At 46.6% G+C, this 127,142-nt stretch overlaps 13 protein-coding genes, 2 long non-coding RNA genes and 1 pseudogene across 17 annotated transcripts; 10 read left to right on the forward strand and 6 right to left on the reverse strand.

The window, feature by feature from the left end:
• Positions 1-4,717: 4,717 nt before the first annotated feature.
• On the reverse strand, positions 4,718-6,917 carry LOC101762940. Its single transcript, XM_004960441.3, has 3 exons — positions 6,574-6,917; positions 6,417-6,474; positions 4,718-5,058 (listed from the first exon to the last, which is right to left on the reverse strand). Exons 1-3 carry the CDS (start codon positions 6,858-6,860, stop codon positions 5,008-5,010), a joined length of 396 nt encoding a protein of 131 aa, XP_004960498.1. The 5' UTR covers positions 6,861-6,917; the 3' UTR covers positions 4,718-5,007.
• Positions 6,918-7,038: 121 nt separating this feature from the next.
• On the forward strand, positions 7,039-11,377 carry LOC101763615 (protein gar2). The gene is made up of 6 exons (XM_004960442.3): positions 7,039-7,582; positions 8,214-8,288; positions 8,422-8,493; positions 9,307-9,469; positions 9,853-9,899; positions 9,978-11,377. Exons 1-6 carry the CDS (start codon positions 7,170-7,172, stop codon positions 11,095-11,097), a joined length of 1,890 nt encoding a protein of 629 aa, XP_004960499.1. The 5' UTR covers positions 7,039-7,169; the 3' UTR covers positions 11,098-11,377.
• A 4,514-nt stretch (positions 11,378-15,891) lies between these two features.
• On the forward strand, positions 15,892-17,444 carry LOC101764019 (zinc finger protein ZAT12). The gene has a single exon (XM_004960443.2). It carries the CDS (start codon positions 16,519-16,521, stop codon positions 17,083-17,085), a length of 567 nt encoding a protein of 188 aa, XP_004960500.1. The 5' UTR covers positions 15,892-16,518; the 3' UTR covers positions 17,086-17,444.
• An 11,069-nt stretch (positions 17,445-28,513) lies between these two features.
• On the forward strand, positions 28,514-34,359 carry LOC101784011 (type I inositol polyphosphate 5-phosphatase 8). Its single transcript, XM_022825519.1, has 10 exons — positions 28,514-28,703; positions 29,337-29,397; positions 29,550-29,631; positions 29,771-29,860; positions 30,167-30,266; positions 30,807-30,920; positions 31,561-32,035; positions 32,161-32,342; positions 32,435-32,698; positions 33,518-34,359. The coding sequence occupies exons 2-10, from the start codon at positions 29,368-29,370 to the stop codon at positions 33,954-33,956; spliced, it is 1,776 nt and encodes a 591-aa protein (XP_022681254.1). The 5' UTR covers positions 28,514-28,703; positions 29,337-29,367; the 3' UTR covers positions 33,957-34,359.
• Positions 34,360-37,169: 2,810 nt separating this feature from the next.
• Positions 37,170-40,802, forward strand: LOC101764430 (soluble inorganic pyrophosphatase 4). 2 transcript variants are annotated; one of them, XM_004960444.4, is made up of 8 exons: positions 37,170-37,402; positions 38,875-39,013; positions 39,091-39,119; positions 39,339-39,404; positions 39,494-39,601; positions 39,781-39,967; positions 40,260-40,341; positions 40,444-40,802. In XM_004960444.4, the coding sequence occupies exons 2-8, from the start codon at positions 38,884-38,886 to the stop codon at positions 40,484-40,486; spliced, it is 645 nt and encodes a 214-aa protein (XP_004960501.1). In that variant the 5' UTR covers positions 37,170-37,402; positions 38,875-38,883; the 3' UTR covers positions 40,487-40,802. The 2 variants fall into 2 exon arrangements, with proteins under 2 accessions (XP_004960501.1, XP_004960502.1); XM_004960445.4 differs by having other exon boundaries at positions 37,171-37,392.
• Positions 40,803-42,414: 1,612 nt separating this feature from the next.
• On the reverse strand, positions 42,415-43,199 carry LOC101765107 (probable histone H2A.5). Its single transcript, XM_012844346.2, has one exon. The coding sequence runs from the start codon at positions 43,107-43,109 to the stop codon at positions 42,645-42,647; it is 465 nt and encodes a 154-aa protein (XP_012699800.1). The 5' UTR covers positions 43,110-43,199; the 3' UTR covers positions 42,415-42,644.
• Positions 43,200-55,886: 12,687 nt separating this feature from the next.
• On the forward strand, positions 55,887-58,885 carry LOC101765505. The gene is made up of 4 exons (XM_004960446.3): positions 55,887-56,474; positions 56,712-57,123; positions 58,127-58,401; positions 58,487-58,885. Exons 2-4 carry the CDS (start codon positions 56,782-56,784, stop codon positions 58,644-58,646), a joined length of 777 nt encoding a protein of 258 aa, XP_004960503.1. The 5' UTR covers positions 55,887-56,474; positions 56,712-56,781; the 3' UTR covers positions 58,647-58,885.
• A 414-nt stretch (positions 58,886-59,299) lies between these two features.
• LOC101765915 (actin-depolymerizing factor 7) lies at positions 59,300-61,381 on the reverse strand. Its single transcript, XM_004960447.3, has 3 exons — positions 61,225-61,381; positions 59,850-60,115; positions 59,300-59,753 (listed from the first exon to the last, which is right to left on the reverse strand). Exons 1-3 carry the CDS (start codon positions 61,225-61,227, stop codon positions 59,603-59,605), a joined length of 420 nt encoding a protein of 139 aa, XP_004960504.1. The 5' UTR covers positions 61,228-61,381; the 3' UTR covers positions 59,300-59,602.
• A 691-nt stretch (positions 61,382-62,072) lies between these two features.
• LOC101766325 (cation/H(+) antiporter 20) lies at positions 62,073-67,822 on the reverse strand. Its single transcript, XM_004960448.2, has 3 exons — positions 66,521-67,822; positions 62,836-63,807; positions 62,073-62,728 (listed from the first exon to the last, which is right to left on the reverse strand). Exons 1-3 carry the CDS (start codon positions 67,736-67,738, stop codon positions 62,354-62,356), a joined length of 2,565 nt encoding a protein of 854 aa, XP_004960505.1. The 5' UTR covers positions 67,739-67,822; the 3' UTR covers positions 62,073-62,353.
• Positions 67,823-74,641: 6,819 nt separating this feature from the next.
• On the reverse strand, positions 74,642-77,908 carry LOC101766737 (ACT domain-containing protein ACR9). Its single transcript, XM_004960449.4, has 6 exons — positions 77,497-77,908; positions 76,710-76,925; positions 76,520-76,625; positions 76,071-76,410; positions 75,684-75,983; positions 74,642-75,602 (listed from the first exon to the last, which is right to left on the reverse strand). The coding sequence occupies exons 1-6, from the start codon at positions 77,723-77,725 to the stop codon at positions 75,447-75,449; spliced, it is 1,347 nt and encodes a 448-aa protein (XP_004960506.1). The 5' UTR covers positions 77,726-77,908; the 3' UTR covers positions 74,642-75,446.
• Positions 77,909-82,224: 4,316 nt separating this feature from the next.
• On the forward strand, positions 82,225-86,276 carry LOC101767149. 2 transcript variants are annotated; one of them, XR_002677055.1, is made up of 6 exons: positions 82,225-82,467; positions 82,575-82,826; positions 82,924-83,033; positions 83,128-83,183; positions 84,264-84,337; positions 85,998-86,276. It is a non-coding gene; the product is annotated as an uncharacterized LOC101767149 (long non-coding RNA). The 2 variants fall into 2 exon arrangements; XR_001163724.3 differs by having other exon boundaries at positions 82,233-82,826.
• Positions 86,277-89,429: 3,153 nt separating this feature from the next.
• LOC101767414 lies at positions 89,430-92,012 on the forward strand. The gene is made up of 2 exons (XR_001163745.3): positions 89,430-89,800; positions 91,733-92,012. It is a non-coding gene; the product is annotated as an uncharacterized LOC101767414 (long non-coding RNA).
• Positions 92,013-92,088: 76 nt separating this feature from the next.
• Positions 92,089-94,400, forward strand: LOC101784427 (phospholipase A1-II 7-like). Its single transcript, XM_022825050.1, has 2 exons — positions 92,089-92,113; positions 93,736-94,400. Exons 1-2 carry the CDS (start codon positions 92,089-92,091, stop codon positions 94,398-94,400), a joined length of 690 nt encoding a protein of 229 aa, XP_022680785.1.
• A 2,855-nt stretch (positions 94,401-97,255) lies between these two features.
• On the forward strand, positions 97,256-98,470 carry LOC101784832 (annotated as a pseudogene).
• Positions 98,471-108,543: 10,073 nt separating this feature from the next.
• LOC101768088 (phospholipase A1-II 7) lies at positions 108,544-110,759 on the reverse strand. Its single transcript, XM_004960452.3, has 2 exons — positions 109,801-110,759; positions 108,544-109,258 (listed from the first exon to the last, which is right to left on the reverse strand). Exons 1-2 carry the CDS (start codon positions 110,467-110,469, stop codon positions 108,665-108,667), a joined length of 1,263 nt encoding a protein of 420 aa, XP_004960509.1. The 5' UTR covers positions 110,470-110,759; the 3' UTR covers positions 108,544-108,664.
• A 4,203-nt stretch (positions 110,760-114,962) lies between these two features.
• LOC101768493 (cysteine-rich repeat secretory protein 55) lies at positions 114,963-116,095 on the forward strand. Its single transcript, XM_004960453.3, has one exon. It carries the CDS (start codon positions 115,088-115,090, stop codon positions 115,952-115,954), a length of 867 nt encoding a protein of 288 aa, XP_004960510.1. The 5' UTR covers positions 114,963-115,087; the 3' UTR covers positions 115,955-116,095.
• The last annotated feature ends 11,047 nt before the right edge of the window (positions 116,096-127,142 follow it).

A 127,142-nucleotide genomic window follows, 5' to 3' on the forward strand; every position in this document is an offset into this window, starting at 1 on the left:
AGTATGTCTCATCAACTTAATTCCTTGGTAATTAGTACGATTTTGAATGTCTCCCTTATTCTTTTATATTGGTACTAGTATACTTCTCCTCCACTCTTCCAGCAACTTGTTCGACTGAAAAATATGGTTGAACAACTTTGGTTAGCCATACTATGGCTATATGCCCGAGGCATCCACACCTTAATTGGGATACCATCCGGGTCCATCGCCTTATCACTTTTCATCCTTTTCAATGCCTCTCTGACCTCAGATTCTTGGATCTTCCGCACAAAGTGCCTGTTGGTGTCATCAAAAGAGTCATCCAACTGAAAGGTTGTGTTCTCATTCTCACCATTGAACAATTTGTCAAAATACTCTTGCCATCTATGTTTGATCTCATCCTCCATGTTCTCCATTTCATCCTTAACTTGGTCGAAATCCCTCATCTTTCTCTCACGAACCTTAGCCATCCTATAGATGTCCTTCTCTCCTTCCTTCGTACCTAATCGTTGGTAAAGATCCTCATACGGCCTACCTTTTGCCACACTTACAACTCGTTTTGCGATCTTCTTTGCCTCCTTGTACTTCTCTATGTTGTCCACACTCCTATCATGGAACAAGCGCCTATAGCATTCTTTCTTCTCCTTAATAGTCCTTTGGACTTCCTCATTCCACCACCAAGTATCTTTATCCACGCCTCTACCCCCCTTGTTCACTCCAAGCACCTCCGAGTTCACCTTCCAAATGCAGTTTGCCATCTTCTCCCACATGTTGTTTGTGCCCTCTCCTTCCTTCCAAGGGCCCTCTTTGATTACCCTTTCCTTGAAAACCTCTGACGTTTCCTCTTTTAGTTTCCACCACTATGTTCTTGCAATCTTGGCTTGTTTATCCCTGTGTATGCGCATCTAAAAATGAAAGTCCGCCACCACAAGCTTATGTTGAGAAACAACACATTCCCCTAGTACCACCTTGCAATCCAAGCATGCCCGTTTATCCTCTCTTCTTGTGAGGATAAAGTCAATCTGGTTATAGTGTTGGCCACTACTAAAAGTCACTAAATGGGACCATCTCTTCCTAAAGAAAGTATTCGCTATCATCAAGTCAAAAGCTACTGCAAAGTCCAAGACTTCCTCTCCCTCCTGATTCCTACTACCATACACAAAACCTCCATGAACCGCCTCGTGTCTAAATCTTTCCAGAAAAACCTCTTATCACTCTCATCATGACCTACTCGGGGGGCATATCACCAACGACAAGCCTAACTAGGATAATCCTATCCCCTTGCCTTCTCACGTCCACCGCTCCATCCTTGAGACTCTTGTCAATCAAAACTCCCACTCCATTTTTATTTGCAGCTGTCCCTATGTACCAAAGCTTGAAACCGGTATTGTCCACCTCCTTTGTCTTCTGGCCCTTCCATTTAGTCTCTTGAATGCATAAGATATTTACACGCCTCCTAGTCACTACATCAACTAACTCTCTTAACTTACATGTAAGAGACCTTACATTCCAACTACTTACACGAATCCTAGTTGGTTCAACTAGCCTCCTTGCCCTTCGCACCCGCGAGAGAGATGTGAAGACATTTGCTCTTTTTTCACTACACCCGGGCACCGATGTAGCTCACCACTAAGGAAATGACGACCCGATCCTTGCTCACCACATGGCGTGTCACCAAGGGGGAGATGACCCGGCCCTTGCCCATTTAACACCATACCCGGGTTCCGATATGGCGCGTCGCTAAGAGGGTTACGCCCCCAACGGATTTCTCTTGGGTTTCATCTCTATTAGAATGGCTAGGTTTAACGTTAGCTCGTCAAGCCTATCACAACCCTCCTCCTTTATCGGGCTTAGGACCTGCTATGTTGAGACAACGTAGGCGGAGTTACACATGAAATTCCTACATGGAACAAAATTGATTTATAATCATGCATGTATCATCGGTGATAAAGACCTCTGAATGGTTCACCAAAGTAACCTCTCCATACATCATATATGGTGTTGGATTGTCTCTACACTACATGCAGGAATATTACATGCTGTTTGATGACATGATCAGGCAATTGGCAACCTGACTCACTTAGCTATTGAAGAAATTTTAGCTCAACCGCAAAATAATCTTTTGCTGTTAGTTAGCGATGAGCTTCTTCACTAAATTAAAAGGCGTCATCATTGTCCGATCTGATTCTCTTCAAGCCTTTCTAGACGATCGATGCAGTTTTTTTCTAGACTTATATTAAGCGCCATGTTGCAGTTCTTAAGCATATCCTTTGCCTTTTCTTCTAGCGAAAACAATGAGAGAATTTGTTCTCAAATGACAAGCATAAGTGATCAGTGCAATTATGCAAGCACCTAGCAGCATGCATGCTCGCATCATATTCAAGATGCCCGGATTTGACTAGATTAACAAATAATGAAACGAATTATTCAATCTACCACAGTACTCCTCGTGTCCTTTTTCTTCCGGTCATCCTCTATATAGGCTGTGTAGTAAAACATGACTTTGCTGAAGATGCAATTCCTGCTATCTCACAAAATTTGTCACCTATATCGTTCATATAGTGATCAATTACTGGACAGACTGAGTCTTGCAAGATGTGATCAATTACCGAGAGATCGACTCTTTCAAGATGTACCGCTAGAACTAATCGATGCATTAAGGTTGATACCTACACGACTCTTCTGAAAATCTTGTAAAATCAGATAAAAGGGATTTCAGGTTGAGCAGGGTCAGATTTTTTTTTTATGACAGATGTGCAGAATGAGGTCATGCATGCTATTTGCGGAAGTGGCCCACTATTAAACATTGCTACTAGTGGTATCCACCCGATTATCCACAAAAAGGTATACCCACTATCAAGTCTACAAATTCAGTACTCCAGGCCTTTCTCACACATACAAGAAATTATTTTTGTCCTTTTGTTGCTAGAACAAGCTGTATAGAAATGTTCCATTTCTGTATGGATTCAGATTTCCATTGATGTTTCTCTGTTTTTTTTTTGAAGAAAGATGTTTCTCTGTTACAAAGAGTTAACATGACTGACAAGAAAAGGAGCAGGATTTTAAGAGAACACTGATGTGGTGATCCTCATCTATGTTCATCTCTGCTCTCTGGGTATTGTAGTAATTCTGAAAACTGCACAACTCTTTAAAGAAGATAAGGTTGCTGTGCTAAACAACTGCTAGAATTCCACGTCAATTTCTTCTTTGTTAGAAAAAAAGCCTCAGCTCTTGGGGGTCGCTGTTAGTGTTGTGGCTTTCCCATCATTCCCAGGAAAGAAAGGTAAGCTGATAAGTGATAAGATAGGTGATGCGGCAGTGCACCAAACGTCGTGCAACCTACGCCTCAGATTGCACAACAGTGCACATCACGATGACACATATATATTTATAAAAAGAAAGAGTTAGCAAGAATTCAACTTGTCCATCTTACCCAGCAGTTGGTGACCATTAACTTTTACAATTCCATTAGTAAGCTTGCCGTCACTGAACATTGCTGCTTTATCTTTGCATCAGATTGATCTCCAAAGGATGAAACCAAGAAATCTGATGAAGAATGACCAGTTCGGCAGCTGAGAGTCGGAGCTCAGCGCAACAATCTTGTTAATATGAAAAATGATCTGAAGAAACTAGGCAGGTGGATTTTACTTAGAGAGGAAGCTAAACCAGCAAGCATCTGAAGATAGAATTTCTGCTGACATGAAAAAGAGGAAAAGGTGACACGGACAGCACCATGTTGGATTGGAGGATAACCCCACTTGGAGTATAGTCATCTACCTCCAGCCGCTTTATCCTCCTGCCTGCTCATCACCAGGCTCTCTTTTTATCAAAATCCATATCTTCTTCTCCTCCTTATCCCGTACAAAGTCCTTCAAATCCGCGTTATTCACCATTCCTGGTGCTTGAGCCTCGGATTGGTCTTCGCCCGAGTGCGAATCCCTTACCGCTTTTCTTGCTAAGATTTGCAACGCTTGGGAAATGGTGGACAGGCACGCGTAATCCCAGACAGAAAAAGGAGTTGGTAAATGGTGGACAAGCAGCCGTCGTCCCACAAAGTTGTCTTCAACGACACACTGATCATAGGGGACGGAACAAATTTTACATGGAACAGAACAGCTGGTCAATTTTTTCACCGTGAATTTCAGCACGATTCGCCACGAATTCTGCAGGGAACAGAAGACCTTTTGTAAAATGGAAGTTCTAGAGAGGTCACGAGCACCAAGCGTGAGCTCTTGGGGAGTGGACGAGCTGCTGAGATAGTGAGATGGCCGTCCTTCTGGTCCCTGGAAAGCCAGGCCGGCCCTGTTTGGTAGCCGAGAGCAAACCCTGCCAAAAACGTGTTGTGCTTACAAGTAGCACAAGCATTAGCATAGCATATCAACTGGAAAGATAGGGCAAGTTGGCAATAAACAGTGAGCTCCAGTGGGCCAAATTTTGTGCAGGAAAGAACACGGCAACAACTAGGGGCGGTACTAACCATTCTCTACATACTTTCCCTTATATCTTGAAAAAAGGAGCTTATTACACTTTTCCGTCGGTGATCGCTTAATAAACAAAAGCATGACCATGAGTGATGATCTTACACGACGAACAAACTTAAGTGACAACCATTCTTCTGTAAGCACATAAGCTGACCCAAAGAAGACTAGCAGCAAAGATCTTACATATGAACAAAAATTCTTCCGTCAGTAACCGTTCTTTGTAATAAGTAAATAAAACACGACTAGCAGCAATCGCCTTACATGGTGAACAAATTTATTTGACAAAAAGGTAATATTTATAACTGATTTGTCTCAACAAAATACTAGTTCTGCAGAAGTTGGGGCTGGCTAAAATCATGATCCAGTGGCACAAGTGTTGGAAAGTATTACACTCAGAGGATCCCAAAGTTGCATCAGAATACAGGAGAGCAGGAATCCATCAAGCGAAAAGAAACTGATGCATCCAAATCTAGCCATCCTATAAATCTCCTGAACAAAGTTTCAACCTTATTTAGGAAGAGCAGCAACATGCAGGAGCAGGTTGATATCAGCTCTTTCCGCCCTCCTCCTCTTTCATCTTTTTCTCCCACCTACGTTTCTGGATGGGAACGAAAGAGGATTGAAGCACAAACAGACAAAGATGAGCCAGTTAGATCTTTTTTGAAGGATGCCTTCGTTCAATCACTATCACAGTCATCATTACATCTGGTCTAAAGCACAAACAAGGCATCTTTGTACACCAAGGTCAATGCAGGCTAAAAAAAGCTGGATCACCGACAGCAGATATTTGAGTGGCAGCTAGACAAAAACTAGTAGCACAGTTTTAGGAGGTAATTCCCAATTTAGGTTGTAATTAGCCTAACAAGATATGAGCAACCATCTGGAAATTCTGTTGCCAGTACAGAACTGAAGATCCTTATAACACTACCCCATCACATTTCATAGATCAGCTTGGTGTAGTTTATGTTTACTTTATCAGAGGGTTTATTCGCCTTATGGAAGTCTTAGACCATGTTTCATGTAAACATCATTAGCTATTCTCAAATTAAGAGATCACTGAACCAGCCCACAAGCACAAACTTCTTTCTTTAAAAAAGGTTAGGTTTAAATCTAGGCCCCCAAAACTAAAATATGCTTAGCATACAATGCTGGGATTTATGTCTTATGCTGATGGTAAGCCAAAGACAAGGGCTTCTGTTGCCTGGTTACACATTACCTGCAGTTTATCACTGGATAGGTTGCATCTCACCTAACAGGTAGCACCCACATGAAATTTTCTGGGGATATGCATAGACAAGCTCCTGGCTTGCTACTATGAAGTTAAAACAGACAATACCAAGGTCTCATGTCTTCTCTATGCTAGTGGTCTGGTTCCAAACATGGTTATGTTGTACCAATGGTCAAGCGCAAGAACAACTAGTTTACATTTACACAGAAGATCAACCACTTAGGTTAAACAAAATCTCAACATAAGTTGGTTATTGAACAAGAATACGACCAAAAATACCCACCCTTGCTCTGATAGACTGTGATATAAGACAAAAGGAGGACCTAACAAGCTCTCAAATACAGTGTTATATATCAGAAGAAATGGCTAATCTCTACCTTTTTTTGGTCAACTAATAATATCTACCATGATAGAAGGAAACCAAAGGGATTGGATTACATAATTTGAAGTTTGAACAAATGTTACAAAGAGTATAATGTGCTATACTATGTAGTCTTAAGCACACCAAAAAATCATGTTAAGTAGACGAATTTCACTACATGCTGATTGCTGAGCAGTTGAAAGCTACCAGTTAAAACAATACATCTGAACTACCGGTATGGGCTTGAAATTGGCATGACTCTACACAAGGATTGCTAACATCAGTGCAGTATCTATGCGCACACTGGATTGCAATTTAAACGAACAAACCGGTAGTAGAAGGTAGCTAAGATAAGGTAGACGCAAACCTTGTAATCGAGCAGCATCTGGGGCATCTTCTTCATCAGCTCAACGGTATTCGCGCGCCTGAGAAACGGAATGAAACATCAATCACGCAAACAACTGACTGAAAAAGCCAATCGAACACATAAATGAAGGGAAGAGGGGCAGGAAATGCGCGCTTACTTCTCGGCGGAGATGCGGTCGCACTTGTGGCCCTTGCGCTTGGTGCGCATCTCGCCGCGGGGCGGGTCGTAGGTCCAGTCCTCGCCGGCGAGGAGCACCTCCTTGCGGAGGCGGGCGCGCTTGCGGGCGCTGATGCCCAGCGGCTTCCACGCGCCGAGCTCCCAGTACCCCCACATCCCCTTCCCGAGCTCCCCCTTGTACTTGGCAAGCTTCTCCCTCCACGGGTACCCCTCCGCCCACCTCGCCGCCGTCGCGGCCGCCGACGCCGCAGCCGCCTTACCGGCCATCGTCTCCACTTGCGATCGCTCTGGCTCAGTTAGGGTTCCTTCTGTTTTTCCTCGCCCGGCTTGGCTAGTGAGTGGTGGCTGGCCTCCTATTGGGCCTAGATCACCGTGTGCTCATGTTGTGGGCTTCAGTGGCCCAAGTTGGTGGGTAGGATCGGGCCTATTGTGGCCCATATAAGCCCAACGGGCCCATTAAAACCCTTCACTTCGGCCGCCTCCCCCTCGTCCCTCCTCTTCTGTCCCCTCCCACGAAAACCTCGCCGCCGCAGCCGCCGCCGCAGCCAGCCAGCCACCGAACTCGAAGCTGCAGCCATGGTGCTCGCGCGCAAGAAGCTGAAGCAGAAGCTGCACACGCTTCTCCCGGCCGGTGAAGCCGAGGTGGAGGCTCATGGCGAGGAGGCGCAGGCCGTGAAGGAGCGGCTTGCCTCCTCCAAGCGGCCGCGCCCCAAGAGGCCGCCCAGGAAGAAATCGCTCCCCGAAGTGGTGTGTCAGACGGAGGAGGAGGGGAAGGAGGAAGTGGAGAGGAGGAGGGAGGAGAGGAGGAAGGAGAAGAAGGAGAAAAGGAGGATCAGGAGGTTGATGGAGGCTGAGGCCGCGGCGTCCGCGGCGGAGACGCAGCAGGTGGGAGGGGAGACGGGGGCGGAAGCGGAGGGGGAGGAAGAGACTTCGGAAGAGGCCGATCCTGCTGTCGGGTCTCACCAGCCAGTCGTGGCAGAGGATAGTAGGTGAGTTAGGGCTTGAAAATTTGGTTCTTTTGAAAAAGCAAGTGAAATCTGAATAGCAATAACATGTTGTTATAGTGTGAACTCAGAACAATATAGCGGTAACAGTAAGAGAAATAAGCAAATACGTGGGTTTATAACTCGGCCTTTTGGTATCTTAGATTAGATTTGCCATTGATTAAAGCATTATTACTTATAATGCAGGAAAAGCTTGTGCCATCTTACTGTATTGTACTCTATTTGTATGTGATTATTATATGAAAGGTCACCGTTTTTGTCAGCCATACTGTAACTGTAATTTGTATTAGGATTAGGATGCTTTGTGTTAGTATCTCCATTGAAGTTTTGAGTGTGCTGAAACTATTTTCAGTAGTTGTATAATTGTTTTTGGTCTTTTACATCTTTTGGAGAGCAAAATATGTAGAAGTGACCAAACCTGCAGTTGGGGCCAACAATCCCGTTGTTGCAGGTAATAGGTAACTTAGGTACAATATATTAGTGCTTGTAAAGAGTGTTGTTAGTGGAGCAATCGCAAAAATAAAGGAGTGTTGGAAATGAAACTATTTTGCAGTTGTAGCTTGTGGTTGTGGTCTTTTAGTTATTAGTTGTGTAATGTTGTGCATTCTTGTTTCAGTGAGCAAAATATGAACAAGATGGAAGTGACCAAACTTGGAGTTGGGTCCAACAGTCCTGTTGTTGCAGAGAACAGGTGAGTTAGGGCATGATAGATTGGCTCTTTTGCATTTGTCAAAAGTGTAGGTGATGGAGCAATTTTTAAGTTGCAGCTTGTAGGCCATGGTCTTTGTTGGCTCTACTTGTGTAATGTTCTACATTTGTTTCAGGCAGCAAGATCACAAAGTGGAATTGGCTGAAACTGGTGTTGGGTCCAACAATCCTGTCGTCGCAGAGCATAGGTGAGTTAAATCCTGATAGATTGGTGCTTTTGTACTCACCCAGAACTTGTTTGGATGTCGTAGATGTCAACCTTTGTTACATCCAAACACCTCTTAGTTTCTCAAAACCAAAGTATTTGTAAAGCTGTAGTGTTTTTCCTAAACTCCAAAAGAACTTTGTAACCAAACAGGTCCATTGTCAGGAGTCAGGACATGGAAATAGTACAAAAATTAGGGTCCACGCACGTTGTGGCCCCGCCATCGTCCTTTCGTCTATTTTGTAATCCTTATAGCCCGGTCTTTAGCTTGAGGCTCGTTCTTTACCTTTTTGCCTTAAGACCCCCTCCTTGGACCGGCTCTGCTATGTATAAGGTTGGCCTTAAGCTGCTTAAGACCGCCTATTTTTCAACACTCTGGATGCCCTAAGATGATGTCGTTTTGAAAATATGAGACACAGATGTAGGACATGTTAGTGCAATGAGTTTGTTGAGACAACGCAGGTCATGGACCAATCCATGGGTTAAACATGTACTGGGTTTGTGTTGTTTTGCTTTTATATTAATTGACGTTGTGCGATAATATGATAAAAAGAGGAGGCCCAGTTCTGACTGATAAATACAAAATAAATTAAGTCACCAACTTATTTGGCTGTAAACTCGTGATCAAATTGGAAAGCCTGTTGGAAAGCACGTGTTCTGTTTGGCATGGTGGAATATAACTAAGTTCTGGTGATGTATTCGGAATTGATAAGGAAAGTGACTTGGTTATTTCCCTCCTAGCAGGATGCTGGCCTTTCTTGGATATTTTACCTAACATTTTGCATCTTTATTTCAGGGAGCAAAGTATAAAGAAGGTGTATGTTGGTGGCATCCCATATTATTCATCAGAGGATGACATAAGAAGTTTCTTTGAAGGATGTGGCAGTATCACTGCAATTGACTGCATGACCTTTCCTGAGAGCGGAAAATTCAGGGGTATTGCAATTCTCACATTTAAGGTCAGATTCTAAGTCAATTTTGCTTCTTTTAGTTTAGCATTCCTGTTCTCTAGGGGAAATCAACATATTCCATAGACAAAGTTTGTTACTGTATTACATGTGCCTATCAATTGTAGCCATATGTCAAATCCTAGACTTATTAACAGAACTGGAGTATACAGGTTCAGCAGACTCTGAATCCTCATTCAGTCTATATGTATGGTCTTCCGTATGATCTTAGATTCTGCATCCTTGTATTTGTATGGTCTTGGCTTCCATTTAATTTCACATAATCATAGAAATCAACTGAAATAATAGAATATGGATGGCCCTGCTCATTTGTTTTCACAATTGTTTTGTTTGGAAATGGGAATCTGAGTATCTGACTGACTGTTCTTGTTCAGACTGATGCTGCTGCACAGAGGGCATTAGCTATGGATGGTGCAGATATGTAAGTGTACATCCTTCTCTGTGTTATCCCTCTCATTGGCTTATTCATGGGTAATGACATGCCTGATAACCATTTCAGGGGAGGATTTTATCTGAAAATCCAGCCTTACAAACATAACCATGAGAAGGAAGATTTTGCACCAAAGTTGATAGAGGGATATAATAGGACATATGTTGGGAACCTACCATGGGATATAACAGAAGATGATCTAAAGAAGTTCTTTTCAGACTGCAAAATCTCGTCCATCCGATTCGGAACAGACAAGGAGACGGGTGATTTCAAAGGCTATGCACACATTGACTTTGCTGATGGTACCTCTCTTGCTGTTGCATTGAAGCTTGACCAGAAGGTGATTAAGGGACGGCCAGTCAGAATCAGATGCGCAGTTCCCAAAAAGGAGAACCAAAAAATCAGTGATAATGGGAACTCAGATCCTTCAAAGAGTAAGATTCGGACATGCTATCAATGTGGCACCCCTGGGCACCTCTCTTCTGCTTGCCCAAATAAGAAGGATTCTGATGTAAGGAAATGCTATGAATGTGGCACCCCTGGGCACCTCTCTTCTGCTTGCCCAAATAAGAAGAACTCTGAAGTAATTTCTGGTGAAAACAAGGGTACAGTTGACTCAGCTATGGCATCGTCAAACAAGAGGCGAACATGTTATGAATGTGGCATCCCAGGACACCTCTCTTCTTCTTGCCCAAATAAGAAGGGTGTCGAATTTATTTCTGATGAAAAGAATGCTAATGTTGACTCAGCCACGGCGTCATCAAAGAAGAGACGAACATGCTATGAATGTGGGACTCCTGGCCATCTCTCATCAGCTTGCCCAAACAGAAGGACTGAAGACTCTGTTCAGAATAACAGGGAGCCTGTTGATGATGCAAAGTCTGCACCTACCATCGTGCCTGAGGAAATGAAACCAGGTGATGAATCAAATTCAGTACCTTCGAAGAAGAGGCGGAAGTGCTATGAGTGTGGAATTTCTGGCCATCTCTCATCAGCTTGCCCCAACAAAAAGGTCGCTGAGGTTGTTGATAATGCAGTGGAACGTGATACTGGCTCAACCATTGCCGAGGAGAAAGCCAATGGTGACACAAAATCTGCACCTGCAAAGAAAAAGAAAAGGCGGACATGTTATGAGTGCGGCATCGCTGGCCATCTCTCATCAGAGTGCCCGAACAAGGCAGCTGCATAAGTCAAGTGATTGTTGGCATCATCGGCAATCTCTCCTCAGAGTGCCTTGAACAACTGAACAAGGCAGCTGCTGGTGTCCAATGATTGTAGCATTGTTTTTTTATTCTTCAGGATTTAGTCACTGTACTGTATGTTCTGTTCCTTGTTTTAAGCGGCAAAGTTATCTCTGAGGGAGAATGAAGTTTTGTAGCAGGTAGGCGGCACAATAGACAAGTGATATTATTTTTCCATATCAAATTTTTATTGCATGATGAGAAAGTATGCATGGGATTATCTCTCAATTGTTGGAAAAGAGTTTGCTGGAATCACGGCAATGTTTGTCAACTCCTTTCGTCGGAAAAGGTATCATGAACGGGTGAAATGGACTGTGGGCCGCTTAGGCATGGGCCAGCATTCTCCACGTAAACTGTTTCCAGAGTACATGCCAAATGTTTCCATCGTTCCCATTACCTCGAGGGAATCTAGAGTGTTTTTACTGTAATGTTTCGTCACTATTCCTAATTAAATGTTTTGAAATAAAGAATTGGCAGGGTATGGATGGTCATTTGACATTGTGTTCTCTTTGAACTCGAAATGTTAATACACTTCATAGGCATATATTGAAGGGAAGATAGTTCTTGGTAGAATGATATGCAGTTCAGCGTGTTCGAGAAACGGAGATAGTACAAGACACTTAGTTTCTTGTTTGAAAGCTTCCCCACGGAGAGGTGTAAAGGCGTGGGGGACGAAAGCTTTTGGAGATCTGAATGGAAATTTGGATCCAAGTGTCCCTCCACCAAATATAGGCTCCCATATTGTGACCCACATCATAATCTATTATCATTAGCATTGTCCAAACTATAGTAGCAACAACCAAATGCCTTCTCTCTGAAGCCCTGCCCTGCCCTGTCCCGTCACTATCTGATTCAGTCAGCAAAGTTGGTTTTGTGTGATGATGTCACTGCACATTTACACAGGCAGGGACTGCACTTGATCAGACACTGCAAAAGATTCATCAAGAAAAAAAAAACACAGAGCAGTCTGCATCATCACAGTGGAGATCTACGTGGAGACGCCGACTAAAACCATTGAAAAACTGGGACGTGCACATAGACGCAAGCAAAATCAAGCAGTAGCGTAGCATCCCAACTGAAGCTTGGTTACGAATGATCTCCAGCGTCAACCGCAGAAACTCGTTCGTGTTACTTCTCTCAGCTGATAGCGACTCAACTCCTTGTGAAAAAGCAAAAACCAGCTTTTCTTAGGTCACCTGCCTTGTGATACAGGTAAACAAAATTGGCAATTCGTCACACCACAATTTTTCCTTCTTTTTTTTTGAGAGAGAGAGGATCATACCACAATTTGTTCATCGTTTTTGCATGCCTTATTACGACGGTATTGTTAGGTTGTGCATCATCATAGTGTAAGTTGTTATTCCTCTTCATTGTTTGGTATTTGCCCAGTCTGTGCTGAAAATCTTTGGTCAGTTCATCACTTGATCTTCATTACACTTCTCACTGAACAGATAGTCCTCAATGGATAAAGATATTACGCTGATGGGTAGCAGCATCACAGCACTACCACCTCCTAGCATAAATTTATACAAGTCAGCAGCTAAATTTAAAATCCACGCTTCTTTTGAATTTGGATCCTCCTGGGACCGCACCAGCGCCACAAGAAGAGAGAAGTGGATAGAACATGGCAAACAAACTGAATTGGAACCGGCATCTTCGGGGCCTAAACGAAGCACTGCAGCCGCATGGTCATTGTTTTCTCATCCTTTTTTACTACTTTTAACTGCTGAGAATCAAAGGTCAGTACTGAAAACTTCAGAGTGGCTGCCCTGATTCTTCCTCATTTTCCCAGAAAAATTCAACATGCTGGCTCTTAAGCAGCATGTATGGGGCGCTTAAGTAGTGACGCTTGCTAATCTGGCCCCTGAATCCCCAAGGAATATTCTGGCCTTTCGCCGCGCGAAATCGCACTTTCTCAACACCGTGACGAAACGCGCATAATAGCATATATATTACGCAATGAACCTTTTGAATCAGCAGTAGCAAGTAGTGCTGCTTATTGAAAGATTCTTCTGCACCCAGTGGTCGGCACACTGCATCTGATAAAAAAATATTCAGAGAAGGAAGATGCAGAAAACAGAAACAGCTCAAGCTTCTGTTACTATCTTTTCTCCTCCGTTTCTGTCAGAAACGACACTGGTTGACATAATGGATGCAGTATGCGTTGATATTTCTATTGACCATTATTTATAGGTGTTATGTTCAGCAGTTTCCACGAACTGATTAAAACAATTGCACAAGAAAGTAAGGAACCATATTTGTTCTTTGATACTGCAGCACCAAGAACTCGGGCTCAATCAACTATAGCAAGTAAGTCAACACAAGCAAAATTTGATCATTGGGCCCCGAAGTCCGAGCAGGTGTAAATAATTTCTGCATGACTTTGACAGATACATGGATATTGGGTATCTGATGCAGCGGTTGCGGAATCATGAAGCAAATCAGGAAGCAAACTTCTACTTTTGATCTCTTATGCGGAGAACGGCAGACGCAATTCAAGATGCAAGCTCAGACTGAGAGGGACAGAAAAGTTACTTATATGCAGTGTCCACGGCCTGTCTCCTGTTGCGAGTTCATTGTGATTAGGGCTAGACCAATAAGGTGGAGTTGCAGGGGCAACTAGAACTCCAATCACCAATCATCGGCAACTGCTAAAAGAATACGTCTGCAGCAAACTGCAAATTGACCATTTGTGTCTCTCGTCTGATGAACATCATGCTGCGCTCAATGTGTGCACATCGTGGTCTTCTGGATCTATTACAGCAACTTGTGGGAAGAGAACAATTATTCCTTTTTATATTGAATTGGGCCAAAAAATCGTCGTGAACCGGTGAGGGATTATGTTGCTTCAGGCTGCAGAAGGGACCATCTTGCCAACTGTCCTTTGCAATTTTTTTTGATCCTTGGATGTGTTGCTACCTGTGGAGAACTGTGAGATGCGGCAAATAGGTGTGCACGCTCATCTTCTCTACTATGTGCATGCTCATCCAGTCATCCTCTCTACTAACTGACTTATCTGATAGAATCTTGATCCGATGATAACATTTTCTGGTTCCTCAAAAAAAAACATTTTCTGTATTGAACTATTGATACAATCTTCAGTAGTCTCTGTATGAAGGAGCGTAATAGAAGAATTTTTCAAAACCTTTCAAAAGAAGTGGTGGAGGTGGCTTCGATGATAAAGAGGAGGTGCAACACTACCAAGCGGCCACAACGGTTGACAGGACGCCTACTACGACTACACCAAACGCCCCGACCTAATTGCGTCTGCTGTTGTTTTCCAGTTGATTCCGTGGATTGTCCCTCACCCAAGTTTTTTTGAGTAGCTTTTGTGCGGCTTTAGTGGTGTTGAGTTGTGACGGGTGAGAGCGAGGCCGAGTCGTGTGTTTTCTTTTTGCCTTTTTTTTTAGCTTTGTATTTTGTTCCCTTCTTCTAATAAAAATTACGGCAAATCTCTTGTCGTTCCGTTAAAAAAAAGTAGTCCCTGTATTGGTTTGACCTAGAGTTTGATTCAAATGATAAACGTTGTTCCAATATCTTCTTTCTGAAATGTGAATAGGAGCATGATTCCATTTGATCCCCATCAAACACTGCCACTGCGTGGCGCAGCAGTCGGAGACGCCATAAACTCTTAGATCCTGATCCATTCAACATGACTAACGCCTATGCTTTAGCACCATTCGATACCTTTTTATGTGTTTCGCGTTTGCAAGTTGCAACAAGCAGAAGTGAACTATATATATAAATAAACTAAGCCAAGTTCCTTTCTGCTTACATCAACCAGCAATTATTGATCAGCTCAGTCCAATCAAGCAATGCAACGTCGGCACACAAGCGATGCAAGAACCAATCATCGGCGGGAACCAGTTTCGCTTGATTCTAGCCTCAGATAGTCAGATGCCACTACTTAGATGATTGTTTATACTGGCTGTTCGGTTGGATGAAGTATCAAGTAGGCACAAATCGGAAGAGGCATTTCTTTCTGATACTTGTAACGCAGTAGTAGTAGTAGCATTATGAGTCAATGCAAAAGGGATCAAGGGAGTAGGTGCAAGTCACTATTTGTTAATGCGCCATTTGGAGCAGCGATGAGACGTTTATGATCTTATCACATATCAAGCTGCATATATAGTTGTCTTCGTAAGCACGACGATTTAATAGTTGTTTCGTATGGCCCTATTGGTCCAGTTGTCTTAAGAAAACCGAACTGACAGAAGGATGTCTACAGGATTATTTCAAGTAATAATTCAGTGGGACGCAGTATATTCCACAGCAGAATAATGCTTCCTAGTTGCCTTAAAGATTCATGCCATTTTTCTATGATTCGAACTGAGATCAAGCAAGGGCTTTAAGTTCAGCGCTCTAGGCTTCTAGAAGCCTTGAATATCTCAACTCTCCACAGAGGCGTAAGAACACGACCTTCAGAAATCAGAAGAAAAGAACCATCTCTTCATTGTTTCTATTCTCTGAAATCAGAACTGAAGTTTTCTTGTTGATAGTTTACCCCATGTCCCCATTCACCTCAACAAAGATCATAACGCAGTCTATCAGAATTCAAATGGGTGATAAGGCTCGCTATTTGTCATTTGCCTTGTATAGTACAAACCGACTTTTCTGAGTACTAGCTTGTTATATTTTTGGTTGCTGTTTTATGGGATGTTGATTCAGATTAGAAATGCAACTTATTTAAGAAATAGAGATCCTTGAACTGAAAAAAAGTCAAGAGCACCTTGCCCAAAAGATTTAAAAGGAAAAAATATTTAAGTTTCTAGAGAACAAAGACAGGTTTCCAGAGAAGGAACCGTTGACCGGAATCTGCAAAGCCCTCATGAACTGCAAAAGTCAGCACGCTGATGAGTGAGTGAATCAGTCCAGTTCTGAATTCTGATTCCACGGCCGAAACTTCCGTCCCTTCAACTCAGCCCAAGGACGTACACATGCATTGTCTTTACACTACGCATCAATCATGCCGCTGCATCTAAACTGCCAAGGAACGGCGTCGACTCGGCGAAACTCGACGCCGTTTGCACTTGCCCCTGTGCCCAATCATCGCCACTGCTGCAGCTCATCTGCTGTCAGAACTGCGAATCAGCAAAAAAATTAAAAACAAAGAACTCTGTCAGTAGTAAGCAAAAGCCAAATGTTTCTTCGTCTACTCTGAAGGCCAACTTGTGATTTATTTTAGCCCTTGAGCCTTATAGAACTAACTGCTACCCATTGTTCAATTTGTTTATGGATCGCATTTCTAACCCAGCCTATAAATACACCTGCTCCTTGATGACCTTCTTCTTCATTCAGATTTCTTAGTTTCCGATCGAGATCGAGCAGCTAATCCATCGGCAAGAACTAGCTGACAAGTGTAACCGTTGATGAAGAGGTTTGCAGTCCAGGAGAGCGAGATGGCTCGCGTGCTGATGCTCATGTCGCACGGCCAGGAGCCGGCGCTGCCGCTGCTGCCGGTCGCCGCCGGCCGCGGCGACCGCGCGCCGGAGCGGGTGTTCGTCTGCAAGACGTGCAACCGCGCGTTCCCGTCGTTTCAGGCGCTGGGCGGCCACCGCGCCAGCCACAAGAAGCCGCGGCTGGACGGCGACGGCGACCCCTCGCTCGCCAAGCCGAAGCTGCACGGCTGCTCCATCTGCGGCCTCGAGTTCGCCATCGGCCAGGCCCTCGGCGGCCACATGAGGCGCCACCGCGCCATGACGGGCGGCATGCCGCCGGCGGCGACGACGACGATCGTCGTCGACAAGAAGCCCGACGTCGCCATCATCCACGACGACGACGGCGTCAAGCGCGGGCTGTGGCTCGACCTCAACCACCCGCCCTGCGACGACGGCTGCGACGCGGAGGCGGAGTGCGGCCACAATGCCGCCGCCGGGATCACGTTCCATCAGTTCCTGGACACTGGCACCATGGCCGTGGACTGCCTTGGCTACTAGCTAGATGCCCCAAAGCTCCATGATTCTTCTGCCACTTCTGGTGCAGCTTTTTTTTCTTTTTCTTTTTTTTGGGAATCTTCCTTTTTTTCTTTTTTCTTTTCTGTGGAGAGATCCACATTTTGTAGCAGTAGTACAGGTGCCTAATGCATGCAAGGATCATGCATGGAAGGTTTTGGGGTGTCTTTAAGATGCTATGCAGCTTTTGGTGGTTAATTTGGAGGCCTAATTGCTACCAAAGCTAGCTGATTTACCTTGGGTTTCATGTTATTATGGATAAAAAACCCTCTGGTCAAATGGCTTTGATGTAATTATTTAATCTGAGTAAGATATATAGAGCTTGTGGCTTTCTTCAGTTGGTAATCCTGACTCCATGTCAAGTTGCCCCTTTTAGTATCTTTGGTGACATACATAACACATGAGTTGAATCTGTGATACTTGACGTCGAAATCAAAGGTCTTCTATTTACTTTTGTGTGGCTAGTATTTTCTCTGCGTATATATACTGCGATTATAAGAAAGTTGACCTATGTTTCTCTAGAAAGAAACCTGTGTAAGCGCATATGAGGGATACACTAACCTGCCCCACTGCCCCAGTAACTCAAAATTCTGTATACATGGTTCATTTTATCTATAGCTAACATATTCGAGTGCATTTATTTCCACCTGAATGCTTGTCAGTTGTCACCGTAGCAAACTTCAGGGTGAACTCTTGAAGAAATTGAGATGCTCTCCATGCGCTACATTTGAGCAACCGGCCGGACTAAGAAAATACATAAGACACAGCTAAAACTTCTGATGCAAGTCAATATCCTGAAAGCTCAAGCATTCTCTTTCTGTCTTTCACTGATGCAACCAAATAAAAATCAAGATATGGATGCATAATAAGAACCATCATCACCACCTGCACATATTTTGGCAAAAGCACTGCAAGCAATATAAGATTGAATGAAGGTTGTGCTTGTGGTGACAATGTACTCAACCGACTGCGATGCGGGCAATTTTTCTAATAACCATTTGGCTCCTCAGGTGATCTCACTATTACCTACACTTAGGTCACTTTGCGGCGGTATACTGTGACGGATCTGTAGCTTCTCTACATTGATTTACGTCATTGATGATCGTGGTGTCAATAATAGAACACCTGATGTAGTGATTAGGACAGTAACAAAAAAAAATTCATGGTACCCAACTTGTCTTTGATCCTTGATGCGTTGAGATTCATGGTTCACCCATGCATCTGCCGACGCTATTCTCAGCTATCCAATGTCGACATTGCGCTATTGGCATTTCTAAAGTAAAGCGTGCTCTCCCCTTTTTTTTTCTTTTTGAAACATGAGTGTGCTCTTCTTTTCAGATTTTAAATATATTGTTTTTTCTACTGGAAGGGCAAATTAAAAAATGCTATATATATCAGCATGAAGTATGTACTGATGAAATTATACATGCTATGCTATTCAATCATAGTGCAATTGTACATGATGAAATAATAATCCTATTCTCCACTTAGATAATCATATATACACGATGCATGAAGTATGTACTGATGAACAAGGGAAAGTTGACAGTGCTATTGCTTGCAAAAAAAAAAACTGTAGCATTAGTTGAACATTTGTTTTGTCATAATGCCATTTTTATATTAACTATGAAATGGTTGAAATATCAATATATGTTATGCCTGGTGAGGTAAGATGAGCACATCTGTTTACAAATGCTAAGCACCCGGCCCTAATTTTCTAATGCAAGAACACAGTACTCTGAGCTCAGAGCTCAGCTTTTGTCAAACAAAATTACACTAGTTGAAAAAGAGATTCCTCATGTAGCTCTCTGTGTCATCTCCTATTAGGAGAGCTACCACAGTACCACGTACCGTGAATTTTTAGGCCTGGAATATAATTTAGATGGTGGTCATCATGTGTGCAATCACCTCCTGCTAATTAAAAAACAAGTGGTTATAGGAAGCAAAATTCCAGTGCAACTCTTGCAAGTTTGTAGAATATGCATGCACAGTAGTGTATGTATGTGGAGAACTGCAGCTGTTTTCTTTGCTTTCCAAGTCAGCAAGCAGTGACAACAAACGTATTTAATCCATGTGTGTGATGCGTTCTTGGTTGTGGTTGCTGAAGCAATGATACTACACGTACAGAAACAGCGAGTTGCAGTTTATGAAAACTTGTTTGCTCACCTCAGGGATCAATTATGCAATTACAAAAACTACATAGCACTTCAGAGTAGAGATGCAATCATCGGCGGAAACCGGTGTGTTCTTCGCACGTAGATAGGTTTGAGATGAACTACTTGTCTACGAATTAAGTAGCTAGCTTTAATTCCAATTTGCATTGGTCGTGTGAGCCTTGTCTTTTTGGTTCCTTGACATAACTGAACAGCGTATATAAATTGTTTGGACTTTGTGAGAAGTTGAATGCTGCCGAGAAATCTCAAGAATCTGAAAGTCTCTCCAATGCAATCATAAGGCAAAGCAGAAGAAGCAGACGACATGCATGTATGGTGGTTTCCGGCGCCGTTCTTTGCTGACGTGATTGCGGATTAATTGATTATGAAATGGAGCATATATAATCTCTGTTGGCTCACTCTGGAGAAAGAAACACCATCCATCATGTGTGTGCGGGATGACCCAACCTTCCATCAGACTGACCCTAACCCTAATGTCAAGTTGCCATTATGTATATTAGCATCTGCCTAAGGGTAGTATAGTGTTTCAGGAGTTAATCACCGTGAAGCAGTTCGACCTCTGGTCCTGTCAGTTTGTGACCCATCAGCACCTGCGGCTCGATCTGTCCATGACCCCTTCCAGGATTATTCTACCCGTTCACGGATCCAAGAACCTTTTAATTACTCATTAGCTAGCACTGCACACATATATGTGCAGCAAAGTATAATCTACTATAGTATATATGTGTTATCTTAATAGACAGAGATTTATTATTGGGTAGAGTAATTGTTTTCGTTCACTGAGTCAGGGTTAGACTGCGAGGAAGACGTAAGTTAAACTACATGTATATTAAATTATAGCTCGTACTAAGTTAAACTTGTCTATTATTGATCTGTAATTTAAAACTCGAATCTATCATTAAACATCTCTTGGTACTAGTATATTTATTTTGTGCTGTAGATATTATTTACATATTTTTGTTACATATTAGACAAATTCGACGTATAGGATAAAAAAATAAATGAATGAACTATAATTTAAAACGGGCTAATGTGTACGTATATAGATGCTATCGTGCTGTCTTTGCTCTTGTCAAAACCGTGTGCCAAAATTGAAGCGTGAAATTAGTTTCTTCGAGAAATCACGCTATTACTTGGATCATTCGAAGGAGCGAGTGCGGACTTTCAAGCAATAGTTTTTCTTTTCATCCATTACAATTTATAAATATAGGTGTGAGTCTGTGTGGGCTCTTCTTCATCTGTACTGTTTTCTCATAACTAGATCGGGCCGTAAAGTGGCCCAGAGCCCAACGGAAACGGAGGATAGGAGGGCCCAGCATGGACGAATGCGAGGCCCAAGGAAGAAGAGAAGCTCAATCGGCCCACCATTGCTTGTTGTGGGCTGAGCCTGTGTTTGTTCGGGCCTGTTAGCCGGTTACTCCATGAGGCCCATCTGCTGTCCTCCGTTTTCGTTGCAACACCATTTCTTTTTTTTTTTTTGAAGGCGTTGCAACACCATTTCTAGCATTTGAATTTGTTGTTCTAAAAGTAAATCTGATAGGGTTCACGATTATACCATTTCCGTCTGACAGTCTTTAGCTACCCATATAATACAGTGTATATATGGAGATATCAAATCCGGCTTGTGTAGTGGAGAGCCAGCATTTGCAGGGCAAAAGCTGAGCAATGGCAGCTTTACCCATGCTCACTTCCCCCGACACACACCTGTGCGAAATGCCTGAGACCACGCACACACGTAAGGCTGCTCTCATTCTTCTTGCGATGGCGCTCGCATCGACACGACGGCATCAACTGTTGCAGGTGGATGGACGCAGGGAGATGTTGGAGATGGGCACAGCAAGGGGATCGGGCTCCCCTAACCAACCCCGATCTCCTCCCCCGTTCTTTTCCGATCCTCCAGAAAAGAGCCTGGGACCATGCATTCTGTAATCCGTATAGCCTGTGCTGTACGTGGTGGCTCTGAATCGAGAATTAAAATCAGAACTGAACCTGCAGCAAGCAAGAAACAAGAGACGAGACGAGGGGCTCGACGACGGCGACGGCGAATTGTTTAGCACCGCCCGCGTGCGCCATGCCAAAATCAAACGACCTGGCGACTATGCGATCCATTTTAGCGAGCTAACTACTAGTAATAATCACCCAGCGTCATGCACGCCCGTACGTCTTCCGCAGAGACCAAGTCGCCATCGCAAAAGTTGATCAGCATGTGATGAGAGAGGCTGAGCCCACCAGTGATTAGCGTATCACAATCATTGGGTGGCTGCTGCCTTATAGCTAGGCTTATGTATGGCTTAGCTCACCAGATTGTTACTATTATAGTTAATTTGATTAGCGAACCACTCTGCTTGCTTTGATTTTGTTTAGTTCCGCTGCTGGTTTCTTGGAAGCCAACCACTCGTCACCTCCCAAAAGATCGGACCGCCGGACTGCTCTATTTTGTGTGCTCCCATTCTATTATATATATGCACGCACTTGTTACGTAGGAGTATTTGTCAAAGAGCCTCTACTGGTCTCCATTTCGCTCTATTTTTCAAACTTGTCCTAATGCTCTACCCATTATCTAAATAGAACAAAGTATTCGAGAAAACCACATTATTTCATGTATTCCTTCTCAATATAATGATGCGCAGCTCTCATGCGTATTTCAGGATAAATAAATTAAGTAAAGTAGGGTATAAATTACCATATTAATTGGGAAAATAAAACAATCGACAACAATGCTTGCTCTGATCATCTATCTATCTAGGTTAAACCATAGTGTCCATGCCAAATATGATTGATAAAATAGCTAATTTTAAAATTATAAATTATGAAAAATAATAGAGAGTGTCTTTTCATATGATGGGATCGTAGCGAGGTCAGAGGTAAATTTCTTTTTGTCGCACACAAAGCACAGATGGTGGAGGCCCAACGTACATCAATGACAAAGAATAGTTATCAGGCCATAGATTAGCATATGTTATATCAAGTTTGCTGGGATAAAATTAACCTCGTCAATCCAAAGTTATATCAACTCTAAACCCCCCCTAATTGCATGATTCGCTATGTTAGTTACCAAAACTTTAGGGAATATTCAAAAGAATATTTTTGCAACACATCTCCATTAGTATTAGTGGAGCCTTTAGTTTTGAGTGGTGGCAGCTAAATGTTTTCCACTTAATTTGCACTCCATGCACTGATGCACATATGAGTGCTCTCTGATAAGGGCAATGAACAGAGCAGTTCTAATTATGCTCCACAGATTCATGTTTCACTTAACTACTCTGGGACTTTTCTGTGAGCTTTTCTCTGAAAAGTTGCCGCCACTTAAGCTACCTGTCATTTCAATGATGATTAGGGGAAGCCATCAACACCACTCGGAAAGGCTTGATGTATGCACAACATGGTGGACTTTGATCGATGATACTGCCTTTAGTTGCCCCGTTGTGCCATCAGTTGACAACTAATCGCCCATCTGAAAGCAGTTGTTGTGCCCTAGCACTAGCAGATTAAGGCTGTCCTGGCCTCACAAAACATCCCTTTCTCTTATCTTTTTGCATTCTTGTGGGGGCAAATGAACTTGCATGCTGCATTTCAGACAGGTGGTGCCTGCTTCCCCACCACATTGATCCCCTTGATGCTACATGTCATTAGCTGCTAGGACACATGAGTTAGTGATGCTAGACAAGTCAAAACAGGAGATTAATAAAGCAGCAAACTAACATGGAGCTACACTAGCTAGTAGTACTGATTTGAAATGCACGCAGTATGGATGCTTATACTCCAGTGACCCTTCACCGGCAAATAGCAAGTGATTTGGTGCATGATAGCTAGGGTTCATTAGGGCGGTATGCTTGTTAATTGTCCACCTAATCTGCTTGTTAAGCACGGTGCTGGCGCGTGTCCCAGCCGAATCATTTTCTTAATCCCTAGAGGATCCCCGGCGGCATGGTGGGATCAGGAGATCAGGGCAAAGGGGATTAAAATTATGTCTCTGACGATGCCTCCAGCTGCAGTTAACATCATGCAGCTTTTAATTTGCTTCTTTGTGTTGTTCTTTCATGTGCGATTTGATCGCTTAATTTACTTTATGTTGGCGATGATGCGAGTTGCGTACGTTTGATCAACAAAGCTAAGTAAAGGCGGTGGACCGATGCGTGGTCGGCCCACTGACAGCAACACGCCAAGGAGCAACGACCATGGCGCACACGGACCGGAGGTTACTGTAGTGTTGATGTGCACGTTGCTCACATTTTTCTTGGGCTGAATCGTGGCAAGCTTCCGTGTTTTGTGCTTGCATCTATTCACTTCAATTCCACTCCAAGATAGCCCGATAGGTAGTGCTCACTTGACACACTGATTTTTTTTCTTTTATTGTTTTATATTTTAACTTGCAAAGCATTTAATCACTGATGAATGACATTTGAAATATCAGTAGAGTACAACTGTCTCTAAATAACTTTGTATATGCTACTCTTTTAGTCTTTTTGTTGGCAAATGTATGGCATCTGAGAAAGCTTACGGTCAAAAACTCTTGAACTAAGCATTGATTCAGTGAAAAACTTTCTGTATTGGTCATGTATAGCATCATTGGAGTTGTTTATTATGCATCATTCGTATAAAAAATCATGATAAATTGCCCATTCTCTGGTAATTTCTGTTATGCGTAGAAAAGTATAATGCACCATGAAATTATTGTGACAAAAATCTACTCATAGGATGGGTAGCCGATCAACTCATCTCTGCTCTGATGTGTGCATACGTGGCATGCCAGCCAAGAATGCATGTAAGGTTCTTGGCATGCTACGGAGTCGAGCATCCATACCAATTCAAATGTAAGATCAACCCAGAATTCACAATAGCACAGCGAAAATGAGTGATTGTTGATCTTGTGTCCATGAATAAAAGCTTTATGCTTTTGTTTATTTGTGCATTCCCGTTGACCATTAAACCTTTTTTTTATGGTACACTGAACACAAGGAAGAATGTTCAATTTCCGCCATATAGGATCAGGGGCGGAATTGAACCCAAATGAAAAGATCTTTTCATTTGGGGACGATTCGTAAGTTTCAGAGTTGCAAGGCATATAGCATATTTGAGGCTGAGGCAAAAGTTAAAGGATCAAATGGACTATCCTGTCTACCGGCCCCTTCATAGTTCATATGCTCAACTAACCTCAGTATGTAAAGATGTATTGATGGCCCTAAAGGGATTAGATATCAGTGCTTGCCGTCGTCTTTTATTTGTCCAAGTATATGAATCCATTGCTCATTTTCTTTCTTTTGTTTCCTCATTAGCTAGCTTAAGTTTTTTATAAATGATTAACTAGTTGGCGCTTGCAACGAACTCATTACTAGCTAGATGATCTGTCTGTGCAGAGAGGCACCTACTGACCTACATGTGCGCAGCGCATGCCTTACATGTGAAGACGGAAGACAGACAGACGACGACGAGGACTATAAGAAGAATAATATAAGCAGGCGCGCTTTTCTGCACGAACGTAACTGATGATCACGATTCAGGAACGAAGTGCGCACTAAAACACGTAAAGATGAGAATATATTCCACGATGATCCTAACAGATTGGTCTCGATGAACACGCTATCTTGCATCGACATTTCTACGTATGACCCTCCGTTTCAAAATGTAGATCGTTTTAGTTTTTATTGATGCATAGATTTTGCTACGTACCTAAATATAAAGTTATGTCTAGATACATAGTAAAATATGTGTTAAAAAAATTAAAACGACCTATATTTTTACGGAGGGAGGGAGTATTACACTATTCCTATACCTGTTATCAGTAACCGCCGAGCATATATGTTATCTTGGGTGTTAACTAATGTAGTAAAAGGCTAGCAGCGCCGCAAAGTGACAGGAAAGCGACCTGTTATCAGTAACCGCCGAGCATATATGTTATCTTTGGTGTTAACTACTGTAGTAAAAGGCTAACAGCGCCGCAAAGTGACAGGAAAAGACATACTCTTGATGACACTATCGTTGACACTTCTACATGCTTGGTATACTACTCCAATGTCAACTAACGCAGCGGTAGATAAGCTAGAAAGAAGATTGATGAGAGGTGGGAGAGAAGGGTGGATCACTCTTAGTTAAAATTATTACGAGTTACCACCGAGCATGCCATCTTGGGCGTTAACTAATGCCAGAGGCTAACAGCGCATCAAAATGACTCTAAAAGGGTCACTGGGCGGGCAAAAGATATCGATTATTAGTATGGTTGCTTACCTGCTTAATTGGGGGTAAATATCTACAGATGTTATCGAATATTCGAATGTGATCCATGCTGATGGCTGCGCCGTTTTTTGTACCGAAAGAAATTAGAGCCAATTAAATCTCGATCGACCGATCGGGCCACGTCATCGCCCGTGTATTATACGTCGGGGGCGGTCGTCGTGATGCTTAGTAAAATACGAGGATCAGTTTCATTATTGCGTGGAGCCGAGATCTTCTCCCTTAAGAAAGCATTGCGGTGATAATTTTTTTGTGCTCTCTTGCTAACGACCACTACTACCGCACTAATGTTAGCCGTCGTACGATATCAAGGAATTATTTCGTTATCACCCAGTGGCTCCGTACTTATAGGGAAAAGCTATCCGTTGCCCGAGTCTTTCAGGCGGAGGCCATCACTCGATTTTCGCACCGTCCGTTTAGTTGATTTGGCCATTATCGTCCGTCTGATCTGCTCTCTCCTCCACCCGGTTTGTTTGTTTTTTTCTTGCTGACATTATGGTCCCACAAGTCAGCAGCTCCTGTTTCATTTGGGAACCGCGCCATTTTTGTTTTCTCCCGTTATTTGCATGCATGAATTCGTTCCATTCCGCTGCTCTTCCTGTCTCGTCTGTCTTGCCGGTGCGCTCACCTGGAGGTCTCGAGGTGAGGCGATTCGGCCCTTCCCCCTTCGATTCATCTATTTGTTGTGTGATTTTTTGGATGAACTACTGGTTTGCTTCTGATTTGCTGGATTTCATTTTTCCTCTGTTTTTCCGCTCTCCAGGTGAGGTCCCGATGTGAGTTGATTCGTCCCTTCCCCCTTCGATTCATCGATCCCTATACGTCTTTGTTGTGTGATTTTTGGATGAGCTGCTATTTTTTCACCTTTGTTTTGCTGGATTTCGTTTGTCATCTCTGTTTTCCACTCTCCATGCAAGGTCCCGATGTGAGTCAATTTGCCCCCTTTCCCTTCGATTCATCTACGCGCTTCAATGTTTTTTTCTCCATTGGTGCTTGGTTGACGCGTGAACTTTTATGAACTTCTAATTTTAGCCCTTTGCTGGATTTTTGATTTCCTGCGCTATTTTCCCTCTACATTTTATCCTCTTTTGAGGTTAAGTATGTGAAATTTCCACTCCTTTGTTTATATCAAGTTTGATTTGTTGATGTGTCTCGCTCTTATTCGAAATCCGTGCTAGAAATTCATTATAGGGTTTCTTTGTAGGGATATATTCACATAGGATTGAAGTCTGGTTGCTGTTGATTAGTTGTTCCCCTTTATAATCTGATACATAGAGTCAACCCATATGCATGCCATCATGCGTTGGCACTTAAGCTCTCTTATTATTCTATGTTAGCCCTTGATTTTGTTTTTGACCATCGATTCTTTTTCTTTCTGCCTGTGACACTTTTTTAGCAAACTTTTCTTTTCTTCGTGTTGTTTCTCCCCCTCTTCCTCCTCCAATTACATATACACATATATATACGTGCAACGCTGCCGGCCACGAATATTATATTTATGTGCAACATATATATCACCACTCGCGCGCCTATTATTATTTCAGCACACTCCTTCAGTTAAACTGCCACAGCTGTCACGACCGATCCAACGGACGCATGCATGCGTCAATGCGTCCAGCTGACCAGTCAACGTGAGCTGCATGCTTACGTGTACATGTGGCCGCCACTGCTCCACCATGACCATGTACATGCAGCAGCTGGCTGGCAAGGCAAAGGCAAGGTTTTTTTTTTTTTTGATGGGGGGAAGGCAAGGTACTGGAGAGGAGAGCAGGTGAAGTGAGCAACTGCTGCAGCAAGCTGTATGTGTGAGGTGACACACGCTTGCATTTCTGCGGACGAGACGACGGTCAAATGGGCAAATGGGCCAGAAAGGCAGTCGCCCTGCCTGCAGCCTGCGCGTACTGCTAACGGTTAACGTTGTGTGGTGAATATGATGACGACGGTTGTCAACAGTTACATTCTTCTCCTTGTCTCTTCATCCTTCACTTCAGTGCGTGAGATCTCATTGCATGAAAGGAAATGGAGAGAATGGTTCTTCTAGAGCCCCAATGCGTGAAAGGAAGATGAAGCATGAGAAGGTAACCATAAGTGTTTTGCCTTGCTTATGTCGTGGGCCCGCCTCATGCGGGAGTAGCAAGTGCTCAGGGCTAGACATGATTTCCATGGTCGAGCAAAGGATGTGAGATCAATGGAACTATTACATCGTCCATTTGCAGACGTATGATAAAAGTGCGCGTAGCGCTATGGGCGTGCCCGGCTCCTAAGCAAGGGTTCCTCTGCCTTGCCTTTGCTAGAGCGGGCAAGCGGAACTCGCTCTTCCTGAAAATTAAGGGAAAACCTTGCCGACGCAGACTCTCAGGTAAGCTAGCCTCGAACCCAAACTCTCGCTCCACCTTGATTTCTGGTCAAGCAAGGCGTACCAAACGCACCTATGGTGTACGTTCGATGTCAAATGGACACGATGTTACAACTCTTACCTACAAGTGATTGATTATCGGGTAGGATCGGATTTGCAAAAACATGAGGTAAACTTCGAAAGCCCGAGTCCATAAAAAAGAACCCTAAGAACCCTACATATTGGGTCAATACTCTAGGTTCGAGTCTGCCTATCATGCTATTAAAGCACATTTTGTATCACACGTCATGTATATTTTAAAAATTTTAGGAGTGTATTTTTTTCAAATTTTAGATCAAATACTATCTATGTCTCACCCGATGATCGGTTGTAGATCAAAATCCAATCTGCGCACATCGGTCAAGTTGGCTCAGGATGAGTTTATTCAAGTGGGTTGGATCAGGGTGGGCGCAGGGCGGGTTGGTTTTGTCGGCCCGCCGGACTACCCATGTTTTCACAAGATACAAAAGGCCGCGCTGGGGCCCACGTGCAGGGACAGAGTAGACCGGGAACGTGGCAAGCAGGCAGGGCTGGGCAGGGCACACCTATAAAGGCAGCATCCAGCCCTCCAGTCCACGCTTGGCTTCTCCCTTCTCCTCCCACCTCCCTCTCCTCCCACGCATCTCCCCTTTTTTGTCTTCAGTTATTACACTTTACAAGCTCATTGGCAACCGCTCCGCGCTTCCCTCCCGTCTTCTCCCCCTCTTCACCGCGGAAAAGGCTCCGCTCCCCATTTCACCTGCACACAGAGGACTCCCGAGAGCTTCTCCTCCCTTCCAGTTTGCTGCGTGCAGATCGTCAAGGTGAGTGATCCTTTCGTGCTGCGTTCGTCTTTCTCCATTCTGTTTCTTCCTTGCCAAACCCAGGCTGTAGCATCAACTGCAGATGCAAATGGTTTCCTTCTTTCTTGGATGCGCAGTGGCTTCCCCAAATCCTCGCTGGGTTGCCCCGGCTACCATTCGTATGTCATGGTTGATTTCTGTCCTTCTCCGTCTTGGCTAGTCGACCAGTTCCTTTCGTTCCATTTCGACTTCGTTCAGATCCATGGTTGATTTCCGAGAAAGCTTCCCTTTTGACTCCCGATTATTCTTAATTCCTCAATGCTAGCAGATTTGAATGTTTGTCAAAACAGATGAGACTAGATTGTTGGCGCTTGTGCACCGCCCACCCTGCTTTGTTTTTTCTCCCTCTCTATCCCGTTGTTGAGCCTAGTTTACTCTTCCAGTTCGGCAGCTCCAGCTGCGCAGCGCACTAGCTCGCAGCTTCCTTGCATTCATTAGTTTAGACTCCTTGAGATTTAGTTGCACTTTACGACATGCTTTACACCTAAACACCGAAGGAGCAGGAGATCCGCTAGCTTGGCCGTGTTGAGCTTCCTTTATGCACGCTACTATATTCCTCTGCCGGGTCTCTGATCACATGACCTTTTTTGACAGAGAAGAGAACAATTCCTTCAGGAGGTGAACCATGAGGACAAGGAATCCGACAATGTCAAAGGTTGGTCGGGGCATTTGAACATTGATCTAGCACCATTCCTCCAGCTTCTTCTTTCTTAGTAAACGTTTTCAAAAGAAAGTTTCTTCTTTGTAGAGAAGGTTGGCTGGATGTGCTGTATTTACCGAAACTTTCCTCTCTTCTTTTTCTTACAGTCGTCGTCTTGGCCCAAGACGAAGACGGTGATGAAGAAATGGCTCAACCTCAAGAATTCAGAGTTCCACTCGGACTGCATCAGTAAGTCCAGACGTCCAGCTATTTTTTTTTTCATCTCCGACATTTCAAATCAATCCTTTACTTTCCCTCTCAAATTTTCTGATTTTCTTCAATTTTGACATCCCCTCATCACAAGGCTTACTTTGATGCGTTTGATCAGACGAAAGTTTTGGAGGGCAGCAGCAGGAGATGAGGAGGAAGAGCTGCTCCGACAGAGATGGCAGCCTTCTCACAAGGACAGACCTGTCAGGTATTACATTGCAACTTTTCACCAAGCAGCTACTGCAACTATTTCTTCCCTTTTATCTTCAAAAAGCCCGGTTACTGTTCTTGCAAGTACAATGACCTTTACAGAGTACACGCAGAGTAGCTGGCTAGCTGCTACGCATTTACAGTATCTAGTTTCAGTCTTTTAGGGTAGAAACAGACAGAAGAAGGAAAAAACTAGACATATATACGTTTGCTAGTATGTTTTAAATTACAGAATTTGGTTTGAATCTTTCCTCATGGTTTTGTTTTGTCTGGTGCCCATGCACCATGGACGTCGGCTCACCAGGTGGCTGGCTGGTGGAGAGCTCTGAGAACCTGCGGCCGCCTCCTACCCGGTATGGCTCCCCGGCGCCGAGCTCCTCGTGGCGACCTCCCCAGGAACTCAGGTGAGTGAGCTGGATCCGTCTCAGCACTCAGAGCTTACGTCTGGTGATGGAAACGAACGTATTTTAATCTGCATCAGAATTCAGACCAGCCGTATTTCAGAGTATGGGGCAGACAGAAACAGGAGACTCTGTTTGTTTCTGTGGATGTTTTTTGTTTCCTTGATTTTTTGCTGTCATGTCAACTTGCTGCCGTGAGTCAATGAATCCAGCTCATGTTCTGAGGTCAAATTGCGTTGAGTTCATACGATTTCGTCTGAGTAGGTGGTCGTGTTGTGGCTACTGGATAGGAACAGTGGCTGGGAATACTTTGGGACTGCCGACCTCTAGCTGTTCTTCTTTTTTCCTTTGAAATTTATCTAGCATATAGGGACAGTGGTTGCAACAGTACGTAGTAGGCGATTGTATAATCTCGCTTAGCTGTGGCTAATGATGCTACTTCGTAGATATTTTTTCTAAAAAAACTATTCCCTATCTTATCCTGTATATGTTCTTATACGAGGATTATATTATTCAGTAACTGTTCATGTTCATGTTCTTCAGAATGTTCGTTGGGACATGGAACGTTGGAGGGCGAGCGCCACACCGAGGGTTGGATCTCTCCGACTGGCTCATCGACGGCCCTGCTTCCTCCTCTCCTCACATCTACGTTCTTGGGTACGTTCTACAGTAGTTATTGTACACTCATGTATAGCAGGGTAAATTAACCTAGCTAGTACTAGTACAGAGTAAAATCATACCGCTAAAGCACTGTACTCATTTCTGAAGACGAGCCTGCATTACTAATTTGCTAGCTGCTACACAGATTCCTGAATATTGACAGAGGCAGCCAGAAATGGTTGAGCCAGTTGAGAGCAACATGATTCCTGCTTGCCAGGAAGCTCCACTCATGGTAATCATGATTCATGAAGACGGTGTCATAGGAATTGGCAGTTCTGTGTGGATTTCAGTGCAAACTGCAAACCCATGGTGGCTGCAATTATGGCATCATCTGCTTAATTTCAGTGTACACATGGGTTCCCAGATTACTGTAGGAGTAGGTCATGGCCATGGGTTTCAGTGTTTGCGTTAATTTCTGGAGCTAATCATGGTCGTCACCCTTTCATACGCCATGAGTGCTCCAGTGCATAGGAAATCGACTTCTGTCTGGTCTGGAATAACATAAGCAAACAGTCAAAATTATTACAGTTACTATGTGTTCCCCTTGACCAACTTTTTACTCTGAACTGTAGTAATTATGTCTGCATATCTGTGAACGAATTTTTCAGTTAACTGAATTTGCACATCCATCACACAGCTTCCAGGAGATCGTGCCGCTGAACGCCGGGAACGTGCTCGGCGCCGAGGACAAGGGCCCTGCCTGCCAGTGGCTGGACCTAATCCGGCGAGCCCTGAACCCCTCGTCCTCCTCCCCGGAGATCAGCAGGGGCAGCCACGGCCTGTTCCCCTCGGAGTCGCTCCAGAAGGGCCGGGTGAGCTTCTCGGACCTGCTGGCGGCGGAGGACAACAGCAGGCTGAGCACGGCGTCGGAGCCGGACGACGACGCCAGCGAGCCGTCCACGTCGAACCCGGAGTCGAGCAGCGAGGAGGAGGCCGGCGACTTCGGCGGCGCGGCGCGGCGGCTGCGCGGTCGCGGCTACCGGCTGGCCGCCAGCAAGCAGATGGTCGGCATCTTCCTCTGCGTCTGGGTCCGCGCCGACCTCCTGCCCTGCGTCACTGGCCTAAGGGTCTCGTGCGTCGGCAGAGGCATCATGGGATACATGGGGAACAAGGTATCTATATGACTGTATCATCGTGTCACCTGCAAGAAGCCTTAAATTTAGTTAAGCTTTTGAAAGATTTGCAGCGAGTTCGGAATTCAGATGGTGATTAGTGTTTTGGATGGATCGATTCACAGGGTTCAATCTCGGTGAGCCTGACCCTGGAAGGCGGCGCGGCGCTGTGCTTCGTGTGCACGCACCTGGCGTCCGGCGAGAAGGACGGCGACGAGGTGCGCCGGAACAGCGACGTCTCCGAGATCCTCAAGCGGACGAGGTTCACAAGGACGGCGGCGTCGCCGGAGACCATATTGGAGCACGAGTAAGGATCTGCTTGTTTCCATCAGCAGTGCGCCAATCAATTCGAAACCTGAACCGGGGCTGATCGAATGCGTGCATGATCGGTGTTGGCAGCAAGGTGATATGGCTCGGGGACCTCAACTACCGCCTGACGAGCGGCGGCGGCAAGACGCGGGAGCTGCTGGAGCGGAAGGACTGGCAGGCGCTGCTGGAGCGGGACCAGCTGCGGACAGAGCAGCGGGCGGGGCGCGTATTCGCCGGGTGGGAGGAAGGCCGCATCCGCTTCCCGCCCACGTACAAGTACCTGGCCGAGTCCGACGCCTACGCCATGAGCCTCGGCTCCTCCGGCTCCCGGGAGAAGAAGCGCACGCCGGCATGGTACGTAACTACCACTGACCACACGCTAATCGTTGCTACCATGCTGGCACGAGAATAATCAGAGTTGCGGCTAGGGATAATTAGAGCCGATTTACGCTGGGACTGATTGAATTAGGGGGTCACATGGACATTCGTCGTGCATCGTGATGTCGCTACAATGACAAGGACGTGCACCGCCGATCAGATCACTAGGCGCGCATCATCCCTGCACGTAGATATGATCGTAGGCACATCACATGCGTTGTGGCTGCACTAGATCATGTGAGCTCTAGAAACTAAAAGCCTTCCTGGTTTTGACTTAGCCCATGTCTCTGCCACCATCTGCAATTCCCCATCGATCACAAGCCAACCATCTAGCCATGAAACATTTCTAGCCGGTACGAGTACTGGCCTAGACGCGCCACGTCCGTGGATGAGGACGCCCACCCATGGAATCTCAATTTGTTTAGCGTTTGGTCAGGACCAGATGCTCTGAATTCAGCTCTCCATCAGTACTGATCGTCTATCGAAATTAACAAGTTTAGGAAGAGTAGAGTAGGCTCGACACGGTGACCAGTCCTTGTCGAGCCCCCGGCAGGTTGTTGCATTGCCTCCTGCTGCAGGCTTGCAGCATGATACTGCTGGTCGCTGTGCATGCATAGGGAGAAGCTACCTGCTTTACGCATGCACGCACGTAGCTACTCCTAGTTACTAAAAGAATCAACTGTGACAGCGCCTCATGTTTTCTACTAATCAGCACTACCACACTCGCTAATCACCTTGTCACCGCCTGCCGGCAGCTTGGCTGATCACGCGCGTTCGATTTGTTTTGCTGTGCAGGTGCGACCGCATCCTGTGGCGCGGCGAGGGGATGGACCAGCACTGGTACGCGCGCGGCGAGTCGCGCTTCTCCGACCACCGCCCCGTCAGCTCCCTCTTCTCCGCGCGCCTCCAGTCCGGCAAGCCGGCGGTGGCACGGGGGAACGCCGCCGCCCAGGCGCCAGCGCGCAGTTTCCGGCGGCGCGGCAGCATGCCGCCGCGGCAGCCTCTGTGGGGGCCGAGGAGATGCTCCTCGTGCCGCGGGCCAGCCCGCACTCCTCGAGGTTCTGACGCGCGCGCGAATACGAATGCAGGGACATGCAACGGAGGATTGGTAGCTCTGTCAGCGCGAAAGGATCGCGCGTGCCACCGGCCGGCCGTCGCCGCTGAGACAGACGGAGGCGAGCGGCGTGCCCGAGGCCCGGAAAGGGAAAAGCAAAGCAGCCGTGCGTCCTCATGATTGGCTGCCATTTTGCTCATTGGGCATGGGCGGCGACAGCTTCACTGCTTCAGGGCGTGTGTGCAGTGGCGACCGGTCAGGGGAAACATTCTCCTCGGGAACGCGCAGGCCTTTCAGGGTGTCTCCTTGGGAAAAATGCTCTTTCTTGTTATACGCAGCTACGACACTGTGCCTGTAGGATGTAGAGGTATAGGAGAGCTCCTTTTCGTGCTCCTCTGGTCGGTTCTTGTTTTTTCTCCCACATTGGCAACAGATTCGAGAAACTTGAGAGCATGGAGCCATGGAGGGCTGCTGTATTCAAAGGAGGTAATGGAGTTTCCTTTAGGTAGTCAATCGAAGATTACTATATACCGATAAAGCTCTCCTGATTTCAGCAGATTAACAGTCAATGGAATATATAGTTCACCAGAAAGGAAGGTTTGTAAAAAGTGTGGAGTATATTCTAAATCAGATTGGAGCCCTTCAAGTCAAAAAATTGAGACGGAAAATGGAAGGAATAGGAAGGAGACCGTACACAAGTTGGGCCTCATTACGTACACAAAGGCCGTGCGTGTTAGGCCCAGCAGATTTCATAGGCTAGCATAGCACATCTAGGCGGGCCGATCCTTCTTGGAGGTAGGCCCATTGGATCAGCAGCGGATTTAAGAGCCCATTGGGCGGGAGGCACAAGATCTTCGTCTTGCTTAAAAGGTCGTCGTCCCCGTCACCCCCCCCCCCCCCCCCTCCCCAAAAAAAAAAAAGCTTAAAAGGTCGTCGTCCTCAGCGGCGCCGGCGACCATCCGTGCATAAAGAAGTGCACGTATCGCGGACAATGGAATACACGTACTACAAGCGTACGCTTCTGTAAGGCACACTATGGCCTGGCATAACGGTGGCTTGTTTTGTTTGTATGAGATGGGATTGAATATATCGACTAGGACGCTTCTGAGCGAGCAGTAGCGCTAGTTGCAAGCGTCAAGGGGGCAAGAGTGCGAGACTTTTCTTATGGCGTGCCGTAATTTGGTGATAAGAAGATGCGGTGGGGACTTTTCTTAGGATCCCCTATTACTCCCAGGAAAGCAGGTTGCTGGCAGCTCTGAAGAAAGAAGAAAATAAGTGCTGGTGCTGTACTGTGTGGGCACCCTCGAAGTGACGATTCTAATATAAACTGTAATCCAACTAGGGATGCAGGCGAGAGGTCAGAGTCAGCGGCGATGGAGACGCGTGCCACCCACGAATCAATCCACATGTAGTAGCCGTAGTAGTGTTGGGTTCCAGTTGCACTCCACTGTTAATTACCTGTAACCAACTAGAGGCATAGGAAAAACCTTTGGTGTGGCGTAAAGCTGGGGGCGGGCCTTGTTCAATCTTGTTGCACGTCTTGGCGGGCCGACCCTCTAACAGACCGGTGGCCCAATAGCTTTGCGGTTTGTTTAATCTTGTGTCAAATTTTGGACTGGGAAAGGTCCATACCACGCGACATGATCGAGAATGGCTGAATGGATTGGGGGTGCTCGTGCAGCGTGCGTTCCTGCTATTCTCTAGGGGTAGTAGGGCGTGGTGGTGTGTTTGGATGCAGGCCTGCTGCCTCTCTGCCTGGCAAATTGTTTTTTTAATCTCGCCTCTGCCTGGCATTGACCGGCAACCCAAGAGGAAGATTCGGTTGGATATTACTGGTATATGCTATAGCGCGAACTACTGATGATGGTAGTGCTCCTATCCTAGCTAGTTTATTAGACTTTAGAGAAGAATCTTATACTACTACTACTACTACTGTACTAGGTTACTTGCTGACAGCTCCGAACACGAAACAAGCAAGGGGAAAAAAAAGTGGAAGTCGTAGCTGCTCGAGCTTGGAGGAGTAGTAGCCTGCACCCCCGAAGAAATTAATCTTACTGAATCAATAAAAAAGTAGCATATCTATATATATTATAATAATAAAGGTAAGCTGGGTTGTCCCACGTCCAAGAAGGTGGGGGTGATAGTGTGCGTAGCGTAGGCCAGAGGTCAGAGTCCGTGGGGACGCGTACGTGCCAACCACGGAGGATCCCATTGATCCGTTCCGTTCCACCACCCACTAGCTCATGCCTGTATTACTAGTTCTCGTACTGACACGCTGGCTTGGTCAATCGATTGGAAGCAAACACCTTTTGTTTAATTTCCTTGTTGGACAGATTTAATTTGACAACGCGGTCACAAGGCGGTCATTTGATGCAGCGCTAGTTAATTTTGCCTCCGGACGCTGGCGACGTAGAACAGAGACCAGACCGCTTCCTCGCTCCATGACTGGCTCCCATCAGCTTCCTGCCGTGTGGAAGGGTCGGACCGGAGGACAACGACGGAGCCGACCGACCGCGTTCCCCACTTGGCTGCCCTGCCCTGCCGGTGATCCGTCAGGTAGCGCCTCCACCGGGCGGCGCCTGCCTGCAGCGCCACCCGCCGCTGAAGAAGGCCACCGACGTGCGACCGACACCCTGACCCTGATCAGCCGAGGCTGATGAGTGAGCTCCCCTCCCGCGGCAAACGCGCGCGCACGCGAGAGGCGACGGGGACGCTGGTTTGGCACGCCAACCACGCCACGCCATTCCATCCATCCTCATCGCTGCGTCTTTATTTTTTCATTTCCTTTTCTTTTCTTTTTTTCCCCGACTATATATAGTAAAAATAATCAAATGGTTGGGGTTGAGCTGGTGGTGTTTTTTTTTTGAGATATTGAGCTGGTGGTGTTGCGGCATCTGGTGCGGTGCGGTGCAGCCGACGACGCGTCGCTTCCACGCCAGCCAAGCACACCGTATCGGATTCCATCCCATCCCATTTCCTCCTGCGCGGAGGCAGCAGCGCCGGCACGTCCCCACCGACACGCGCCCGCCCTCCGATAGCCCTCCTCGACGGCCGCGATCGACCGGGAACCCACCACCGGCCGCTGGGCCCCTCCCCCTCCGGACCCGAGTCCGAGTGGGTGCGCCACGTGGAAGGGGATCGAGAAATGTGCGCATTTCCGCCGGCACCGATGCCCTCCGCTACAAATCTCAGCAGAACCCCGCAGCTTTCTGGAACATCAGACAGGTCCTAGCCGGTAGGCACAGCCAGGGGCACGGAGGGAATTACGCGAAACTGTGGGGCTTCTTCCTCGCGGAGCAACTATACGAGTAAAATAAAATAAAATAAAATAAGCAAACAGACGAGCAAGCAGCCAACGGGGCGTGGCTTTAAGCGCGCAAAAGTGCAGGACCGAAGAAGCGGGAAGTACATCTCTCCCTCTCTCTCTGTCGGTCTCGTCCGCCTCCGCTCTGCACCGGCCGCCTCCGCTCCTCCTCCCTCCTCCTCTTTAAAAGCACGGCAGAGCTGCTGCCCGCTCCCATCCCCGTCCCGTGGCGTGCCTTCTAGGGTTTCCTTCCTCCGCCTCCACGAGCCCGTCGCCGCTCCAGCCCGCCAGATTTGGATCTGCGACCCCAAGGTGAGTACCGGTACGTCCTCTTCCTCCCCCTCCCCCCTTTGCGCCTCGAACAGCAGCCTGTTCCTGCTCTTAGCTCTAGTAGATCCCCATTTCATTCCGCGTCTGTTCAGATTCCTACGGCTCGGATCCCTCAGTTCATACGCAGCCCCGCCTCCATCACCGATTAGGCGATTACTTCGCCCTGCGCCCGCCGTTGCTTGCGATTTACTTAATACGCGTATCCTCTTTTTTGTTGCTGCTGTTGTTTAACCCCTGTCGAGTTGGCTAGACAGATTCTTGCATCAACTGCGCGTGTAGCGTTCTAGTTCCTCGATTTTGTCATGGCCATTTGGGCCAAATTGCTGGTGAATTTGGAGGGGTGTGAAAATTTAGCTCCGGCTGATACGAGATTGTCCTTGCATGAAGGGGAGAAAACAAATTGCACATGCCTGCAAAACTCATTCAGATCGCGTGTGCATCATTGGTTACTACTAATTAGTACTCTCCCTGTCCTAACTCCATGTCAGCAATATACCGCGACTGCAATTCAAAGCCTATTAATAGCCTCCACCGATTTTCCTCTGTACATAGGCTTTGGTGCCACAATGTCCACACCACGCGGAGCAAGCTCTGTTATATTAGTATACACAAGATTCTGGCACCATATGCACAATCACGAGCTATCCTGCTAGTTTTAGGGTGCCTGCAACTACCAGGTTGTTTCTTATATACAGCTATCACAGTGCGCACGGCTCCTGTAGCTAGCCATCTCCAATCTGGACATCTTGTCCACTGACCATTTATTCCCTGCATATATAGATACACTACAGCAGCCGGTGCAATTGTGGATGCAATGGTGCTAGTTCGCAAGCCAAATTTCCAGCATTTGCATGTCATGAGTAGTGCTCTTGTTGCATTCCTGGTATCACACCTGTTGTAGGTTCTCTTGGTATTTGGCTGTGCTTTTCGATCTGTTAGCAGTTCGTTTGCCCATTTCATTTGTGATGGGCACACAGTTTGCATGGATGCATGCATGGGAGTTACGTGCCAAAAGTGCCTCACATCACATATTCACTCGTGATATTACACGTTCTGCTTTTTCAGCACGACACCAAAAAAGGTTAAACATGATGAATCATCTGTTTGTATCTTTTACTGTAATTAAACTAGACGGGATGGTGACGTCCATCTGCTTCTTTCCTCAAAAAGATTTCTTTATTGCATTTGATTTTATCTTTCCTGACTCTTTTAGGCTGTGAATTCTTGCTTTTAGATGACTTAGTGCTGTTTTTTGGTTAAAATGTTTATGATAATGAAACACACAATGTGGGCAATGCTTCCTGTAGTAGTCAGTGTTGAACCATGTCTTATTGTTCTTCAGCGTGGACCATGTTACCTTGTGCAGTCAATGTCAGGCTATGTCTTCAGTGTACATTGTTCCTTCTGCAGGAAGACCAATTCAAATCAGTTTACCTGGATTTCTTTCCCTGTTATCCTTGCCAGGTTGTTTTGATGGCTCCCGCTGTTGAAGTCATCAAGGAGGCAGGATCATTCCAAAAGGTTCCTGCCCTGAATGAAAGGATATTGTCATCCATGTCCAGGAGAGCTGTTGCTGCGCATCCTTGGCATGATCTGGAGATTGGTATTCTACTCATCTTGACAAGCTGTCAATTTTCTACTATTTGCTATCAGAAACTTATGTTTCTTGACTTCATGCAGGTCCTGGTGCACCGACCATATTCAACTGCGTAAGGCCATCCTATGATGAGATTTACGCATGTTTTTTGTGATATGTTCATTTTGATAGCGCAATAGTTTGTCTTTTCTTGGGAAAAAGAACAGAAAAAAAAACTCCCTGGCATTTAGACCGAGTTTGCTTCTGAACTTCATGCATCATCTGTCTCTTTCTGGTGCATCCTCAAATGTTTTAGAAAAACTCGTTGACGTGGGTCCTATTTCTTTTCCAGGTCATTGAGATACCCAGGGGCAGCAAGGTGAAGTACGAACTTGACAAGAAAACTGGACTGATAAAGGTAAAGTAATGTGGTTTGCCGCACGCATTATTGTGAACCTCTATTTCTTCTCAGTTTTAATATATCCTGTTTCTCATTTGAATGTGCAGGTGGACCGTGTGCTGTATTCATCAGTTGTGTACCCTCACAACTATGGATTCATTCCTCGCACACTTTGTGAAGACAGTGATCCTCTGGATGTGCTGGTTATAATGCAGGTATGTCTTAATTTTTTGTTCTATGAATGGCAAGTGTTGTTCCGAGCAATTATAAGCACCAGTTGAACTAATTATATCAGTCTCCTAGAGCCCTCTTGCATTTACAGATCTTGTCATTTCTCATTAATGTGTATGTTCAGAGAAGATGTTTATCGAAAGACATTTTTGTTTGTGTGCAGGAGCCGGTTATTCCAGGCTGTTTCCTACGTGCCAAGGCCATCGGCCTTATGCCTATGATTGATCAGGGAGAGGCAGATGACAAGATCATTGCTGTGTGCGCCGATGATCCTGAATACAAGCATTACAATGACATCAAGGAGCTCCCACCTCACCGATTGGCTGAAATCAGGCGCTTCTTTGAGGACTGTATCCTTTTCTTATTCATTCGTTCGGTATTTTGTTCCGCTAGCTAAGATTCTACTTATTTAAAAATTAATGTTTTCATCATGCTTGCGAAATTCTCCTAAATTCTCCTAACTTATGTGCAACATGCTACTTTGCAAAATAATACTGACTTGACTGAACATTATGGCCTCTAGTGATTAACTGTTGAACCCTTGTCATGTGTTAACTGTCTTATCCCAATTCTCAAGACCATGCAAATCTTAGAATAGTGCTTCCTCTTAGATCGAATGCTTTCTTTAACTGGGACCTACAGACAAGAAGAATGAGAACAAGGAGGTTGCCGTGAATGACTTTCTGCCTGCAAGCGCTGCTTATGAAGCCATTCAACACTCTATGTAAGTTGAATCTCTTTAACTCTTGAAAAAATTGTGGCCGTGCTTGTAACGGCGGTTCTATTCTTCTCAAGCTGACGCCTGGCAATGTGATCGTTGACACAGGGATCTGTATGCGACCTACATCGTTGAGGGCCTGAGGAGGTAGGCTGCTGCTGCTTGGTGCACCGGTGGCTTGCTTGAAGGATGTCTTTCACCGGTGGGAGCTGGAGGATGTTGACGAAAAACTAAGATACTGCTACCTTATGAAACACAAATATTGTTATTTTGTTGATGACCTGTATACCGCTAGTAATGGACCCTCAATCAAATCCCCTGGGGAATCAGTAGTAGTTGAAGCTGGTAACACAAGAGTGGCAAAGTATTCTTTCCTGGCCTCAGTGCCTATATACGTTGTACTTCATTGGTATCGTGATATTCATTCCTGTTGTGATATAATTCATTGGCTGAGATTGAATCTTCTCTGTTCTGTGATCGGAAATATGATTGCAATGTGCCCTTTATGTTGCAAATGCCTGAACGTTGTTCCTTCTTTTTGAACAACAAGGCCTGAACAATGTTAGATCTAAGCAAAGTTTAAACAGTCTTGGAAATCAGTGGAGTAGAGAACAGGGGTGTTTCGGACCGGACTTGACCATGGAAGTTATGGAGGCATTTTCATACACAACCGGAGTGTTCGGTCCGAATGTTTATATACTAATTTCCAGGGAATAAAGTTAAGTCCCTATGCCTCTCATATCGAATGTTTGGATACTAATTAGACCATTTACCAGCAATGTATAGGTGCACCCCTGGTTCTAAGGTGGGATCCAGCAATGATTTGATGTCACATGTTGTATTAACTCCAATGTATAGAACCAGGTTGAATCTATGAATATGGGACCCGCAGCCCTCCATCTCTCTCTTCTCTCTCCCATTTTCCCTATATTATATTGCACGGGATCTGGTTCTATGTATGGAACCTGGTTCCATATAGAATCAGCTTCACAGTGTATAGGACCTGGTTCCATAAAAGAGAGAAAAACATAGGACCAGCTAAGAACCACACATTGAAGAGGCCCTTAGGATATCGAATGCTTAGATACTAATTAGGAGTAGACTAAGGGGGTGTAGTTTAGTCCTTGTGGAACAGGGACTCTAATGTTTCCACATGGACTCTAATGTTTAGATACTAATTAGGAGTAGACTGAGTCATATCAAATGTTTAGATACTAATTAGGAGTAAACTATAGGAGTAGACTAAGGGGGTGTAGTTTAGTCCCTGTGGAACAGGGATTAGAGTTTAATCTCTGTCACATCAGATATTTAGATACTAATTAAGAGGGTCAAATATAGGTTAATTATAAAATTAATTGCATAAATGAAGGTTAATTCGCGAGACGGATCTATTAAGCCTGATTTGACCATGTGATGTTACGGTAAATATGTGTTAATTATGGATTAATTAGGCTTAATAAATTCATCTCGTGAATTAGCCACGACTTATGCAATTAATTTTTATAATTAGTTCACGTTTAGTCCTTCTAATTAGTATTCAAACATCCAATGTGACTCAAGCTAAAAATTAGTCCATAGATCCAAACAACCCTAACAATGCACTTTACCAAAGAGATTGAAACCGAGGGGGTGTCTAGTTGGTTGGGCTAGGAGCTAACAGACTTGCATATTGCAGCATGTTCATGTTTACAGTGTGACGAGCAAAGCCAATCTTTCCTTTCCAGATTACCTTAGAATTTGACTTGTTCGTTCGATCTGCAGCACCGGACCTGCATCTCTCCTGTAAGCCTGGGATGCAACTTTCATCACCTGCGAATTGGTTACTTATAACACAGGATTTCACAGCAACAATTGGAAAGTGGAGACGCAGCAAACTGAATTTATCTGTCCATCTGCTAACATGTTCAAGCTTTGTCAGAATCAACCTGAATCATCCGAACTCTGAAATTCATGTCATTTTGCAATATGCACATTCCCCACAACCCAAATCAAAAATCAATCTAAGAAGCAGACAAGTATCAACACCGTGTCGAACTAATTCTCGAATCAGAGGGTCACAAGCCCAGAAATCCAGATCCAGAAATCATAAAGGATTGCAAATTCCTTCCTCTTCTTCTCGTTAAATATGGATAACATAGAAATCCCTGCACCAACCACTACAGCTAGAACTAGCCCTAAACTTTCGATCCGCAGATCGATGGACACGATACATAGATTGAGATGCACCATTACATACACACAAAAGCAACAGACACAGGGAAACAATTGTCTCAGATCAGACGAGATCGGAGCGCGCTGGCACGCGCAGCCTACTTCTTGGGGGACTTGGTGGCGGCCTTCTTGGGCGACTTGGCCGCCTTCTCGGCCTTCTCAGCCCTCTCGGCGGCCTTCTTGGGGAGGAGCACCGGGTTGATGTTGGGGAGGACGCCTCCGTGCGCGATGGTCACGCCCGCCAGCAGCCTTCCGAGCTCCTCGTCGTTGCGGATGGCGAGGAGAACGTGCCGCGGGATGATGCGGTTCTTCTTGTTGTCGCGCGCCGCGTTGCCGGCGAGCTCGAGAACCTCGGCGGCGAGATACTCGAGGACGGCGGCGAGGTAGACGGGGGCGCCACTGCCCACGCGCTGCGCATACCGGCCCTTCTTGAGGTAGCGCCCGATGCGGCCGACGGGGAACTGAAGCCCGGCCTTGACGGAGCGCGAGACCGGCTTCTTCTTCGGGCCGCCGAGCTTGCGGCCGACCGCCGCCTTCTTCACCTTCGCGGCCCCGCCGTCCATCTCCGAGGGGTTTGGGGGTGGGGTGGATTTGGAGGGAATTCGGTTTTGGGTTTGGGAGGAAGCGAGGGAGATGGGATTCGACTTTTGGGGTGGTTTCGCTGTTTCGAAGGCTGCGCTGCTTTTATAGCTGCGAGCGGGGTCAGTGGGGAAGAGGGGCAGGGGGGGGGAGCGATCCGCGTGATGTGGGGTGAGCGCCGTTGGATCTAGAGGAAGGGGACGGCGGGGATTCGTCTTGGGGGCGCGATCCGTGGGAGGAGGCAGCGGGCCAATCAGGAGCGAGGGAGCGGACAGCTGGAGGACTGCTGAGGTGTGTGAGTCGGTGTCTGGCGTGAGGCCTGTGCGAGTTGTATGGTGCGGTGACGCCACGGGACCACTCTCCCAACTGATTGTTCGGTGGCTGACACGTGGGCCCGAACTGCTCTCTCTGTCACAGGAGAAATGCAATTTTGGTTATGTATCTAGAATATTTGTCTAGGTGCATAATCAAATTGAATTTTTCTTAGGAGTCAAGAGAGGTAAGCAAAGGAACTCTTTCTAACGTTATCATAGCTAGAGTCAGATCTAAAATGCGGTGAGATCTTCGTATGCAGTAAAGCGCTTTGATCTTTCTTAATCCTCCTCCCAAGCTCCAAGCTAGATACCGAGTAGGAAAAGTTGCTTACAAAGTTCAGGTCATGTTTATTAAAAAATCAAGCAAGATATATCCATGTCTTCACTGGTGATTTATGGTTTTTCACTCAATTCATGGATGGTAATAGAGGCGCAAATCATGATAGTGAGATAATCCCTTATTCATAGTGAGATACAAATGGTTTGGCTCTCATAGTAAGAAATCATCACATTCGAACTACTTCATATTCATCAACACACGGTCGAATACAAATCCCAAAATTCAATACAAATAATCCTAAATCCTATATTCATCGCACGCAATATACCTAAAAGTGGTGGACCTAGCCCAAAAGTATTTGTTATGTATGCACTGAGTGATGGTAGTGGAGATGAACAAATCTTCCTTAGTGTTTCGGAGATGAACAAAATAATAGTCTAGTTGCACTCATGCAAGAGGTAACCACTACATCAAAATATGACCATAGCATTGCATAGGAAAACGCCCATACCTGTCGTGTTGAAGAGGAAGTAAATCTGACCTCTGCCAACCAAATGCCTACCTCCGCCCCCAGGATGCATCAAAATTGGAACGACATCTTAAGAATCAAAATATGGGAGAAGGAAGTCGCGCTACTAATAAAAAAAATTCTTACAGGTGAGTAAAAATAAATTTCCAGCTTGTGGATCCAATTAAAAAATGAAAGAATGCACCTACCACATTCACAGCACAACCCACCTTGTCAGCATCTCCGTCACCACCTCATTGACCCGCACCACCTCGATGCACCTGAATGTGGCCATAGGACTCGACTCCGCACAACCTCCACCCTATATGATGCCATCTTCTTGGCACCAGAGGTGACTAACTCATATCCGTGAAGCAAGGCGCCTAGTATACGTGAAGGAACTTACCTACCAATCTTTGTTCCCCATGGAGCCCACGTACCGCCGTCGCTTAGATAACATCCCTTACCGCTCGGACGAGAGCTCGTACACTGCCCTATGGAGCTCCCTTGCGCGTCGTGCATGGAGTTATCTACTCCCCCCATCCTCCTTGAGCTCAGCGACGCCACCACACCTCCTCCGCTGCTATTGGTAGCCACCTCCGCAAAGATTTGGGCTCCTTGCGCTACTTCTTGCCACATCTTTCCCCAACACATGTGCATCATCCTCCATCACATCTTCTCCACCCATGCATCATCAACCTTCCTTGCATGAGGCGGAGGGGATTTTGGATGGAGTGTGAAGGATGGTGGAGGCGGCGGCGTTGGATGGGAATGAGGGAGAGAGAAGACACGGGGGAGAGGTAGAGTGAGGGCGACGCATTCGGAAACCCTAACACACTGTTGCCTTATAAGTTAACTGAGACACTTGGGCCGAGGTAGATCGGATTGGGCTGTGACTACCCATGTGGTACTGGGCCACATTTTTGAGGCATATATGATCTCATGTCGGAATTGAGATTTTTTTATAGATGGATGCTTATCAGACAACCTTTAAAAATAGTCCGATTATTGGAGGCAGTTTATAGACATTGTCCCTTGATTTCTAAATGGCGGTTGGCTTTGTTGCCTGCCTATATAGTGACAAAATGGATGTAGCAAAAAATGGTTTTTTGGCTAAATGTGGTGGCCAATGAAGGTGAGGGTCCATCCTTTCCTTCTATGCAAATGCAATGATATCTCAAGGAAGGTGAGATGTCTTAATTAAGTGTAACTTGTTTTCCATTCACATTCTTGCCTAACAGTATATCTCATGTGGGCACAAATTTGGTTTGGGAAGTGACGAAAAATCATGTAAAGGAGAGAGGAATCTAAGCTATATAAAATAACTGACCATCTTTTTTTACAATTTCCACAATTACCCACCATTGCAGTTTGGTAACCAAGAGGGGTATCAAAGAAAAGTTGCCTACCCTAGGCAACAATCATAGACATCGAATTTCGATTCCAAATGGTTGGATGGTGCTGAATGGCAGGCAGCAACCAAACAGACCAAATGCCTAATTAAGATATCGGACCAGGGCAACCATATAAACAGCTTTTGAAGGGTTTGATTTTGGTTTGAAGCTTCCAAGTTCCAACCCAGCCTACTCGTATACAACTAGAAAACACTGGCATGGAGTTGTAGTGTCATCTTTGAGCTATGCAGCTAGGGAACAACCTAGATGTAGTTATTAAATATTTAACATGCCAATATTACTATCTCATTGATATACCTGAATATATAAAGTTAGTTAGTAGTTGTGATGAAATGATAAGTAAGATCATTAAAAAAAGAATATCACAAAATAGTTTGTACGAGCATTGCAGGAGTAATAAATGTCACTTTTAAAGTTTATATATTAGTTTACTTCTCATTTTTCGAAGTGGATGATGATAATATGTACGTTGCATTAGTAGTATCAGAAAACAAAACTAATGTAAAAACATTTAACTTTCATTCAGATTAAACACATGCAAGAACGAAATGACAACCAACCATATCATGCATGTGTTTAATACTTGTGATGTGGTTTGGGGGATTAAATGTTCCAACCCATTTGAAGTTTTTTTAATGAGGAAAGCAATTAATAATTAAATATTCATGGACATCTTCAAATTCTACAAGATCAGAAATGATATTACATAATTTCTTGAAGAATGTCTATCATATTAGCAAACTATCCTATCTCTTGAATGAAATAGAATATGTTGAATTATCATAAAAAAAGATAAAATCCAGACTCTAGATCAAGAGGGGGTTAGTAATTAGATGCTTTGCTCTATCAGCAATTGTTAATGGCCTAAACATGCATTGGATATGCCGCATATACACTAGACCCTTCAAACGAACAAAAAGAAAAAAAAAGATATGAAACATCGAGTGGTGCAACGTGTGGAACACGTGGCAAGTAGCGGACAAATCTGGTTGAGAAAATTATAGATCCATGTCACCCACAACATTACAAACTCTGTTCTAGAAAGCAGAAACTAATTTTCTGTGGCATACTTAAAGTTAAAGTAAGCATACCTCCACCGTTCCTTCATCAAGAAAAGACAATAAAAAAGGCATGACGGCCAGGTATTATCTTGCTAATACGTACTAAATATACTTCCATTAATAGGAATTATCAAATGTTGTAATCGATTCAATAACATATCATCTATGCTTATCTAGACTCCCAACACTTTGTTTACAAAATGCCAAAACCTTGCTTGAAGTACTTGATTTCCACATTCTATAAAATAGCCCCTAAATCATATATTGGTTCATTACCCATAGCAAGAGCAAATCTAGACACTGAAAAGCATTAGAAAACTCCTTGCTCTCCTTGCTCTCTCGGCAAGCGCCGCTTCCGCGTATATTTCACCAGTGACTCTGCAGCAGCAGCAATTGTTGCTGAACCTCACTGCTACCCTGCTACCAAATGTGTTCAATCAACTGGCTCTGGTAAACCCTATCACGACTGCCTTCTAGCAGTAGCAATAATGGCTACCAAACATGTTCAACCAACTAGCTCTGACGAGTCCTGTCGCCCGGTGGCAGCAGCAACAGCTGGAGTCTAGTGTGTTGAACCATGTGGCTTTAGTGAACCCCATCACTGCTGCTTATTGGCAGCAGCAGCAACAATTGCTACCAAACGTGTTCAACTAACTAGCTCTGGCGAGTCCTATCACCCACTGGCAGCAACAACAACTGGTGTCTAGCGTGTTCAACCAAATGGCTTTGGCGAACCCCTACTTGCAGCAGCCCGGTGGTGCCATCTTCTAAATGGTGTATAAGGTGCTACTACAATAATAAAGTTTGATATGCGTAATGAATTATCATAAATAATAAACAAAGTTGATTTATTAGCATCCTATTATATTATATGTACTTTGAATCATAATTCAATAGAAGATTCAATCTGCACCAACCACCATGGTTTGTGCTAGGCTGCACAGAGAGAACTCTAAATCGACGTTATCACGGACGATACGCCCAACCACTTAGAGGAGGTACAATAAGCCATGTCATCAGCAAATGCAGACGTGGAAGAAAGAGAAAATAGGAGAGAGAGTGCGTTTGGCACTTGCAGGGGCGACTAGCTGAACACGCGACCCAAGGTACGGAAGGGGCCAGCGCATGCAAGCGCGGTGTGCAGAATGGAGGTGAGCACCCGGTGAGTGAATAGAAAATAGCTATGGAAGTTGGAGGTAGTGGAATGTGGGGTCCGTTTGGAGACAAGCTTGTATGGGATGTCGCCTGTATGGTTTGAAAAAGCTTGTAGACAAGCTTAAGGTCTGGTTTGGTTCCGGTTGCTTATTTTTAGCACCCATCACATTGAAGGTTTAGATACTAATTAGGAGTATTAAACGTAGACTATTTACAAAACCTATTACATAAGTGGAGGCTAAGAATCTATTAAGTCTAATTAGTCCATGATTTGACAATGTGTTGCTACAGTAAACATTTGCTAATGATGGATTAATTAGGCTTAATAGATTCATCTCACCGTTTAGCCTCCACTTATGTAATGGGTTTTGTAAATAGTCTACGTTTAATACTCCTAATTAGTATCTAAACATTCAATGTGACATATGCTAAAAATAAGCAAAGAACCAAATGCTCCCTTAAGCGACAAGTTACTAGCCTTGCTCTATAACAACGCACTACCTCCCAGCCACGTGGTGTCGCTGGGAAGACGAAGGCCATAGCACCAGGACGCCATCGGCCCCATCGTGGGGGGTAGAACTCTCTCAAAGAGGAAAAGGGACGCGCTTGAGGTGCTAGGCACGTGCCTCGACTCGTCAGGCAAGCGTCGAGCCGGCGCAGATAATGGACAAGAGAAGAACGGGCTCTCGTCAAGGCCTAATGGCACCGACTAGTCCGAGAGGTAGAGAATCCTAGTTGACAAGTACTCCCTCCGTGCCAATATAAAGGACGTTTGAGGGTTGAAAGTTTTTTTCAAAATAAAAGATGTTTTAGCCCTGGCAGCCTGTACGTAGTAGGGGAGTCAGCACCTGTCAATGTCGTCCACTACATGAATAAAGAGAAAGCAAGCTGCATAAAAAAAAAGACAAACCAAGCGATGGGAACATAAAAAAATCTCGGAACCTTATCTCCTCTCACGGCGGGCACGCACAGCATCCGTCTCCGCCTCCGCGAGCTGCGTGAGGCCGCGCTCACGCCGAACTCCCTCCTCCGCGAGTCCTCCTCCCTCCTTCTCCGGTGTGGAAGGCAGCGGCGGCCTCCGCCGATTTGCGCGGTGCCATCGTCTGTTGGCGTCGCGGTGCCCTGGCGTACCGTCGGCGAGCCGACGACTGCGCCCCGACGCCCCTCCCTCCCCATCTCCTCTCCTCATCCCCATCTCCTCCGCCTCCCCATCTCCTTTCATCTCCACCGCCACCACATCTCCCAGTCTTCGATTTCCCCCCGCCATCCCGTCAACTACAGCGCATCAGGCATGGCTGGCGCTGCGCGGCGCCGTCGCCGTTTCCCTAACCGCCTAGCCTGGATCCGTCGCCGTACCGGGTCGAAACAGCGTGGCGCAAAGCTGAGAAGCAGCAGCAGCGAAAAGCGATGACGATGCGGCCTCCAAGGTCGCGCTGAAGGTGGGGGGCGGCGGCGATGCGGCCCCCAAAGTCGCCCTGAAGGTAGGAGATGGAGGCGACGGCGGCAGCTACGGTCCCAACACGGGTACCTGTGGCTGGGATGGGAGCCAAAAGCACATCGTGGAGGTGGGAGGGGGCGGCGACGACGATGTCAGCTACTCTCCCATTTTGGGGTACTGCAGCTGCAATCTGATCCGAAAGCACCTTGTGGTGGAGGAGGGCGGTTGTGGAGGCACCTGCCCTCGCCACTTGGGGAGCTACGACTGCTGTGGGAGCCCGAAGCACGTCGCACATGGTCGTCGGCGTAGAGGGACAATTGTATGTTCTCGACTCAGAAGCTGAAGATAGTGAGCTGGAGGAGAGCTACCGTCCAGTGCTCCGCCGAGGTCAAGGGGCCTTTGGCCGTCGACTTGCTGCAACCGGTGAGGTGGCCTTGGAGGCAGGCACAACCAAAGCTACCGCTGATGCCGGCGGCGAAATGACCGAAGAGATGGTGCAGTACATGGAACAATGCCTTACCGGCATCGAAGAGGCCAACAGGGAAGTCTTTATCCCCTGGATCAAGGTTCTCCTCACTTCTATCTACACCCATAACTAGTTCTGATGCCTGCATATTATCTGTACAAATATGTGCTGCTTTTGTGTGTTTTCGCTTTTGGGTATGAAGGTACCTGCAATTTAGAACTATATTTCTGCTATTTGATTTCCGCTATCTGAACATTAAGAACTATATTTTGTTAGCTTTTGGGACAGTTATGATTTCCCCTATCTGAACATTAAGAACTATATTTCGTTAGTTCAATGTCACCAGAACAACGCAGCATACTGTTGTTTTTGCAGTGAAGTAAATATATGCACGAACAGATGGTGTTTTTAGCGGCAGAAAATGCATGAATACGATTAATAAGTAAGTAGGAATTTAGAGAAACCAAACTAGTTTTTATACATGCAACAAAAGGCTTTCCTTCGCCTCCACTAGGATTACAAGATACTAAACATATTTACAAGTACACACATCACAATAGCAGTACATTAAGCAAAAGCTAGACATCCATATTGCATTGGTGCTGCACACTTCAAAAGCTAGATATACATATCCCATTGTTGCTGCACACCTCAAAAGCTTAACAAACAATTCGATTAGTTGTTCAACGACTCAATTGCCTTCTGAATTGTCTCCCTGTCGCAACTAAGATATTTGGGAAGCATGCCTGCTGCCTCCAGCCTCGGCTTATTCATGTGGGGGATCTTGTACCTATTCCCTCCATTATCTTTCATAACTTCAATCATGCATCCTTGTAGCATCAGGAATACCCTATTTAGAATAACAGGGTTGTAGTGTTCATATTCACTGATCACATTTGCGATGATGTCATCCATATTTCTAGATGTCGTTCTATCCGTCATCGACTGAAGAGATGCAAAGAAACCAAGATCTAGGCAATTCATATCAGGAGAATTAGCAGGTTGATTCATTATGCGTATATCCAGGCCGGTATGGGCAACTGCTGTTTTAAAATCAGGATCATCGGCGTGGATATGTGAGGGAGCATTGTCCTGCTGTATCCAAATTATCTCGTTGGCATCTTCTTGAGGCCAGCGAATGCGTATAGCTTCAAGAAGTTTTGTGATCATATAAGATCTCATTGTTTGTCTACCAACCTTCATTGTCTTCGTGATAGGTGTGCCCCTAGGCCTATTGTCACTTCTTCTTTGTGCCGGTTCCTGAAAGTAAAACGATTCTTATGAGAATATAGTTGTATTGATTCTTATGTATCGAAACAAGAATAAAACATGGCCGAGAATGCTACCTCATGGACAAAAGGCCAACAGCCTAACTTGCCATCAAAATAACATCTACCTTCAGCATCAAACCTAGGCTGTGTAATTCTAGAATAAAACATGACTTTATCAATGTTATTCTTGTTTTGCACTGTCCTGTGGGGGTCTTCTTCGTCTGGAGCCATGTACATCTTCTTATTCTTTCTTGTCCCATTGAACCACTTCTCATCTGTGTGGATTATATTTTTCATGTGTCTGAACATGGGATTAGTTGGCAGCGTACTTGGTTCTAGCATAGAGAGACACCACTGCAGCCTAGCCTTTTTATTTCCTTCCTTCAAATATGGCTTCAGTGAGTTGGAGTGTCGTCGTAGCAATCCTTGCTGAATGCCCTATGCAGATTGCTTTTATGGACACCTAGAGCATTTGCAAGTGACCTTATAGTACCCCTTCTGCTTAGGGGAATATCTGGAACTCTAGAGACATCCACTTGAACTTTTTTACGGCCGCAGTTCTTAGATTTCAAACTCTGAACATCAACTGGTATGCCTTGTGCCCAACAATTTTTTGCTCTCTTCCATACACGTTGTATGGTACGTACACGGACATTGTACTTTTCAGCAATAATAGTTGTAGTGTTTCTTTTTAATTTTCCATTGTTACTGCTCCGAAGCAAATCTTGAAATATGTCTTGTCTTTGTCTTTCTGTCAAATTCCTCAATCTATGTGGGGCCTGATCATGATTTGCTTGGTCATCATCTACACCATCATGTGCTTGCTCATCCTCTTCAGCATCATGTGCTTGGGCATTGTCTTCGTCGTCATGTGTTTGCTGATTCTCTTCACCATCTGAGTCCGACAACTCCTCTTCATCAAAGGCGATGTCTACAGTTTCAGCGTACACGCCAAACACCTCTATGAGGTCATCCAAGGCATCTTGTTGACCTGGATAAAAATAGAACTGATCAATACAAATCGTTTTGGACTTGGAGCTAATAAATGTGTTGTAGGACCTTTTTATTTGGATCACATGCTGCACAGCTGCAGATATGCACACAATTAATAATTTTGCCTAGGATGTGCACAAATGCATTAAATATGATTCTTTTTAGCAAACATATGTGTATGCTCAAGTCACTAATTGGAAATAATCACCTGTAAGCAGGTTGTCTTGTTCACTGCCCTGTTGAGGAAGATTCAAGTCAAAGGGATGGAAAACATTATGAACCGGTGCATCATCAAAGAGGCCAGGTAAGGCATCTGCTCCACCACTAAAGGCATTCTCACATGCTACAAAAAATAATTTCAGGTGACAAACATAAACACACCACTTTATTTGTGCTACTGAAATGAGCATTCTAAGATAGCCCTTTAATTGTAGAGAATTGATGTTCGTTAAATATCTTGAACTCCTGGAAATATTCACCTGCATGTACGCTTCCTTCTTGTTCATTTAAAGAAAATGGGCGGGCAGCTGTCAATTGTACTTGTGAGTTATCCACCCCTATGAAATGTACTCCCTGTCAGCACTGTTTATTTTGGACAAGATGCTAAAAAAGCATTTGGTATACCAACTTTTTTGTAGAAGCAACAAAACATATGGTGAGGTTAGATGCAACTCTTAGTAGATTAAATTTTTTTGCACTTCTATTGAATCCAGGAAATAACCTTAGGCTACACCAAATTGAAATCCAATAGGAGTAAGGCATCAAATTACCTTCACAAAATCAGTTTAGGAGATAGAGAAAAGACAAACAGAATCCAAGCAAACTCATTTTAGGAGACAGGGAAGAGAGAGAAAAAGAACAAGAGTCATCATACTAAATTGCATGTTGAAGGAGGAGGGCAAGTAAAGAATCACCTCGTTTTATTTCGCTTGCACCAACTGTTTCCAAGGGATCATGGATACTCCTATCTTGTTCATTTGCAGGTGGCTCGTTGAGATCAGGCCCCTCGTCTCCTTCCTCATCTAGAGTTGCATTCAAGTCAAGGGCCATGGCGAGTGAATGGTTTGGAGGAGTTGTGGGCAGTGAGGCAGTAGCTTTAGTAGCCCAGAAGTTAAATATGGCGCCTGAATGGCTATTTAAATTTGTTTGTGTTGCTTCTCTTAATTTTTGGCGCTAAGTTTGGTTCCCGCCAACTGTTAAATTATATTTTGGTGAAATGTTTATTTGTTTAATGAAAATTGTACAAGCAAAAGTAAGTGAATGCACTGTGATGTCTGCACATGTAATGATTGCAATTGTAGAGGTATGCATGTCATTTGGTGGTGACCTTGGTACTCCCCCAAAAGACTAAAACGTCCTTTATATTGGGATGCATAGCGAGCGGCGCCTTTGTGCACAACGTGCCACCGACTCACCGAGGTCCCAACTCCCAAGCACTGCCAGGACATCACCAAACCCAAAACCTCATTCTCGTGTTTGGTTCGTAATTCCTGATTCTACTTGAAATCAACACGGGATTCTTTTTTCACTCAATGTGAAATGGATGCCTTGTTCTAGAATTACTGCATAGGCGCGGTAGTTCATCGAAATGGAAACTTTTTGTTATGTAGAACCTGGCAGCATCGTTCTTAAACTTTCTTTGAAGACTGGATTATCGTTTGATGAATTAACACAAAAATAATAGCAGTGTTTTTGATGAATGCTTCAAGTGTTCATCGGTGATGCAGCAGGTATGATGTTCACTTGTTCGTCCAGAACCTATTTATAGAAATAGGCGTCGCCGACGATTTCATTTGCGATGGAACATGCTCTAAAGCAGCACGCATGTCTCTTCCGTATCTCCTCTCCATTGTGGTATGAATGTGAATGGCCCATTGACCAAGAAATGTCCTTGTAAGAAATTTCGACGATTTCGGGATGAAGCCAAAATTAAATGATGAACACAAGGATCAGGGATGCTGAGTGTGGCCTACTCGAGCTTATGCAAGCACATCAAGGCTGCAAGCAGGTTGAAGCCGAGGAGGTGGTGGAGCAGAGGACGGCGGTCATGGTGACGAGGGAAGCATGCAGCGATGCAGGTCGGCTCACCTCCATGTCCTTTTCTGCCCTTCATTCCTTATCCGAATCCTTTCGAACAGGCTCAGGGTGCCGTCGCGGTAACCCCGGCGACCGTCGCCTGTTGGTCCAGACGAGAAGGCGGTGGCCTGCATGGATCGAATAATGGTGTGGTTGATAGGGTGCAGGATGGTGGCGCAGGACGTAGCGACGTAGGGATAGGCGGCCAGCATGACCTCGGCGGCCGCCCGTGGCCACCGTGAACACGGACGCCGCCTTGTCCGGTTTATTGATCACCATCCAATATTCTTTCCCCTAATTTGGATCGATATTATTGATTGCGATCCAATAATTTATAAGGACAGCCCAACTCGGATAGCTATTTTACAGAAAGATCCCTGTCAGGCAGCTCGTTCTCCGATGCTCTCACGCGATGCCGGCGACCCCCCGCACCATCCGCAGCAGCGCAGAGGCCAGACACCATCCTCCCGCCCCCAGCTTACCTCTCGCTGTTCCGATTCAGATCAGAGTCGCCGGGCCCCTGCAGCGACAAGCACCGGAAGCGTGCGATTCGCAGGTTCCCTCCGATCTCAATCCGCTGGCCTCCTTTGGTGGACGGGGGACAAGGACCTGTTTAGTTTCCGTCAAAATTCCAACTTTGGCACTATGTAAAAAGAAGATTCTCCGTTACATCAAACTTGCGGTACATGCATGGAGTACTAAATGCAGACGAAATCAAAAACTAATTGCACAGTTTGTTGTACTCTGCGAGATGAATCTTTTAAGCCTAATTAGTCAATATTTAGACAATAATTCACAAATACAAACGAAATGCTACAGTTGCGCATTTATGGCAAAATGCAAATTTTGTCACTCCCAATTTGTAAACTAAACAAGGGTAAGATGGACGGACAGTGGACGGGGCCTCCGATTGCGTCGTGCCGGCGTCTTGTACAGCAGCAATGGTGTGGCCTTCCTTCTTCAGAGCAGCATGTACTGTTAATAGGATGTCCGTTCAAAGACTCTGAAGAAGAGAGAGAATGCATGCACAGCACAGTAGTGTTAAAAATCGGCAGTGCAGAGAAAGTTAATATTCCAAGATGTTCAGGTTCAGCAATCTCCGAACCTACAATTGCAGTGCATGCTCACTTCATCTTGCAGTGACCTTGCTATCACGCTGAAGGCTGCTGAACCAGTCGCATCTCGCATCACATTTCAGAGTGTGAGCTAGCAGTTCAGGACTCAGGTACCGGAGAGCGGTCGGTGACTGCAACGAGCCAACCATGGCATCCAGCTCGTCTTGCCTAAGATTTTAGCCACTCATGCGGTACAGGTTCATACCACCATGGCACAATGTTCATGGCATGTAGGGGGTCTATAAAAAACTTGGTCAATGTTTGCATTAGAACAACAAGATCTGAATTTGAATTTATTAGCTGCATACACTAGTATCTCCTAGACTAGATGTGGTGAAGGATCACTAGCAATCTAGCAGTACAATGGAGTCTTTTGGAGGAAGAGTGTGCCATGGCGCGGAGGAATAAACCAGTCGGTACAATACTAATGGGCCCATTGTCCAGAAGCTTCCTTCCACCATGATGGTCCAACCAAGGCCCAAACGATTCGGAGATAGATCGGTCCCAGCCCAACAATGAACCAAAGCCCAATGAGCGTTAAACGAAGACAATCGGTGAAGCGTCATTCCGGGGCGCAGTTCCAACGCCAAAAACAGCCCAGGCCAATTACACGTGTCACCTTATCCACTCGCCCACCTATAAATACGCCCGCGAACGCACCCACCCGCGAACGCGTCAAGAAAAAACCACAAGAGGAATCGAGGAGGAGTGGGAGGAGAAAAAAGTAGCCAAGAAAAAAAAAAATCCTCTTCCGCGAGGGCGAGCGATTCGTCGTCCTCACCTCAGTCGTCGCCCCCGCCCGTGCCATCGCCACAGCAGCGCCGCCTCCTGCTCAGATCTGCGGAGCCCAAAGCCCGACCTCGCCGGCGGCCGCGGCGGCCGAGGCGCGGATCCAGGATGCCTTCGCCCGTGCGGGGTCGCTGCTCGCCCCTGCGCCGCTTCCCCCGCGACGACGCGCTCTCCTGCCCCTCCGCCTGCTCCCATCGTCTCAAGCCTTGGTCTTGGCGTGCCCAACCCCTCTCCTCGTCCTAACGCTTACCTCCGCTCCTTGATCTGCCTACATCTATCTATCCGTCCATCCTTCCTTCCTTCCTTTCTTCCTTCTAGATTTCTAGTTCTACCTGCTGCCGCTCGCGCCTGCCATTTTCCTCCAGCTCACGGACTCGTCTGCTGGGTTCGGAGCTGCCTTGTGCTAGATCGGATTGGTTTGGGTCGGTTGCTCGCTTTCTGGATCAGATCTGCGCTGCTGGGAGTTAGGTAATATACAGGATGATCTGCCTCTTATGATTATTGTTTAACCAAATCGAGACCTAGAAACTATTAATCGACCTAGCTTTAATTGTTACACTTAGGATCAGCTTGTGCTATGCTTAAATTTAATGTACGGCGTATAGTGATGCTTGTCTGTCAATTAGCATTAATACCTAACTCTTAAGAGAAAGTATGTGTATGAGGAGGAATAATAGCTACAGCTGCTCTTCTCCTGTTTTGTAGCGTCAGTGCAGCGTGGTTGTACGCTTGCAGTTTTGGTGTATCACCCTGCAAGTAGCAAGCCAGTGCCTTGATGGACGGTCGTTCCTGCTGTCTCGAGAGCGTGCCAGTAGTGACATCTGGCGATGACTCTCCTACCAGCGCTGCCCACACTGGTCTACCGCTTCCAATAGAGAAGCGCTGCGCTTCGGTTGATAAGACCTGTGAAGCCACAGAGTTTGGGAATGGTTTGCTGGAGACCAAGATATGTACGTGTTTCTCCAAGTCAATCAGTTTGGAGGTGAATAAAGGCCTCCAGAAATGTGCGACTTTCCCTCCCTCTTCTGGCAAGGCTCAGCAGGAGGATCATTCATGCTGCCATGAAGATGATGGGCACACGGTTGCCCCTGCTTATGAGCGCTCGGTGTCTTTACCTGTGAGTACCTCAAGTTAAATTGTCTTGCCATTTGTCCAAAATGGTTGTCATTGTATCTATGTTGTCTTGCATGTTTGTACATGTTCTATGAGTACTTGATTTGATTTTTTTGGTTTTTATCATTATGTACAAAGTTTCAGAATCCAACTAACAGCCTGGATTCCAACTGGGGTCCTTAGTGTTCTCTAGCTGCTTTATATAATCATATTTGACTTACGTTTGCTTTCCAGTTTGTAGGCATGATGCACTCTTCTCATACAAAATTAGCATCAACCTTTTGAGATACAATAATACTTTGAACTAGACAACTAGTTTAAAGATATCCAGATTGTGTTCTGTGTTAGCTGAGTGTTTTGGGGCTAAAGCTCAAAAATAGGGCCAGCTGGTCATATTAGCAAGTGGCAGCCATGCCACATTTCTTTCTGTATTGCTTGTTTGAATTCTTTTTCGTGTAAATTTGGTCCTAATTGCTTCAAATTATTCATACCATGTAACCTCATTCCTCATGCAAATATAATATTTGCTGCTTATTGCCGTGGCTATAATTAGGAAGGCTGCATGAGAATTGAAGAGTCAGGCTGTTTTTCGTTTGCACCGGTCTTTTAATTGGTAATTGAGGAAAGATATAACAAGCTTGGGGTTGTTATAAATACAGTTGGGAACTGAATCGATTGATCTGCTTTACTCCTTAAAGTGTGTGCCTGTCTGGCTATGCTTCTGTATTGATTGGCTAGCCATGCATGCCGGACAATATTTAGCAATCTGTCAGCTCAAACAACTAGTAGTGCTTTTTTTACGTTCATGTGAAGCAACCAGTTATTGCCCTTGATGTGTTGGCCAATCACTATGTGCTCTCTGGAGCCTTGTTTGAGAACTGACAAACTAATAGCGCTCATCTCTGGCGCCTTGTTTGACAACTGAGAAACTAATAACGCTCACTATTCCATTTATGTTACCTAATGATGACTTATTTACTACCCTTTTCACTTTGTTGTGTCAATAGCCGACTTTGAAGCTCATCTCTGCTTTGAAAGGAGGCCGCGAAAAGAATGGAATGACATCACCAACTGAAAATCGCCACGTCAAATGGGCCCCTGACGTGTATGACCCCCCTGTGACGTCGGTATGCCATTCAGTGAATAGCAGTTATCAGCGACGGTCTAAATCCCGCAAGGAGAAGAACAAGCAGAAGAAGAAACAGAAGCAGAAGGGGAAGTCCAAGAAAAATCACCAGAATTCTATACAGAGTTCGTCTGCAATGGAGGTTTCTGATCATGGGTATGAATCTTTAACTGCCCTTCCCATTTTTGCAATTCACGGGCGTCCAATATTTTTCTGATTTATGCACCTTGAATTTTGTTAGGTCGAAAGGTGTTAGCACCACTGGTGGTAAGTCTTCAGTAGATGATCACGAGGATATAATAATGGATTACAGCATGGGCAATCAGGAAGCCAAATGTGGAAGCAGCTTCCTGCGTGAATCTGTTGCTAAAATGCATTTCTCGACTGCTGAAGCTTCCTGAGAGGCGCTAAGGTTCTGCAGATGCACCCTCAATTCTGTAAATATGATGGATGTATATAAATAAATCCAGCATGCCGTTGTTGTTGCTGTTGTCGTGTCTGTTGTGTTGCGTTTGCGTCTGAGGTGTTTGGAGTTATGGCCTGGTGTGATACTGGAGAAATAATTTTTGGACAGACTTTGTTCTGTATGTTTTGGTGGACATATCTATCTCCAATCCATGGCTTTGCAGTTGTTGCCTTACCCGTGATTTGATGATTTTAGTGTTGTAGCTGGTTATGTATGTTGCAATAGTCGGTTATATACGACTTGGCAGGTAAGTGTCTGAATCTGTGCTCCCCAGAACGCGCACACTACGGTACTGGGTGTATTCTCCCAGCTTCTTCTCTATCAGTTTTAATTACGTGCACACTCTTCTGAAAATCTGATGGATCTCCAGAACTCCTGATCGTGGGTATGAGCATTTTACTGCTCTTCTTGCCTCTGCAATTCATGGCATGAGGCATCCCATATTTTGCTGATCTATGCATGCTAGCACTTCTGATCTATGCGTGCTAGCACTTCTGGTGATCGTTCTTTTGGAGACTATCTCGGTAAACATGAGGCTGTGATCATGGATTACAGCACGGGCAATCTGGAAGCCAAATGTTTTAGCAATTTCAGTTTTATATCTTCCAACCAGGTTTTGATAAACCACAAGATTACAGTATGTAGTAGCTCATTGTGAATAGAATTTCTATCATCAAAATGTGTTGGTCATGGCAAGCACAACCAAGATACCGAGAACATGATGAACAAGCAAGCGGAAAGGGATAGATTTATCGCTGCAATGCAATGGATGTAGTTTACATAGTCCCGTGAGTAGCACAGGACAAGCACTCATAACCTTCGTTTCACGGGAGCACTGCAGTCCTCATCTGATGCTCATACTCAGGCAGAAGAAGTTGATTATTGGCATGCTCAGTTTGCACGGCCTTGGATCACGTCAAGACCAACCTCAGCGGAATCGGTAGCCTGAAGCTCCACCTGGATGCCATCCAGCTCCCGCTTGAACCTCTCCTTGGAGCTCGCATAGATCATCTTGCTCCTCACGCGCGCGGTATCAGGAGACCTTCACCATTGCAGCCCATCATTTCAAGCACATTAGCAGCCAGCCACACCCAGAACAGAAGGCAACAGTCAAAATGCCAAGTGAGAAAGTACATACCATGCGATGAAGAAAATCTTGCTCTTCTGGCAGTTCTCCTCGGTCACGAAATCGTAGTCGAAGATGGCGTATCTGCACTCATTCGCAGGGAGGGTTGCAGCGAAGTCGTCGTAGTTCAGCACGGGTTCGCCGACCTTCTCCACCACGACCATCTTCTTCTTCTCGTCTATCTTGTAGATGATGAAGCGGTGGGTCCTCTTGGCCTTTAACTCCAGGAATCGGAGCTTGCACTCGTCATCCACGGCCATCCCGGATGCTGCGTTCGCCTACGAGTTAAGAAAATTCAGAGTCATCGAGAGATTTGCTTGCACTGCAGAACATTTTGGAATAAAGAAAACTTGCTAGTTGCTTCAATAGTAAAAGCATTCGCTGCCATTTGATATAGAAGATGTAATGTGACCATGCGAGATAAACTCATTAGGACCAGGGGATGGTACATTGGTACAGCAACAGAACGTCTGTAGTTAGCTTTGCCAGTTTCAGAGGAAGATTGGCTGCAGTTGGGTTGCCTGTACCTCTCATCTGAGCTAAACACAATCAATGCAAATGACTGGCAGGAAAATGGCTGCCGAACAAACTGAATTCGGTGATGTGCTGTACTTTGTGGATCTGAACCTCAGCTGGCAGAATGTCCACATACCACAACATAATAATGATCAGTGTGAGTTGATACAGGTCCACATGAAACAATGATAATGACTGTGAAGCGCAAAGCCGACCGGAAAACATTTTTTTTTCAGTACATGCTCTTGCTTATGATATGCCAGACTGCCTAAGGTCTGTTGCATTCGCAATCTCAGAGAATGCAGCTGGTAAAGAAAAAGCTATGGTACAACTGACCACTAGGCTTCTGAAGAAATGTACCAATAAGCTTTCTGCTCAAGTGATAGCAGAGGCTATCTTATGAAGCAATGGAAATCAGCAGTGACTAAGCTACTCACCATCTATGAAATTAGCTATTCCCCAACTCGGCCACTCCCGAACTGAACTACTGAAGTTTACGCATAATTCTTGCTCACGTTTTCTTTCTTATTATTACAATGGAAATCTGAGGCTGGATTGATCACAAGTTGGCAACGTGATAATACTACTGGCTCATCTATCCATGTGATCCAAATTGACGATAAATTAAACGCGCGCAGAAGATATCCTGCCGACAAACGGGCACTGTGCCGTAACTCAAGCTTCGGAATAGTGGTGGCAGGATGTCAGATCGATCGATTTCGCAGAATCTTCTCTCGCATCTACTCAACGAAGATCTAGATCGCGTAGCTGATGAACAGAACATAGAGGCACTGTGCGCACGCAACAGGGACGGCCAGCAGAGCTGGGCGGGAACAAGAGGAGAGGGAGAGGAGAAGACGGCTACACTTACCATCTGCGCAGCGCAGGGCGGAGACGATCGCGGCGACGAAGCAACGGGATCGGCGGCAGGGAAGGATCAGCGGCGCCTGCTTCTCGGCTTCTCTGCCTGGCCTTAGAGTTGCTTGGTGGTGGTGGTGGTGGGAGGGAGGTGGCGAAGCGGTGGTGGTATTTGTGCGGGGGAGTCGCGTGGAATGGACGCGGCTCCCGTCCGCGGCATCTTTTCGGTCGGAGGCGGCCACCGACCCCGGCCCCACCGGTCAGTGACTTCCTTCTGGTCCTCCTGCACCAGCCACACGAGAGCCCTACTTGCCTCTAGCCACCCGTGTGCCGGGGCCCGTGCGGCGGTGGGCCCGTCTGGGGACCACACCGCGTCGTGTCATGTCATCGCGGATCGGGTCGAACAGCCCAAGTATGGCCCATTAGTAGTCTGTTTGGTAAAGGGTGCAGTTGATGGGCTATGCCCAAGCCACCACATCATCAGTGTGTGGCTTCCTCTCAAAAAAAATTAAAATAAAAAAAAATCAGTGGGTGGCTATTTCTACTCGCTCGTGTCGCTCATTTTGAATTTCAGCCAATCCCCCCATCCTCCGCCCCCCCCCCGCGGGGATTCCAAGATAAATATTCGTACTTCTGTTTAAAATTTGCACAGCAAAGAGTCTTCAGATCGTGATTCAGACTTTCGAACATTTGGTTGAAACTGCGCAGAGTTAAAACGATTTCAATTGTTTCGTTGGAAGTTGCTGCAACCGCATATTGCCAAATTGGAAGAAACAAGCTAAATGTGGGATAATTGCATACTGCTTAGTGAAGTAGCGAGCAAATATTAAGTAGGTGCACTCGAACAAACCACTCTAATCATAGGTGAAAAAATGGCGAACAGATATTGTGAAAGAGGTCTATTACTTCTAAGAACAGATATATTGACCTTCATAACAAGCAAGTAAAAATACTGTCTGGGTGATTGCTTTATCAAAAGGAAGGGAGAGAGACACTTAACCATAATTACATGCCTAGCAACTCCCAAGCTTATTATTAGCACAAAATCCTCAATAAAAAAAACAATTAGCAATACTTTTAGTCGTCATCGTCCTACTGGATCAAACCGACGCTTGATCACTCGATTCAGGACTTGCAAGCACTTACGGCTCGGCCATGTCCTTGGCGAACTCGCCGTCGTGAGCGTGGCCATCGACGACGACGGAGACCGGCACCTCGTCGGCGTTGCTCATGTCGTGCTGCTGCACCACGAGCACCGACGACATTACTCCGTGGCAGGACGACGCGAGCGCGTCGCCGATGGGCCCGAGCTCCGGGTGCTCCGCCGGGCGGACGGCGAGCTGCGCCACCATCGGCGACGGCAGCCGGCCCTTGCCGACGACCACCAGGCCGTACTCCCTGCTCTTCCCGATCGACACCACCTCCTCGATCATGTTGCCCACCACCACCCGCTCCTCGAATCGCACAAGGGACCCCATCCTCTGCCGGAACTCCGCCACCGCCGCCTCGTCCAGCTCCTGCATGCGCCATTGATGATCATGCAATATGCACAAAATTAAATGTCATCTTGTGAACTCGATGTCTTGATCCTAAGTTTATTGGGATGTTGATTACGTTAAGGTACCTTCTCCTTGCGGGTGTCGACGATGGCCGTCGAGAACGTGTAGCTCCGGTCGGCGTTCTTGGTGTTGGAGGGGCGCAGCGTCACCTCGGACTGCTCCTCGCTGCCGGCCTTGCCGTCGACGAACCGCACGACGGTGACGTGCACACCGGGGTGCTCGGCCATCCTCCCGGCGAGCTCCAGCGCCTCCCTGTCGTCGGGCCCGCCGAAGAACACGACGCAGACGCCGTGCGCGACCTGCTCCGAGCTGACCTGCTCGCCGCCGCCGAAGCCGCGGTCGACGAGGACGGCGACCGAGCATGGCGCCTCCCGCAGGATCCTCCGGTTCACAGCGCGCCACTCCGGCCCGAGGTTCTCTTCGTCGTCTCCGTGCCCCGTATGGCGCTTGTGGAACGGCAGCACTACGAGCGAGACGCGCTTGTCCTCGGCGACGGCGGCGACGTCGTCGTGGATGGTGTGGAGCGCGGAGACGGCGGCCATGGCGCGGACACTGACGTGTCCGAGCTGCGCGTAGGTGTCAAAGGCGACGTCGACCTGGTCGTGGGGCTCCCCGGCGCGGCGCGGGCGGAAGAACGGGAGCCCGTTCCGGCGCGCCGCGCGCACCATGAGGATAGAGGAGGTGCGCTCCGTGAGCTCGATCATGCGGAGGATGTAGAGCTTGACGAGGCGGCGCGGCTGCGTGTGGCCCCGGATGGTCTCGATGAGGTTGATCAGCGCCGGCACGTCCTGCCCGCCGTGGATGCAGGCCAGCACGCGCAGCTCCTTGGCGCCGGCGCCGGCGCCGCCGGCGGAGGCCGACGGGGAGGAGGGCGCCGACGCCGTGGAGGGGACGGCGCCCTGGAGCTTGCGGTGGTGGAGGCGGCGGCGGCCCGCGGCGCGCGCGGGCTTGTAGATGGCCATGACGGTGGGCGTGGTGATGAAGGTGGTGACCAGCGCCATGAGCACCAGGATCGCGAACGTCTCCTCGTTCAGAACCTGCAAAGTGGCAGTAGATGCTGGCATGTTGGGCGGAAATTTTGATTCCCTGCAAATTTCATATCAATTCATTTTCTTGGTCTTGGCCCTGGCCGCCAACATTTTCGGAATTCAACTTGTCCAGTGTACACTGAGTGATTTTGAGATGCTGGATTCAGGCAATATATCGTTTGACACGTAGCTCGATGCTGGGACGGCACGCGGAGACAAAAACTTGTGCATGACTGACAGGTTGACATCCGAGTTCCCATGTCTTGGATACAACCGGACCCACTTGTCAGTAACTGCACGTTGCTGATGTATGCCTGCTGGTGCTGACGTGCCCAGGATGGACGATTTTTCTTTTTCTTTTTTCCGATTTGATCAGGAGGATGGACAGCTTCAGTCATTGGATTTGCTTGTGCATGAAAACATTTGTTTGACTTTTCTCCTTGCTCTCCTGCGGCTATCCTAGCCCGTCGCCGACCGCCGACGCCGCCGCTGGCAGCACTAGCACTGCAACGTGTAAGTTCAGGTACTAAGACTGTTTGGTTCCGTGGTAGTTCCTTCCTTTGATCTTTTTATCCTAAACTTACAAACAATCATCTAATCCCAATGGATGATTAAAGGAGACACCCTACCCCCTCATTATTGCCTATTCCCACCCATCTCGAACCCTTCCAAACGTATTGCCCTCGCTCGCTGCCCTCCCCCCGCCGCCACCGCCTCTCATCCCCACGCCGCCACCATCTCCCCCACTCCTCCCCACGCCACTGCACCCGCTCCTCCCCCACCGCCCTCGCTTCTCCCCACGCTGCCGCCGCCGCACCCGCTTCTCCTCACGCCACATCCACCATGGATGGCCACGGGAACAGCTACCGCGACTACTTCTCTCAGGCAAGTTCTTCATCGGCGGCTCGCAGCTTCTCTACTTCCTCGGACACCCCCGACGAAGACGGCTTCAGCCTCTTCTCCCGGTCGGCGTCGTATCGTCTGGTGGCCCTCAACCTCTCTGCTCCCCGGATGCGCATGGAGCATCTGGATCTCAACTCCCAGGCCGACGGCTTCCCCCACCTTGGCTCGTACCAGATGTACCTGCAGGCGGAAGTTGTTCCCGGCGACCAAGGGCTACCTCCCCTTGGCTGTAGCGGCAGATCCGGTCGTGGAGGAGGCGAGGCTGCGCGCCTAGTAGGTCGCGCTTGAGGTCGCTAACCACTGGAGTGGGATGTGGGGCAGGCCGTGGCTAACCGCGGAGGCCTTGGTAACAGCTCCATTCCTCCAGAGCATGTCGGCACACTCGAGGAGAAAGATGACAACAGCTTTGAAGGTCATTCCTAGGCGATAAGATCCAGATCCATGCTCTGATTTCCTCTAGATGTTCCATTACTAGCTTTGCTATTTTGTCATGAGTTGATTTGCTATGATGTGATGCTCCATTAGGTAGTACTACTGTTGATTTGGTCCATTGTCCATCAGGTAGATTTAGATGTAATAGAATCATTTTAACAAGGCCAGTTAGATCGAAGAAAACACAGATATAATATATGATCTTGCTGTTGAATAAATAAGGGTAGGGAATTGCCTGAATGGGACAATATCAACTAGAGGTTATAATGAGATACGACAACAATTTTTCACAAAGACTGGCTTCACACATTCAACCAAACAAATGAGGAATAGATGGACTCAATGCAAGACCCTTCATACTTTCTGGTTGTTTCTTAATCAACATACTGCATTAGGCTGAGCACCTGATGGAACAATCATAGCACCGACTACCTTCTGAAAAAACACACAGAAGTAATTTATCTTTGAACCATGTCATCATATCTTTATGACTGTGATTATATCTTCATGTATGTGATCTAATTTTTCTTTGCTTTGTGTGTTTTGTGTGTTCATTTGTACATTTCAGAAAAAATCAAGTTCCAGTACGGTGTACCTCCGTACATGGAGCAACTAGCTGAGATGTTTCATGGGGTGACAGCAGATAAATCCACCTCATGCATCCCTGGATAAGCACCTCTAAGTCTGAAGGTGCATATGGTGATGAGAAAGGTGAAGATGCAGATGGAGAAGACTTTCTAAACCGTCCGATGAGTAGTGGCAGCCGCGAGAGGACCAGTACAGGCAGTTCAAGGAAAGCACCGGCAGCCACAAGTCCACCGTCCAATGTCGAAGATGTTTCAAGGAAAGGTCATGATCACATCACAACGAGAGGTAGTTCTTGCTCGATCTAGAAGGCGCCCCTCCACTTTCCAACGCACCGCACAGGCAGGCGGCAGGCCTGACATGACATCCATGCTAGGTGTTCGTGTTCCCAAAGCCAAGGAGAAGAAGAAGGCTCATGCAGGCTTCCACCAGTGGCCGACTACGAGCTTAGCCTAGCCACCTCTCCTGTGACGTCGCCGATGGCCTAAAAGAAACGTAGCTATAGTCACGAGCATCTATGGCGTGCGGCAGTACTAGAAAGCCACGATGACACGGCCATGGTCCAGCACCAACGGGAACCAACATTTTCTTTTCTTTTTATAAAAAAACTCAGTGTTAAGAAACATTTTATTTTCTTTCTATCTCAGTGTTAAGAACAAGTCCCAACATTTTCTTTTCTTTTTATAAAAAAACTGAGCAAAAAAAACGATCTTTGCAACGCGAGAATTAATTAATGAACGAGGCAGATACGGATGATGCATGCAGGGTGGAATCAAAAAAGCATGCCACGTAATTAGCGTACCTTGCGCTCCCTGCCGATGTTGAGGACGATGAGCTCGACGAGTCCCTTGGTGTTCATCAGCACCCCGAGCACCACCGCCTCCCTCGCCGACATCCCGCACGCCATGGCCACCCCGAACGTCCCCGCGATCTTGCCCGCGCAGGCGGTGCCGATCACCAGCGCCAGCATCCCCCACGCCGCGCCGCCCCGGATCGTGGCCACGTCCGTCTTCAACCCGCTAGAGGCGAAGTAGAGCGGCAGCAGGAGCTCCGACACGAGGTCCTCGATGCGCGCCGTCACGCGCCCCGCGAACGCGCCCTCCTTGGGCACCGTGAGCCCGAAGACGAAGGCGCCGAAGATGGCGTGGATCCCGATCAGGTCCGTCGCGAACCCGGACGCCAGCACTCCCGCCAGCGTCACCGCCACCCACGCCTCCCCGCCGCCGCCCTCCCCGGCCGCGTCCGCGCGCCGGGCCACCCACGCCATCGCCGGCTTCACCGCCGCCATCCACGCCGCCACGAACGCCGCGCTGCACAGCAGCACCCACAGCGACGTGATGGGGCCGCGTCCGGAGACGCCGGAGATGGCGACGGCCAGCGCGAGCAGCACCCAGGCGGCGACGTCATTGAACGCGGCTGCCGCCAGCGCGGTCTCCCCGATGGGCGTGGTGAGGAGCTTGAGCTCGGCGAGGATGCGCGCGAGCACCGGGAACGCGGTGATGGAGAGCGCGACGCCCATGAAGACGAGGAACGGCGCGTACCCGGCCTGGTCGGCGCCCGGGATGGCGCGGCGGAGCACGAAGGCCACGCCGACCCCGCACGCGAAGGGGAGCGAGATCCCCGCGGCGGCGATGGCGAAGGCGCGCCGGCCGCTGCGGCGGACGGAGCGGAGGTCGAGCTCGAGCCCAACGAGGAAGAGGAAGAAGAGGAGGCCGAGGCTGGCGACGGACTCCAGCACGGGCGCGCTCCAGGGCGGGAAGAGTGCGCGGAGGTAGGCGCCGTTGCGGCCCAGGGCTGAGGGGCCGAGCAGGATGCCCGCCACCATCTCCGCGATCACCTTGGGCTGGTGCAGGGGACGGAGGAGGAAGGCGAGCGCGCGGCTGAGGACCAGGATGAGGAGCGCCTGCAGGATCAGCAGCGGGAAGGCGAAGCGGAGCGGGTCGTCGCCCTGCCACACCCCGTTCGAGGACGTCTTCACCGCCGCCAGGTCCGCCGCGGAAACCGACGCCGCCGACGACATGGTGGTGGCGAGAGGTGGCGCGCGGGCGCGCGGAGGAGGCGGGGGATGGAAGTGATTGAAACGCACGGGAGGTTCGCCGGTTGGATGGCTCCTTTCCGCACTTGTACTGATTTGTTGGAACTTGTCGCTGTCTGCGGGAGCGCGAGGGTCTCGTGAGTGACTCTTCCCTGGCGACTGACTGTCTGGTTGAGACTTGAGACAGACGAGGGGAACTTTGCATGTGAAGTGAGCGCTACAGGTCACGTTGCATTTTGGTTCAGACTTTTTAGATGCATCGGACGGACACGCCATCTCCACCACTTCACTTCGTCTCAACGCAAGCTTCGTGATGCGCCACTTGCCCTCTTTTTCGAAGCTCCGGCTCACTGGACTCGCCCCCGGTTTTAAGGTTCAAATCGGGAAACCTGCCTGCACGGTGGTTTTGAGGCTCAAACCACCCAAACCGTCCATCCCAGCTTGGTCGTCACGCGACCTCCTTAATGTTGACGCGTGTCCAACCTTCGCCAAACCTTTGACGCCTCCGTCCCGCTTGACTCGACCGACTCCGTCTCTATCCCGTCATGTTTCTTGCTCTTCCATGCACCATGTGGATCGCCCATGACTCCGCCCGAACTCATAGGGTCCTTCGGTCCAAGCCAACTCATGTCACCCTTCACCACCCTTGGTCCATCGGCATAAACCTTTCACTTGACCTTCACCGCACGCCGTTGGCCGCCATATCGCATCCTACACCTGCACATCACAAGTCAAGAGCAATATCATTCCACACAATGTTGTTAATCACTCATCATTCAAGGGTGACCACCATTGATCCTCGCAACGGCACAATCTGAAGTTTTTTTTGAGGAACGCACAATCTAAAGTTACAACCAAATTGACTCAATTAACCTATTTAACCTAGGGTGAGGATATTCTTCGCCCACTTTATTCCAGCAAATTCAGAGATGAGAGCTCAAATTTCGGCTCTTCCATGTCGGTCGCTAGCTACACGATACAAAATGAATTCTCTTCCCGTTTGGTCCTAGCACACCTTAGCACGTACGTGCAAATTACATACAAATTTTCCTTTCCTATGGTTTCCTATAGCTTGTCCACACCTTGTGTCGGGTAGGTCCCCAATATTCGCAAGGAAGGAAGAAAACGGATTTCTACTACGATTCTCTTGTAATCCTACTAGGACTCATACCCTGTAATCCTACTTTGTAACCGACTAGTAATCCTACGCCTCTGGAGTATATAAAGGACGGCAGATGTCCCTAGATCGGTAGAATAAGACCTTATAGAACCATAACAGAGAACCAAATCCTCAACACCAAACAACACGCAAGCGCAGGGCGCCATATACAACACCCCAAACAGGATGTAGAGTATTATGCTACTTTGACGGCCTAAATTTGTGTCTTGTGTTCTCGATTTTACCATCAAGTTCCAGGTCCGGCGATCCCTCACTGACCAATCTTCTACCTCGGGATACCCCTAGGTAGGTTGCCGGGTATAAAATACCGACATCTGACGTGCTAGGTAGGGGTGATCGTAGAGATCATCGGGCGAGCTTGAAGGACCTCATAATCAAAATCAATCTACTTGACAACAAGCAAGTCGTCGAGTTGGAGTTCCGAGAAGACAAATCTACACTGAGACAGAATTGATGCACTCCGCATTCCAGTAAAAGACCGAGTCGGTTTACGCCGCAGGCTGCTGCATGCGGCTTGTCGACCAAGGCAGAGGCAAATCCGATTCGAGTTGGGAGATCATGCAAACCGAGGGACCCACGCCATACTTTCTAAGATGACAAAGATCTGTTACAGTCGCGTGGGGATTGAGACAAATATTTAGCTCCGATTACTCTCCGTGAAAAGCAATTTTGAAGGATTTGTGCTACACGCACATGGAAGGCTACCACAAGACCTCAAAATCATAGCGTAATGTACATAGAAGATGTACGCGAGCACTGCTACCCCTGATGTCCGGCCGCATCAAGTCACCAACGACTACTTCGACTACTCGTTTCGACTAGAAAACTGGTCATGGACAGTCTACTTCGACTACTCGTCTCAACTAGAAAACTAGTCGAGGGTGGGTTCCATGTGATCAACAACTAGTCGGAATCGACTCCAACTAGTTGGCTTCATCAACAATCGATACGGCTTTGTCGACAATCGTCCACGAATCAAGATAAGTTACTTTTTTAATTATTTTATATAATTTTTCTAGCTTATTTTCCGCATGCAGGGCAACACACCGAGTACTTTTTGGTGTACGCCTCTCGACGGAAACTATCCTCCAGAGAGCTACACTTTGCCAATTATTCCTGGTCATGTTAACCGACAACCATGAGCTTGGTACACCGAATTAGGGAGGCTATAGCCACGGGTTTTGTGCACTAAGTTCCGAAAGCTCCGTCAATAGGCTTGGTACATCGAATTTTGGAGGCTACGGCTATAGGTTTAGTGCACTGAGTGCTGGAGACGCAGAACGGCTACACCTTAAGAAGGCACAAATCATGTGCGCAGCAACACGCGCTCTCCTCACTGAGGGGCAGAAAACTCTCTACGCGCAATCGCGCAGTCTTTTTGTCGCAATGTCTACTTATTTTCAATATCTACTCTTAATGGTTGCTAATGTCCTCGAGTAGAACACGCCTTAATCCGTGAAAGCCTCGGATCTTCTGTCATGGCTAAATGCTAGGACGCGTACACGAGACAAAGATCTCAGACGCGTAGAAGCAGTGTCAGTACGCGTACATGAGGTAAAGATCTTACACGCAGTGGCAATGGCTAAATAGGAACTGAGAGCCTAGATGTAACATGCTAATTACTCAATAGAAATATGACCCAAATATGACCCAAACAAGAGTACGGCACAAAACATTTACATTCATCACTGAAATATTTAGTATTTTCAATATTCTACAAATATGCTACATGATGTATGCATCTCTTTTTCCAGGATCCTCAACGTACCTCTCCAACGGCTCAGCTAGCTTCCAAACTCGAGGGCTAAGCGACAATTACTACTCGGAATACCTCCAATGGCTCCGCTAGCTCCCATGCTCGGGGGCTGGATGCCAATAACTACTCAATATGGCTCCTACAGCTCACCTGACCCAAAATCTCGAGGGCTGGACGCCACAAAACTACTCAGATGATGACTTGCGTGACACCGCAAAACTACTCTCTGGACCCTTGAATTGATTATTTAATCATTCCAAGGTTCAGGGGCTGATAAGCTATACTGAACAGTTGATTTTTTCAAGATGAAAGAAGATTCAAGATTTTATTAATTCTCAGTTTGATTCTTCGATTCAACCTAAGGCTCGGGAGCTACTTCATATGGAGTGCGACTTCCGCCGCCCTCCATACTAGCAAAGATGAAGATTACAAAATCAATACGATCGAGGGCTTGAGCACACCATAGCCTCATGGCAACTTTGAAGAACTTTGAAGATTCAGCCAGATAAAGTACTCGAGAAGCACTAAACTACTCGGTGAGGATCTGAAAAGTGCTCGAAAACTGCTGCATTCGACTATGAACCACTCGAGAGCTTGTCAGGGATAGATCCCCAGTACCTGTAAGGAAGGAAGAAGACGGACTCATACTAGAATTCCCCTGTAATCCTATTAGGACTCATACCCTATAATCCTACTAGGACTCCTACCTTGTAACCGACTACGACTCCCGCCCCTTGGAGTATATAAAAGAAGGGCAGGGGTTTCTAGATCGGTAGGCGAAGACCTTATCGAACTGTAATAGAGGATAAAATTCTCAACACCAAACAACACGCAAGCGCAGGGCGCAATATACAACACCCAAACAGGACGTAGGGTATTACGTTACTCTGACAGCCTAAATCTGTGTCTTGTGTCCTCACTTTTATCATCAAGTTCCAAGTCCGGTGATCTCTCTACTGACCAATCTACTACCTTAGGATACCCCTCGGTAGGTTACTGGGTATAAAACACCGACACCTTGCTGATGATGTATCGCTCTACTACCATGTTCTTCTTCCGAGCAAAGTCAACCGCGTATGGGTCGGTATATCAGTATATGTGAGCACGCACGACACGTGGCACGTCACTGGTAGCTCCGCGCATGCATGCGGTATCCGCCGGCCTTTATTTGCCCTCCCAACTCCTGGCGCCACGTCGCGCGCGCCACATGATTGATGATGTTGTAGTTGTCACCATCGGCCGTGCATGATTCTTTTCGATCGTTTAATTTGAAGAGCTTGGCCTAGCTAGCACATGATGTTGTACGTCTGATGGAGCATCCTATATATATAAAGGCGCGTGCTAATTGGAGTGATCCATGAGTTGGTCAATCTAACTGTGTCCGTTGGAACATCCTAGGCAGCCTCTCATGATGCGCACAAGTCACCCGTAAATTTGCTATTCCCACTTTGTTGCACTCCTATAATCTAGTATATGGTAGACGAAGCAAGTTCCGACCGTCCATTCCAAAGTACTCCTAGCTAGCTAGCTTGGCGCATCGTGCAAAGTGAAGATGCCTTGATCCATGATGACGCCAACTTAAGTCAACCCTGCAATATAATTGTGTCCTGGTATTATGTTAGTCTCTCTAATCACGCACACACGCCAAGTCTCCAACTTTCTCGCGCGGCAGTGGGATGGTAGAAGCGAGTGCCGACCGTCCATTGTAAAGTAAATAAAGGGGGAACCCAAAAAAAAAAGGTGCTACGGCGGGATAATATAGTAAAGTTTTCATCAAATATTATTCAGTAAAAAATATACTTTCAAAGTTAAGCTTTCATCGACGTACTGTGGCACACGAGAGATCGAAGTTGTTTCTGAAACGAAAGAGATCGAAGTTGTTGGCACCTGCATGCAATGGAAAGTCCATTCGTCGTCGTACGTTATCACATGATGTTCGAGCAGTAATCTGGCTAGCTTTCATTTTACCAGGAAGCTAGTAGCAAGACATGCATGTGATCCAGCGAGCGTGTCACGGGGTAGGAAGAACAAGACGATCGATGATTTCTTCGCAATAAAGCACAGCGTCCTCCGTGTTCATCGATCTCACATAGGAGTGCATCAACAGATGGGCTCCAATCCATCGCGTCCAAGTAACATCGATCGACCACTCACATGTATCACGTACTACGGTGTCAACTTGAATGGATAGTAACTGGCAGTCCTCGCAGGCACGTGAACGGTATGATTCATGAGCAAGTAAAGATTGGTCTAGCGGTGCCGCAATATTATCGACGGAGGAAGAAAATTCCATGGGGAGTTTGAGAGAGCCCGTGCGTTAACATTTTTAGTTGGGCCTCAATCGTGCTGGGCCAGGCTGCATTCCTCTATTTCGGCTACGCTGTGCGTTAGTATCTTACGGACTGTTGCCACCATTTTCGCTGCCGAGCGGGTATCACAGGTCGTTGCTTTTTGATTCAGGAGCCCACCTGAACTTTTGTGTATTCCAACATCAGGCGTTACATTTTTTGAGCCAGAGCGGCGCCATACCATGTTCGTATACCTTTATAGGAGTGAGTATGCATGGATGTATATGAGTGTCTCTGTGTGTATGTGACTAAATTGTGTTTCAGGAGGGGAAAAAAACACTTTTCATTCGTTTTCGACGGTTGTGATGTATTGCTTGTAGATTTGTGTTGTATTCTTTGGCGCAGTGCATCTCTTATGCTACTCGCTCCACCAGCGTGAAGTTTCTGGTGCCGGAGCCGATCCAATCGAGCGTCGCACGGAATTCATATTTGTTAAAAATCTGCGCGCAAAGCGCACACATATGCTCACACACATGCACATTGTAAGTAGACAAAAAAAATTACTCCCACTATTTAAAAACAGAGAGATTATATCTTACAAGACAATAAAATGCTTCGGATGAGCATGCACGCATAAACTAGTTGATCAACTCGAGTGCTAGGTGGGTCAAGCAGCTATTTGTTGCACTTGCACAACTTCACAAACTAAAGACGACGCTTTATTTTTACGCTCATAATTCATGCTGACGACAGACACTATGATCATGCTCCTAATTCTTTTCTTTACATGAATCACGCTCCTAATTCCCCTTAAACAAGAGCCGTGTCGAGATGATAACATGACCGCAGCAACATGCCGCTCGCATTTAGTAGTGCCGCCCTAGCTAGCGACCTCCCGGCGGAAAGGTACCCGGCGCCGATCGACGGCTCCACGGCCGCGGCGCCGCTGGCAAAGGCAATCGATGTCTCTGCAAGTTGGGCAAGTGGTGGTCTTGGGTCTTTCGATGCAGGGAAAGCGACAACGATGGCTGCTTCATCCGCGGCTCTGCTCAAGAGAGTCGCGGCCACCCTGATTCCTGAAAAACCATCACCGGCCGCACAAGTCGCTGTCCCGAATTAGATGGATGGGCATCCTCTCCTCCTTGCAGCTTTGTATCTCTCATTCTCTCTCTTTCTGAAAATACCTGAACAATGCTGCCTCCCCTGGCTTGTTCAACTTCAGCTTGCAATCATATATACAAATCCACATCCTGTCGAAACTGACGAACTTGCCCCTTGATGAAAGCTGAAGATACTGTAGCAGGTTAGGCACAAGCACTGGTGTCCTGTATCATTGATGGGAAGAAACCAGGGGCTCTACTGTTGGGGATATGTTTAATCACTGGCAGAATGGCCACATGTGCGATGCAAGCAAGCTAGCGTCATATACTTTGCAGCAAAAAGAATAAAAAGGACAATGGGACGTGGAGAATGGAAATCCGCAGGGACAGGGTGTTTGTACATGCTCTCCCACTGATGATGATTAAATGCCAATAATGCGGGTGCTTCTCCCAGCATTATCATCTGCTTTCATTTCCTGAAACAAGTGGCTCTCAGAATACCTCACTAGCGTAGTCAGGTACAACAGCATCCATCATCTGCTTGCTTTCCAACTTGAATGCATATGCTTTGCAAAAACAATTGCACTTTTGCACAATGTATCATATATGTATATGCATCCTTACAAACAAGTACAAATTGCGCTTACATGAGGAGGCAGGGCTTTACATTACTCCTCTCTTTCTATTCTGAAAGTACAAGCAGCAATCATACAAGGAAGGCAGGAAGGAGGCAGGAAAACAAGGCAAAGGTGGTGAAGCAGACGCAGGAGGACAGCAACATCTCCACTAAAATAATTTACAACAGACCGGCTCATGCATGTATCTGTGTCAGCATCCAGTAATCCCCTGAACCAAACAAAAGCTCAATCATTGCTCCTGTGATTTGCACCTCCCACCAAACATGCTCCTTTTTCCGATCTTCTCATATCTTTCTTTCTCAGCATGTGCACAACACAACAGAGGCAGGGAGATTGTGGCGCGCAATCTCTACTTTCTTTGTTGCCAGCGACCATATGCTCAATGTTGATCAGAAGATGCAACTCCAGCAAACATCACTTGCCAAAAGTCTTGCATTGCTTCAATATAAATATACTGCCAGCTCTGAAATTCACAACATAGTGGAGGGCTGGAGGCCTAGATGAGCTTCGGCATTCCCATCACCATTTACCTTGACAGAGCAGTCAACTGTGGGCAGTGACAATGGAGCTCGAGATACCAATTTGGTCAGCGAATGCATCACTTGGAATGCACACTACATTCTGGATTCTGGAGTGCGCATAATTTCAAGTACATAATTTATGGGATACATTGGAGCTGACTGTATCAGTCGCCTGCAAGCTTTGGATTCTTTGGAGACATAACCCGAGCCTTAGTTGTAACAGCCCATCAGCGTTTTTCTTACCCTATCGACAACACGGTTCCTATTAGTTGGACTGTTTGCCAGAGGGAATTCTTTGCTGTCATCCAGGAGGAATCTGTAGACCTCCCATTGACGCTCTGATGCTGACTGTCTCCCAATTTCAGCCTGAAATGAACAAGAATAAATACTAACTCACAATGAACTGACCTGCTACCTTCTAAAATTATTTAGTTCTAGAATTCTTACAGAGAAAATGCAGATTCCAAGTGCTTTCAGAGCAAGAGTAGCATCATAGAATACGCGCGGTCGTCCCTTCCCGGATAGCTCAACGGGGTTAGCAACAAGGAGTTCTGTGTCAGGTCCACGGCTGACGATCATCACTCTAAGAGGATGGAGCATCTCAGACCTCAGGCGTGACCTCAGAACCTCCTGTTTCTCAGGATCAATAACCTTCTTGCCATCTACTTGTTTGACAAAAAGATCAACCTCTCGACAACCTTTATTACCTGACCCTTTCTTGTCTGATCTGAATCGCCCATAAAATATCTGAGACAGTACCAAATCATGATATAAGATAATACACAAGTCAATTGAACTCTATAAAAGTATGATCATGAACAGAGCTCCAGTTACCTGAATGTTGCAGTCCTTCATTGTTCTCAAGATGTCATAACTGAGCCCCTTCTGATCAGGGCAAATAATTTGGACCAGTGTGTGGGCAGGGCTCAGGGCATTGTCGAAGTTAATTGTGGCCGTCTGAACCCTTTTCAACTCTGCACTAAGCGAACTTGAGCAGATCTCGCTGTCAGCTAGTTCCACCCTGAATAGTTCCTCAGCAATTTTTGGTGGAAGAGAAGAGAACCCTTGCTGGAACCCTTCTGCGGATAGAACCTCACAGCTTATGGAAGGACCCAAGGTAGCAATCAGCGTCGAGCAAGTCTCGTCTTGCCTTTCCTTTGTGTGCAACAGTTCCCTTCAGACAGAAATGTGAACAGTCATGTTTTTGAATTGTTGTGCAATGCAACTAACCCACACCACTTGGAATAATCAGTGTTAAAACAGAGGTTAATATGTTGGCTTACATTCCGTCTGTGATAAAGAAGAGATCCACAACTCTTCCATCAGGCGTGGTTGACACCTTCACTCTGTGGATTAAAAGCTCCAGCTCCGATAGTATATGCGTCACATCTGCAAAGCACACAGCAGAGTCAGTCATGCAACAATTTCACAGCCATTTTTTAACATATAGGGAGTGGAGAGATGGTCATATACCATGTAACAACCCTTTGCGGTCAGGTGACAAGAGCTTGAGGAGGTAGAACTTGGAGGGGCCTGGCTGGCTGATGTCGGGGTAGAACGGGATGGAATATGAGGAAGGGCACATGGACATGAGGCGGTTCTTGAGGCTCGCCCACCGGATTTTGATGGTCGATGAGCGGGGCATGACCCAGAAGACCACGAAACACCAGTGGCCGTCAGTGGATACATCTGCGTGAACGGCAAAAGGCTCGAATTATAGACAACAATAAAGGGCAGCACATATGCCGAATTGTAACTTACAAATAGTGTGGTTATGCAAAATTAGGAACGAGGAGATGAACTCATGAACCGGAGTGTTCAACAGCTAAAAACAGGCACATATTTATCACGAGTAAGCGGTCGCAGTTTCAGCAGCTTGCCAGTATGTACGGCACGGTCAACAGCTCAACAGAGATAGCACTAATGATTAACGACGCGACATGAACTGTAGCTAGATTGGTGGCAACTTGGTAGTAATAAGAAAAGAAAAGGAAGCCTTTCCACGAAGGAAAGGAAGAGCACGCAAATAAGGATGAAATTGAAAGAGATAGATATCGCCGTGAGCTGTACACCGAAATCAAACGAGAAATCTAGAAAGGAGAAGAATTTTTAATTTTTTATTTTTTTAAAATCAAATCTTTGACGCAACTCCACAAATTCTGAATCGCAGGCAAGGCAACCGAGCGCGAGGGAAAGCAAAATTCCATCCAGAGCGCGAAATCGAGGAGACGAGAGAGCAGGTCGGGTGATATGTGCGTACCGCCGCGGGTGATGCGGAGGCCGAACTCGAGGATGGTGCGGCAGAGGTCGCAGCCGAGGCCGGCCTGGTCGGGGCAGTTGACGGTGACGACGGTCTCCTCCCCCTCCGCGGCGGCGAGCTGCATGACGACGGCGTCATCCCCTCCCACCGCCGCCGCGGCCGCGCCGCCGCCCAGCACCATCCCAGCCACTCCCCCTCCTGGCCGCGCCGCCACCTCCCCTACCGGCATCACCGGCGAGATTCCGGATCCTTCCTCCCCGCTCCGGCTCCCTCTCCCTCCCCCCCTCTCTGTCCGGGGGTGGTGCTCCTCTCCTCTCGGGCGAAAAATAAACTCGAAGTGCTGCGCTACCTTTCGCGGCGCTTAAATAAAATAGCGGATTTTTGTGGGGGTGATTGGAAAATAGAAACGCGAGACGGCAAGAGCACGATGGGTGGTGGTGGTGGTGGCGTCGCCGCAGCGGCTCGGCGGCGGGTTCATATCTTGCGGTGGGCTGAGTCAGCGCTGGGTCGGCCAACCGCGCGCACGAGCCGGTGGGGCCCACCTGCCATTGACCGCACGCGCCGTACAGGTGTTTGTGTCGCTGCCGCCGCGGGGACGAGGACAAAACTAACTCGGTTAACGCTACGCGTACTACCTCTGCCGCCACGACAAACGTAGGTAGCTTGTGCACGGTTCGTCCGTGGCTAGTACGCCGGACAAAGAAGTGATCTAAAACTTTTCTTTCTCTCTATAATTCGTGTTTCTCTCTATAATTCGTGTCGTATGTCAAACCAAACGTGTTGACATATATAATCGTAGGGAATATATTAATACAATTATTATATATAGTGCTATGTATCTATTCTTAAATATCTTAAATATACGGAATGTATCCGAATATCGTGCACTAGACGTCATGAAAAAGATATACACATGTACATTATATTTCAGGCAAGTCGAAGAAGAGATATTTAGCCTTAATAAGTTGAATTTGGTAACCACATTGCCTAAATTTATTGTTCTTTCTATATTAATAAATATTTTGTTCTGACTATATATTTTTTGTTGTGAGACTATATAAAACTCTGTATTTTAGATGGAGGAAGCTGCTATCAGATAGTTGTTGGCCATGCCCCCGGCATCCATAAGGGGGCGTTTTGATCCTTGAGCTAAAGTCTAGTCAATGTTACATCGAATATCCGGAGACTAATTAGGAGGACTAAACATGAGCTAATTATTAAACTAATTACACATATGGAGGCTAATTCGCGAGACGAATCTATTAAGCCTAATTAATCCATCATTAGCACATGTTTACTATAGCATCACATTGTCAAATCATGGACTAATTAGACTTAATAGATTCGTCTCGCAAATTAGTCTCCATCTGTGCAATTGATTTTGAAATTAGTCTATATTTAATACTTCTAATTAGTATCTAAACATAATGTGATAGGAATTTTAGGAGGGACTAAAGGGGCCTAATGGGGTGTTTGGGAGGTATGGGCTAAATTTTTAGCCCCTGTCACATCGGATGTTTGACACTAATTAGGAGTATTAAACATAGCCTAATTACAAAACTAATTGCACAACCCCTAGGCTAAATCGCGAGACGAATCTATTAAGCCTAATTAGTCCATGATTTGACAATGTGGTGCTACAGTAACCATTCACTAATGATGGATTAATTAGGCTTAATAGATTCATCTCACGATTTAGCCTAGGGGTTCTGCTATTAGTTTTATAATTAGCTTATGTTTAGTCCTTGTAATTAGTATCTGAACATTCGATGTCACAGGACTAAACTTTAGTACTGCTATCCAAACACCCCCTAAGTCCTTTTAAACCTCTAGCTAAAGCAACATGAACAATTGTTTGGTACGGGTAAGGAATATATCTAAATGATGATTAACGATTTAGGATCTTGATTTTCTGATACATGCATAATGCACGGTACGTATGAAATATCGACCTAGAACGTGCACCCTCATCTCCAACGACATGTAGGTCTTCTAACGAGAGGAGTACTAGCTAGAACCCTTATTTGAGTCCGATCACGAACGCAACAACCAAATAAACGTGCGTTGGGGCCGGTCGACAAGAAGAGGTGGGCGGATGTCGCCTTTCAGCCTTTGGGTCTGCCGTCCGGGCTTCGCTTCGCTGTCAATCACCAGCTACTACCAACAGTGGAGAGCAAGGCAGGTGCCATGGGGGGCTACGTGGTGTGCTGGCTACAAACGATACGTGGTCCGGCCGGATCGGATCGATCATCGATCACCTGGAGTTGCTGCGGCCTGCCGGGCACTGCCAACCAACCAATGCCTTTATTTCCATCTGTTTTGTTTTGTCCCTGACACTAGCTGTTCCATCAGTCCAGAAACTTTCCTTCGTTCACCGTCTACTATACGCCTCCTCCGGCCCTTTCAGAAAACCGTCGCACTTTCTTGCAAAATCCAACCACAACTCACAACCTATCAACTAACCGATGATATGATGTCCCGTTCATTCACGGGCATGCATGCAAAACGTACTCATCCTAGCTCCCACGTTCTTGTGCCCATTCCTGACGTGATAGCTGGAGCCTGTAATTAAGGTTCATAAAGTACGGGCCCTTTTCTATTGCCCAGCGCCCTAAGTATGTATAGCGCCCTAAGTATGTAGGGCATCCGTTTACATCAAATTGTAAGTTGTTGTTTTAACTTTATTATTCATAAAATTTATTATGCATTTAGATATAATATATATTTAGGTGCATAATAATCTATTAAATTAGAAAAGTTAAAATGAGCTACAATTTAAAACGGAGGGAGTAGTTTTTTAAATAAACTAACTATAATTGATTATAGCCTTAATAAGTGCGTGCGATGCATAATAATGCAGGTTTTTTATTTGTTTGCAGCTCACTGCACGCACTCTAGTTTCTAATTCTATCGTCGTTGTTATTCGGCCGTCGAATACCATGCATGCCACGTGCTATAGGCTAGCTAGCTGCGCATATACTACGAGAGAGGCGCAGATCGAGATCGATTAAACTGACCGAGAGCATCCATGGATCCTAAGCTAGCTACTCGGTGGCCGTCAGGCGGCGCCGCGGTGTGTGCGCTAGCTAGAGAGATATGGACGACAACGATGATGCTCTCGCATGCATCGATCGGGACAGGCAGGCATACGCATGTACGCACAAGATTGCAGTCAACCTCATGGTCATGGATTGATTTCATTAAGCATGTGTTGGATCAATGAAATAGGTTGGATTCATCCTACTTTTCTGGGTAGAGTCTACCCATCTCTTGTTTGGTTTGGAGGGATGGGTCCGTTCCAGGTTTGTGTTTAACACCGTACCGTTGCTAAATTGGGAAGCCCGCATGTGACCCACTTGTCATTCTCTCGTATTATTTTTTCTTCTTCTACCTTATCTTCTTCCTCATTCTCCACCCGAACCTCCACTCGCCTCTGCTCCATCCTTCCCCGCCGACCCTGCCTCATCCTTCCCCGCTGGCAGCGCCGTCCACCCCCGCTGGAATCCCCGCGCTGCCACCCCTGCCGTCCCAACAGCGGAGCTCCCTGGGTGGAGCCCGCGATGCCCCGGCTGGCCGCAGCGTCGCGCCATCCTCCTCCTCTCCCCCGCGCCACTGACAGAGGAAACGACGAGCCAACGGAGAAGAACTGGGTCGGCGTGGTCCGACCAATTTGGAGGAATGCAATTGACCCGCATATAGGAGGAATATTCCCTCCTGGGTCCAACTCAACCCAGATGCATTTTCAACCAAACGCGGGTCGATGTAGATCGAACCCGTTCCAACCCAGTTCGACCCCAAACCAAACACACCCTAAGCGTCCTCATTATAGTCCTGCCTATTGCGTGCTTAGTACACCATGGGAATAATATATGGATGTTTTCGTCTTGTCTCTCATCTCTGCTGCTGCAAGATACTACATCCGTCCGTAAATATATGATGTTTCGAACAAGTTAGTTCAACAATACTTAATTATCTTATCTTAAATATTATATATTGATGGACGGAGGAGTAGTATACATCAAAGTCAAATACTAAAGCAGTTGATATATCGATCGGATCTACCTGGTATATTTCATATTTGCAGGGCACGGAGGCTAAGTTGCAAAAGGTCCAGCACCAAAACTAGATCATAGTGTTTGGATTTTTAGTCCGGACTAAAATTCATGTCGCATTGAATATTTAGAAGCTAATTAGGAGGACTAAACATGAGCTAATTATAAAACTAATTACACCGATGGAGGCTAATTCATGAGACGAATCTATTAAGTCTAATTAATCCATCATTAGCCCATATTTACCGTAGCATCATATTGTCTAATCATGGACTAATTAGGCTTAATAGATTCGTCTCGCAAATTAGTCTCCGTCTGTGCAATTTTAATACTCCTGATTAGTATATAAACATTTAATGTGATAGAAATTTTAGGAGGGAAAAAAAACAAACACCCCCTGCTCGATACCTGGACAACGTGGTTTCAGGCTTGCAGGTTCCCATTTCGGGACAGTAAAGTTCTTTTTTGTTTTCTTTCCCTGCTGATGGCATCATGGGGCCGCCTGTGATTTTTCAATGGAAATTGGCACGTCTCATTTCGGTTCGTTCAAAGGCAAAAATAAAAAATAAAAAATGAGGATGTGGTGTGGTATGGAAGCAGGGGGGCGGCACGGGTCATATAGTTTCCCATCCCACTCCCTCAGCTACAGTGTAACAGTACATCTTTTGCTGCGTCCGTCTGATCTCCTAACCGCCTCTCCCCTGTGGCCTTCTGGTAAGGCAGCCGCCGCCCACCGACCTGCTCTACAGCCGCAGCAACCGCCTCGTCCCTGTGGCCCTCGGTTCCCTCCCTCTCCCTCATCTCCATCCCGTCCACCGCTGCTGCTCCTTGGGGTGATCCTCGTGGCCTCCTGACATCTTCCCGCAGGCTCCCCTCGGCCGCCCCTTCCGATCTCATCAATTTATGGCCTCCGCATGAGGTGAGTCCAAGACTCCAGGTTGATTCGGAATTCTCTGCATAAAAAAAAAAGATTCGGACGTCCTGCATACTGGCTGCTAATCGGGGATCGTCCAATTTCGCTCCGAGGCTCCACGGTGGGAGGTGACTATCCAGGCCCGCGCGTCATGCCTGCTGCCTTCGGTCCCACAATCAGAGGAAGGGGAGGGGTTCACCGAGAAGCATTTCATTTTATTTCTGCTGCTGCTCTCTCTCTCTCGGGTTATAGCTCTCTCTCTCCTCTCCTCTTTTGTTGCAAGTTCTCTCCCATGTGACCATGCCTCCCAGATCCGTCGATTTGTGTAGGGAGAAGTGCAAATCGAAGGCAGAGAGGTGAAGCAGGTGAGCTATCATTTCGGTGTTATGAGGATTTTCCCATTCTGTGCCTTGGATTGGTGCGAATCGACTGATTTGAGTCAATTGTTTTGGGATTTTTGAGGATTTGGTGGGATATTTCCAACCGCATGAGAGGAACCTTGCCGATTCGCAACGCTAGGTAGATTTCCCCCCACGGTGATGGTTTAAAATTCCCCAGCTGTGCGCTCGAAGGTGCTGAGTGGTTCTATCTCACCCTCCATTTTTGAATCCCCTGCGAATTAATCTAGAATTCGTTCTAGAGGTTGATCCACTTTTTTTTCTGCAGATATGGAGATGGTGTCGTGAGGAGGTTGGTTCTGGATTTGAGGGGGGTATCACCAGGTTTGTACGAATCTGTCTCCTATTGTTTTTCCTCCTTAATCATTTCGTGCTGCTTGATTGATTTCACGCATATTGTCAGCTGTAGGATATTAAGCAGAGGGAGGATGCAATGAACATAGGTAGATATAGAATATTTGCTTTAAGTTTCAACATATTCAACATTGTTAGGTTACTGAAGATGCTTTTATTTGCATAGCTGGTGTCACTGTAGAAGTGAGAAATTCTTTGCAGTTATATCCCATATTCCCATCATACATCATGATGTAGCGAATGAAATATCTTGAACCTAGCTGGCTAGGTACTTGGCCTAAATTGCAATATATACATTGCAGCAGCTAGTCAGCTAGGTACTTGACATGGAGCCATGTATCTTTCCTAACTTATTGAGATTATAAATGATAATTTTCACCTTGAATAACCAAAATTTTCATAAGCTTTCATCATTTATATTTTTTTTAACTGGTTGCCCTGTCTCGTTTGAACTTGTTTGTTAATTCATAAGTGACTCAAATATTTGAGGGGATTCTTGGTTAAATAAATAAGACTTAAATGAACTTTGAGTCGCTCAATATCAAAGAAAGTTAGAATAGATTTGATCTGAGCTCCTCTTTGTTCATGGATGCCTCATGCTATATCTTTTATACTACAAAAATACTTCTGGTGATTTGAAAAAAAAAATCTTACCTGTAACATGTTACATCTGGATACTAGAAAAAAAATGCATACCTGTTAATTTCATACTAGTAGTGTTGAGCTCCCTGTCTTTTATATATGCCTGAAAATGAGGGTTCTGAATTAGCCAAAATATGTGCTAATAATGTGCATGTTGTGTGTTTTTATTAGTAAATTCAGGGTTAGGCAAAGTACTATTCTTGGATAGGCAACGTACTATTCTTGGATAGGCAACATACTATTCTTAGTTAGGCAAAGTATTGTTCTTTTTATTTTAGTAGGCAAAGTATTGTCTCCAAATATAATAGTTGCTTCCCTGTATTGTTTAGGTGAACATAACCTACTTTTTTTGTCGTATGAATTCTATCCAATGGCCAATCGATCCGCCTCATATTTGCTTGTGTGTAGTTACTGTTCAAAGGGACTATCATGTGGCTGCTTCTGGAGGATTTACTTGTATTAGAACTTCACTTTAGCTAAGGGTAAGGACCCCACCTACTTGCTGTGTGCTTTTTTTCCCTATCGATTGCCATGTTCAGAAGTTTGTGTGACAGTGCGTTTAATATGTGCAAGTGAAGTTTTTTTTTGAGTTGAAATACACAAATATTTTTTTTTGTGAGAGAGGTAGGCAGTTCAGGCATATAATTGTGTTAATTATGCCTTTTTCAGTCTGATATAGGCAATTTATGTCCATACGAAACTATGACGTCAAAATATAGATGGATGTCACAGGCTTTGTATTTTCTATATTGCTGTTATCGATGCAAATCTAATCGGTGATCTGTGTCTTGAAGTCATTATGTACTACTATTTGGTGGCCGTCATTGTTTGTAATGTCTTGATGCTTTGAACCATGCATGTACATAACATACTTTACAAAAGTTTTTTTTCCTTGTCCAGGAGTTTTATGCAAATACTGCATTTATTTGTGTTTAGGAATATTGGGAGTTAATAGTCAGTTTCGTCAGATTTAAAGATTAGAGGTTTATGAATAGCAATTGCATGTCCTTTGTTTTTTATCAGTTCATCGCTGCCATCTTCAGTTTTTACTGTTTAAGTTGTGTTATAGGTAAGGTTTGTTTAGTTCTTGCCGTCGCAGCATCGCATGCCACCACGCCCCAACAGCAGGATGCTGCACTCTGTTTGCTTCATGCTGTAGCTTAGTCACGACGAAGAAAACAAGCAGCAGCTCAATGGCACGCCAAAAGCTTGGCTGACGATTCGTTCCTGCGGCTTAGGTGCGACCGGAGCTGCAGCTAGGCATATTCTGGCGGCAACCAAACAGGGCTGTAGAATCTCAATCCTGACCACTTTTTGGTTTTTTTCATTCATCAAAACAGTATGTATTTATATACCCCCCTATTGCCGCCGCTTTGCTACCCTGCAGGTTGACCTTCGCTACAAGCACATGCTATAGGACATTCTCCCCTGCCCCCACAAAACAATGTGCCTGATTTGCAGTGGCCTTGTTAGTTTCTTCTTCGCTTTCTTTGTATCATCCTAACTAGTGATCTTGTTAGATTTTCGTTGTTGAAGTACCAGGTATAGACGCATCTTGTAGATCATGACGAGATGATGTAGCTGTAACCTGTAGGCACATCTGCATTAGGACCAAATGAGGTAGCTACAGGTGCAGGAGTAAGATTCTGTAGTTGGCAAATCTGCAACAGTTGCAAGCATAGAATGCATTTGTGATATGGCACCAATCACTTTATTGTAGGTCCAATTCGAACCCATTAGGCAATATTATGCTACTGAATTAGGCAAAACAATTTGCTCACAAAGCAATAATATGATTCTAAATTAGCAATGATATGGCTCTGAATTAGGCAATAATATATGCAAGAATTAGAAAAATATTTTTCTATATTGTGCAAAGCAATATACTTCATTAAGCAATTTTGAGCATTTCATAATTCCTTTTTTGATTGCTTGCCTCCACTAGTAGATCACATATAACTGCCAGCACTGCTACTAGATATAGAAGTCAGTTTTTCAGCCTGATCAGACTTGTTATTTTAGTCTACTATATGTCATCTAATTGTTGCTTCTTTGTAATTCTGAAATGAAAACTGTAGCAAAGAAATACTGATTGTTCAATTGATCAATCCTAAGTTACCTAATGTGATGTTCTTTGTGCAGACTTGGTGATGCCCACCCGGCGTACTGAATGACGCATGCTGTGCTATTTTGATTCAAATTTTGCACGAGGGAAATTTTTTTTCCCCTTTTGCTAGGGGCATTGATTGTTACGGTTTGAGATATTTGTGCAAATGCATATCATGTACCATGACAAATTGCAGATCGGATTGATTTTTGTACAATGGATATAATGCACTGCTTGCTAGATCAGAGATAAGTTTTTGTATAGATGCACGGTGATTCCAAACTGAATGAATACATGTGTTTTTATTAGTCAAACGGATACCGGTGTATAGAGTTATACTACTAGGAAAATGATCTCTCGTTCCGAGGCTTAGTACCGGTCACCTTTGACCCAGTAACCTCGTACTAATGTCAGCATTAGTACTGGATCTAAAAGATAGTCACCGAGGAGCTCCCGTGACTCCCTTTAGTACCGGATGGAGCCTCAACTCGGTACTATCTTTAGTACCGGGTGGGAGCTTCACCCGGTATCAAGGATCCTAAGGCACAATAGTACCGGGTGGAAGACCCACCCGGTACTAAAACCTCCATCCGCCATCTTTTTTCCTCCCCCGCCGCTCTGTCTCTTTAATTTTTATCCTTTCTCTCTCTCATAGCTATCTCCTAGCTCCTCCTGTCTCCCAGCTGTCTCTCTCATAGCTATCTCTTTCTCCTTTCTCTATCACAGCTTCCTCTCTCTCTCACGGCGGCGGGAGCGGCATCGGGTGGGAGGGCGGCGGGAGGGGACCGGCGGAGAGGGGCGGAGGGAGGCGGAGCAGCCATGGGGAGGGGCGGGGCTGGCGGGGGGATTTTGTTTTAATACCCTTAAGTACCGATTATTTCAACCAGTGCTGAAGAACCTCCCTCTAGTACCGAAATACCAGTACCGGTTGCACAACCGGTACTAAAGGGGGTTCCCAACCGATAGTAAAGACGTTTTCTCTCCTAGTGTTACTTAATTTGGCAGTTTACCAGAAATGGCATGCTTCAAATCAAGTAACTTTCCCTAATCAGGCCGGTCGTACGGGAGGTCTAAACCTTTTCCCTCGTCGTCCTGTCCTCACGGACGCTCGCTTCCCGCTGCCACCACCATCATGCTCAGCCACGGGCCTCGGCATCATCATTCAACAGCCAAGTGCTCAACACGTTTAATTTGTGGTATATTTTTCTCCTTGCACGGCTTCGTTCATAGTAACACGATAGCTTCTGGACAGATGGATGGAGTGTGCTTCACATTCTCTAACTGCTCCCGTTTGTAGGATTTCTGAATCGAACTTTCGGCTAATACAGTAATTTATTACATTGATGCCCACTTCAGCTGCTAGATGGTCTGTAAAAAACAGCACATGCTTATCGTTTCGACAACAAAATTGTGAAACCCATGGTCTTTATTCACAAAATCATGGAATATAGGCCAATTTTTCACTTCTTGATTCTTTTACTATAGAATACGTTGTGATTACACTATGTGTTTGGCTTTATTACAGATGAACTGCATATATCTTTGTTCCATTCGTTTATTGACCTACTTTTTCAAGGTCTGATATGTACATGTCTACCTTGGTGATCCTTGAGTTGTGAAAAAAAAAATTGTAGCGTACTTACAATATGGTTATGCACTGTCAAATAATTAATGTACAATTATCTAATTTCCTCACATACTCGTGTATTGTTATTTTTTTTAGAAGAATGGCATTCATTATAGAAGAATAATAGAGTTCAAAATAATAGGCTTCGAAGCATGCTATTTTTTTTCAAGCTTCGGAATCGACGTGACGATGCCCGCGGCAACGCGCGGGGTTTCGGCTAGTCTTTCATATTTCTAAGTTTGTAGTGACATATTCCAAAACCAGCATAAATTTAGCGACATGGATCCATGATACCGTGTTGTCAAGTCCACAAACCACATATGTAATTGCCTACAATTCACATGTTTTTATTTGACAGGCACTCTGGACCGCCGGACGACGATTCAACGGTCTAGGTGCTGCCACCTACTCCCTTCTTCATCCGTGCTAGACTCTCCACATACCTACTACTGTCTTCGTCGGATCAACATCTGTCACTTTGCATTTGGTACCCCACCACTTTGGGGTTGCAAATTGTTGGTGTCCTCGTCGCCTGACCTCGTATCACCCAACTGTATATCATGTGGTTCCTATCGTAAGAAATTGGGAGGACTCCTTTTAAAACGTCTCCAACCTCTGAGAAATCTTAGCGCACTGTCCGGAAAAATCATCCCCGAAAATAACGGATTATATTGGAAGCATAAATAAAAAAAAAAGCTTCACGGGCCCGCGAAAACCTAAGAAGATGGTAACCCTCGCAAACGCCCCTATATATGGAGAGTGCATCATCGTCCGAAGCCCTTAATTAATCTTGTAGGTGCTGTTGCTGCGTACGTTACAAATTCGAGATTTCAATCGCTTGACGATCTCAGCAAACGTGTAGCATCACCTAGGAAATGGATATGCGAATAATAATTGCAAAAGCAAGTACATTTGATTTTGGTTTGAACTATAGCATGTTTATTTGATTTTGGTTTGAACTATAGCTCTTGGTCGACGATCCGGCAGGAGCCACGGTACAGATAACAAGACTCCGCGAGCAGCCGTATGTAATTATGCATGCGTGACAACGGCAACCCGCAAGTGACCAGCCTCCGCAGCTCCGCCAGTCCACAGTTCACCTCATCACATAATAATAGGGCCATCACTGTCTGATTTATTTTGATCTGAGCTCGATCCGTCGTCTGGTCCAATGGGTCCTTTTCCTCCTGCTCGTGTGTAATACGATTCCTCGAGTCACAACACATTGTCATTTTCAGAAGCTTGGAGTCGGATCTCTTAAGAGCTTGTATAGTTGTATCTTCATCATCGTTTCAACCGATTTCAACCAATATTCTAAATAGCGGGCTATGATATTTAGCGGAGAGCTTTTTTAGCCACTATAGCTTCGCTATAATGCGCTATAGTGTTAATATGGCCCGCTATTTAGTACAATAATTTTATAGCGGCAGTTGCCAAAATCTACTATAACCCACTATTTTGAGCACTGATCTCAACACATAAGAAGTATATAAGAGTAGAAAATCGAGTCTAAATTTTATCCAGTTGATTAAGCGGACAACATAGATCGCTGAGCTTGAGCCCAAGAAGAAAAGGCCCAGGTTTTTTCTTAAAAAAATAAAAAAATGGTTAAAAGCTAAATAAAAGAAAATTTAAAATAAAAGTAAGAAATAAAAAAGAAAAGGAAAAACAACACCTGGGCCGTGCTCCCTCCCTCTACGCCCACGCACGTCTTTACGGTCATCTCCAGCGCAGGCCTAGAGTTTATCGCGCCAAACTCACACTCACTATTGGCCCGTCAGAGATTTCTCGGCTTCAGAGCGACAATAATCGCTGAGCTTGAGCCCAAGAAGAAAAGGCCCAGGTTTTTCTCCAGCCCACGCGATTCCCGTTCAAGCCCGCAGCAGAGGCAGGAGGCCATAAATAACCCTAGCAGCAGCTCGTGCAGACGCCAGATCGATTCCTTTTTCGCCCCCAATCCATTCCCCACCAGAATCCGTCAAGCCGGAGGCGGAGGAGGAAGGAGATCGAGCGGAGGCGACGCAGCCGGAGATGAAGACTTTCGACCCGTGGCCGGTGTTCTTCCGCCGGGAGTGGCGCCGCAACTGGCCCTTCCTCACCGGCTTCGCCATCACCGGTTTCCTCATCACCAAGATGACGGCCAACTTCACCGAGGAGGACCTCAAGAACTCCAAGTTCGTCCAGGAGCACAAGAAGCACTGATGGGACCAGGTGAGACGCCCCCGCCTCCCTCGTCGGCGAGATCCGTGCATCTATGTATCGCGTTGGAGGAGGCTAGATCTGTTTGTTCCCTGTTATTCACTTATTCCTCGTGCCGCCGCATGTGCTGCCTAGATTCCGCTCGTGGTTGACCCTGGTGTTTGATGTTGCTGCTGCTTGTTGATGCGATGCGTCATGCGTGTAATCTTTACCTGATCTGTTCTAATAGCGCTTGAATCGATAGGTTATTCGACCGTGAGTTGGATTTTGGGGGTAATTCGGTGTAGGGAGGAAAAAGGCGCATATGCATTTTTCTTATTGCTTTAGGGAAATGGATGGTTTAGTTGTCAAATCATCTAACTAGTTTATCTCTGTCATAGATAGTTCGGATTGACCAAACGAGATTAATGCCATTTCTGCTTTCTTTGGTCTGTGGGATATGAGTCTGAGTCTAAGGCCACCACTTGTTTGGCAATATGTTCTATCACAGCAAACCTCACACCTGCTGTTGTACTTCTGACATTTCCCTTTTTTAACAATGGATCATGGCTCTTAACTGGTGTAACATTGCTCAATTCAACCAGTCTGAAAGTTCTGCACCTTTACTACTGCAAATTGTCTAATTTGTAACCCTGGTGCTTGATACTGTCAAGATGCCTAAGCCTGAGTGCTTTCTGATATGCTCCTTGAGGACTCTCTTCTGTTCCTCATTAACTCAGCCAACTTGCCCACCTTTTTCTCTAGAATTAACACATATCAACTCTCAGCTGACCTACTACTTTTGAGTAATTGTGGAAATGCAAAAAAGGATAGGATCTAATTCCTGCATCTTGTAGCCTCTTGGTGACCACCTGTGTTGTTTGTTGCCATTTAATTACTTAAGACTTGAGATGATAAGCTTCTTGTTTGAGAATTTTGAAGACCTCCCTCCCCACTACGACAGTAGTAAGAGTTCTTAACTCTCCCCTTTTGATGGTTCAATGGAATTTATCACTTTATAGTGTTGTTGCCTCAGTATATTTTGCATGCTGACGCCCCATGATCATTTCTTAGGACCTAGTTTGATAGGTGCAGAAACTGTTCGCTGACTTATTTTCTTTTATGGTTACATGCTGGACTTTGACAATTGAGCAATTTTCGAAATATGTGTGGCTAATGTGTGGATAGCTCGTGATAGTAGAATTAAATGCTGTCATGAGCATTGGCATTAGATGTGTGGGTAATTGATTGTGAGGTCCTACGTGGAGGATCATAGCTGTGGGTAGTCGCGCTTTCTCACAGTATTAGCATGATAAGGTATTGATCTTTGCTCGTAAAGTAGGCTGTAAAGATGTTTATGTACTTGTAGGAAAGTCTAGCCGTCTCTGTACAAGACCTTTTCTTAGTATACCCTTTTGGTGGTTACAAACTTACAATGAATCCATCCCTTGATAATGTTATCGCTTGAGTATATTTTGCATACCGGTGCCCCTGATCAATTCCTAGGGCATAGTTTCTTTGGTGTGGTTGTCATTTTTCTCTGAATAACCTTCTGTTATCTTGACATGTTAGAAAAGAAATTGACTATCAACCTTCTGGTGGTGAAAAGGAAGATCTTGGCCTTGAAATAAAACATCCGTATCTGACAATAAATCATTAGTTTGTTGGGTTTCAGCTATTAGCTTGTGGGTATTATTCATACAATTTTTATGCTATCATATTATGAATGCATTTGATGAAAGGATAATTGATTGTTTAGTCCATTGAGGGCAAATGAACAAAGCTGTTTTGGATGGAATATGTTTGTCATGTAGTTTCATAGTAATCCAAATCTCCATGGATCTTGGTCTTTCTCTTTTAAACTGTTAAACCTGCAAGGATCTCCAATGTGTCGTTTTGCAGTTGATGTTATATTCTGGTTTAATATTTTGAAATCAAAGTGCTTAACGCTTTCAGTTCCTGCAGGTGGAGTTGTCCATGTTGCCTAGGTGGCCAGCCAATTCTGTTGTTCTGTTTGAATGAAATTAGTCCACCTTCCTTTTCTCTCCTTTTTCATCCAAATGCGTGCACTCTATGCTCCGTTTGTAATGTAATAAGAGGCAAATGAATTGTTGAACCAGAAAAAAATCAGCTTCTGATTGTAATACTCCCAAGTTTGATGAGGTTTCCTGACTTATATCTGGGACATGTGCGCATGCACTCACTCTATATCCTTTTGACTACTTAATTAGAAAACTATTGAAGATCTTGTCAATTGATTTTAGCCTGTTTGAGTTTGAAAGGGACCGAGGTCTTGCACGAAGTCTAGTAATAATTCACCAATGGCGCTAGACTTGCAAGGGCATGGTCAAGAACGCCCAATGGAAGTGGGGGCTCAAGGACTTCGACCAAATCTGACCTCATCAAATTTGGGGACGCAAAGTTGAGGTAGGATTCTTGAATCCTAAATGTACGCATGAATCCAGCCACTGCCACACGCAGTTTTTTTTCTCCCTTTTGCCGTCCAGCTCAGGATAGGCAAAAATCTCCTTTTAACTATATTAACGCTTTCCTCTAATCACACAATAAAAGTCCATCTAGTAGGATCATCAATTTTAGCTCTGGCCATCAATATCGAAAATTCACTTAGATTGACCTACAAGGTGGGTGCTAATGCTACTAGCTATTATCATGAAAAAAACTTTCATAATATTAAGGGGGTGTTTGGATACTAGGTGCTAAACTTTAGTAGTGTCACGTCGGATGTTCGGATGCTAATTAGGAGGACTAAATATAAGCTAATTATAAAACTAATTGCAGAATCCTTGGATTAATTCGCGAGACGAATCTATTAAGCCTAATTAATCCATCATTAGCAAATGGTTACTGTAGCACCACATGGTCAGATCATGGACTAATTAGGCTTAATAGATTCGTTTCGCGAATCAGACTCGTGCAATTAGTTTTGTAATTAGCCTATGTTTAATACTCCTAATTAGTATCAAACATCCGATGCGACATGCGCTAAATTTTAGTAGGTGGTATCCAAACACCCCTGGATCTTCCTATTTTAAGATAATAACTTTCAAAGATATCGATGTCACGATAGACTTATATTTCTTATATTATAGAAAATACCAAGGTAATCTTTTTTTTCTATCTCTGTCTCTCTTTCGAACTATCGTGTGGTCATGATCTTTAATTTGGATCGCAGCTTGCAAAATTTCTTTGCCTGATATGTGACTAGCCTAGAAACCAATAATCACCCCAACCTATAGTCTCGATCGGCACTTTCTTTCCCTGTTCGTTTTTTCAATCCTTGCCTACGGCATATCTTTTCATGGCAAATTTGAAATTGCTCTTGACAATAATAGATGAACTAAAGCTTAACACGAAAATGTCAGATGCTCAAGTGACAGATGCCCAACATTTTAGACTGACAATGACATACTAACAAAAAATTAACTTGAAGGCGGACAGATGTTAATCAATAGATTTTAGCCTAAAGATTTGTAAATTATACAACAACAATTTTATGCTGTTGTTTACTCTATATGATGTAAATTGTAATGTAGTATAATAGAGGAGATAGTGGTAAAATTATAATCTTGTAGACTATTATACTCCATCCGTCCCAAATTACTATTCATTTTAGCTTTTCTAAATATATAATTTTTGATATGGATCTAGATGTATGTATGTATGTATGTTTAGATACGTAGCAAAAACAACGTATTTAGAAAAGTCAAAATGAATAGTAATTTGGGATGGAGGGAACGTCAAACCGTGCCTTACATTTAAAATGAGACATTAGTAAGAATGTTAGAAAAGCCACATCAAATTTGAAGCAACGAGCTGCATATCTGCACCTAGCTAGTGCTATAAAATGTCGCACCAAGCTGAAGCCATTTGAGAAACCTGAGCCGAGCAATAGCTAGCCAAAGTGAAGGCATCCTCGCCATCATCGCCGACGATGCTTTGAGGCACAGCCAACAGGTGGCGAGAGCTCCATGGCAAGGACTTGTGGAAGGGCCTCCTGGACCCGCTCGACATCGACCTCCGCAAGTCCATCATCTCCTACGGCGAGCTCGCGCAGGCCACCTACGACGGGTTCTACCGCGAGAGGCGCTCGCCGCACGCCGGCGCGTGCCTGCACGACCGCTTCGACCTCCTGTGCAGCTCCGGAGCGTCGGCTGCCGCCGACTACGCCGTCACCAAGTTCGTCGGCGCTGCCCGTGCCCAACGCGTTCCTCCTCCGGCCAGCACCGGGGCTCAACCAGGACGCGTGGTGCAGGGAGTCCAACTGGATCGGGTACGTCGCCGTGGCCACCGACGAGGACGCGGCCAGGCTGGGCGGCGCGACGTCGTGGTGGCGTGGCGCGGGACGCTGAGGAACCTGGAGTGGGTCAACGACTTCGATTTCACGCCAGTGCCCGCCGCGCCGGTGGTGGGCGCCGCGGCGGCCGCGCACCCGCTCGCCATGGCGCATAGGGGCTTCCTGTCGGCGTACAGGTCCAGCAACGCGAGCTCCACGTTCAACAGTCCAGCGCCAGAGACCAGGCAAGTCGACACCTTGTTAGTTCTGATTGTACTTACAAGGAGAATATTCATGAGTACGGTTCCGTGCGAGATAGTGCATGCCTCATTGATATAGTAAAAAATACAAGATTATACCCTGGAGGCTAGACCAGGAAAAGTAAAAGAAACTATGAGAAAAACAACTACAAACTCAGCCGGAGGCCAACGATGAGGCGACCAAGGAGGAAGCCAAGCACTGAACCAGCCACGCTAAGCATGACCGAATGCTGCTAAGCCGACAAAAAACCTTAAAGTGCACTACCCATCTCCACCAGCACCCGATAGCACGCCAATCGGCAATGTGACCTCCAGATGACTCCACAAAGTGAGATATAGAGGGAGTGGGTGAGAGAGAAGAAGATCCACACTTCCCTGCACTAAGGGGGTGTTTGGTTCCCTTTGCTTATTTTTAAGCAAGTGTCACATCAATATTTAGATACTAATTAGGAGTATCTAACGTATGCTATCTACAAAACCCGTTATGGATGAGGACGCGAGGCTTAAATAAGCGAGACGATTCGACAAAGGTTAAACTTTCATTCCATAATTAGCAAAATGTTTTCTGTAGCAAACACATTGTCCAAAATTATGGACTAAATTAGGGTTTATAGATTGGTCTCGTCATTTAGCCTCCACTTATGTAATGGATTTTGTAAATAGTCTACGTTTAATACTCCTAATTAGTATCTAAACATTCGATGTGACGGGTGCTAAAAATAAGCAAACGAACTAAACCAGGCCTAACCCGCGAGACACCTAGGAGCCTAACCACCACCGGAGCGAAGCCACCGAGGAGGCGGAAAAGACAGAACGGGAATTACAAAGGATGACGCCTCCAACAAGGAGGCGACGCAAAGCGCCGTCGTCGCCCGCCCAAGAGATCTCAGGTAAGGTTTTCACCAGTAGTTCTCGCCAGGGAGCACGGGGAGGATGCCTCAACAACGTCCCCAGGAGGAGCGCGATGCCCAGAACGCCGCCGTTGTCAGCCTGACACCAGGCTAGGCTTTTGCCCGGCTCTCGCCGGCCTCCCTGCTGCCACAGCCCATCACCCTCCAAGGTCTCCACCATCGAGTGGCGACCAGCCAAGCCCGCTGCAGCCACCAGTCTGTGTTGCACCACGGAGCTTCCCGCGCCGCCAAGAGGGGCTAGCCACCAAGATCACACCTATGCTGAACTGTCCCCAACTAGCTGCAGCTGCCGCACCGACCTAGTACTGCTATGCAGGACTAGTTCGCCGCCACGCCGGTCTCATGACTGCTGGCAGCAAACCTTTATCGACCATCGCAGAGCGTCCTAGCTTGTAGTCGCACCGTCAGGCGTAGGTCGTTGTTGTGCCGCGCAACGCATGGCCGCCGCACCACGTCCATTCCTCCATGAGCCTGCAGCGTCTCTCCCACCAAAGCGCCGCTGCGGTCATAGCGTCGCCGCCTCGCAACCATGCGCGGCTGCAGCCCCAACTAGTGTCTTATCGCCACCTCAGACCCAACACGGCAGCGGTAGCCGCCAGCACGAACCTTCCTCCAACTCTTCACCCCGGTCGACGGCCGCCACAGGCATCAACCTTGCCTCTGCACACACGCAAGTGCCGCTGGTGTGCCTCCTCGCACTGCTTCTCAGCCTCCACCTGCGGCCTTGCTCCACGCCGCCGTCTCAGATCTGCACCGCTGCCCACGGGGCACTACCATGTGTGCGGCCGCCGCCGGCCACCACGCCCGTGCGCAACCGCATCGCGCCACTACCCCGCACCATGCTGCCGCCGCTGCCGCTGCCGTACCACCAGCTCCACCACCCTCCGTAGCAGCCACACCGCCCACCGCTGCCACTAGGCCAATCCCTAGGGCGCCGCCGCCCGCGCACGGCCGCATCCAACTCTACGAGGCCGTCCACCGAGTCGCCGCCACCCGCGCCAGGGCACGGCAGGGCCGCCATCGTGCGGCGCCGCCGTGGTCGCCGTGCAGCGCCTCCCGCCCAGATCTGGTGCAGGTGGCCATGAAACTTGGCAACAAGACCTCGCCACCGCCCTCCTTGGGAGCCACGTGGGCTTCCGGCAGGTCCCTCCGGCGACGGCGAGGTGGAGAGGAAGGAGGCAAGGGGGTGGCGGCGGCTAGGGTTTGGGTCGCCACTCGAGTCGCTCGAGCGGAGGGTGACGCGGGGGCCGGGGCAACGACCTGCGTGAGTAAGTTTATGCTAAGTACGGTTGTAGAGACTAGAGAGTGTAGAGAACTACCAGAGACGATCATGGTAAATGCCTTTATGTTCTGGACAGTCATCGACGCATGCAGCTACCGATCAAAATTGTACCGGTGGAAAGCTCACATTTAGTCCAAGTTGGATAGGCTCATAGATCTCAAAAATCCAATCGGGACTATCTATTCGGGATAAAAGGGACTCTCTTTAATCCCGGGTCATTCACACGGAACTAAAGACCCCCTTTAATCCCGGTTAATTTTACCAGGATGAGAAATACATCATGACGTGAATTTGGATGATAAGCAATGTCCTTTTCCTTGATCATTGTGTTAATATGAAAATATGAAATAGGTCTATCAAAGAAAATGGAGGGAGTAACTGCAAGTGGGTGTAAATTCTAACCGGAAAGTGAAAAGGCACCAAGGTCACTTTACAACATGACTGATTTGTCTGAAAATCCTATAATTACACTCTTCGCAAGACAATGGAGTATTCAGGATTGCACAAGCCAGCCAACACAGAGCACCAAGGTAATTTTACAACATCACTGATCTATCTGAAAAATCCTATAATTACACTCTTCATAAGGCAGGGGAGTATTCAAGATTGCCCACATACTGTTATAAATACGCATCAAGCTAAAAGCAGCCAGCCAGCACACAGAGCACCAGCTACATAGCAAGCGAAAACAAAGGCACAGCTCAGCTAACTAGCCACAAGCAAGTGTGCAGGTAGCCGACCATGGCGTCGTTTGGAAATGGAAGCATTGCCAACAGGTGGCGTGAGCTCTATGGCAAGGACTCGTGGAAGGGCCTCCTGGACCCGCTCGACATCGACCTCCGCAAGTCCATCATCTCCTACGGCGAGCTCGCCGAGGCCACCTACGACGGCTTCAACACGGAGAGGCGCTCGCCGCACGCGGGCGCGTGCATGTACGGCCATGGCGACCTTCTGACCAGCTCTGGAGTTGCCGCCGCCGGCCACTACAAGGTCACCAAGTTCATCTACGCCACGTCGGGGCTTCCCCTCCCCGGCGCGTTCCTCCTCCTGCCGCTGCCGGCGCTAGAGGACGTGTGGTCCAGGGAGTCTAACTTCATGGGGTACGTCGCGGTGGCCACCGACAAGGGCGGCGCGACATCGTCGTGGCGTGGCGCGGGACGGTGCGGACGCCGGAGTGGGTGAACGACCTGGCCTTCACGCCGGTCACGGCGGCGCGCGTCCTGGGACCCGCGGCGCACACGCCAACCCGCTGGCCGTCGTGCACGGTGGCTTCCTGTCCCTGTACACATCCAGCGACGCGACATCCAGGTTCAACCATGCCAGCGCACGAGACCAGGTAATCGAGGAGGTTAGGCGGCTGATGGAGCTGCACAGGGATGAGGAGACCAGTGTCACTGTCACCGGACACAGCCTCGGCGCGGCGCTCTCCGTCCTGAACGACGTCGACATCGTCGCCAGCGGCGCGAACGCGCCCGCAGGCGCCGGCAGCGACTCCTCCAAGCCTCCGTGCCCGGTGACGGCCGTCGTGTTCGCCTGCCCGCGAGTCGGCGACCGCTTTTTCAGGAGCGCCTTCAACTCGTTTCAGGACTTCAGGGCCCTCCACGTGAAGAACTCCGGCGACATCGTGCCCGCGTACCCGCCGCTGGGGTACGTGGACGTGGCGGTGGCGCTGCCCATCAACACGAGCCGGTCGCCGTACCTGAGGTGGCCGGGGACGGTGCTGACGCTCCGCAACCTCGAGTGCTACCTGCACGGCGTGGCCGGGGAGCAGGGCGGCGCCGGCGGGTTCAAGCTGGAGGTGGAGCGCGACGTGGTGGCGCTGGTGAACAAGGGCGCCGGCGCGCTCAAGGACGAGCACCCGGTGCCGGCGAATAGGTGGGTGCCGAAGAACAAGGGGATGGTGAAGAGCGCCCAAGGGAAGTGGGAGCTCAAGGACTTCGAGCACGTCTGACCTGAGCAAAGCCAACTTTGCGTCTCATGTATGCGATCGTCGTATGCTATGCATGTTAATTTCCTTTTAATCGTTCCGGATCCCAACTGCTCCAGTATAAGCAGTATATGTTGCTTTTTCTTGAACTATGTACGTCATAAGGAGAGCAATATGCACATGATGGTGAGCACAGCAGCACAGGGTCACTGTATAAATATGTAACACCCCAAACTCCGGATTTCAAATAAAGGTATGTTAAATATCTGGTTTGTGACCTACTGACATTTTAAGCCTTGCAAGAAAATAAGGGTTTATTTGGTAGAGCTTCACCCGATTCTCGGTGGGAGCAGATTCTTGGAGAGAAATGATTCTATGTCTGAAAATGATTCTCTATGATTCTTTATAATTAACTTTATGGAGAAAGATTTTCTCCTGCTCTAGGAGATTCGCCAAACATGCCCTAAGACTTATATTAATAGGGTTGCTATCAAATAAACAATCTTTTGAACTTATTAATTACTTGTGACAATATTTTTTTCTTTTAAGAAAAACTTAGTACAGAGGGGTGGAGCTTGGATTGGGGTGGGGGGGGGGGGTTGAAGATGCCAAGAAAAAAAGATTAATACAGTATGACTAACAACAATGCTGTTCTAACTAACCATACATCCACTTGTACACACATAAGCAGTGGCGGACCTAGCAACTTCGAAGAGCTCGGGCATCTCTACTCTACAGCTCTACAAACTGTGGTACCACTAGCTAGACACTATAGGCCCTGTTTGGCACGGCTCCACTCCATAACTCCAGCGACTCCAGCAAAAAATCTAGCCAAACATGTCAACTCCAAAACTCCATGGAGTTGCCAACTCCATGGAGCTGTAGTGCAAATGGGGCTGGAGTTTTGGAGCACCCCTTTTGCTGCTCCAAAATGTCCTCTTTTGAACCTCCTTGTGGAGTTGGTGGGTAATTACCCACCACTGCCACTGATTACACAAAAATAACGTTTCATCTGTTTGTCTCTTTCTTTCCATTCTCCTGTGCGCCTCTGTTTCTTTCCGTTCTCCCGTGAGTTCACCCGCCCGCGCCTGGACCTGCGCCGGCGGCTAGGGTTGCGTCGGCGGCTAGCCTCGCCGCCGCCGTAGCCCCTGCCGGCGGCCGGAGACAGCGCCCCACCGCCGCTGCAGGCCGGCGGAGCCCCGCCGCCAGGCGCCCTTGGCTCGACGCCGGTCCGCCCGCCCGCCTAGCCCCGCCGCCAGGCGCCCCTAGGCCTATCGGCGGCCGGAGCGCCCCACCGCCGGCCTTCGCGCCCCTCCGCCGAAGGCCCGCCGCCGACCTTCGCGCCGCTCCGCCGAGGCCCGCCGCCGGCCTTCGCGCCCCTCCGCCGAAGGCCCGCCGCTGGCCGCTGCGCCCCGAGGCCGCCCATCTCGCCCCGCCACCGAAGGCCGCCGCCGGCCACAGCGCCCGACCGCCGGTTCGCCCCGCCGCCGATGGACCGTCTGCTCCGGTCGGAGCTCATCTGGTACGGCAAGCTCGCGCAAGCCTGCTACGACGCTTTCGACTACGACCCGTCCTCCCGGTACTGCGGCAGCTGCAAGTACCTGCGGTGTGACTTCTTCGAGCGGCTGGGCATGCCGGAGGCGTTGCGGGGCTACGCTGTGTCGCGGACCTGTACACGGACAAGGACCTCACCTGGCACTTCTGCAAGGACTCGGCACGTGAGCAGGTTCTGATGGAGGTCCGCCGGCTCGTGGCGCAATACGCCGCGCGGGGCGAGGACGTGAGCATCACCGTGACTGGGCACAGCCTCGGCAGCGCCCTGTAGTTTCTCTTTTCTCTTGTACCATGCAGTCGCATGTTCGCTGTTCTTAGCACTTCAGTCTGTATCATGGGGTCAGTCTAAATATGAATGAAATTTATAAAAAAATAGGAGTTCCTTCAATTATTCTGAGGAAGAAAAAGATGAGGGTAGAGAGGATGACAAGTGGGCCTGAATTGGAGGGCAACAATGGCAATCCACACTGAAATCGATCTTTTTTGGAGCTGAAAGCACCCATCTAGCCAAACACCCCATTTTAGTTCTGGAGTTATGGAGTGGAGCTGGCTCCACCTGAAGTTCTAGAGTGGAGCTGCTCCACCCAGAGCTGGAGCCATGCCAAACAGGGCCTAAATAAGCTAATGGATTTAGCATGGTGAGCCCACGCGAGCGCGGAGCGCCTAGGGTTACCGGGCCATGGGTCCGCTTCTGCAGAAGGAATCCTGTTGCGCTTGTTATTGTCATCTTTTTAGTGGTACTAGCAAAATGCCCATGCATTACTATGGTGAAATGATAATTGTATTTTTAAAACTCGTGGTTTTTTCTATTTCTACCACTATATATTTATTGCATTTCTGTTAACAAATATCCTTATACTGAAATAATTATTCATTTCTCAAACACAATAAACCAAAATATTTATTGGTTGATGCTCTCTTGGTATGTATGTTTGGTTAATTATTTGTTTACGAGGATGTATAGTGTCCAGTTGTTGTTCACAAGAAATAGTGTTTGAGTATTTTAAATGAAGCTCAAAGTTTGAAAGGTGGGCTATTTTAGACTGTCAGAAGTGCATTGGAAATTTCTGAAACTGAAACTGGAAATTCAGTACCTGGCCCAAAGTCAGAGCTCTCAATCTTCCAAACCAAAGATCTTTTGAGCAAAGTTCCTATCTAGAACTTGCAGCCCTATAGTACCTCTACAAGTTTGGTTAAAAGTTTGTTATTGGATTTGGATGATCTATGCTCGAGAAAAGGTGGCCTTTCGGTGCTTTGGAGATAACTGACGGGAGCACATTCTAAAGGTTCAGTGTAACCGGAAGTTCAGAGACTTTTATATTTCGATCCTATGAAACCAAAGCCCTATCTAACACATATAGCTCGTTGATCCAGATACATCTTTGTTTAAAGGCGATTGGGAAGCTTATGTTTGGATTTGGACAAGAATCGCTGGGGAAGGGACTGCTTTTTTGTGTTTTTGGAGCAGCAACTGGCAGCAGCAGCTCGTAGTGTCACCACCACCTCTTAAGCCGCTACGGTGAAAATCCTCACGTGCCACGTGCCAGCAATGCCGCCGAGGCCGCACGCAGGGGGGGGGGGCGCCCCGCTCCGCCCGCGCCCAATCCCCCTCCTTGGCCTCTCTATTTTGAAGAAAGGAGAAGCTTTTTCTCCTTTAACCCCCTCCCTTCCCTCCCCTCCTTTTTCGACCCGAGCCCCCTCTCTTCAGAATTTGAACTGCGGGTTGATTCCATAAAAGTTGAGGGACTTTTTTACAAAATAACCAGACATACGAAAAAACTGAGCAGAAACCTTACTTGCTTTATGGAACAAAAAAAAATGTTGGTATGACATATTTTCACTTATTTATATATATATATATATATATATATATATGGCCCTGCTACGGTGAAATGATAATCATATTTTTTAAAACTCGTAGTTTTTTCTATTTCTATCACTATATATTTATTGCATTTCTGTTAACATATATCCGAAATAATTATCCATTGATGGTCATCAGCGGTGGCTTCTCGGGGTCGGACCCGTCGTACTGCTTCAGCTCCTCTCTAGTCTTATTGTTTGCACGAGAACCATATCTTTTTTTAGGAAATAGAGATCTTTATTTATTAAGTATACTTGGTAGCCTTACCGTCTTTGGCCCAATATCTCCCCCAACAGGCCTAGCTTAACTCCGCACCTGGCTCGCAGCCATCCATCTGGATTGGGCGGTCGAGACACTCCCAAATGCAAAACAAAACTCGGTTCTAGTATCTGGTGTGAAACCCTAAGGTGACGTTTGGACGGTGGATGTGATAGGAAAATGGATATAGGATGTGATACGGAGAAGGAGATTATGGATTGGGAAATAAGACTCCAATCCCAATCCATTGTTTGGCTGTGCTTAGGAAATGGTTTGGATTTAAAGCGGGACCCGCGTGCAATAGAAAAAGAAAGGAAGAGAACCTGGCCATTTTCTCCTTTTTGATGCAACGCCGCCGCCATCATCCAAACTGCAGAGCACCCTGGTCTCTGGTTCTCTCTTCTCTTCGTCCACGCTGGACCTTATCCCGTGGTTCTTTAATTTGGGTTTGGGTTTTCTATGAGACCCACAAACTAATTAAAAAAGGACGGTCCTTATGCTCTGGTGCCTCGTTCGTTCGCAACCACACGGTGCTACTCGAGCTCCGAGGCGAGCAGCACACTCTACCACAGCACGACAGCACTGAGGCTTCAGCTGCGTGCGATTTGAGCGGCAGCTCCAGCCACCACACGCGGCGGCGGCGGCGGCGACCACTACGCGCGGCACCTGCGGTGGCGAGGACCATGAGTAGCATCTGCGGTGGCTCCGCTCCTGCTCGCGTGGCTACGGTGGCGATGGCTTCGCTTCCCTCCGTGTAACTCTGAGCGCAAGCCATGGGGCGAGCTCCGGCGTCCTTGGCATGCTCGAGCTACGACGTCCACGGCATGCTCCGGTCCCGACACTTCAAGCTGCTGCGGTTCCTCTCGCCGTTGCGCGCGTGTGGACAACGCACAGGCATTAATATTATGGGGAGTTTTGGGCAGCGGCCGCGGCGGGGGAGATCTGGGCGACTTGGATGGGGAGCTCCAGTTAGTGAGCTCTGGGCGGCGGCCGCAGCGGGGGAGATCCGGGTGGCTGCAGATGGGGAGCTCCAGGCAGGCGGGCGGGCGGGCGGACGACGCAGGCGGCTGAGCCGCCTCGGCCGCGGCCGACGGGGCTACCATGGCGGGTGGGCGGGGCGACGCGGCCGTGGCGAGGTGCCCCGCTCCGGCCGCCGCCCGCGCCCCATCCCCCTTCGCCTCCTGTTTTGGACAAAGGAGAAGATTTTTCCCTTTTAACCCCTCCCTTTCCTTCTTTTTCCACCCAAGCCCTCCCTCTCTTCAGAATTTGAACTGCGGGTTGATTCCATGGAAGCTGAGGGACTTGTTGACAAAATGATCACGACGGACGAAAAAAGATTGGCAGAAGTGTTACTCGCTTTAATATTAGATATAGAATATAGATATAGATTTAAGTGGTGTTTTTGTTAATTGTTATACCAACCCGTTGTCACATGACTCGTGAAATAATCCCATATTCATATATGTGTTGTATTTTAGATTATATTATAAAATAGTAGGAAATACGACATAAATAGATGACTTTTGTAAGAGCTCGATTTGGACGAGAAAGACGAGCACAAGCGGAGCCCAAAAGGAGTGGACTGATCGGCTCAAGGCCTGCATGCCGATCGGCCTGGCCCAATTCAGCCTCCAAATGCATACACATTCAACGAACCATCATTCCAGATGACTTAGAGGTGAAATATGTGGTGATTTGGCAAGTTAATCTCATGGAGTCTCAAGATTGGAAAGTCAAAAGGCCCGCGGAAGTAGGAGATCTTGCACGTACCATATCTCCCTCATCCCTACTTCGATTGGGCTGAATTTAGTACCTAAACTGCATATTTCGAAAAGATCTACAACTTTGAAGATTCGGCCATTTGAAGTTGGCAATATTGAGAAAACGCCCAGGATGATCGGCCTGGTACTTTCCTAACCCCGATTGACATGCCCTTTGTCCCACGGTATATCCAGGCTATAAATATCTCCATTCTCCATTGGCATACGTATCCATCCACCAGAACTTGACGAAAATTAGGGTACTCACCAGAGGGAGCTGAGGGCCACTGCAATTCTTTAGAGTTGTCTAGGAGATGGCATAGGCCAAACCCTAGCCGCTTTGACCTCCCTATTGGTTGTGCCATGGCAGAGTTCAGGAGCAGCAGTAGATCGTCGATGGTATGTACTTGGAGGTGATTATCTAATACATATTGTGTGAGCAATATTCTTCGTGTCATCCGATTTGTTAACGACTCAATGCCTCCTTTTATGCTTTCTATCATGAATTTGTTCCTTAGTCTAATGCAAGGTTAGACTACATAGCACGCTTTATGTAATCATGGTGATTAGATCTAATATGTTCATCCTTCATGATAGCTAGACACATTTACTTGTGTTCATGCCTGCACCAATAGGGAGGATCGTGATAGGTCTGCTTTCGTGTAAAGTGGGAGTTTTTGGGAGGTTGACTGGATGTAGTAGTTTAAAGATTGTTTTGGATGAGATGTATGATGTGTTTGCTTATTGGCTAGAACTGTAACTAGAAGGCGATAGGCTCTTGTTACCCTTGGTGGTGTTATCTCATATATATGTGTGTGTCTATATATATATATATATGGATGTGATCTACCATTATTCAAGTTATTAATCTTTACAGCAGGTTTGCCTTTATATGCAATCAACGCTTCATGTTAGGATTGATCTGTTAGATTAGATGGAAAATCCTAATCAGTTCGTCGCCGATCCACGGATTGATAAACATTGGATGCAATATATTAAGGGAAACTATAATGATCTGTGCGCATGCAGTTCACAAGCTGGTGCACATACTGCCGCCAACAAATCCACATGTTGCCATATGAATATATTAATGGAGCACTGGTAAATAAAAAAAGAAAGCTACATGTCAATTATATATATTTATTTTACAAACTATCTAACAAATAGACTTAAATCAAATTTTCCAAATTTTTTTCATGGTGTCCAAACAACTAGCAGCAACAATGTAAGGAGAAATGAGTCATGCGATGGGCTACAACAATTGGGCCTAAGTTTGTGTAATCAAAACCCTGTACCTAAGTCTGGTTGTGTGAATGGATAGACTCGGGTAAACTAGAAACATCCGTGAGCAATAGAGGGGCAGGTGTTAACAACTACTAGTACAATTAGCTGAGATCCCTTGGGACGCCCTCCCTTTTGACTCTGCCGCAGATATCCCAGCCCCAAAATAAAATGACTCACTATACTTACTTCAAATGAATATATGGTAAGAAGTTGAGCAAGCAGAAAAACAAGACATGCAAATGTAAGGATTGCACATGCACAATCGTAGAGCCCTACAACACACTGATAATTTGAAGTGTGAAAGAAAGTTTCACCACATTACTCTTCTCACTAGTCCAGACCGATGGGTGTGAAAATGATCGAAGAAAAAAGAAGAAGGCAGAGGATCGAAGGAGTGACTACCATGCGAGATTATTAGTTAAATGCAAGATCGCCGCAACATGACACGCACAAAAGGAGATCCCGGCTTGTCCGTTGGGTTGTGTGGTGCTTGATGCTTCGCGATCCGCATGGGTCAACTGGTTTTCAGTTCCGTCCCACCTCCTCTACTGTTGTGCATATAATATATTTTGGGATTGTATCTACATAGAAAATATACAAAAAAAATTGGGCCCATAATTAAACAACTCAAAATGCCTATTGTACATCATAGGTAATGTATATTCAACTTGATGTGAAGAAAAACATAAACTTTTGGAACATTATACACATATGTTAAACTAGTTCGATTGTTTAATTTAATATTAATTATCATAGTTACCGTATGTTAACCACATATGTTTTATCTTCGGCCGGTTTAGGCCAAGTTTCTTGGTACTAGAGTAGAACAGTGGTGTATAATGTCTCTATTATATTATATTAATTTAATTATCATATTTTTCTTATTTTTTATCATACGTTTTGTATATATTTAGAGACAAAAACACATATTTAAATATTACATTCATATTTAGTAATTGAGTTCATATGCATCTTTCTAAATTTTGTGGAGTTCATATGCATATTTGTAAATTTTGTGACTATGCCCTTCTACATATTAGCAACATTTTAGACTTTTTCAAATTAAAGGTACTTCTTACTTATAGAAATAATCAATTTGGTGAAGACTTAGTGGAAGTAAGCATATTTCGGGGCTACATGTTTCTCGTTTGCATGGTAATAGTATCTTTTTTCTGGTTTGCATGCAATCTTGGTGTTACAATTTATCCATAAATATAATCATTCCTGATATTTTCTTTCCACATCATGTGTATCTCGAGAACTCTCTATGTCAGCTCGTACCAGTGGCGGATCCCATGAATTGGTCAAGACTAGGGCCAAATTTAGTGGCAAATAGAAACTACCCCATACATATCACATATAGAAAAATAGCAAAAGCATAAGCAATGGTTCAAAAATGAGAAGATTCTTGAGATTACATGTTAAGAGTGAGATACAATATCTAAGAATAGCATAGAACAAAAGGAATGTCTAGTGAAGATTTGGTGCATTCACATCTTCCATTTCATTTTGCAGTGCCAATTGTAAGTCTAGGTCTGAAAGGTCAGTACAAAATAAGTCACAAATAATAGTCCAATTAATTGAATAATTAGGAAGGGTGAGATATTAGGGAGTAGTTGAACACCTTAGAATAGGGCAGCCGGTGGTGCCTGCTGCCTTCCGGCCACGGCGTGCTCCGTAAAGGAAGAACCGAGGAGGAACGAATCAACGAGCCAAGATGAGCTACCGAGGGACGAGATCGCAAGCAACTACAAAGGTTCCAGCACCCAGCAGACACGACATACTATACCAAGCGGCGGCGGCACCAGGTAGGGCATCGCAGGCGGTCGTGAGATGCGCCGCCGTGAGTTCTCGACACACAGTTTTTAGGCTAAAACTGAGGATGCGGCTGGACTCTAGAACGGTGGAATTGGAACCTGTTACGCTTTTTGCCCTAGTTGCAGGATTGGGCCAGATGTTTTTAGGCTAAAACTGAATGGCGGCACTTAAGGTTACTGGCCACGACTAGGGCCATGGCAAACTGAGATACGTATACACACGCACATCTATGAACAAGCGGTACAACAATATTGATCAAGTCATCACGAACAGCTGGTCGATCACATTTTTGCGAGCATCAGCGTGTCTCGTTGCATCAGGGGCGTTGCGACGCTTCCTTGTCGACGTTCTAGAACAGAACAGTGAGCAACTGAGCATGCCATTCGTCGCGCTGAGCTCCAGCTGGCCGTGGCACCGGCGAGCAGGACATGGACGAAGGGACTGGCCGGATACACTGGCAACGGCAAGGCAGTAATCTCCTCCGACAGCTAGCAGAGCTCCATGGGCAGCAGCTTGGGCAAAGGAGCACGACGGATTGCATGAGTGAGGCTCTCCAAACTCTGCAGCTGCAGGACGGAACGGCTGACACGACCTCCTCCGTCGGCCGTGAATGGGCAAGCTCAGAACATCCCACACGCACGGCGCCGCCGTTGGGCTCGACGCCCACTGCCCTCTTGCGGGGCAGGGAGCACTGACACGGCGCCGCGGTCCATGGCATCACACCATTACGGTGTCGTAGCCTTTTGTTTTCTCCGATCGAGAACGGCCGAACAGGCCCCGGCCCCTACGACGCACCGCGCGCGGCTAGATCGCCGCATGCGTCGCGATCCCTCCGGCCGGTCAGGAATGGGCACGGCCGGCCGCCATAACGATTCCGCCGCTCGCCGGGTGTCACGTGGGACCTGCAGGAGGCCTCCAGCAGGGCGAACGAGGCGGTTCCACGCGCGGAGCGGCCGGAACGCGGCGGCGCTCCGGTGGGACGGCGACCCCGGGGGTGGACGGTAAATGAAATACCGTCCACCCCTGGGTGATTCTCAGCCGTCAGATCATACTTGTACGGAGGATATTAGAGTCCAGAATAGTTAGATCCCAAGGGAGCACGGAGCACCTCTTCGCACCGTGTGGGCGTTCCGCGCCGACTCCCGAGCAAGCGGAAGCTTCTAGAACCTTCAAGACGAGATGGTGGTGCAGCACGTGAAGTCGGCGGCGTCCGCCGCCTCCTCCTCGTCGCCAGACGCGTACGAGGGGACGGAGTCCCTGTACGAGTGCGCCGCCTCCGTGGCCGTCGCCGACGACGCCGCTGCTGCTGCCGTCGGCGCGCTCGCCGGCCTCCAGGGCCCAGGCCCGCCTTCTCTCCCTCTGCCGCCACCTCCGAGGTGAGGGACTCACGAAGGACACATCCTCCTAAGAACGCGGATCGAATGGTACTGAGGCGGGGTGGCTGCTTCTGCGATCTGCAGCGAGGTGTGCGGATGCTGGAGCGGCTGCGGGGGGCGAGCACGAGAGGGCGCTAGACGAGGCCGAGTCCCTTGCAGTTTTCCCCAAGTTTAGTTCGATACGGGTCACTTGAATTACATGCAAATTGCGCTTCGTTTTTCAACATGTTTATGAAAACTGGATGAAATTACTCCAACTTGTGGATTTGGGAGCTCCAGGTATGGTGCATGAGAAGCAAGCAAGGTTAACTAGATTTCCTTGAAATCCTCGAGTTTCCAGTGGCCGTCAGCGCCCCTGACCATCCACTTGTTCTTCGGCACCCACCAATTCGCCGGCACCGGGTACTCGTCCTCGAGCGCGTCGACGCCCTTGTTCACCAGCGCCACGTCGCGGTCCACCTCCAGTTTGAACCCTCCGGCGCGGCCCTGCTCGCCGGCGACGCCGTGCAGGTAGCACTCGAGGTTGTGGAGCGTCTGCACCGTGCCCGGCTTCTTCAGGTACGGCGACCGGCCCGTGTCGATGGCCAGCAGCACGCCCACGTCCACGTACACGACCGGCGGGACAATCGGCACGACGTCGCCGGCGTTCTTCACGTGGAGCGCCCTCAGGTGCTCGAACGAGTCGAAGGCCGCCTTGAAGGAACGGTCGCCGACGTGCGGGCACGCGAACACGACGGCCGTCACCGGGCACGGCGGCTGGGAGGAGGCGGCGTTCAGGCCGTTGGCGGCGATGTCGACGGCGTTGAGGACGGCGAGCGCCGCGCCGAGGCTGTGGCCGGTGATGGTGATGCTGGTCTCCTCGTCCTTGTACAACTGCATCAGCCTCCTCACCTCCTCAAACACCTGCGCGCACACGTAGGTGTGTGTGAAACTTATTTTTCCGTTCCCGGTTGAAGACGGCTCAAGGACTGTTGGACCTCAACTAGCCAACTGTGAGGTGAGGATCGTCGACTGAAAAAGAAAATACAGGTTTCTGAGGTATATCATTTCTTTTTTTTTTGAGTAATGAGGTATATGATTTGGTTGAGCCATCAGTGTGTACGTTCAGGCCTGCTTAAGAATTCGTGGTCGTATAGAGTGTGGATTATGCATAGCTTGGTGGCGATGGATCGTATGTGACTGTATAAAGTCAGCAGTACAAGAACTGACCATGAACACACAAAACTCACGTACAGGCGTACGACATTGTCTGCACGTTCCTAATTTCAGAAGCGATGCATACAATATTGTACGCGTGTACATGCGTGATGTTCATCAGTTCATGAGTACATGCTGATCTGATTTGCATACGATCAATAATGGTCCGACGGGTATTCTTCACCTTGATCGGACAAATCTTCTGGTAATACACTAGTATGCTAGAGAGATGGAGAATAGTAACTTGCCTGATCTCTGGCGCTGGCCTTGTTATACTTGGAGTTGGCGTTGCTGGACGTGTACACGGAGAGGAACCCCTGATGCACCATCGCCAACGGGTTCGCAGCGGCGGAGGAGCCCAGCACCGGCGCGGCGGACACTGGCGTGAAGGAGAAGTCGTTGGCCCACTCCAGGTCCGTCACGGTCCCGCGCCACGCCACGACGATGTCGCGCCGCCCTAGCTCGGCCACGCCCTCGTCGGTGGCCACGGCGACGTACCCGATCCAGTTGGACTCCCTGCACCACGCGGCGTCCCCGAGCTCCGGCAGCGGCAGGAGAAGCACCGACTCCGGCACGGGCACCGCCGACGTGGCGTAGAAGAACTTGGTGACGGCGTAGCTGCCCGCGGCGGCGACGCCCACGCCGGCGAGCAGATCGGAGCGCCCGTACAGGCACGCGCCGGCGTGGGGGGAGCGCCGCTCGTGGTTGAAGCCATCCTGCGCGGCCTGCGCGAGCTCACCGTAGGCGATGACGGACTTGCGGAGGTCGATGTCGAGCGGGTCCAGGAGGCCGTTCCACGAGTTGTTGCCATGGAGCTCGCGCCACCGGACGGCCGTCGTCGGCGACGACGAGGGCGCGGCTGCAGTCAGCGATGGAACCAGCAGACACATAAAGAGGGAGGCAACTAGCATTACCATCTTTGCACCTCGATCACGTACGCTGCTTGATCTAGCTAGACAGTTTTGTCTGGTTCATGTGATTTCTTTGGTTCAGGTGGTGTGTGTGATCCATGCTGTTGTATTTGTAATTCTAGTCAATCTAGGTACAGCCTAGTGTGATCTGTATGCTACCTTTTCAATTTGTTGGTCTAAGTGGCTTTCAGGAATTAGTGTAGCTCCTGACACCTGGCTATGGCTACAGGGCTACAGCTGGCTAACAGCACTGGAACAGGACATGAGAACCTTTCAAAATAAGGAATTATTAACAGAGATACTCCCTCCGTTCTTAAATATACAACGTCATTGACTTTTTACTTCAACTTTGACCACCAATATCTATTGAATAAGTTAGTTAACTAAAGTAAAATATGCATCATTATGTCTATTATCAAATGTACTTTAGATTTAATTTGTAGGTTTATCTATTTGCAAAAAATATTTGTAGAAAAGACGAATAGTGAAACAAATCAAAAAGTTAACGGCATCATATATTTAAGAACGGAGGGAGTATATCCCAAGCGTGTATGATGAGCCTCAAGAAAAATAAGAATTATCCAGCAGAGATATAATAGTAAACTGAACCGTGAGTCCTGCACGATGATTTTTTTTGACGAAATCATTGTGGCTCACTTAGCTGTAAGGTATACGGTGTTGTTAATTGCAAAGTCTTCTCCATGAGAGGAGCATGGATAATTGGATATAGAGACACCGGCCGAGGAGCTGAGGGCACGTTCTTTCTTTCGAGGTCATAGTTCCAACCGCAGCTGCTAGCATGGACGACTGGCGTTGCACTACTGCTCCTTAACAACAATTTTAATTAAGATATACTTCCTCCGTTTCAAATTATTATTTGTTTTGATTTTTCTAGATACCTAACTTTTACTACGTATCTAGATCATATCAAAAGTTTTGAATCTAAAAAAGTAAAAACGAATAGTAATTTGGGATGGAGGGAATAGTTAACCGCATGAACATTACCAGCTTAGCTACTATACACTCAATAAATTTTATTCATACCCGTGCATTTACAATGCAGTTGCTTTTATAGTATTTTTTTCTTTTGAAATGGATGCTTCATTAGCATGGTTCTAAACACCGGACTGAGGGGTTTGGATTCTTAAAAACAGCTAATAGCAGGTTAAATGAGGCTATAGTGGGGATATATACCTATAGGGGGCTATGGCAGCAGCTATAGCGGGAGATAAAACCTTGTTCATTATTAGATGATGCGATTGCATTTACCAGTGAGATGGAATTTGGTTTGAGGGTTTAAGGTTCAGTATAGTCCATCAGGGAGTTGGTTAAGTCACATAAGACCACTGACAGACTGCCTGAAAGCAAATAAGGATCTGGGCCTGGGATGGGCTATGGAAATGTCCCAGATCTTTAAAAAATGCTCGCATGCCTGCAGTCCATCATCATCTTCATTGCTGGGCTCATCGTCGGCGTACGTAGACCATTTTAGGCTGTTTTCAACATTCTTCTTTCATTGTCTTTTAGTCTCCGAGTTCTCTAGTTGTGTTTTGGTAGATGAACAACGTAAGAAATTTTTTATTTCTATATAAGATGAAATTTCGCTTGAATTCTGCAAACCACGAGATGGTAATAATGCACGTCTACAAGAAAAATTTAAAGATTGAAGCAAGATGTGTGATGCCAAAGAGCAGAGAACGCCGGCACCTGTTGTGCTCCTCCATCTGAGCCTATTGAGAGCGCCGCTGGTGGTGCGTGGAGTCCGACTCGAATAGGTGTGAACCCCTACCCTAATAACATAACCACGGACCGATCTCTTGTGAGAGGAGGAGAGGAGAAGTTAAAACCGGCCGCCGGAATCCATAGCTACCTTGGAGATGGATGGTGACCAAGACCAAGACGAGAGGGGGTTCAGCACGGCGGTTCCGGCGTCCTGCGGCGAGGAGGGACCTGCCAAGACGGAGGAGGGGAAGGTAGCGGCGGCCGAGAAGAAGACGACGACGACGAAGAAGAAGGTGATCAAGACGATACCTCCAGATCACGTCGAGTTCGTCCTGGCCATGAAGCCCAGGCCGGTGTCCAGGTTGCCGCCGGGGTTGAAGATCTCCGAGGAGTGCCGCCGCCAGTCTGCCAGGGTGAACTTAACGATCTCATCAGGTCCAGCAACGAGCTCGTGCGCAGCACCCAGGACAGGTACCGCCATGACCTCGCCACCAAGGGATGCATCCAGGTCGAGGTTGAGGTCACCGACGACGAAGCGTGAACATTGTGGATTGGATGAGAACTGATCGACCTGAATGCTCAATTATTTTTCGTATTTGGGGTTTGTATAGTTTGCACGTTTGGCTTAATTAGATCGAATACAAGTGTTTGACGTGTCCTTACCAGCCCAGGCGAGCAAGATTCGCTCTCACACATCAGCGAGGTGATAACCTTGCCAGCGTGCTCCAAGTCTCCAAGTCAAGCTTAAATTCCTGTCCTCCTCCATGCCCTTGCAGCCTTGCTTGGCAATGCTAAGGCCTCATTTGCAACGTAAGATTCTCAAAACATGTAGATAAGAAAAAAATGCATGAATCAAGTTAGTCGTCGTCAATTGCAATCCCGCGGGAATTCAAGATGCAGGAAACTTTCTAATACAGCACATGCATTTGAGGAGAGATAGACACAAACAAAAACTTCGAAGAGGTTGGACCTCATGTCAGATTTTCTTCAAAATTTTATGGATTGAGGCATTCTACAGGAATTTCATAACATTCTTATATGCCCAATCCTTTGTTCCAAATAGATACATAGGAAAATTCGAACCAAATCTTATAAATTTCCTCCATCAATCCTTTGTTCCGAAGGACCCTGAATAGTACTCCCTCGGTCCAAAAATTATAGGCGTATTTGAACCAGGGAAAAGTTTTTTAAAGTAGATTTTGACTTTTATTTTTTCTTATATCTTTTAATATAATTGCTAAAGACTCAATAGCATCTCAAAATGACTTTGAGTATAAATATATTGATTCAAATTTTATACACTAAATATGATTATAATTATCTAATTATTAGTCAAATTTTGTAAAGATGGAGGATCAAAATACTCATATCATTTCACTTGAAAGCTTGCATAGCCAATCCAAGAAACAGAAAAAAAAAGATTAATGTTGTTTTGCTTCTCGAAGAGGAGGCATGGCATGCATGTAAAAATCATGGTGCGCTGCTTGTTTTTCTACGCTACGGACGGAGGCGACAGGGAGTGGAAGAGTGCCCGATTAGTCACGCAGCAATATGCACATTGCTAGCCCGAAATTATTGATGCCTCCTCGTCCACATCTCCAGACGATGGATGGATCCCGTCGCTTTCGCATGCAGCTAGTCTCTCATCTGTCCGATCCACGTCGGCACGTCGTCCGTCCAGAAAGAAAGCGTTGACCGGTGACTCCGCATCCACTGCCTGAGCGATCGAGCCCCTGAGTGCCCTGTGGACCTAACCTAATAAGCTAGCCAACTTGTATTGGTCAGAGCTGGGATTTGTGATTCCCCGCTCGTCTATGGCCTTCAGTGTCAAGTGTCAACCTCGAATCAGGCTGCTGCCTAGTGTAGTCCTGGTCCGGTCAACAAAAGCTGCACCGACTCACAAATTGACAAAGCCCATTTGGGTCACCATCCTTATTTGTTGCTCACCATGGAGTACTTGTTACTTTGCTAGAATTAATGTTAGATGTAGAGAGATCTACGGTTTACGTATGGGCACAATTCAACATGGTGATGCACAAGGTTGGACATGCATGTGTTGTTAATTCTAGTCTGGTGATTGCTTAAGATAAGCAAGCTAAGCCTAGCTTTTTGACACGTATGAGTTTGTGTTCATGTTAGCTCATGTATCTAGATCGTACGACCAGTAGCGCACACCACCACCTGCCGGCTGCCGCCGTATGTTCAGTAGAAAGATCAAAAGATTGTACACTAAGGCATTAAGCTTGCCGGTGACTAATTCTGGGTTATGCATGGAGCTTTGAGCGTGCCAAGTGCCATGGCACATAGGAAGCAGAACAGGTCATCGACCTCCATTCATGTGGTCAAATTAATTTTATGGAGATCTTTTTTCTTTTACGAACGGCACGAGAATGTGCATATTTCATCGATAATTTTATTGAGATAACAAATGACCTGCCATATGCTGTTGGTTGTGAAGAGTTCAAAAGCAAAATCTCGGTTGGGATCTGTCAAAGAATCGAACAACACGGATGCAGATAGACGACGATGCTGCAGGACATATTGGAATAGGAGTCGTCGCTGCATATGCATGGGCGCCGCCAATGCTCTGCGTTGGCGTCTCTTCCGTGGTCAGAAAGCTTCCATCTACCCATGCTGCAGGGCAAGCGACTCGTCTTCCTGCTCTAGAAGCTAGTATAGTTGACATTATCAAGTGCTCCGATCTGCACTGCATCATGTCATGTGCCGCGGTCTGCACAAAGCCAAGCTCCGTCGTCTTCACTGCACTACTGGACCCATCGCCCATTCGCCCATCCAAGACCATTCTGCGCGCCAGCAATATATCCGGTCAACCATGGCTGGCTGCGTATGTCTTGGCGCCAATCGCTCGTCTGCATAATTTATCAACGCACGGCCCCTATATATGATTCTGCATGCAAGCAAAACAAGCCGGCTGACAGCAGGAAGAAGACGACATCCACAAACAAGCCAATCAATGGCGTCCTCGCCGGTGCTTGTGTTGCTGGTGCTCATCGCCGCCACCGCGGCTGCTCCGCAACTGAGCTCGGCCGTGGATCCGGTGGGCACGTACTGCGCCAAGAACTTCACGGGCGCGCAGACGCAGGCGAGCATCAGCCAGGTGCTCGCGGCGCTCGTCCCGCGCGCCTCCGCCGCCTATTACGCCACGGCCACCGCCGGCAGCGGCAGCTCCGCCATCTGGGGCCTCGCGCAGTGCCGCGGCGACATCCCGGCCTCCGACTGCGCGCTCTGCATCTCCGCGGCGGCGAAGCAGGCGGCCTCCTCGTGCCGGGGCCAGGCGGACGTGCGGCTCTGGTACGACTACTGCTTCCTCCGCTACACCGACGCCGACTTCCTCGGCCTGCCGGACACCGGGTACACGCTCATCCTCATCAACACCATGAACGCCAGCGACCCCGCCGCGTTCGACCGCGCCGAGAGGAAGCTCATGGCGCGGGTGGCGGCGGAGGCAGGGGACGCCGCGAGCGGCGGGCTGGTCAGGGAGACGGCCAGGTTCGGGTCGGCGACGACCATCTACGGCCTCGGGTGGTGCACCAGGGACATCACCGCCGCCGACTGCGGGCTGTGCGTGGCGCAGGCCGTGGCGGAGCTGCCCAACTACTGCCAGTTCCGCCGCGGGTGCCGCGTGCTCTACAGCAGTTGCATGGCGCGCTACGAGACCTACCCCTTCTTCTTCCCGGTCAGCGGCGCCGCGGCTGCTTCATCTCATGCCGGCGAGTACGAGAAAGTCATCTTGAACCACCACAGCTAGTTTTATATAAGTGTACGGCCGTTTTGTCAATCGCAATAATCACCATCAAAGTGTTGTACAATACCCATATTTGGATTCAATAATGCGGATGCTTGCAATGCATTCACCAACTATATAGCATATTCTTATGTGTGGCCTCTACATGTGTGAAGTGGCTACTACTGTTGACAATGAGCGATTGAGCATGGCGCACAGACGCAGCAGGCTATCTCAGTTGTTGCTGGTCCGTTTGGGAATGCATACTTCTTCGTAATACTTTTCTTCTCTCTCTTCCTTCGTCTCTAGCTCCGGTGAGACTTTTACCTGCCTCTTGCGGGCTTAGAGGAAGGACCTGTGTAGCAGCAGGTTCAACGGTGGTGGTGGTGGTGGTGGTGGTGGTGGCGGAAGGACCAGCTCATAGCGGTTGGTGCTGGACAACTAGTCGATGGAAGTGGCCCGCGAGCAAGCACCGACGACGGTTAGTGGGAGAGTGGCCACGCCACGTACGGTGGCGTTGGGGAAGAAAGAGGGAGGGGTGAGGTCGCTTCAGAGATGGCGGAGGGCTTGCCGGTGCCAGCCTGGAGGGCAGCGGCGATCGGGTGGATAAGGCGGCATGTGGGAAGAAGCTAGGGAAGAGAGAACGTTGATCTCAACCATTCCTTTTTCAATCTAAAGGCCTAGATTTTAGGTGTCGGGAAGAGAGAGAGAGAGAGAGAGAGAGAGAGAGAGAGAGAGAGAGAGAGAGAGAGAGAGAGAGAGAGAGAGAGAGTATCAATGCATAGCCCTGTCCATTTTGTTGCACAACGACGTGCTAGCTGCTGAACTCCAAGAGCTACCTAGCACAGGCACAGCAACTTGTTCTCCATCACGCATCGGCACCTAGATATCCATCTATCCATCCAGTGCATATCTTTTCCGACGAACAACAGGCGTCGCTTTAGAACGCTGACGCGGTCAAACCCTTTCAGAACACTTTGACCACTAATGTGTACACATATTGTATCATTGTCATGGTATACTTTTTTTAAAAAAAATTATCAGAACTTTAGTATGCAACCGTTAGTCCATTACTCTTATCATCCACCACTTGCTATTACGCCATTCTCAATGACGGATTTCATGTTTATGTTTCCAAAATGCTAAATAAGCAAGAGAACATTTAATTTATGGTTGAAATAGTTTCATACAATGCATTGTTTCATTCATTGTTGTTTCCTAAGCTAAATGTAAGACACAAAGTGTGTTGGAAAGAGTGTATACATGATTTCATTATCATGAAACTCATTTCATCTCTTTCTTCATTAACTCTTTGCCACTGTCAAAAACCCTGACATGGCAAAACTCCCATTGAGAATAGCTTTATTAGGCCATTCTTAGTGGGAGTTTAATGGTTATGATTATCTAGAGTGACACATCATCTAAAAAATTTGAAACTATGATGAAACACCTCCCCTCAATGCATAGTTTCATCTCTTGTTATTTCCTAGGTTACATGCAAGACACAAGCTATCTAAGGAATAGTGGACACAGGGTTTCATCCTCATGAACCTATTTCACCTTTGTCTTCATTAATACACTGCCACATCATCAAAAAAGTTTCACCTAATTGGTTTAGCTTCCCCTATAACCGGCTATACCTATAGCCCACTATAGTTCTTATAGCTTTTACAAAAGATCACCGCTAAACCCTATAACCTGCTATTTAAAACCTTGGAAGAGAGGAGATGATGGATCTAACGAGTGGGACCCACATGTTAGTGCCATGCAGGTGGTTTAATGCGGGTATAGGTGATTTAGATCTCACGTGAACCAATTAGTAAGTTTAGCAAGCTGGATGTGTATTTTGGGAGTTTGGGGAGTTAGATGACACTTGCTTCGGCTGGTTGTACGTTTTACTCTTGGAAGTTTTAGCGCGGAGTTAGATGCATATCATGGCAACAAGAAATAGAGATGCTGATCTACGAATAACGATATACAAGAATTACGAAGTTGAAGTAGCTAATTTACCTTCTCTATTTCTAATCAGGTCCACTAATTCTATATAAGGAAAATTCTTATGATCATCTCAACATACAATTTGTTTTTGGAAACGAAATTCAAATTTGGAAAGGTGACCATCCGCCCGCTCCAGCAGGCGAGTCTGCTGCCTTAAATCGGTCGCACTCCGATCACATACGACACGTCCACATGATCCCACCCAACCGCAAGGGAAACCACGATGGAGATGCCGCCGCCGCAACGACTCCAACGCCGTTCCTCGGTGGCATACAGCTGAAGCTGGCTTTCTCGCAAATGTTCCCGGAGTATCGGCGACGGCACTCGTCTCCCGGACGACGCGCTCTTCGCCGTCTTCGCCCAGTTCACGGATGTGGCCGACGTCGTCCGGTGCGCGGCCACATGCCGGCGTTAAGCCCAAATCGTGGCGACTGATCCCCCGGCCGCCCTCTCTCCAGCTCCCCGCGGCGGCAGCGGCCGACCCTTGCCGTCGGCTTCTTCTACTAGTGTTAAGGAATCAGTCCTTAGGGGAGGGATGAATTAGGTAACTTAAAACCTTAGCCTATGACTTTCACTAATTTTGCATCAAAATATAAACTATATCATGCTATCTAAATGTGCATCTATGGTTGATCTAGTGTGAAATCCTCATCCCAAAATAAGTTTTGCAACCTAGAGCCAACCCTATCAAGATATTACTCTAGAAAGTAATGTGAAACGTAAGAAGTGAGGATGAGAGGAAACAAACTCTTGACACGATGATTTATCATATGGTATCGGTAGGCATTAAGCCACCACTAGTCCATGTTGTTGAAGCACTCACACAAGAGTATTACTTCCCGGTCACCAAATCTCTTCCGGGACACCCCTTGACTTGCCACAAAGGCTTGGCCACTAAGGCTCGCACCAAGTTTCCCGGTCACCTTGTTGCCGTCTCCACTAAGGAGCTTCTCCAGGAAGGAAGGGAGTCTCCACGTCCCCCGCACATGGTCGTCGACGCTACTCCACACTAAGCCTGATGTTGGAAGACTTACTAGCGAGCCACCAAGGATCCAAGGCATCGGCACACCTTGTACAATTGTGGTTTACTTCTAGAACCGGTCACAAGGTAGGCACACCTTGCACTCCCTCTTTCTGTAGGCCTATCCTAGCACTAATCACTCTTCTAAGTTTGTGCTAAGCCTTTGATAAATCACTTAAGTACTTTTGGTGGCTTGAATGTATTCTTGATGAGTCTTGATCTCCAATAGATTTCTGCACACTCCAGCAACTGCAAATGGATGAGTGGAGGGCGTATAAATATCCCAAGGCATCAAAGAGCTATTGCTCCAACGGCTAGTTAAAGTGTACCATCGGATGTTCCAATGGTGTCATTTTGGTAGCATCGGAACATCCGGTGCAACTAGCTGTTGACTTTCCGCGCCCAAATTTCTCACTGACACATCAAAAATTCATCCGACGCTTCATCTGATAGTACCATTGAAACATCCGGTGCTGAAGGACTTCTGGCCAAAACCTCTTTGGAACTTCGCAATGTAAATGTTTCGTCTGACGCCTCAAACTACTGACCATCAGATCATCCGGTGCCTAAGGGTTATCTTCGTCTTCTCTATGAATTGCTCCAATGCATGTAAAATACATGCCATCGGATCATTCGATGCACTTGAACTTTTTTTCTGATTTTTCCGTTGTACCAATTGCTCCGATGGTTTGTCCGACGCTGGCTCTGGTTGCCCGATTTCCGATTATACTGAATTTTCTGAGTTGAATACCACCACTTGCTTACCAATAATAAGCCTTGCTAAAAAATATCATTTTTCCTTTTTTTTCGATGCATGTTTTTTCTCCCTTTCCTTTCTTTACCTTGGTTCTTGCGCCGCTCTTTCATCGTCTCTTTCCTCTGTGTTGCCTGCTGCGCTATTTTCTTTTCTCATCTCTTTCCTTCCCGCAGCTTGCTCTAGCCTCGTTGCGCCGTCCACCCGCGGCTCTCTCCGGCCACGCCTCGCTGCGCCGCTCCCACATTTTGGTAGTCCTGCACTGTTCCCCAGCTGCCGCGTTGCATCTCCACCACAGCCTCTTGGGCACCCGCCATCCTTCCTTGTCGTAAGGGGACGTTTGGATTCTGCCGCACGCTAACCCTGCCAAAGCGGCGGCGCGGCCAAAATTCGGCGGCCGATTCGGCCGCCCCGATTTGGCCATCCAAAATGCACAAAAATGAACTACGTGAGGCTAAGCCTGCCAAATCATAGTCAAAGTCCAAACACCGCTGAATCTACAGCCAACCGCTAAATTTTAGCCTGGCTCATATTGGCGCTCATCCAAACGAGTCCACCCTCCCCGCAGGACCCATGCGCCTTGATCTCCCTCTCCACTGCCATCGAGGACTGGATCTGGCCGGAATGGTGAGTGTGTGCCCGGATCGGGCAGCTGCACGCCATGGGCTTCAATTTACAATTTTAAAGCAGAGGCTGATACGATATGGAACATCTCGTGCCTTGTATCTTTCTCTCTTTTCTATGCTCTCTTTGCAGTTTCTCGTGCATTTTGTGTTGTTTTTTTCGTGTTGTTTCCTCTTGAGTCTTGGTGTTCATGCAATCTGCCTGCTTGGTTGTGGAACGAGTCAGGACCTCAGGGGCAATTACAATTTACATTGCGGACGAGATGTGTTTGATCCTCCCCCCTAGTTGTGGCATTCAGTGTGCATGAGTTGTTAATTGGAATGGACCTATGAAATCCCTTGTCAAGTTTTTGTTGATTTGGTAAATGAAATGACCTCTCCGTTAGCTTCATTTGTCACCTGTTCCTGTGCCCGACTCGGATCGAGGGTACCGAATCACGGGCAGCGTGACCTACGTGTCGACGCTCAGTGGCATAAAGAGTTAACCACTGTTATCTTTGATTATTACATCTCCTTTTAGGTTCTTGAAGGAAGTACAAGAAGTAGTAGTGCCAAGGAAGCATGTTTTCAGTTTCTTGTTCACCAGTTTTCTGCCAAATTGCCAATTCGTAGTCATCTTGTACATCAGTTTTCTGTCAGTTTGTTGTGATCTGAATTATCAGTTTTCTGTGATATGATATTTCAGTTGGCATGGTTCTCCTTTGTATCAGCTTGGCCATGAAATCTGAATGCAGAATATGAACTGAACATGAAGGGCTTATTACCTGTCAGTACTGGTTGGTAACATTTTCTTTCTCTTTGAATTTGGCTTCATGTTGAACTCGAACATCCATAGAGTACAAGCTGTTGTAGCAGGTAATTTGCAGTTAGCAGTGTTCTCCTTTATATCATCTTGGCCCTGAAATCTGACCTCAGAATATGAACCGAACATGAGTGGCTTAGTAATCAATGCTGGTTGTTAACTTTACCTTTCTCTATCTATTTGTTGTTATGCAGGTAATTTAGCTCGGTGTTGAAGTTGGAACTTGACCAGCCATGACACAAGCTGTTGTACCAGAAAGCAAGCAAGCAATCGAGATGAAGTTGAGAGCTGTGTGCCGGAAGCTGGACGACTGCAAGAAGGCGGCCGAGGAAGAGGCGGAGTCGCCGTCCAGTGCCAGCGCCCCTGGCTCTGGCCGGCAGCAACAAGAAGGTTGGGTGGGTGGGCCCTCAATCAAGCTGGTTGATGTCATAGTGTGTATGTGTGAAACCCAGATCTAGCAACACTCTCGCGTGCGCTATTAGAACTACGCCGGCTGGTGCGGGAGCGAGCGATGATGGACGTCATCATCCGGTTTGGTGCACCGCAGCTTTATTTGCTTCATTTTTGATCGACCATATAGTGTACACTAACGAGTGGTAGCCGATAGGGCTATGGGGCCCACCAGGTCAGTGTCCGAGTGAGTAGGGAGAGCAGATGGATGAAGCCAATAATTGGTTTACCTTCGTTCAAGAGCCCACATGGGCTGATGCCTATACTGATGGGCCGGGCCTATGGGCGTCTTGCGTCATTTGTTCGGGGTTTTTTTCGAAGCATATATACACATGTGAGGGTTGCTTATCCTTGTAAAGGTGAGCTTCTTTGACACGGGAATGCTCAAATCGACCATACCACTAATCTCCAACCACCAAGTCACTAAACACCATGTCTTTTTTTTTGAAAGATCATGAATGATTCTCGGTGTTAATTAATAAGAAGGAGAGCAATTACAGGCACAAGAGGTGCCAAATTTTAATGGACAGATTGGGGCATCGGAATAGCCCCGCAACAGAAGGAAAAGAAAAAATTGCCTAAACAAGAGGAACTGTACATGTCTGTGCAGCAGCGATTGTGAGTTGCAAAGCCAAAGAAAAAATTTGGCATTTCCCCGTGATTTCCACATGTGTTCCCATGGCTCAAAGTGTACTGACCCTTGCAAATGTGCACCGTAAGCTGACTTGGCGGAGTATTCACCTGAATCAGATGAATGCAAAACCAGTGATGGACCCCGGCCATGTGTGTCGTGTCAAATTAAAGTTTTATTTAAAGTATATGCACACGTGATCCATGAACTTGAAAGCACCACCACCACGGATCTTCCTTTTCGACACAGTAGGACTACATATATAGGAGTATATATTATCTACAGCTAATTATCATCCTTTCTATAAACTAAACCAACTAATGGCCACTTGCTAGCCTTATTTATTTTATGAGACTTCTCCTTTGAAAAAACACATAGATGGACCTCGATTGTTTGCAGAAATTTCAGTCTATTAATCAAAATATATACTATTTAGTCCAAATTTCAGCTTTTTCACTAGGGACCAAAAGTTTTCACATAACAAAATCCCAATCCTGGTCCGGCCAACAACGAAAAAAAACTCAAACAATAATAAAAGATTGCACAAAAGGGGAAGATCACGCTAGGGGTGGTAAAGGGCCCTCTAATTTAATCTAGCAAATTTAAGGATCGAGCTCAATAAGGATCGAGTCATAATACTATATAATTTTGAGCTAAATTAAATAGGACTGAGTTGGATTGTGAAGAGTGCATGAGAGCCATGATCCATTACCACCCCGAGTGCCGAAGAAAAGATGCGGGTGCTTTGCTCTTGCCACAATCCACAATGAAGCCTCATCCTTTGATCTTATGCACTGCGCATTGATTTGCGGACTCGTTGCACTCTGAAATCTTTACATTTCGCATTCATAAGATGGTTAAAGATCGTATTCCTCTCCGATCCACACAAATTGAGTTGGCCAAGTTCATCCACCGTTGATTAACTTAATCACTTTGGGATGAGACCTCCTTTTTCTACACACTCACACCATATCAATGTTGTAAATAGCGGACTATGACATTTAGCGGAGAGCTCTTTTCAGCCGCTATAGCTCCGCTACATTCCACTATAACGCCGCTATAGCCCGCTATATAGTATAACAATATTGTAGAGGCAATTGCCAAAAACTGCTATAGCCCGCTATTTTAAACAATGCACCATATGCATATTACAAATGCATGGAGCTCGGATGTGTACCCAGAGGCAGGTGGCCATTGACTATAGATCGATGAGCTACACAGTGTGCATGCACATATATAATAGAAGCATATGGCAAGGCAAGCGTGCGTGTGTCCCCCTTTTCCGTTCCTCTAGCTAGGGGACCAGAGAAGCAATGCAACCCAACCCAACGCAATGCAATCAGCTGCAGCGGTCCAATCGATCGATCGAGCATGTCTTCTGCTACGACCTCGCGCCAATTCACTGAAGATCGGTCACCGCACCTTTCTCTACCTTTGAAGCAATCATCGCCATCTCGCTTTCCAATGATGCACAATCAACAACAGGTGTGCTAGCTCACCAGTGATTTAAAGATCGATCTAGGCTGCAGCAGCAACACAGACATCGATCATCAGTGGCATGAATGTCTACATGATGGATCGTCCTATCTGTGCCTGCCTGCAGCCTGGGCGACTGTTCCCGTGCATGCGCCCTCTCAAGAGAGCACACATCAGACATGTTTGGTTCCGGTTATATATGTAGTAAATTGCCAATCTAAGCCATGTTTTGGTAACATATCATTTCAAATATAATGCACTACCCTACATTATGGATCAATCGAAAAGATTCATCTGATTGCTTAGCTCTCGCTTCGAGAGTCAACATGAAACAGAGAAAAATAATGGAATGGCACACGTTGCATGCACCTGGTGCAGAGGCTAGCAGTAGCAGAGCTTCAAGTGTGCACATGCCCTGTCGAGTGGCATCTTGTCATGAGCATACTATAGTCTGATCAGAACTACAATGAGGCCCAGGACTATATACCATTAGATGTATATCAAGCCCAACTACATATTACAAAGCCACACTGCAGTTTTGTAGCTGCATTATTTGCTTACTACTTGTCTCTGTATTTCCTGCATCTTTTTATTTGCGAAAAGACTTGATCGGCAATTTTACTACTCATTAAGTGATTGTTGATACAGGGATCAGAAAACTAATGTTTCCAGCTTCTGATCCTTGTATTAACAATCACTCTAATTAAAATGGGGCTATGAATTAGATATGTGGTCAACCCTCACCTATCCAAACTAGTCCATCAACTCATGCATGCTCTTATGCACATGCTAGTATTTTAAGAGACGTAAACATTTCCAATGCAACATAACTATTAGAAGTTATTATTAAATAAATTTGGGCTCACAACCAATACAAAGTGTTTATATTTGCTCCCTCTTTTGTTTATTTTCTAACATAATACCATTCAGAAATTATGTAAAATTCATCTAGATGTGATAGAGTTTTGTTACCAGTTACTCTATAAGTTTTTTCATCCCAATTCATAATTTCCATTTTGTACCGAATATGTGTGTTCTTGACATATGCTAAGTTAAACCTTAGCTTGAGCAATGTCAGCTTTTGTTGCAGCCCGTATATACTGTGACTTCATAATTCTGTATTTTGGCTTTCCAATTTCGATCATGCCTCTTGCAACTTGTAAGGAAAAAAAAATTAACGGCACCTCCCCACGGAGCAACCTACATCGGAGTTCGGAGGCCACGGGTGCGGGACGGGGTTCAAACCCCCACCAGCTTAGTCCCACAATTGGGACATCAGTTCATTACCACCGCCCACCGGCCAGAGCCATCCGCTAATTTGAAAAAGTTATCCCCCCCTATGTTAAATTTAAACCCTAGCATCTTAGTTTTTTTTAGCATATTAGTTACTGCAAATAGGCGTTTCACCCAACATCAAGGTGCTCGAAATTTCAAGTTTCTTTTATCATGGAACAATGAGCGTAGCCATATATTTTGGCTTAAAATGATGACCTCAAAATTCAACTATCAATAAAGACATAATATAACATTTTCGTCAAAATATAATAAAATTATCTAAGTAAATTCTTAATGTGTTACTATAATTAACATAAATTGCCACTATCATGGTGTGTGGGTCATTAAGGAAATTGACAAGCCCATCGCTCCTTGCTTACATGTATGTGTTTGTCTCCATGTATTTTTATACATTAATAGTGAGATGCATGGGTAATCAGGACATATAGGGGTAGTTCGAGATTTTTTAATAATGAAATTGGGTAATTTAAGAATAAGCTTAGGGCTTACTTTATGTTATCTTTAATAATGTAAGAGGTTTAAAGCAGATTAGGAGGGTTCCTTATGTTTATTTTCCGTAATAGTAGATGTAGATAATTTAGATGCAAATTTGGAAATTACTTTACATTATTTTATAATGATGGAGATGGATAATTTATACATATTTAAGGGCAGGGGACAGTTTATGTCATTTTTCATAACTGTTGAGGTGAGTAATTTAGACGAAAATCGGATCCATGACTATTATTGTCGAAAATTATTGAATCTACAAAATTGATTGTTAGGTTATTTGCATTTAAAAAATCTATATTTTACCTATTTTCCTAGCAACATCTAGTGATCGAGTAGTAAGGTGGAGGCTACAAAAGGAACCTTTCATCATTGGTAAATGGTAATAGTAAGGTTGATTGCACGATACATACCTGTCATAAGTTGTAGCATGCTCGTTATGCTTGAAAATATTTAGCATTTTAAAATGCGGGTGGTCAAACTTTTGCCCTATAATTCATCTGTTCGAAGCTATTTTTGTTGGTAAAATGAGAGTACATAAGATTTGTGAAAAATGACCACGAATAAGTTAAGGCGGGATGCATGCCGTCCTAGCTTTGCTCATATATAAAGCTAACCAGGTATGGTGACACCGGAACTCGATATTAGGTAGGGTATAACTGTATATCATCTTAGAGAGGTTCTCTAGAAGACATGTTAGAGAAATATTAAGAAAATATTTCATTATCATATCTCTCACATATTAGCGTACGTATATGGGCGAAAAATAATCAGAAGTTGTTTATTGGAATGTTTTGTAACTAGTCACCACATATTCTTAGACAGAAAAGTAACAAATGTGATCCTGTTTGCTGCATGCATGCATGCATGGCCATATGGTTCCCTTCTTGAAAAGCAGCACTCCCAGTACTTTCATATCAGAGACGCTGCATAGAGTGGCAATTGTGAAATTACGACTGTGTGTGAATGAAGCTTCTTCCTGACGCTAACCATAATAAACCGCTATACTTTTTGCTGACCACTGTACTTTTTGACTGTTGCCCGTTGTGTTGCGTGGGACAGCCCAGTCCAGAGCATCCTCAGGTACAAAGCATCAACAAAGTAACTAACAACCAGTAAATAATACTATTCATCTGCCTTTAATTTTTGCACAAGTTAGAAGAAGGTATGTTACCAAACCTATCCAGAGGTATGACCAGTCTCGTGCAGCTTTGCCCAAGTACTCCCCTCGTTTCAAGATTTACCCTAGAGATGACACCCAATGTTCAACAATAACACTGTCGTCCTCCACTTTAACATCGACGCTCAGTCACCCTTCTCCTCCTCCTTCACCTATGGTGTCATGGGGTGTCATATATAACGGTTTGCAAATTTTATAGGAACATATGCGGAGCCATCACAAGATGAACGCCCCCTCCCCCTACACATGCACACACACGAATGCCAGCTCCTTCCCCACACAGTTCTTGCACTTGTCAATGGTGTGTATACATTGTGCGCTCTAGCATGGCAGGAGGTGCGGTGATGGTATAGTGGCCAGTGGCGTAGCTGTAGAGGCACACTGGCCTGTTGGTTGGGCGGCGTGTGCCATCGCGGGCAATCCAAATGGTGAGGTCCCACCATTTGGTTGGGCAGCACACTGGCCTGGTGGTTGGGCGGCGTGTGCCATCGC

The sequence above is a fragment of the Setaria italica genome, chromosome III (assembly GCF_000263155.2).
Source record: "Setaria italica strain Yugu1 chromosome III, Setaria_italica_v2.0, whole genome shotgun sequence".
Lineage (NCBI taxonomy): Eukaryota > Viridiplantae > Streptophyta > Magnoliopsida > Poales > Poaceae > Setaria > Setaria italica.

Excerpts from the sequence above, each read along its gene's own strand:
- LOC101768493 (XM_004960453.3), top strand. The coding sequence starts at position 115,088 with ATGATTCTGCATGCAAGCAAAACAAGCCGGCTGACAGCAGGAAGAAGA.
- LOC101766737 (XM_004960449.4), bottom strand. The coding sequence starts at position 77,725 with ATGCCGGTAGGGGAGGTGGCGGCGCGGCCAGGAGGGGGAGTGGCTGGG. Across the intron at positions 76,926-77,496 it reads CCTCCGCATCACCCGCGGCG|ATGTATCCACTGACGGCCAC; the intron begins GTACGCACATAT and ends CCGTTCACGCAG. Across the intron at positions 75,603-75,683 it reads TTGGAATCTGCATTTTCTCT|GCTGAAATTGGGAGACAGTC; the intron begins GTAAGAATTCTA and ends TGTTCATTTCAG.
- LOC101784427 (XM_022825050.1), top strand. The coding sequence starts at position 92,089 with ATGGCGCTAGACTTGCAAGGGCATG. Across the intron at positions 92,114-93,735 it reads GCTAGACTTGCAAGGGCATG|CCAACAGGTGGCGAGAGCTC; the intron begins GTCAAGAACGCC and ends TTTGAGGCACAG.
- LOC101768088 (XM_004960452.3), bottom strand. The coding sequence starts at position 110,469 with ATGGTAATGCTAGTTGCCTCCCTCTTTATGTGTCTGCTGGTTCCATCG. Across the intron at positions 109,259-109,800 it reads AGGCCAGCGCCAGAGATCAG|GTGTTTGAGGAGGTGAGGAG; the intron begins GCAAGTTACTAT and ends GTGTGCGCGCAG.
- LOC101765107 (XM_012844346.2), bottom strand. The coding sequence starts at position 43,109 with ATGGACGGCGGGGCCGCGAAGGTGAAGAAGGCGGCGGTCGGCCGCAAG.
- LOC101764019 (XM_004960443.2), top strand. The coding sequence starts at position 16,519 with ATGAAGAGGTTTGCAGTCCAGGAGAGCGAGATGGCTCGCGTGCTGATG.
- LOC101765505 (XM_004960446.3), top strand. The coding sequence starts at position 56,782 with ATGGACGGTCGTTCCTGCTGTCTCGAGAGCGTGCCAGTAGTGACATCT. Across the intron at positions 57,124-58,126 it reads AGCGCTCGGTGTCTTTACCT|CCGACTTTGAAGCTCATCTC; the intron begins GTGAGTACCTCA and ends TTGTGTCAATAG. Across the intron at positions 58,402-58,486 it reads ATGGAGGTTTCTGATCATGG|GTCGAAAGGTGTTAGCACCA; the intron begins GTATGAATCTTT and ends GAATTTTGTTAG.
- LOC101764430 (XM_004960444.4), top strand. The coding sequence starts at position 38,884 with ATGGCTCCCGCTGTTGAAGTCATCAAGGAGGCAGGATCATTCCAAAAG. Across the intron at positions 39,405-39,493 it reads AGAAAACTGGACTGATAAAG|GTGGACCGTGTGCTGTATTC; the intron begins GTAAAGTAATGT and ends TTGAATGTGCAG. Across the intron at positions 39,968-40,259 it reads CAGGCGCTTCTTTGAGGACT|ACAAGAAGAATGAGAACAAG; the intron begins GTATCCTTTTCT and ends TGGGACCTACAG.
- LOC101765915 (XM_004960447.3), bottom strand. Across the intron at positions 59,754-59,849 it reads AAGATTTTCTTCATCGCATG|GTCTCCTGATACCGCGCGCG; the intron begins GTATGTACTTTC and ends GCAATGGTGAAG.
- LOC101784011 (XM_022825519.1), top strand. The coding sequence starts at position 29,368 with ATGAGGACAAGGAATCCGACAATGTCAAAG. Across the intron at positions 29,861-30,166 it reads CACAAGGACAGACCTGTCAG|GTGGCTGGCTGGTGGAGAGC; the intron begins GTATTACATTGC and ends TCGGCTCACCAG. Across the intron at positions 32,343-32,434 it reads GAGACCATATTGGAGCACGA|CAAGGTGATATGGCTCGGGG; the intron begins GTAAGGATCTGC and ends CGGTGTTGGCAG.
- LOC101766325 (XM_004960448.2), bottom strand. The coding sequence starts at position 67,738 with ATGTCGTCGGCGGCGTCGGTTTCCGCGGCGGACCTGGCGGCGGTGAAG. Across the intron at positions 63,808-66,520 it reads ACATCGGCAGGGAGCGCAAG|GTTCTGAACGAGGAGACGTT; the intron begins GTACGCTAATTA and ends GCCACTTTGCAG. Across the intron at positions 62,729-62,835 it reads TCGACACCCGCAAGGAGAAG|GAGCTGGACGAGGCGGCGGT; the intron begins GTACCTTAACGT and ends TGGCGCATGCAG.
- LOC101763615 (XM_004960442.3), top strand. The coding sequence starts at position 7,170 with ATGGTGCTCGCGCGCAAGAAGCTGAAGCAGAAGCTGCACACGCTTCTC. Across the intron at positions 9,470-9,852 it reads TTGCAATTCTCACATTTAAG|ACTGATGCTGCTGCACAGAG; the intron begins GTCAGATTCTAA and ends GTTCTTGTTCAG. Across the intron at positions 9,900-9,977 it reads GCTATGGATGGTGCAGATAT|GGGAGGATTTTATCTGAAAA; the intron begins GTAAGTGTACAT and ends TAACCATTTCAG.
- LOC101762940 (XM_004960441.3), bottom strand. The coding sequence starts at position 6,860 with ATGGCCGGTAAGGCGGCTGCGGCGTCGGCGGCCGCGACGGCGGCGAGG. Across the intron at positions 6,475-6,573 it reads GACCGCATCTCCGCCGAGAA|GCGCGCGAATACCGTTGAGC; the intron begins GTAAGCGCGCAT and ends TCCGTTTCTCAG. Across the intron at positions 5,059-6,416 it reads AGATGCTGCTCGATTACAAG|AAACGTAGGTGGGAGAAAAA; the intron begins GTTTGCGTCTAC and ends GTTCCCATCCAG.